Source organism: Mustelus asterias, chromosome 11, assembly GCF_964213995.1.
Source record: "Mustelus asterias chromosome 11, sMusAst1.hap1.1, whole genome shotgun sequence".
NCBI lineage: Eukaryota > Metazoa > Chordata > Chondrichthyes > Carcharhiniformes > Triakidae > Mustelus > Mustelus asterias.
Genome location: NC_135811.1, coordinates 83,645,325 through 83,774,750, shown reverse-complemented (window position 1 = coordinate 83,774,750; position 129,426 = coordinate 83,645,325). Strand labels below are relative to the sequence as shown.

Here is a 129,426-nt window from a genome sequence, read left to right as displayed (position 1 = left end):
TCAAGTGTCAGCAAACCGGGAAACAACCAGAGAGAAATGGAGCAGTGTGGGGTTTGAATGGTTACAATTTTATTTCAGCATGGAGTGAATAACGACAACAAATGGTCCAGTGTAAATGGGGTGGGAAAACATACATAACCTCAGCATATTTCTCCTTCCCATTCTACCTCCAACCTCCTCCACATTCTACCTCCCCGCAGACGCAACTTGTTCCTGCCTTGCTACCAGCTGCAGAAGAACCCACTACAGACTAACCCCGGTTGTACCTCCCTCCAACCATCTACCTTTCCATTCGCGGACGAACTGCGAGTCAGGCTGGAGATAGCCAGGTCTGACATTTCGGTCAGTCGAAGTTCTTCTGCAACGTAAGCACCCACCCACCCCAAAAAAACACCCCACACCTTGGCTCCTCTCCAACGAAAACAAATGGCATTCTTCCAGCCCCTCCATTCAATCCAACGGGCCATCCTTCTTGCCGTTCTCATCACGGGATTCAGTTAGGCTGGGCTGAGACAGGAAGCACAGCAGGGTGGAGCACTGGAACGTACAGAATGACGAGTAAGGCAGTGTTAACGAGCTTTCTGAATGAAATGATTCCTTCACCGAGACAGGTTTCTGCTTCCACTATACCCCTCTGGCACAGCATTAGAAAGGACAACTTATCTTGAGAGTTATCTACACATTTCTATCTGGAACTGATCCACCCCCACTGTCTATGCTTCACCACGTGTCCATTGCTGACATCATTTGGATTTTTGTCTTAACTGCATCCTCCTGTCGCAGCACGTTGATGTTGTCACTCGGCACACTGCTAATGTGCACGTATCTTTTAACAAGCCCTTTAAATAGTGTGAATATAGAATTTACACTTGGCCAATGGCATTGTTACTCCAATCAAATATCCCACAGTTCTCTCCCACAGTTCAAAAAGCATGCTGGTTGGATGTATTGGCCTTGCTAAATTCATAAAAGCCTTACAGCGCAGAAGGAAGCCATTCAGCCCATTGAATCTGCACCGATCACAATCCCACCCAGGCCCTATTCCCATAACCCACATATTTACCCTACTAGTCCCCCTGACACTAAGGGGCAATTTAGCATGGCCAATCAACCCAACCCACATATCTTTGATCTGTGGGAGGAAACCCACACAAATTCTCCCTCAGTGTACCCAAACAGGCACTGGAATGTGGCAACAAGGGGATTTTACAGTAACTTCATTGCAGTGTTAATGTAAGCCTACTTGTGACACAAATAAACTTCACAAAACTTCCAGCCTCATTCACACCATTACTAAGGCTACCAATTTCCACCTCTAACATTAGCCTACTTTACTCCTGCCTTAGCTCACCAGTCACCATCCCTTATGCTACCTCTGTACTATAGTGCTCTCCTGGCTGGTCTCCTACATTCTATCTGGAAACTTAAGGTGAGCCAAAACTCTTGCATAACTTCACACCAAAATTAAATTCACACCAAATACCATTCACCTGTTACTTTTTGTGCTGGCTAATCTACACCAAGCATTATCTTAACAATAAAATTCAAATTCCCCTTGCCCATCCCTATCTCTACAATCACCTCCATTCCCCAGTCCTCCAAAACCCCCACACTCCCTTAATTCTGGCCTCTTGAACATCTCCAATTTTAATTGCCCCCATCATTGATGTCTGTGCCTTCTGGTGCCTCAGACTCAAGCTCAGAAACACCCTTCACCTGTCTACCTCCCTATTTCATGGACCTCCTCTAAGACAATCAATCATTTGATAGTGAAGAAATGTCCTTTCTAGCCTTCTCATCTTGCAAGAAATTACCGACTATTATTGGGGAATGACAATTTATACTGCATGAGAGGTGAGTGCTGATTGGTTGGCAAGTGAAAATCTGATTGGTGGAGACATTGCCATGGAGAATACAACATGGAACAGTTAAGTGACCAATGCCCAATCAGAACCAGCTTTGGAGAAGAGTCAGTTAGACCCCAAACTTAGCTCTGTTTCTCTCTCCACAGATGTTGCCAGACATCCTGAGTTTATCCAGCATTTTCTGATTTTTCAGATTTACTGCATCTGCAGTTGCTTTTATTTAAATTTGAACAAAGTTATGCCTGCATTCTCCATGGCAAAACCTCCACCAATCAGAGTCCACTTGCCAACCAATCAGCTCTCTGTTGTTATGCAGTATAAATTGTTGTTTCCTCCCCTTTGGTAATTTCTTGTAAGCTAACTCAATGAGTGCAAATTGAAAAGCTTTGACAGCATGTTTTCTCTTTCAGTAATATTTTAAGACAAAAACATTTTTAAAGACAATCCTTAAAGCTAACCTTATTGACCAAGTGTTTGGTCACTTGTCCTAATCTCCTTGTGTGGCTAAGTGCCATATCTTGTTTTATGATGCTCCTGCGAAGTGTTTTGGGATGTTTTATTGCCTCATAAGCTTACAGGCAGTTGTAATTACTGGAGTTCACCTCTTTAAACCAGATTGTCTGCAGGGATTGCCTGAGCAATGGTTTTGAAAGAACCATGATGTGGAGGTGTTGGACTGGGGTAAACACAGTAAGAAGTCTAACAACACCAGTTTAAAGTCCAACAGGTTTATTTGGTTGCAAAAGCCACTAGCTTTCGGAACAAGCTGCCCTGAAACAGCCTGTTCCGAAAGCCAGTGGCTTTTGCTACCAAATAAACCTGTTGGACTTTAACCTGGTGTTGTTAGACTTCTTACTTTGAAAGAACCAGTCAGGAAGCACTACGTTCTGTGTGGTGAAAGGTAATCCAGAATTTTGACCCAGCGATGGTAAAGGAGCAGCAATGTATTATCAAGTGTGACTAGGAGGGGAATTTGCAGGTGGTGGTGCTCCAAAGTGAATGCAACCTTCGCCCTTCTAGGTGGTAGAGGTTTGGGGGATGCTGTCTAAGAAGCCTTGAATGTGCATCTTGTAGATGACGGGCAGCCACAATCTGCTATTGATGGTGTGAGCGAAGAGATAAGATAGTGGATGTGGTGCCAATCAGTCAGCTGCTTTATCCTGGGTGAGGCTGAGCTTCTTGAGTGTTGTCAGAGCCACACTTTTCCAAACAACAAAGAAAATTACAGCACAGGAATAGGCCCGTTAACCCTCCAACCTTGCACCGACCATGCTGCCCGACTGAAGTAAAACCCATACCCATCCAGGGACCATATTCCTCTATTCCCATCCTAGTCATGTATTTGTCAAGACGCCCCTTAAAAGTCACTATCATATCTGCTTCCACTACCTCCCCCGGCAGTGAGTTACAGGCACCCACCACCCTCTGTGTAAACAAAAAACTTGCCTTGTACATCTCCTTTAAAGCTTGCTCTCGCACCTTGAACCTCTAGTAATTGACTCTTCCACCCTGGGAAAAAGCTTCTGACTATCCATTCTGTCCATGCCCCTCATAACCTTGTAGACTTCTATCAGGTTGCCCCTCAATCTCCGTTGTTCCAGTGAGAACAAACCAAGTTTCTCCAACCTCTCCTCATAGCTGATGCCCTCCATACCAGGCAACATTCTTGTAAATCTTCTCTGTACCCTCTCCAAAGCCTCCACATCCTTCTGGTAGTGTGGCAACCAGAATTGAACACTATATTCCAAGTGCGGCCTAACTAATGTTCTATAAAACTGCAACATGACTTGCCAATTTTTAAACTCAATGCCCGGCCGATGAAGGCAAGCATGCCGTATGCCTTCTTGACTACCTTCTCCACCTGCATTGCCACTTTCAGTGACCTATGTACCTGTACATCCTAGTGGAGAGTATACCAACACACTCCTGACTTTTTTTTGCAGATGCTGAACAAGTTTTGCCAAGATGGGTCACTTCATTGAGAATACCCTGACTGTTCTTGCGGCCACAGTATTTATGTGGCGAGTCCAGTTAAGTTTCTGGTCAATGGTAACCCCCTGGCTATTGATACTTCGGGAATTTGGTGATGGATGTCAAAGGAAGATAGTTGGATTCACTTTTGTGGAGATGGTCATTGCTTGGCACTTGTGTGCCACCGATCAGCCCAAGCCTGAATGTTGTGTTGTTGCATATTGGTCCGTTACCTGAGGAGTCATGAATGGTGCTGAACTTTCTGAATTCATCAGCAAATCCCCACTTTTGACCTTGTGATGGAAGGCAGGTCATTAATGAAGCAACTGAAGATGCTTCTCATAGCTGTACTGGAACCAACTTGGCTTGAGACACAGCTAGTTCTAGACCACAAATCTTTGGCCATACTACCAGAGGCTTGATAGTCTTTGCTGGATTCAGTGTGCTTAGCCATTTATTGATGTTACTCGGAATAAATTAAATTGGCTGAAGACTGGTATGATGTGGAAACCTCAGGAGAAGGCCGAGACCTATCATCCCCTTGGCACATCTGGGTGAAGACGGTTACAAGTATTTTAGCAGTGTTTTGCACTTACATGCTACAATCCACCATAGTTGAAGCTGAGGATGTTCATGGAGGTTCCTCCTCCTCCCTTTAGTTGTTTATTGTTCCAGCACTTTTCATGATTGGATTTGGCAGGTCTGAGGAGCTTTGATCTGATCCAGTGGTTATGGGATTGTTTAGGTTTGTCAACAGCATGCCACCTCTGCTGTTCAGAGTACGTGTAGTTTTTGTTCTAGCTTCAATAGAAGCTTTATTATTTAGTAAGCCTGGGGATTCAACTACAAGGAGAATAGATAGGTGTTTCTGTGGCTGCAGATGAGACTCCAGGATGATACGTTGCCTCCCCAATACATGGGTCAAGGATGTCTTGGAGTAGTTGCAGGAGGGGGAGGGTGAACAGCCAGTGGTCATGCTACACATTGATGCAAACAACATAGATTTTTTTAAAAAGGGATGAGGTCCTAAATGCAGAATACAGGGAGTTTGGAAGTAAGTTGAAAAATAGGACCTCCAAAGGTAATGATCTCTGAAATACTATCAGTGCCATGCGCTAGTCAGAGCAGAAATAGCAGAATATCTTGGATGAATACATCTGAGATGGTGTGAGAGGGAGGGTTTCAGATTCTTGGGACATTGGGATCGGTTCTGGGGGAGTGGAACCAGTACAAACTGGATGTGTTACATATGGGCAGGATCGAGACTCTTGTCCGGGGGGTGTATTTGCTAGAATGTTTGGGGAGGGTTTGAACTAAATGGAAGGGGGATTGAAACCCCTCAGGGGTCAAAAGACGGCGGGTGGGGGGGGGGGGGGGGGGAACCTGAGGAGTCAAGGGTAAGAACAAAATACAGAAAGGGGAATATGAAAAACGGTAGGCAGAGAAAGCAAAGGCCAGAATCAAACAGGGCCACAGTGAAAAATAGTGGAAATGGTACAAGTAATATAATAAGGAAAAGTCTTAAGCCTTAATGTGTGGAGCATTCGCAATAAAGTGAATGAATTAATTGGGAAAATAGATGTAAATGGGTATGATGATATAGTTGGGATTACGGAGCTATGGCTGCAGGATGACCAGGGATGGGAATTGAACATTCATTATTTAGGAAAGATAGGCAAAAAGGAAAAGGTGGTGGAGTTGCATTGCTGGTTAAAGAGGAAATTAACGCAATAGTGAAGAAAGATATTAGCTCCGATGATGTGGAATTTGTATGAGTAGTGTTGAGAAAGACTTAGTGCGGGTTATATATAGACCCCCAAACTATAGTGTTGATGTTAGGCATGGTGTTAAATGAAAAATTAGAGACGCATGCAATAAAGGAACATCTGTAATTATTGGCGACTTTAAACTGCATATAGACTTAGTAAATCAGATTAGTCACAATACTATAGAAGAGGAATTCTTGGAATGTATACAAGATGGTGTTCTGGCCTAATACATTGAGGAACCAGCGAGAGAACAGGCCATCCTATATTGGGTATTGTCTAATGAGAAATGAATAATTGGCAATCTAGTTGTGTGAGACCCCTTGGGGATAAGCAATCGTAATATGATAGAATTTTTCATCAAGTTGGAGAGTGACACAGCTGATTTTGAGGCAAGGGTCCTGAATCTTAATAAAGGAAAATACCATGGTATGAGGCGGGAGTTGGCTATGATTGATTGGGAAACATTACTTAAAGGAATGATGATGGATAGACAATGGCAAAGAGGGCATGGGAAAGGTGGCCAAACCATGGCTTACAAGGGGAATTAGAGATAATATTAGATCCAAGAAAGAGGCATATAAATTGGCCAGAATAAACAACAGACCAGAGGATTGGGAGCAGTTTAAAATTCAACAAAGGAAGTGCAAGGGATTTGATTAAGAGTGGTAGAATCGGACAGAGTCAGCATGGATTTATGAATGGGAAATCATACCTCACAAATCTACTGGAATTCTGAGGCTCTAACTAGTAGAATTGATGAGGGGAACCAGTGGATGTAGTTTATTTGGACTGTCAGAAAGCTTTTGATAAAGTCCCGCATTAGAGATTAGCATATAAAGTTAAAGCGCATGGGATTGGGGGCAGTGTATTGAGATGGATAGAAAACTGGCAGACAGGAAAGGAAGTGTAGGCATAAACGGGTCATTTTACAAATGGCAGGCAGTGACTAGTGGGGTACCGCAGGGATCAGTGCTAGGACCCCAGCCACTCACAATATATATTAATGATTTAGATGAAGGAACTAAATGTATTATCTCCAAATTTGCAGATGACACGAAGGGCCCGATTTTACCATTTTCATTCTAAGTGCTGAATCTGGGTGCAGTTCAGATCCGACTTGGAAACATGTTCTCAAGCGCTCCCATACGCACTTAGCCTGAAAAAAAAATTGCGAGTCTGAATCGTGCTGTGGGCGGGGCTTATCGCGCCCGAAACGATCGGAGCTCTGAACTGCGCATGGGCAGTGAGGAAAGAAAATTGAAAAATGCGCTGCTGTCACATCGCGAAAAGGGAAAAGCCGGAGCGATGGCCCCCACAGACATCGCCCCACTCCCACAACCTAACTGTCCCCCCTTATCCACCCACCCCTCCCCCCCCTCACTACCCAGACTGAACGCGACCCTCTGCCTTCTTCGCCCCAACTGATAGCCTGCAGCGTGGCAGCTGTCCCCCCTGCCGCCACCCCTCCCCACCAGATAACAATCTGGCCTCCCCCCGCCTCCCCCCCACCTCCCACCAGACAACAATCTGGCCGCCCTCTGCCCCCGTTCCCCCCCCCCCCGCCCCTCACCACCACCAGACAACAATCAGGCCTCCCTCCTCCCCCTCACTTCCCCCCCCCCACCAGACAACAATCTGGCCTCCACCCCGCCCCCCCCCTCCCCACCAGAGATACATCTGACCCGCCTTCTCCTCCCTCCCCCCCCACCAGAGAATGATCTGGCCTGCCTCCCTCCGCTCCCTCTCCCCACCCCCGATCTGAGTTAGAGAGCTGTTGGAAGCTCTGAACTTACATCTTCAGAAGCTGGAGCGCCCGAAACAGACTTTTGCCGAGCAGGTCTGTTTCGCGCCGAATCTGGATGCGCTAACGCGATGGCAAAGAGGGAAATGCTGGTAAAGTTGGGCGGGCAGTTCATTAATTCAATTTAAATGCATTTAAATCGCCGTTGCACCTGTTTCAGGTGCGAATCGTATCGCGGCCATTTTCAGGCTTTGGTAAATTCGGCATCTGCACGGACGCAGGCACGGATTGTGTTAATGGCCTCACGCCCGACTTTACCACGTTTTCGCACCCAAAAACGGGTGCGACGCAATGGTAAAATCGAGCCTGAAGTTGCGTGGGAGAGTGATTTGTGAGGAGGAAGCAGAGATGCTTCAGTGTGACTTGGACAAGCTAAGTGTGTGGGAAAATACATGACAGATGCAATATAAATGTGAAGTCATCCACTTTGATAGCAAAAGCAGGAAGACATTATTATATGAATGGCTATAAATTAAGAGAGGGGTATGTGCAATCAGACTTGGATGTCCTCATACACCGGTCACTAAAGGTAAGCGTACAGGTGCAGCAGATAGTAAAGAAGACAAATGGGATGTTGGCCTTCATAGCGAGAGGATTTGAGTACAGGATCATGGATGCCTCACTGCAATTATACAGGGTCTTGGTGAGGCCACACCTGGAATATTGTGTGAAGTTTTGGTCTCCTTATCTGACAAAGGATGTTCTTGCTATAGAAGCAGTGCAGAGAAGGTTTACCAGACTGATTCCTGGGATGGCAAGACTGACTTATGAGGAGAGATTGATTCAGTTAGGATTATATTCTTTGGAGTTTAGAAGAATGAGGTGGGGGCGGGATGGGGTGGGGGGTGAGGGATGTCATAGAAACCAATAAAATTCTAACAGGACTAGATAGGGTAGACACTGGAAGGATTTTACTGATGGTGGGGATGCCCAGAAACAGGGGTCATAGTCTAAGAAAACGGGGTAAGCCTTTTGGGACTGCATTAAGGTGTATTTTTCTACACTCAGATTAGTAAGCCTGTGGAATTCGCTAACACAGAAAGCAGTTGAGGCCGAAACATTGTATGTTTTCAATGAGGAGTTAGATATCAGTCCCGGGAAAAACGGATCAAAAGATTTGGGGGGGGGGGGGTGGGGGGTGGGGGGTGGGGGGGGAGGCGGGATCAGGCTATTGAGTTGGATGATCAGCCATGATCATAGTGAATGGTGGAGCAGGCGCGAAGGGTCGAATGGCCTACTTGTGCTCCTATTTTCTATGTGCTGCTCCTGGCCCTGCCCTTCAACATTCCTCACTTACTAGGGTCCCCTGCTTTAATGGGAATGTTAAAGCAATACAACCATCCCCTGGTGGGGTTCCCCAAAAGCTGTTGGTCCAGGCAAGACCCCTCAATTTGTCACCATCTGACTGGGAGACCCCCAAATTGTTACAAACTCAGGTGAGGAAGGGTGACTGGCTCCCTGTTCTTTATCCAACCCACCCTCTGCTGGTAGCAACAAAGGTTTAATCTAACAGGGTTCCCTTTCCCTTGGGTACCTTTTCCAGACCAAACAGTTGCGTTTAAAAAGGAGCCAATTTAACCAGGCTTTCTTGAGTTAAGATAAAGTAAGTTTATTAACTACTAAAGAGGTCTGGAGAAATGGTAAACACAGGCATGTACATCGATACGAATTCAAAGTAAAAATTGAGTCCAATAGTAAGTAAATAAAAAACAAGACTGGCTAAGGTAAGCTCCACCCAGGGTGGAACTTGAGCCCTGGGTCACTTGAATCATTCCCTTAAAGGGGATATGCCCCAGCATACATAACAATTACGCATCCCCAGTTGCTCTGAGAAGGTGGTGATGGGCCACCTTCTTGAACCATTGTAATTCTTTGTAGTGGTTTGATGCACGTAATTTTGACAAACTGCTTCAGAAGGTAACAAAGAGTCACTTTGAACGACAAGAGGCCCATATAGACTAGAGTGAACACAAGGGTGGCAGATTTCCTTCCCCAAAAGGCATTAATTTTTGTTACAGTCTAGCTTTAAGGCATTGGTTTTGCTGATATCAAGTTTTTATTTCCAGATGTTTGAAGAATTGAATTTCTGAAATTATCAAGGTGAAATTATTAGTCCAGGACTCTGGATTACTAATCCAGCAGCGTGATTATTCTATTACCATAGCCTTCTAAAATATTATATATAAATGAGTTATATTACTGTGGCTATTTTCATGTGTGGCAGGTCCAGCAGAGAGCTGTGGAGTTCTAGGTGGCTGCATATGACATCCACCACCTGACACCGACAACCCTAACTTGCATAAAAACTCTTCCAAAAGGTCACAGTGGCTGAGCCTCCATCATTAAACCCTTTGCTCTGGGTAGTGTCTCTTTCAACCCTCACTCCGTCTCCTGTGCATCTCTGTCTAGAGTATCTTTCCCTCTTGTGCACATGTTGATCCCAATCCAGCAGGTTGTCACGGCTGTAGATGATCATCTTCTGATGCGCGGTCAAGCAGTTTGAACACATCTCCATTCCTGATGCTGCCAGATTGAAAGAACAAAGAACAGTACAGCACAGGAACAGGCCCTTCGGCCCTCCAAGCCTGCGCCGATCATGTTGGCCTATCTAGACCAACCACTTATATTCCTTTATTCCCTATCTGTACATGTGTCTATCCAAATAAGTCTTAAATGTCACTAATGTATCTGCCTCAACCACATCACTTGGCAGTGCATTCCAGGCCCCCAACACTTCCCTCGCACATCTCCAGCTTCCAACTGTTCACCCTATCTATACCCCTCATAATTTTATAAACTTCTATCAGGTCGCCCCTCAGCCTCCGTCTTTTCAGGGAGAACAATCCCAGTTTATTCAATCACAATCCCAGTTTATTCAGCCTTCAGAAAGCCTTCAGAATTGTAGAAAATGGTGTCCCTGTGACCCACTGCCAAATATTTAGCACAGAGAGCTCAGACACCAGTTACAGTGTGAGCTTTTATTCTGAAGGTCCAATGACAAGCCTAAAGAGCCACCTGAATTGCTGCTCTGTCTCGCCTCCTTGTCTGTTTCAGGAAACCTGTGTTGCGCACATTGTATTTAAGAGCGAAATTAAAAGCAATTTGCAAAGATGTCATTTATATTGCAGAGGGAGGTTAGTTGCACCAATGTCCACCTGCAATGGTGAAAATCCCCAACTTCAGCATGTGGTTTTCCTGCCAGCACCCAATAATGTCCCCGTTAAATTTGCAAATGGACATTCTGGAGCTGGGCTGCACTTCCGATCAGAAACTTAATCCTCCATCCAGCCCAAACCACCAGCCTGGGGAGGGGATTAAAATTCCTCCCAGCGGCAGGGGCGGGGAGGGGGGGGGTGTGGGGTCAGCAGGCTGTTTGATGTCTGCAGGTTAACCCTGCACTAATCCGCATGCATGCAATTTTCAGCAGCATTCTGTGAATCACAATAAAGATTTATTTTCTTCTCCCCAATCTGAGTACTCAGGCTAATGATATCACCTCCCAACTGCTTTGGCGGTTCAATCAACAAAAAACTAAATTCAACCTGGGTCTACAAGGCAGTCATTTTATAAATTGATTTAGTGATTTCTATTATGGCAAGTACTGTTTACTGCCATAAGCAAAAACTGTTAGGTATCTTGACTGGAAATCATGTGAAAATATTCTTGCCTTGTGTTAGGGGGGGTTTCCAGGGGGCTTCCCTCTGGTTCTATGTATTGAGCTGAACCCAGCTAATACAAAGATTCACAAAAGACTGTATGCAGTTAAAGACGTTCTTTATTTAACCGATATGCATTGAGAGAGAGACAGCCAGAGGATTCCACTTTTCTCTGACGTTACAGTACGCGTGTAAAACAGATCTATCTTTTCGAAGGTTCGTTTCTCCCGCCCAACCCTATCATCCAAACTGGATGATCCAATTACATTAATACACATTATTTACCTTGGCCAATAGCATTCTAACTTCTAGCAGAATTGGGAATTCATTGGTCAACCGGACCCAGAAGTTGCCGAGCAACCTTACCTATGCAAAACCGATGGGTTCAAGGGTCGCCGTCACCATCTGCAAACCATGGGAATGGACAGGGAGTCATTTCATCCTCCCTGCTAACCACTGCCGTATCAGTAAAAGCTGAATATGTCTATTCACTGCAACCACAGGCTAAATGCCTCTTTTAATTTTAAAACCTTGATAGCTTACAGCTGCAAAGTCTTTTACTGGTGATAGTGAATATATTCTATACCGTATTGTTTCCAAAAAATGTGGCTTGTCTAATTCTGCTCATTTCCCATTATGCTTTGGGGCAGGCTGCATCTTGGCCAAAGCTTACAAGACATTTGAAAATACATTTTAAAATCTACAATGCTTATTCAAAATCCTCTACCAATGGTTATATATGTGTCTATGCAGCCAATATCTTCGCATGACATTTTATATATATACAGTTGAGCCCCGTTGTAACGCGATGGTTGGGGTCCCTAAAATGTTATCACGAATGTTATTGGGGTGGCACTAAATCACTAAACCAGAAAGAGCAAAAAAAAGGGTCCAATGATTCATCGCGTCATATCCAATTTCGCGCTAAATCGGGGCGCGTTACAACGGGGCTCCACTGTATATATGAGGCACTTTGTGATTCCTTATTGTATATATAAGGCACACTGTGACCCCTATTCTCAACTAGTCTACTTTGTTTTAATAGTCTTCAAAATCCTAGGGGTTTCTGTACCCCCTCTTATACCTTGTAAAAGACTAATTCATGGTGCAATCTTTAAGAATTCTTGTGATGTTGGAAGGAATACAAATTGTGAATGTGAAGGTTTACAATTGGCTGTTGGGGGGATGGAGACAGTGCACCACAGGCGTTCAGAAGTAGAATGTTATCCTACTGAGTGTAGATGTCAGCTCGTTGCAATAGATAGAGTATACTTCTCTAGAGGATGTTACCAACCTGCCAGAGACAACGAGCGGGATTTTCCAGCCTCGCTTGCCCCGAAGCTGGAAAATCCTGCCCGAGTCATCGGGCCATTGCATGGTCCACCCCTTGCCTGCTCCGATTCCTGTGGCAGGCGGGATGGTAAAATCGTCCCAACGTTTCAACTTCTGTGGAGGCACCTTCCCAGAATATGAGAATCACAGGGTATTGTAGCACAGTGACAGGCACCTGGCTCTTCATGTAGCTGCAGTGAGATTTAGATGTGATGAAGATGCCAGTCTTCTGCCAAAATGGACTTGGAATTCTAAATGTATCTAAGAGAAACAAAGACGGTTGTGTATGAGAGTGCTGATGTAATCTGGCTCAAATTTTGGAATTGGGGAGAGAAACAGTATGGAATGAAATGTGACATTTCACTTGACCGTACAAGATCCTCATCTCTTGGACATATTAAGTTAGTATTGGCAAAAACGTTTTCTTTTAATCTACGAGCAAACAGCGAATTTGCTATTATTTGCTACAAAGTGAAGCAGGAGGACCATGCAACATGTAACTGCATAGCTCAGTACAAATGTAATTTTGTTAGATGTACAAACCACAAATTCTATTGTCCCTGAATTGCAGATATACAATAATAAATTCAAGTTCGGTGACAACAGACAAACAGAGGTTTATATGGGATAGAACAGGGCGGTGGCGTCCTCAATGAATTAAACTTAATGCATTTTTTTTCAGGAGATGTGAACATTGCTGCTAGGCCAGCATTTATTCTCCATCCCCGGTTGCCCCCGAGAAGGTTGTGGAGAGCCACCTGCTTGAACACCTACAGTCTATTTGGTGTAGTTATGCTCATTATGGAGTGGGTTCTAGGATATTGATCTGGTTACAGTGAAGGAATGGTAATATACTTCCAAGTCAGAATGGCGTGTGATTTCTGATTTGAATTATTATTGTCACATGTATTGACATACAGTGAAAAGTATTGTTTTTTGTGTGCTATACAGACAAAGCATACCGTTCGTAGAGAAGGAAACGAGAGAGTGCAAAATGTAGTGTTACAGTCATAGCTAGGGTGTAGAGAAAGATCAACTTAATGCTAGGTAAGTCCATTCAAAGGTCTGACGGCAGCAGGGAAGAAGCTGTTCTTGAGTTGGTTGGTACGTGGCCTCAGACTTTTGTATCTTTTTCCCAACAGAAGAAGATGGAAGAGAGAATGTCTGGGGTGCGTGGCGTCCTTAATTATGCTGGTTGTTTTGCCGAGGCAGCGGGAAGTGTAGACAGAGTCAATGGATGGGAGGCTGGTTTGCGTGATAGATTGGGCTACATTCACGACCTTTTGTAGTTCCTTGCGGTCTTGAGCAGAGCAGGAGCCATACCAAGCTGTGATACATCCAGAAAGAATGCTTTCTATGGTGCATCTGTAAAAGTTGGAGGGGAACTTGCAGGTTTTAGCATTTCCTTACGTCTGCTACTCTTGTTCTTTGAGACGGTAGAGGTCTTGGGTTTGGAAAATGCTGTCAAAAATGAGTTGCAGCAATGCATCTTGTAGAAGGTACACACTACTGCCACTTTGCATCATTGGTGGAAGGAGTGGATGTTCAAGGTGATAGAGTGAGGGAGGCGATGGCCTAGTGATGTTTTCGCTAATCCATTAATCCAGAAACTCAGCTGATGTTCTGGGGACCCGGGTTCAAATTCCGCCATGGCAGATGGTGGATTTTGAATCCATTAAAAAATATCTGGAATTATCGGATGACCACAAAATCATTATAGATTATTCACTAATGTCGTTTAGGGAAGGAAATCTGCCGTCCTAACCTGGTCTGGCCGACATGTGACTCCAGAGCCACAGCAATGTGGTTGATCCTCAACTGCCCTTCATGCAACTAAGGATGGGCAATAAATGCTGGCCAGTCAGCGACGACCATGTCCCACGAACGAATAGAAAAAATAGCTGGGGTGTTGCTCAAGTCGGCTAGTTTATCCTGGAAGATGGGAGTTGGGAGTTTGGCTTTGGAAATATTGGGACAGAAATTAGGCCTGCACTCAAAATGGGTGGTAAGCCAATACAACCTTTATGCTGGAGCAAGACCAGTGCTGAATTTGGCACTGGATCTTATCTGCATTTAACCAGGAAACTGCAGACACGTTAGGGGCATCCAGAAGCAACTCAGCACCAACAACAGCAATTTGGTTAGTGCCAGAAGAGACCCTCAGGTAGGACCTATAATGAGTGAGGAGATAATGCCAATGTCAGTGGGTGGGTTATGAGCAGTGGTGGCACTGCTTGCAGTTTTATGCAGTCATTCCGAACACTCCTACTACTTCTAATTTTCGCATTGCAAATATTTACAAAGTTTTATGGCTTTTTCAGTGGCTTCCAGTGACCACGTTAAGAGCCACAAGTCAAGCAGCACTAGACCCAGAAAGGATTAGATGGCACAAAGAGGACGTAACTATACATCAAGATCCTACAACCCACAGAACCCTGAACAATCAAATCTGTCTGTTTCATACAGGAACCCTGGGAAAGTGAGCATGCTTGATTTAATTATATGATGTGCACTCATGGGCACAATCCAATCCAGAAGACCAGAGCCTTGGCCATTAAGTCTGGCGGTGATTGTTATCAATGAGGTTATAGGACAAGAAGATGAACTGAGACTAATGAGTGGTGCTAGCTGTAACAAGGCCTTTGACTAGGTACCGCATGGTAGACTGGTCAGTAAGGTTAGATCACATGGGATTCCAGGAGAACTAGCCAATTGGATACAAAATTGGCTTGCCAGTATGAGACAGAGGGTGGTGGTAGAGGGTTGTTTTTCAGACTGGAGGCCTGTGACCAGCGGTGTGCCGCAGGGATCTGTGCTGGGTCCACTGTTGTTTGTCATTTACATAAATGATTTTGGATGAGCATATAGGAGGCATGGTTAATAAGTTTGCTGATGACACCAAAATTGGTGATGCAGTGGACATTGAAGAAGGTTATCTAAGACTGCAATGGGACCTTGATCATCTGGGCCAGAGGGCCAAGGAATGGCAGATGGAGTTTTATTTAGATAAATGCAAAGTGTTTCATTTTGGTAAGACAAACCAGAGCAGGACTTAGACAGTTAATGGTAAGGCCCTGGGGAGTGTTGTCGAACAGAGAGACCTAGGGGTGCAGGTACAATATTCCTTGAAAGTGGCATCACAGGTAGACAGGGTGGTGAAGAAGATGTTTGGCACACTTGCCTTCATCGGTCAGAGCATTGAGTACAGGAGTTGCAATGTTATGTTATAACTGTACAAGACATTTGGAGTACTGTGTACAGTTCTGGTTGCCCTGCTATGGGAAGGAGGTTATTAAATTGGAAAGGGTGCAAAAAACATTTACAAGGATGTTACCAGGACTGGAAGGTTTAAATTATAAGGAAAGGCTGGATAGGCTGGGACTTTTTTCCTGGCGTGTAGGAAGATGAGGAGTGACCTAATAGAGATTTATAAAATCATGAGGGGCATAGGTAAGGTGAATAGTCAAGGTCTTTTCCCCAGGGTAGGGGAGTGTGGAACTAGAGGACATAGTCTTAAGGTGAGAGGGAAACGATTTAAAAGGGACCTGAGGGGCAACTTCTTCACACAGAGGGTGGTGAGTATATGGAGTGAGCTGTCAGAGGAGGTGGTAGGGGTGGGTACAATTACAACATTTAAAAGACATTTGGACAGATACATGGATGGGAAAGGTTTAGAGGCATATGGGCCAAACGCAGGCAAATGGGGCTAGTTCAGTTTAGAAAAACTGGTCGGCATGGACGAGTTAGGCCGAAGGGCCTGTTTCCGTGCTGTACATCTCTATGATTCTATGGTGGGAAGCTTGATAATGGATTAGCTATGAGATTTAAGGTTCTTCAGCTTCAGCACTGCCATCTTGAGCTGGAAAGAGAATAGAATCAGGGACTTAGAATTGGAGAACGCAAGATTAGGCCTTTAGTCTTGTCAATTATGATCTTAGAATGTTTACATCCACAACTTGATGTTGAATGGACAGCATAGCAACAGCCATAGAATGAAGGGTAGTGAAGAGGTGAAACTCAATCGGTTGTCAGAGAGTTGAGTGCAAGTTAATGGATAATGCCAACAGCAAATAGATTGAGGACTAGGGAGAACCAGTGATTGACATTACCATTGACCATCTAAGCATTGGTGGAGAAGCCATTGAAAGCTTTACGCTGGCTACACTGCAGAGATAGGGAATTATGTGAGGGAAATACAGTAGAGGTACTTCATGAAAAACAAAGAATTGACCCATCATAAAAGGGGGGTGTTACATGTGGAGAGAGGTGGTGGTCTAACTTTTTCTTCCTCAGCTATCAGCGGTTCACATCAAATTACATTTTTTAGGAGTGATTAAAACATTTTGAGTGTTGTGACTTCCCAGAGATTTCTGGTAAGTTGAAATCAAAAGAAAGAATACACATTTATATACACAACACCCGAAATGAGAAAGCAATGGAACACTCACTCCCACAAACACAAATCTTCTGATCCCCCTCCCATCCCACCCCAGGTCTATTTTCCAGCGGTGTAAGTGGCCTGCTATTGCTTGGTGGCAGAATCTTCTGGTTCCGCAGATATCTGTGGGATTTTGCATGCCCCGGCACCCTCCACCACCAGGGAACACGCTGTAGGGGTTGCCATCGGCAGGAGCGAAGATCCTGCCAGCAGAAAGGGCTGGAAAATCTCAGCCACAGACACATAAACACAAGAAAAGATGAATTCTAGAGATAACATATGCACTTAGATTAACAGAATAACAAGAAACAAATCATGTATGCTTAATCAGTCCTTTAAGGTGAAAGTGTTTCAGGCCTGAAGAAAAGTTGGGGGGGGGGGGGTGGGAAGTTTAAACCTTAGGGGTACAGGCACCAAACAAAACTAAGATACATACCATTTTATAGGCACCGTTGATTTGATTTATTTTCTCATGTGTATTGGTATAAAGTGAAAAGTATTGTTTCTCGCACACTATACAGACAAAGCATACTGTTCATAGAGAAGAAAAGGAGAGAGTGCAGAATGTAGTGTTACAGCCATAGCTAGGGTGTAGAGAAAGATCAACTTAATGTAAGGTAGGTCCATTAAAAGGTCTGATGGCAGCAGGGAAGAAGCTGTTCTTGAGCCATTTGATACGGTTTGCTGGCAGAGGTCAGGTCACTTCATAAGGCCACGCCCATGAGCAAAAAAATCATACACATTAAAAGGGGCCTCGCAGTCGATCTTAGGAAGGTCAAATCAGACTCTCCACTCCACAGCCGCCATTGCTGCCTCAAAGTTCACGACCCCAATTGCTCATCCTTTGACCCCAGTTTGGGAAGGCGTGAGCTGCTTGGCTTTTTATGTTTTGTAATTTTTTGACAGACCTGTGTCTATTTCCTTCTTGTATAAAAACTTCTAACATAATGTTGACGCTTTCCCCAAACTAAAGCACATATCATATCTGGCAAAGAATTATTTACATAGGTCGCATAGAAGTGAGTTTTTAAGCCATCCATGAGCTGATGCTTGGGGTGAAGGCTGCCGAACAAACCACTGTGACCATCTCAGATCAGATGGAACAGCTTTGGACTGCAGGAATCAACTATCAAGAAAGGGCAAAGATGAAAGACCAAATCCTATTGTGTGTTCAGCTGAATTGGAGAAAGCAGAATGCAAAGCTACTGGTTTCCACTTTGAGTAGATCATAGAATCCTACAGTACAGAAGGAGGCCATTCGGACCATCGCGTCTGCACCGACCACAATCCCACCCAGGCCCTATCCCCATAACCCCATGCATTTACCCTAACTAGTCCCCCTGACACTAAGGGGCAATTTAGCATGGCCAATCCACCTAACCCGCACATCTTTGTGCTGTGGGAGGCCCCCCTCCCCCAACTGATCAATGCCAGATTGAGCCAGCCATATTCTTGGCTGCAGTAAAATAGCTCGTAAGTTATGTGACTACCCTGAAGAAACAAATCCACTGCTTTCCCCAACCTTTCACTTAAAGGCAGAATTAAATTGGCAACACTTCCACTCCCACAAGACCATAAGATCATCAGACATAGGAGCAGAATTAGGCCATTCAGCCCATCGAGTCTGCTTCGCCATTCAATCATGGCTGATATTCTTCTCATCCCCATTCTCCTGTCTTTTCCCCCATAACCCCGATACCCTTATTAATCAAGAACCTATCTATCTCTGTCTTAAAGACACTCAATGACCTGGCCTCCACAGCCTTCTGCGGCAAAGAATTCCACAGATTCACCACTCTCTGGCTGAAGAAATTCCTCTTCATCTCTGTTTTAAAGGATCGTCCCTTTAGCCTGAGGTTGTGCCCTCTGGATCTAGTTTTTCCTACTAGTGGAAACATCCTCTCCACGTCCACTCCATCCAGGCCTTGCTGTATCCTGTAAGTTTCAATAAGATCCCCCCTCATCCTTCTAAACTCCACTAAGTACAGACCCAGAGTCCTCAGCCGTTCCTTATACGACAAGCTCTTCATCCCAGGGATCATTCTTGTGAACTTCCTCCGGATCATTTCCAAGGCCAGCATATCCTTCCTTAGATACAGAACCTAGGACTGTTCACAATATTCCAAATGGGGTCTGACCAGAACCTTAGTCAACCTCAGAAGTGCATCCCTGCTTTTGTATTCTAGCCCTCTCAACATGAATGCTAATATTGCATTTGCCGTCCTAACTGCCGACTGAACCTGCACGTTAACCTTAGGAGAATCTTGAACAAGTCCCTTTGTGTTTCTGATTTCCTAAGCATTTTCCCATTTAGAAAATAGTCTATGCCTCCATTCCTCCTTCCAAAGTGCATAACCTCACACTTTTCCACATTGTATTCCATCTGCCACTTCTTTGCCCACTCTCCTAACCTGTCCAAGTCCTTCTGCAGCCCTTCTGCTTTCTCAATACTACCTGTCCCTCTACATAGCTTTGTATCATCTGCAAACTTAGCAACAGTGCTTTCAGTTCCTTCCTCCAAATCGTTAATGCATATTGTGAAAAGTTGTGGTCCCAGCACCGACCCCTGAGGCACACCGCTAGTCACCAGCTGCCATCCTGAAAAAGACCCCTCCATCCCCACTCTCTGCCTTCTGCCAGTCAGCCAATCCTCTATCCATGCCAGGATCTTACCCTTAACACCATGGGCACTTAACGTATTTAACAGTCTCCTATGTGGCACCTTGTTAAAGGCCTCCCTCCACCACCAACGCTCAGTAGTAGCAGTGTGTACAATCTACAAGATGCACTGCAGCAATTCACCAAAGATCCTAAGACAGCACCTTCCAAAACAATGACTACTTCCATCTAGAAGGTCAAGGGCAGCAGATACATGAGAACACCAACATCTGCCAGTTCCCCTCCAAGCCACTGACTTGGAAATATATCACCGTTTCTTTGCAGTCGCTGGGAATCCCCTTCCTAATGGCATTTTGGTCAACCCACAGTTTCAAGAAGACTGCTCACCACCACTTTCTCAAGGGGCAACTAGGGATGGGTAATAAATGCTGGCCAGCCAGCGATACCCATGTCCCACGAATGAATGAAAAAAACTAAAACAAGGGAACACTGGATTCCCATCTCTCCTTTCCTCTTCTCCGGACCATTTGTCTCATTGACATTTCATTCAAGATAACATTTTTTCCAATGGATACCAGGAGGAGTCGAAGGAAGAAATCTCTTCTCCAACAAAGAGCTTCTAGAACCAAAATTCCACACCATGCACTTCCTTCTGCTCCATAGGAGCCTCCATATGGGGAGACACAATTAAATGATCCTTAAACATAGATGCCAAAGAAGAGGGGGAAGGTAGAGAAGAGGAGGAAACATCAAGTGAAGTGGGCACTCAGTAGAGTATATACCTCTGCCATGCTGCATTGACATGTTATTACAATTCTTCAGCACTTCCTTGACACTTTTCCCTGCCTGGTTGATGCATTGTAACCTCAAAGCTGAAAAGTTAAAACTTTTCATTACGCTGTGTCGCAACCCCAGCTGATGTTACTTTTGGACAGTTAAGCTCCAGAGCGGAACCCCTGCTCAATAGATTGTAACTTTTATTTAGATGAATTGAGCCGCAGGATTGCCAATTAACTTTTAACAAAATACTAAAACCTTTATTAAATAAAAAAAGATTAACTATAATGCACTACTTCATCCCACCGATATCTTCATGGATGTTACACAGATCTGTAAGGCCAAAACACGGCACAAAATAGATCTTAGTCATAAAGGTATACAGCACAGAATCAGTGCATCATGTCTGCGCTGGTCAAAGACAAACCACCTAACTACTCTAATCCCATTTTCCAGCACTTAGCCCATAGCCTTGTATACCTCAGCATCGCGAGTGCACATCTAAATACTTCTTAATACTTACAATAACTATAATACTAATACATCCAAATACTTACACTCTAATATTTTCAGTAAGTACATAGTTCATGTATGTACACACGGATAAAATACAATCAAACACATCACACTCTGAAAACCAAGTGACACCCAAAATAACTTTTGTGGGTCTGTCATCAAAACTACCACCACATACCACCACCATATTCCCCCCCCCCCCCCCTACCCCCCATAACCCAGATGCTTATCACGCCGTGAGGCAGCTGGTCTCACTGGAACTTTAACCACCACATGACAGTTACCAAACTCCACTCTTGAAAAAACACACCTTGGGATCTTCTTTCAAACAATGCTTTCCCTCAGATACCTACACCAAGGATCCACCTCCAGGATTTAAATCTCTCCTTTTGGAATTCCTCTGCCTTGGATTGCCGCATGCGTTCAAGCTGCCACGCAATCTCAGGCACCCAGCCATGACGACATAAGACTACTGCTTCATAGGCTAAATTTAAAATGTCACCAAACGTTTGATTTACTTTGAATGTCTGATGTCTTACCCAGCTGACTTTAAATCAGGTTCTTACAGAGCACTTTCTCTGCTGTTCACTTAAACACTCCTGAACAGGATCTTGTTCAACCTTTTGTTCTTTGTTCCTTTAATTCAACTGTCTTTCCTGAGACATATGTTTAAGACCATAAGACCATAGGACATAGGAGCAGAATTAGGCCACTTGGCCCATCGAGTCTGCTCCGCCATTCAATCATGACTGATATTTTTCTCATCCCCATTCTCCTGTCTTTTCCCCATAACCCCTGATCCCCTTATTAATCAAGAACCTATCTATCTCTATCTTAAAGACACACAATGACCTGGCCCCCACAGTCTTCTGCGGCAAAGAGTTTCACAGATTCACCACTCTCTGGCCGAAGAAATTCCTCCTCATCTCTGTTTTAAAGGATTGTCCCTTTAATCTAAGGTTGTGCCCTCTGGTTCTCGTTTTTCCTTCTAGTGGAAGCATCCTCTCCACGTGCACTCTATCCAGGCCTCGCAGTATCCTGTATGTTTCATTAAGATCCCCCCTCATCCTTCTAAACTCCAACGAGTACAGACCCAGAGTCCGCAACCGTCCCTCATACGACAAGCTTTCATTCCAGTGATCATTCTTGTGAACCTCCTCTGGACCCTTTCCAAGGCCAGTACATCCTTCCTTAGGTACGGGGCCCAAAACTGCTCACAGTACTCCAAATGGGGTCTGACCAGAGCCTTATACAGCCTCAGAGGTACATCCCTGCTCTTGTATTCTAGCCCTCGCAACATGAATGCTAACATTGCATTTGCCTTCCTAACTGTCGACTGAATCTGCATGTTAAACTTAAGAGAATCTTGAACAATGACTCCCAAGTCCCCTTGTGTTTCTGAATTCCTAATCATTTTCCCATTTAGAAAATAGTCTGTGCTTCCATTCCTCCTTCCAAAGTGCATAACCTCACACTTTTCCACATTGTATTCCATCTGCCACGCCCAACTCCCTGATTTCTTGGACTTTCGTTTGTTCCTTTGGGAAGTTTGTTTTCAGTAACCCCCTTGTCCTGTCCAGACTCTCCTGATGCAGCTTAAAACAAACTCAAAAGTTTTTTGAGTCTGAGGATGGCCCCTCGTTGCTAAGCAACAGCCTAGTTTTCCTTTAAACCTTTGTTTGTTTTCATGTTGTAAACCAGACTCAAGTCATCCCAACTCAAAATGGCGGCATGGTGGCACAACGGTTAGCATTGCTGCCTCACAGCGCCGGGGACCCGAGTTCAATTCCGGCCGAGGGTGACTGTCTGTGTGGAGTTTGCACATTCTCCCCATGTATGTGTGCATTTCCTCCAGATGCACTGGTTTCCTCTCACAGTGCAAAGATGTGTTTCTTTGGGCGGCACGGTAGCACAGTGGTTAACACTGCTGCTTCACAGCTCCAGGGACCTGGGTTCGATTCCCGGCTTGGGTCACTGTCTGTGTGGAGTTTGCACATTCTCCTTGTATCTGCGTGGGTTTCCTCCGGGTGCTCTGGTTTCCTCCCACAGTCCAAAGATGTGCGGGTTAGGTTGATTGGCCATGCTAAAATTGCCCCTTAGTGTCCTGAGATGCGTAGGTTAGAGGGATTAGCGGGTAAATGTGTAGGGATATGGGAGTAGGGCCTGGGTGGGATTGTGGTTGGTGCAGACGCGATGGGCTGAATGGCCTCTTTCTGCACTGTAGGGTTTCTATGATTCTATGATGTGCAGGTCAGGTGGAGTGGCCATGCTAAATTGCCCCTTAGTGTCCCAAGATGTGTAGGGTAGATGGATTAGCCATGAGAAATGTGTGAGGTTATGGTGATAGGGCAGGGGAGAAAGCCTGGGTAAGCTACTCACTCAGAGAGTCAGTGCAGACTTGATGGGCTGAATGGCCTCTTCTGTGGGGATTCTTATGATTCTAATATATGAAACGTCAGCTTAGTTCTCTCTCCACAGATACTATTAGACGTGCTGAAATTTTCCAACACTTGCTGTCTTTGTTTCAAGTCATAACCCTTTCAAATACAGAAACACAAAAAATAAACTTACTTAAAGTGAAACCCTATTTCTAATGCCAGAGAATACAAGTATAGATTACTTAAAACTGCCTCTTTCCTGACAGACGCTTTATCTCACTGAGTGGGCGGCAGGCCAATTCACATCCAACAACCTGCTCTGAAAACTTTGCACACTTTTTGACAGCTGTGACAAATTGTACCACAGCATCTGAGACAACCCATAACACTAAAACAATCAGCGATACTCTAAACAACACATAACCCCCTAACAAAGTACATTTGACCTATCTCCCAATGCAAATGGATCCTTAAATAAAAATCCATCCCCTGCCTGTGTACCAAATTTTATTGAAACCTGTCCATTAGTTTCTGAGATGTATTGTTTACAGACAAACAGAATAATGGGTAAGAACATCACCTCCACCCACCTTCAGTGGTGGAGGTAATGAAGAATGAGTCAACAGTGCCCTCGTGTGGTGTATTTTTGTTTTGGACAACTACCTCTGCAACAACAAATAAAAGATGCTTTCTAAGTTGGAAGCCCTATGTAAGGAATTGTTAAAACAAAAGCACTGCTACTTCTACATTTTTGTCATTTTTGTCACATTGAACAAATCTATTGGCCCAGGAATTAAATAGTTTGGAAATTAGGTCAGGCTGAAGAAAATCCAAAGATGTGCAGGTGAGATTAATTGGACAGGTAAAATTGCCCCTGAGGGTGGGATTTTATGGCCTCGCTCGTCCCAAAACTGTAAAATCCCACCTGAGGTCAACAGACCTTGCCATTCATAGAATCATACAGTGCAGAAGAAGGCCATTCGGCCCATTGAGCCTGCACCGACAACAATCGGTGGGCGGCATGGTAGCACAGTGGTTAGCACTGCTGCTTCACAGCTCCAGGGACCTGGGTTCGAATCCCGGCTCGGGCCGCTGTCTGTGTGGAGTTTGCACATTCTCCTCGTGTCTGTGTGGGTTTCCTCCGGGTGCTCCGGTTTCCTCCCACAGTCCAAAGGTGTGCGGGCTAGGTTGATTGGCCATTCTAAATTGCCACTTAGTGTCCCGGGATCCATAGGTTAGAGGGGTTAGTGGGTAAATATGCAGGGATATGTGGATAGGGCCTGCGTGGGATTGTGGTTGGTGCAGACTCGATGGGCCGAATGGCCTCTTTCTGCACTGTAGGATTCTCTGATTCTATAATCCCACCCAGGCATTATCCCCATGTGTTTACTCTGCTAATCCCCCTGACACTAAGGGGCAATTTAGCAGGGCAAATCAACCTAACCCGCACATCTTTGGACTGTGGGAGGAAACCAGAGCACCCGGAGGAAACCCACGCAGACATGGGGGGAACATGCAAACTCCACACAGATAGTGACCCAAGGCCAGAATTGAACCCCGGTCTCTGGCGCTGTGAGGCAGCAGTGCTAACCACTGTGCCACCGTGCCACCCCTCGCCTGCTCCTATTCCCGTGGCAGGTGGTGTAAAATTCCTTAGTATCAGGCGGATTAGCAGTATAAATATGTGGGGTTAACGGGATAGGCCTGGGTGGGATTGCTCTCGGTGCAGGCTCGATGGGCCAAATGTAGGGATTCTATGATTTTATAAAAGTAGGTCGTTAACGTAGGGACGGCACAGTGGCACACTGGTTAGCACAATTAGGAATTGTTATATAAAGCCTCTTCTGCACCTCCCTTCTGTCAACTGAACCAAAACTGATGGACAGTTAAGCTTGCCCTTACAAGGTGATGTGGCTGAATCATCGGCAAGCACTGTCTGGTGATGAGGGGGAGACAATTGGAAAATAATTGATATAATTAAATAATTGATATAATGGGGCGGCATGGTGGCACAGTGGTTAGCACTGCTGCCTTACAGCGCCAGGGACCTGGGTTCAATTCTCGGCTTGGGTCACTGTCTGTGTGGAATTTGCACATCTGCCCCGTATCTACGTGGGTTTCCTCCGGGTGCTCCGGTTTCCTCCCACGGTCTAAAAGATGTGCTGGTTAGGGACATTGACTCGATCAGGTGCCGGAGTGTGGCGACTAGGGGAGTTTCACAGTAACTTCATTGCAGTGTTAATGTAAGCCTTGCTTGTGATTAATAAATAAAACTTTAACTTTTAAACTAACTGGAGGAACCTTTACTGTTTTCAGAGATTTTGGATTACTGGGGTTTTTCATGTTGGCAAAAAAAAAGGACAGTTCGAGATTGTTTAAACATATATAATCTTTATTTTTAAAAAAACGCAAACTGGAAAAAAAAGCACACCATTGTTTAATCGTATGATTATCAATTTATCATCAAGAAGTTGTCTTCATCTCCATCCCTTCATCTCTCACCATCACAGTATTTGAAACAAATGTTCACTTTGCAGTGTGATGGGGAGAATCCTTAACAGTATCATTTCAACAGTGCTTGTCTAAATGTTGACTGATTCTAAACTGAACTTTATAAAGAGTGATGGAACTAGGCTATGGTTTACATACAGTCCCAACAATGGGAATAATGAAATGGTCTCATTTGAGTCATGATACTGTTGTGTGGAGACATAGCTTTCCCTAATCAGAAACTTGTGATGAATCATTGAAACAGATTTGTTGAATGCATCAGTAGTTAAACGTGTCGGTAAGTATGCTACAAAATGTAAAAAAAAACACACACACAAAGGAATCAAGAGGCTCAACTGGATCTTGACTGAAGCAACTACATTTGTAAAAAGCATCTCACTTGAATAAAATATTTGATAGAGAAAATAAACTGCTTTCCTTTTGAGTGTAGCCATTTATTTAAAACATTATTCAGCATATATATATCTATATTCTGTTGAAGGAAGCCTTCTAAAGCATAACGGTTCCTTCTTCACATGGATCTAGGGACAAATCATTCACTAAACTATCCAGAACAATGCATGATACCAGAGAGACTAAGGGGAATTGGGGTTTTAACCCCCCCTCACCCCACCTCAACATGATGGACGGGAGAGAGTCAGCAACCTGACCCTAACCTGCCGTGAGCATACCCGATTCTGTTTTAATGGGAACAGGTTTGGAGGCATCTGAACAACCCATTATTATATGTAAATGAGGTTCTATTTCTGATATTTTGCAACAATTGAAACTTAACTCGTGAGGTTGGCTAGGTTTCCCAGTAATAGGAGCAGTTGCATCCAGCACCTGAGTGCTATTTATAGCACTGCTTGTGGGCCAAGGGAAACAAGAGTGTTTTCCTTCAGCCCCTCAGACAAATCATTTTGCCGTGTCAAGCTGCCACCTATCCTCCCTCAAAACCTGTATTATTTCCAGATCTTCTCCCTCCCTCCTGTTTGCCAATCTAACTATCCTTCACCACCCCCCCCCTCCCCCCATCCCCTCCCACCATCACAACCATCAACCTACAATATTTCCTGGACTCCCCTCTCCTCCTCCCCTCCCCCTCACCCCGAAGGTCAACTCTTTGCCCCAGTCCACCCATTCCCACACCAGCCTGTGATGTTCCCAGTTACCAGGATCTATATTTAATGGCCTCTGGGCGGTGGGTTTCCGCTGCTCACTTCTTTGGTGTCAATCTGACTGACCAAGTGGGAAATGAAGAAAGAAAATAATCAGGTCTTGCCATGAAATGCGGCAGAACTTCCGCATTCCTGACATTTGAGTTGCTCCACATCACTTCATCCTCTTCCCCTGTAACCACTCTGCAAACACTCCCTCCCCACCCCCCCACCCGCACCCCCACCCCCCCCACCCCCACACCCCCCCATCCTGTAAATATCCAGGTCTACAAAACTCTTTTAGGGTTTGCCATCATACACTCAGGCACTACCAATCCCAAAACTATAAATTTCATCTGATTTCTCCGAGGTCAAAATTGTAAAATAATTATGAACATAAATAACATTATTTTACAAGGTGTATTTGATTTCTCTGTGGAAACACGGTAACCCAAAATTTGCAACGAGGCGAATAATTCTGCATTTCGAACTTACCCTATAAAAGAATACGAGATTGTGTAAAAAAAAAACATGCTGCCGGATTTACAAATGCACATTGGAATGTAATGTAATTAGTTTGGGCATGATGTGAGAGCGGTGGTTCTTTAATATTGCCATCTGGAGATTTAATAACATTACTTGCAATGGAAATGGAATCAAAATGGGCAAAGGCATAATTAGATTGACTCAAATGGAGTCAGTAATGAATACTTAACATCCCATTTGTACCCTGGTCTTAATAGAGAAAATCCTGGGATCTCTGGACAAAGAGCATACGTATGTATGTTTCTTGGTAATTAGTCTCTTCAACTTCCTTCTTTTAAACATGGGGAAACCTAATCAAATTCCTGAATCCGGTTACCGTGGCCACAATGTGTTTTCATTTAGCCCCAACTAATTGTATTGTGTTTTGGTAATTGTACATTTCTAAAGCTAAAACTAAACTAAGCATTGCTTACATCATTATCGTATTAGACTAGAGTCGCTCATCCTCTCCTTTGGCTATTACACAGATTTTCATTAATTAATAAAGAGGAATAAGCCAGACAAAGGCGAATGTTTCTGTTGTCTCTTAAGCTGCATTGCAACGTTGTGTCCTGTATGGGTTCCGAGGGGCTTAGCTTGGCATTATTGTCTCATCATAAACATCCACTCCTTGCTTCTCCTCAAAGGTAGGTTCTGCTTTATCACCATCCAGCTTCAGAAAACAAATGAAAGTACTGTTACTTCACCAAGTTCCTGGACGGGCATTTCTCGCGGCAGCAGTGAGTCTAAACTCTTTTACTGAAAGCTCATTAGCGACTTGTTCCTTACATTCAGGAACAGCACGTGTGAATTTTGATGTGAGGAAATTATTGCCAAACCTTGATGCCATTCTAAACAACAAGCAAACACTGGTACTCTTAACAGTAAAAACAGAAGATGCTGGAAACACTCGGCAGGTCAGCCAACATCTCTGGAGAAATAGGAGACTTTCTATTGTTGAAGAGATAGCCTCCTGGAAGGAGCCTAATCGTCCCACTGGCCAATGAGCGGGGCGAACTGGTAGGATTGCGAGATAGGCAAAAAGAAATTGGGTTCATGCCCGATTTCTCACCTATCGCGATCGTACTGGGCCTGGATATCCAGGTAATGCAGGCAATCCAATGCAGACCTACTTCATAAAGAATGGACAAAAGTCACCCATCTCTTAGGACCATCACTCTGATTAGATGCGTTCATCACATAACTACCCATCTCCAATTCACCCCCCTTCTCCTCCCCCACTTTCTCACCCTCCAATCACTGGTGGACTAATATATCTATTCTCTTGGCAACTCACCTGCCCAGGCCAATCTCCATTACTTGATTAGATAATTTTTAAAAATTCAATCGTGGGACATGGGTGTTGCTGGCTAAACCAGCATTTATTTTGGTGAATTTCTGCTGTGCATCTTTTAGATAGCACACGATGCTGAGCGTTGGTGGTGGAGGGAATGGATTTTTGTGGATGTGGTGCCAACCAAGTGGGCTGCTTTGTCTGGAATGATGTCAAGCTTCTTGAGTGTTGTTGGAGCTGCATCCATCCAGGTAAGTTTTTTTAAAATTCATTTGTGGGACATGGGCGTCGCTGGCTGGCCAGCATTCATTGTCCATCCCTAGTTGCCCTTGGAGGGCAGTTTGGAGTCAACCACATTGCTGTGGCTCTGGAGCCACATGTGGGCCAGACCAGGTAAGGACAGCAGATTTCCTTCTCGAAAGGACATTCGTGAACCAGATAGGTTTTGTCCGACAATCGAAAATGGTTTCATGGTCATCAGTAGATTCTTAATTCCAGATATTTTTTATTGATTTCAAATTCCACCATCTGCAGTGGCCCTGGAACATTAGCTGAGCTTCTGGATTAATAGTCTAACGATAATACCACTAGGCCATCACCATCCCATGGGGAACGTTCCATCACTGTATTCCTGACTTGTTGCCTTGTAGATGATGGACAGGCTTCAGGGTGTCAGGAGATGAGTTACTCGCGCAGTATTCCTCTGACCTGCTCTGGTAGCCACTGTGTTTATGTGGCGAGTCCAGTCTAGTGTCAATATTTTTACATCAAACAAAAAGAGTGGTCAAAGATTTTTTTTAAACCGTTTTGAAGAATGCCCTGGTGATTTTTTCCTCCCTGTTTTGTAATGGTGTCCTGCACATTAACTTCCAATTCCTGAATACTCCAGGATATTACTGGCAATGCTATCTGTCTCCTTGAAAGCAAGTGCCAAACTTCTGTTTCTTTGGAGTTAGGCTCCGTAGGTTTATAACGTATCAGGGAAGAGTGGCTCAAAAGATTTCTTACTCGGGTATTAAGGTACTTACACTTTGCATCTCTACTTCTGAGAAGATCCTTTTGAGTCCAAACATCTTGAGAGGGACAGTGAGAATGAGCACGAAGGGGAAAGCCAAGGCTGCAATAGACTTATTGATCGCCCACAGGATTGCAATGCACAGAATCTGAATGAAGGTAAATAAGTGCATACGCCTGGTGCGGACCTAGATAACAAACATAGAAACATTGAAATGTAGTATCTGAGAATAATCCAAACGCTTCACCGTCAGTCCTGTGGACAAACATGAACGAAAGGGGAATATTTCATTGTGTTAAAGGCACAGTTACTGCAGATATTGGAATCTGAAAGTTTATTTATTAGTGTCGCAAGTAGGATCACATTAATCACATTAGGATTGAAGAGCTTGTCGTATGAGGAACGGTTGAGGACTCTGGGTCTGTACTTGTTGGAGTTTAGGAGGATGAGGGGGGATCTTATTGAAACTTACAGGATACTGCGAGGCCTGGATAGAGTGGATGTGGAGAGGGTGTTTCCACTAGTAGGAAAAACTAGAACCAGAGGGCACAACACCAGACTAAAGGGACAATCCTTTAAAACAGAGATGAGGAGAAATTTCTTCAGCCAAAGAGTGGTGAATCTGTGGAACTCTTTGCCACAGAAGGCTGTGGAGGCTAGGTCATGGAATGTCTTTAAGACAGAGATAGATAGGTTCTTGCATGATAAGGGGATCAGGGGTTATGGGGAAAAGGCAGGAGAATAGGGATGAGAAAAAAAATCAGCCATGACTGAATGGGCCGAGTGGCCTAATTCTGCTCCTATGTCTTTTGTTCTCAACACTGCAGTGAACCAGTGAATCCCCTAGTTGCCACATTCCGGTGCCTGTTCAGGTACACTGAGGAAGAATTTAGCATGGCCGATGCACCTAACCAAAACATCTTTTGGACTGTGGGAGGAAATCGGAGCACCCAGAGGAAACCCACGCAGACATGGGGAGAACATGCAGACTCCGCACAGACAGTGACCCAAGCTGGGAATCGAACCTGGGTCCCTGGCGCTGTGAGGCAGCAATGCTAACCATTGTGCTACAGTGCCGCCAGCATTTTCTGCTGACATTTCATTATGTCTTTTGCTCCTCAATTATGCCAGATTAAATTTGCCAATGACTTTGCTGATGACCTTGAAAGAAGATACAATATTCATTGGATCGTATTTTGTGGCCGATAATGTGACCAGCCATTCACTGTACTTGCCTTTGGACTTTCTCTGAGATTTTGTACCAAAATTTCCTCTAGTCAGAGAGAGTTTTCTGATCAAAACCCTGTTCAGGAGCTCTTGAGACCTGAGTGAGCAGGACAAGGAATTCTGCAGTTCTTCAATTATTCCTCAATCAATTGGTTAGAATATTTAGTTTGTGCCAACTCATTCACAAAAATTGAAATAAAGAGTGGGAAAGAAAGATGGAATTAGTAGAGAGAGAGAGAAATTGAGAATAATCAAAATCTGAAGGAATGAGTCTCCATACTTGTAAAAGTTATCAGATAGGTTGTTTGGCAGGTATTAGGACTTATCACATTGCTGAACCTTTACTGGAATATGCAAGTCCTAAGTATTTCTCAAGAGATTAGTGGATATCTTTCATGTAAGTACTGCAACATCACACTGTTCCATGTATTTCTAAGCTGTGAATCTTATTGAAATACCAGTATAGCTTCTGGAGAAGCACAGCAAATTGACCAGTTGTGTTTTCAACAACTTTGTGATTTTGGAGTTGAACTGTGCATTGGTTGCTATCCAATTTACACTTCAGCTATTAGTCTCACTGTTCCTTCTGTAGCAAAATCTCACCCATTGTAACTAATCACCTGCCTCTTCAGGTAGGTGATACTGTTTCAATGCAAGAACTTACTTTGCGGATATAGACACTGTCCGGGTGGTACTTAGGTGGAACCAGGAGTAGGAGGATACGATCGAATAGCTGAATTCCGTTCAAAGATGTCACTCCCATGTACAAAAAGATTCCAAACAGGACAGCGACTGGGATCATACGCAAAACCCTTCCAATCACAATAGACAAACCTGCAAAATTAAAACATTCAACAGATTGAGAGAGTGATCATTCAGATAGAATCACAAGCAAACTGTACTCTTGTTTGCTGAAATTGAATTTGCTGCCTCACAGAGCAAGGAACCTGGGTTCAATTTCAGCCTCGGGTGACTGAATGTGTGGAGTTTGCATATTTTCCCTGTGTCTGCGTGGGTTTCCTCTGGGTGCTCCGGTTTCCTCCCACAGTCCAAAAATGTGTGGGTTAGGTCAATTGGCCATGGTAAATTGCCCCTTATGTCAGGGGGATTATCAGGGTAGATACAGCGATGCAGTACTGAGATATTGCACTTTGGAAGGACAAACCAAAGAAGAACGTACAGGGTAAATGGTAGGACTCTGAAGAGTGCAGTTGAACAGAGGGATCTGGGAATACAGGTACAGAATTCCCTAAAAGTGACGTCACAGGTGGATAGGGTCGTAAAGAGTGCCTTTGGTACATTGGCCTTTATAAATCGGAGTATCGAGTATAAAAGTTGGAGTGTTATGGTAAGGTTATATAAGGCATTGGTGAGGCCGAGTTTGGAGTATTGTGTACAGTTTTGGTCACCGAGTTACAGGAATGATGTAAATAAGATTGAAAGAGTGCAGAGAAGGTTCACAAGGATGTTGCCGGGACTTGAGAAGCTGAGTTACAGAGAGAGATTGAATAGGTTGGGACTTTATTCCCTGGAGCGTAGAAGATTGAGGGGAGTTTTGATAGAGGTGTATAAGATTTTGATGGGTATAGATAGAGTGAATGCAAGCAGGCTTTTTCCGCTGAGGCTAGGGGAGAAAAAAACCAGAGGGCATGGGTTAAGGGTGAAAGGAGAAAAGTTTAAAGGGAATATTAGGGGGGGCTTCTTCACGCAGAGAGTGGTGGGAGTGTGGAATGAGCTGCCGGATAAAGTGGTAAATGCGGGGTCACTTTTAACATTTAAGAAAAACTTGGACGGGTTCATGGATGAGAGGGGTATGGAGGGATATGGTCCAAGTGCAGGTCAGTGGGACTAGGCATAAAATGGTTCAGCACAGACAAGAAGGGCCAAAAGGCCTGTTTCTGAGCTGTAATTTTCTATGGTCCTATAGGGTTACGGGGATATATTAAGGGCCTGGGGGAATTGTTGTTGATGCATGCTCAATGGGCTGAATGGCCTCCTTCTGCATTGTAGCAATTCCATGGGTGGGACTTTCCAGCGTTACTCACCCCAAGGCCGGAAAATTCACCCCGGGGTCAATGGATCTTTGTATGGTTCATGTCCTGCCAGCTACAATTCCCATGACGGGCGAGACGGTAAAATTCCTCCCTATGATTCTATACCAAAATGGTTCTGAGTGAGCTTGTCTCAGTGGGTTTCATTCTACCATTTAAGTAGAATTCCTTCAGTGGCTTCCTTCAAGTGAAATGTTAAATTAAAATCTCATTTTCCTTCCTGGTGTTTGAGGTCGTGTGGTGCTCAGGTTTGAGGACTTGAGCTCAAAATCCAGGCTGGCACAGCGATGCAGTACTGAGGGAGTGCTGCACTGTCAGAGGTGTTGCCTTTCAGGTCAGACATTAAACCAAGGTGTCACCTGCCCTTGGAGGTGAACATAAATGGTCTAATGGCACTATTCAAAAAACAGCAGGTGTATTCACCTGGTATCTTGGCCAATGTTCACCCTTCAGCCAACAGGACGAAAACACATTATTTGGTCATGATCACGTTGCTGTGTGTGGGAGCTTGCTGTGCGCCAATTGGTTGCTGTGCTTCCTACATTGTCTCAGTAGTTGCATTCTTCCATTTAAGTAGGAAAACCTTAGTACCAAGGGAATGCTGCCTGGCATCCTTGAAGTGGAATATTAATTACACTTCAAAAAAAAAACTCTGGCTGTAAGGCACTTGGGGCATCTTAAGGCTGTGAAAGGCACTATGGAAATGCAAGTCTTTCTGTCGATTGCATTATTTGAAAAAGAACATGGTGTTCCTCTGGTGCTCCAGGCTACATTTGTCCTGCACCCAACACGCCCATCATCTCCCTGCTGACTTTGGCACCATCAAGTGTACAAATTTTCTGCCACTTTCACCCACACAGTAACAGCTATTGCATGCCAAAGCAATTAATTGGTCATGAAGTGCTTAGAATGGCGCAATCTTTGAGAGATATGTTAAGGCACTTTTGTGATGCAAAATGTGCTACAGAACACAGCTAGCAGGGTCCCGAACTGCACCAGGAAAGAAAATCCTCTGCTTGCTCACAGGAAACCCCTGCCAAATGCAACAGTCCTTGAGTCAGAGTTAGCTGAAGTTTAATACACTAAGTTTCCAAAATCAGTTTGGTGGCACAGTGGTTAGCACTGCTGCCTCACAGCGCCAGGGACCCGGGTTCAATTCCGGCCTTGGGTGACTGTCTGTGTGAAGTTTGCACATTCTCCTCGTGTCTGCTCGGGTTTCCTCCGGGTTCTCCAGTTTCCTCCCACAGTCCACAGATGTGCAGGTTAGGTGGATTGGCCATGATAAATTGTCCCTTAGTGTCAGGGGGATTAGCAGGGTAAAAAAGTGGGGTTACTGGAATAGGACCTGGGTGGGATTGTTGTCGGTGCAGGCTTGATGGGCTGAATAGCTTCCTTCTGTACTGTTGGGATTCTATGATTCTAAACCTTTCTTGAATTGCATCTATAATGACACATTGAAACGTAGAAACTAGAAGCAGGAGTAGGCCATTCGGCCCTTCAGGCCTGCTCCGCCATTCATCATGATCATGGCTGATCATCGAATTCAATTTCCTGATCCCCCCTTCCTTCCATATCCCTTGATTCCTTTAGCCCCAAGAACTACATCTAATTTCTTCTTGAAATCAGACAACGTGTTGGCCTCAACTGCTTTCTGTGGTAGTGAATTCCACACATTCACCACCCTCTGGGTGAAGAAATTTCTCCTTACCTCAGTTCTAAAAGGTTTACCCTTTATCCTCAACTATGACCGACCTGTCCAGCAAGTGTTTGATGGGGGCAGGGTAGAGGGGGCTGGATTCCCCACCATCAGGAACATTCTTTCAGTATCTACCCTGTCTCACCCTGTTAGAATTTTATAAATTTCTATGAGATCCCCAGGTTATCAATGACCTTCCTTTTGTCATAAGGTCAGAAGTGGGGATATTCACTGATGACTGCACGATGTTCAGTGTCATTTGTGACTCCTCAGATACTGAAGCAGCCCATGTCCAAATGTAGCAAGACATGGATAATATCCAGGCTTGGGTTGACAAGTGGCAAGTAACATTCGCGCCACACAAGTGCTTGGCAATGACCATCTCCAACAAGAGAGGATCTAACCATCGCCTCTTTACATTCAATGGTGTTACCATTGCTGAATCCCCCACGATCAACATCCTGGCGGTTACCATTGACCAGAAACTGAACTGGACTAGCCACATAAATACTGTGGCTACCAGAGCAAGTCAGAGGCTAGGAATCCTGTGGTGAGTAACTCGCCTCCTGACTCCCCAAAGCCTATTGACCATCTACAAGACACAATCAGGAATGCAATGGAATATTCTCTACTTGTCCGGACAAGTGCAGCTCCAACAACACTCAAGGAGGTTGACACTATCCAAGACAAAGCAGCCCACTTGCGTTCCACAAACGTTCAATCACTCCACCACCGATGAACAGTGGCAGCCATGTGTACCATCTATAAGATGCACTGCAGGAACTCACCAAGGTTCCTTAGGCAGCAGCTTCCCAACCCACAATCACAATCATCTACAAGGACAAGAGCAGCAGATACCTAGAAACAGCACCACCTGGAGGTTTCCCTCCAAGTCTGAAGATGTGCAGGTTAGGTTGATTGGCCATGTTAAATCGACCCTAGTGTCTGGGGGACTTGCAGGGTAAATGCTTGGGGTTATGGGGTTAGGGGCTGGGTGGGATTGTGGTCAGTGCATACTCGATGGGCCGAATGGCCTCATTTTGTACTGTGGGGATTCTATGATCCTAAGTCACTCACCACCCTGACTTTGAAATATCTCACCGTTCCTTGACTGTCACTGGGTCAAAATCCTGGAATTCCCTCTCTAATAGCACTGTGGGTGTACCTACACTCGGGAACTGCAGCAGTTTAAGAAGGCAGCTCGCCACCACTTTCTGAAGGGCAACTAGGGATGGGCAATAAATACTGGTCTTGCCGATGAGGCCCATGTCCCATAAAATAAATAAAGAACTGAGAATGCACCAAGTGTCCGTTAGCCTTGAATACAACTTACTCAAGAATGTGCCTGTGTGAGAGGCTTACCACACTCAATCCTTTTCCTAAAGTATATCCTTTACTGGAGTACCAGATGTGCAGCCCTTGTCCATCCTCACTCACCTACTAGAATAGCAACAACTAATCCAGTTATTCTCTGTTCCTTTACTTCTTGAATCTGGGGCTTGTCTCCTGGTGCAACAGATTTGCTCATCACAGTCAGGGCATTGCAATGGGTGACGGTCCTCACAGTTGTAGCACTAAGCCAAGGCACTCCAAAAAGGGCGCTAATTCCACCCATTACCACAATCAACAGCAAGTCCACATGGAATCCAGAACCTTTCACCATCTTCCGGTCTGCTTTACTGACAATAAGTCTGAAAGAGACAAAAAACAGGTTAGACTACTAACAGTTGCACTTTAATAGCAATTTGAGGTCGTTATTCCTTTTTAAAAATTCAATCGTGGGACATGGGCCTCGTCGGCAAGACCAGCATTTATTGCCCATCCCTAGTTGCCCTTCAGAAGGTGGTGGTGAGCCGCCTTCTTGAACTGCTGCAGTCCCTGAGATGTCGGTACACCCATAGTGCCGTTAGGGAGGGAATTCCAGGATTCTGACCCAGAGACAGTGAAGGAACGATGACATATTTCAAAGTCAGGGTGGTAAGTGACGTGGAGGGGATTTTCACAGTAACTTCATTGCAGTGTTAATGTAAGCCTACTTGTGACTAATAAATAAACTTTACTTTTTTTCTTGAAATGCTGCAGTTCACGTGTGGTGGGTTGACCCACAATGCCGTTAGGGAAAGAATTCCAGGATTTTGACCCAGCGACTACGAAGGAACGGCGATATATTTCCAAGTCAGGATGGTGAGTGGTTTGGAGGGGAACTTGCAGGTGGTGGTGTTCCCATGTATCTGCTGCCCTTGTCCTTCTGGATGGAAGTGGTCATGGGTTTGGAAAGTGCTGTCTAAGGATCTTTGGTGAATTTCACTCATAAGTTTCATTATAGAGACATTAACAGAGAAAATCATTCCAAAATGGTTACCTTTTGTCTATGGGCTGGGAACAAATTGGACCCTGAACCAAAAGAAGGAGGTAGTAGGAAGGGTGATCAAAACTTAGTCGAATGAGTTGGTTTTACAGAGGTCATTAGAGGAGGAGAAGAAGGTGAAGGGATGGAAGGGTTTAGGGAGGGAATTCCAGACTGAGGGTCCTAGATGGTCATGGCCACCAATAGCAGCATGAAGAGAAGCAGAATATACAAAAGACTTGAGTCAAATGAACGGACTTCTGAGGCGGATGGTTATGAGGCTCTGGGAGTCTACAGAGATGTAAATATACAGGGACTTGAAGGAAATTAAACACAAGGGTACAGATCTTAAAGTTGAATTTGTGGCGTTGGAAGCCAATGTTGGTTGGTAATGACTGGGTGATAAGCTGATGGACAATAGGATGCGAGCAGAAGAGTTTTGGATGAGCGAAAGGTGATGGGAGGCCGGCCAGGCAAGCGTTGGAATAATTGAGTGCAGAGGTAACAGGCATAGAGGAAAGAATGTAAATCGGATAAGTGACAGGAGATTTTTCACTGGTTCCAAACATGATTAAAGTTAACAATAAATAAAATAAGTAGCGCCCGATGAATTATACCTTTGTAGTTTCTTTTTGGCTTGCCGTGTTTAGTTAAAGTTTATTTATTAGTGTCACAGGTAGCCCACAAACAATTCCGTTCTTTGTAGTGTATATAAATTACTTGGAAGAAAATGTAGCTGGTCCGATTAGCAAGTTTGCGGATGATACTAAGATTGCTGGAGTTGCGGATAGTGATGAAGATTGTCAGAGAATACAGAAGGATGTAGATAGGCTGGAAAATTGGGCAGAGAAATAGCAGATGGAATTTAATCCGGACAAATGTGAGGTGATGCATTTTGGTAGATCCAATTCAGGTGGGAGCTACAAAATAAATGGCAAAACCATCAGGAGCATAGCCACACAGAGAGATCTGGGAGTACAGGTCCGTAGATCCTTAAAAGTGGCAGCACAAGTGGAAAAGATGTTGAAGAAAGTGTATGGAATGCTTGCCTTCATCGGCCGGGGCATCGAGTATAAAAGTTAGCAAATTATGTTACAGTTATATAAAACGTTGGTTAGGCCACATTTCGAATACTGTGTCCAAATCTGGTTGTCACACCGCCAGAAAAACATGGAGGCTTTGGAGGGAGAATACAGAAAAGATTTACCAGGATGTATGGGCAGTATGGAGGATATTAGTTATGAGGAGAGGTTGAATAAATTGGGATTGTTCTCCCTGGAAAGACGGACACTGAGGGGCAACCTGATAAAATTTTATAAAATTATGAGGGGCATAGATTGGATGAACAGTTGGAAACTTTTTCCCAGGGCAGAAATGACAATTACAAGGGGTCACAAGTTCAAGGTAAGGAGGGGAAAGGTTCAGTAGCGATGTGCGGGGAAAGTTTTTTACACAGAGGGTGGTGGGCTTAGAATGCACTGTTAAGTGAGATGGTTGAGGCAGACACATTAGTGACATTTAAGACTTATCTGGATATACACATAAACCGGCAGGGAATAGAGGGATACAGGTGGTTGGTCTAGATAGGACAACGTGATCGGCACAGGCTTGGTGGGTTGAAGGGCCTGTTCCTGTGCTGTACTGTTCTTTGTTCTAGGCTTGCATTAATACTGCAATGAAATTACTGTGAAAATCCCCTAGTCGCCACACTCCGGCGCCTGTTTGGGTACACTGAGGGAGAATTTTAGTATGGCCAGTGCACCTAACCAGCACATCTTTTGGACTGTGGGAGGAAACCGGAGCAGCTGGAGGAAAGCCATGCAGGCACAGGGAGAACGTGCAGACTCTGCACAGTGAGCCTAGCTGGGAATCAAAGCCGGGTCCCTGGCGCTGTGAGGCAGCAGTGCTAACCACTGTGCCACCGTGCCCTTAGTCATGCAGGTAGTGAAGAGGATAGCCAGACCTCAGGGCTTAGGAAACAATCCTTTCAGCACCAAGGCACTTGAAGGAAAAATACATATAGTGGATGATGCCATTTCCCATCCTGGCTTTCACCCTCAAAGGATGTTGTTCCTTGTAGAATTTTAGAGCCGTATTTGCCTTCAAAGTGCTTACGTTGTGATTTGAGACTCCATAAAGACAAGAATGAAAACCAAAATGGCTGGAACAACTGAGACAGCCATCATCCAATAGGGGAACTCATGAAGAGGGTGGATCATCCATTTTCTATCTTGGGGTCTTGTTACCTGAAGACCATCTGGAACAAAGAGTTTCTGCAATGAAAAGAATTAAATGGAGTAAAATAGCTTTGCAAAATAAAGACACATACAAATAATAATTAATTGCAGCTCGGTTTTAATTTTAGTCAGTTGGCTTATGCAAAAACTAACATCCGGTTTAAGAGATTCAGCCAAATTACTGATGAGTCCACGCAAATACATCTTCTCATGAAATGACCTGAACCATAGAATCCCTACGGTGCAGAAAGAAGCCATTCAGCCCATTGAGTCTGCTCCAACTCTCTGAAATATCATCTTACCCTGTCACACCCTTCCTCCCCCCCCCCCCCCCCCCCCCCCACCCCTATGGAGCTTTCCGACATTTATCTAATGTCAGGGCGTTTGGGCAAAGTTTGGTCAGAATCAAACCTGGAGATTTCTCATTTGTATACCGTACTGCACGCAACCAACCAAGAACACACAACTAGGCAACATGGAATATAAAAACAAAATACTGCAGAAAATTCTGAAGCTACTCAGCAGATCGGTGGAGACAGTACAGAATTAAGGTTTCAGATTAACGACCTTCCCTCAGAACTGGAAGAAATGAGAGATGTAACAGATTTTAAACAAGGCTAGAGGTAAGGAAAGCAGGTGGGGTTGTGGGGGGAGGGGAAGGAAAGGGGGGGTGGGGGGGAAGTGGAGTGGGATACAGAAGGGAAGATCTGTAATGGGATGGAATCCTGAGATTAAATGACAACAGGGATGATGATTAAAGGCAAAAGGAGATAGTATTGGAACAGGTAAAGAAACTGTGGGTGGCACGGTGGCACAATGGTTAGCACTGCTGCCTCACAGTGCCAGGGGCCCGGGTTTAATTTTGGCCTCGGTCATTGTTTCTGTGGAGTTTGCACATTCTTCCTGTGTCCGTGTGGGTTTCCTCCGGGTGCCCTGGTTTCCTCCCACAGTCCAAAGGTATGTGGGTTAGATGAATTCGCCATGCTAAATTGCCCCGAATCATAGGGGAACTAGCAGGGTAAATATGTGAGGTTATGGGGATAGGGCCTGGGTGGGATTGTTATCAGTGCTGACTCAGTGGTCCTAATGGCCTCCTTCTGCACTGTAGGGATTCTATGATTCTGAAGTACAGGGTGGAATTCTCTCATCTTGATACCAAGTCCTATGGGGGCAATTGGGGGGGGGGGGGGGGGTGGGGCTGTTGCTGGGAGGGGATGGGAATGTGGAATGTTTTCCACTGTCCCGGCCAACGGAAAAAAAAAGTCAAATCTTCAGGCTCTGACCTCATTAATTATGCACTCAGGGATTGAGTGCCATTTCCATGTTGGGGCAGGCTTGATGGCACATACTCTGCTGACCTATCCGGGCGCCATCTTGGAAAGGCGCCCAGCAACACTGGCCCACTAATGAAGAAAGAAGGTGCACCTCCTGAAAATGAAAATGGATTTCCCAGGAAAACTCTGAGGCTGGAAGATGGACCTCCTCCACCTGCAGATGCCCCCTCCACCCACTGCTGTGGCGCGCCAGGGCCCAGGGTTGACAACAGCCTCCATCCTGCGCCCCAGAGGTAGCCCTAGACATTATTCAAGTGAGTCCTGACATCTGTTTTCCAAATGTGTTTTGCACCAGCATGTTTATCTCGCTGGTGCCACGGAGAATCGGGCATGGGTGATCAGATCTTCATCTGTGGAATGAAAATGAGTTTCATGCCAGTCTACAGCGGGTTTTCCCGACCTGCCATGGCGGGCACCAGCAAAAAATCCCATGGGAAATTCATGCTGGTGTAAAGCCATTTTTTGGGCCTCCTATCATAGAATCATACAGTGCAGAAGTAGGCCATTCGGCCCATCGAGTCTGCACCGACCACAATCCAACCCAGGCCTTATCCCCATAACCCCATGCATTTACCCAAGCTAGTCCCCCTGACACTAAGGGGAAATTCAGCATGGCCAATCAACCTAACCAGCACATCTTTCAGACTGTGGGAGGAAACCAGAGCACCCGAAGGAAACCCACGCAGACAAGGGGAGAATGTGCAAACTCCGCACAGCAAGTGACCCAAGCCGGGAACTGAACCCAGGTCCCTGGCGCTGTGAGGCAGCAGTGCTAACAATTGTGCCACCGTGCCGAATTCAAACTCTCACCTTTACCCACCCCCATGTTTGCCATTGCACCTGCTGACAGGGGCTTAGGAGAATTCTGCCCATAGGATCTGGAGTACCAAGAAATAATAGGGATAGAAATGATCTGAAATAGTTGACCTTTGTGTTGTGTCCAGAAAGCTGTAAAATGCCATCCACCCTGTTGCATACTCATTCCCCCATCCCTGCACATTCCCTGCCTCCGTATTGGCTTAAAACATGTTACATCTGTCATATTTTCCAGCTCCAACCTGAAACAATGGGTGTAATTTTCTGCTCCCGTCCTGCTGCAGGACCGAAAATTTGGGCCCAAAGTCAACAGGTCTAATGCCGAGCCATCAAAATTTCAGTCCCACTTGTAATGATTCCCATGGTGGATGGGATTGGAAAATCCCATCCATTAATTCTGTATCTCTTTCCACTAAACCAGCTGAGCTTTTCCAGCATTTTTTTTGCTCCTGTCATAGAGCACCCGTTAGTTCAGTGAGGATTATTTTACATTTAGAGCATTCAAATTTGAAGGTATTTCACATCCTGTGGCAGGAACACCAGCTAACTGTAGTAAACTTACCCTTCCCAATTCCATTAATAAGCCAGTATATCTGATCACTCGCCAGTAACAACATGGAGTGCTACCTCTTATCTGGAAGAGGATTACTGAGCTCACCACAGACGCTAGTTCAGTTTCAATCTCCCATTGTCAGACATGTCATCTGGGAGCTAACTTGACACTAAAATATTTTTACCTGCCCTACCAAGGAAGAAAGAGAGTCATTATTGATGAGGTAGTGATCAGTGAGCGACCGTACTAACCTGTGTGTAGGTGTCTTTGATGAAGAAATCTATCAGCACCATGACAAGAATGGCAATGGGAACACCAAAGTCACCAATTATGCGACGGAGCTAAAAGGGGAAAAAGAGAGAACTTTCATTGTAAGGTTCACTTCAGATGATCAAAAGCCTAGCTAAGCATACAGTTATCCAGGTGGAATAATAACTGCTTTCACTGCGAGTGGGAGATTTCTCAGTGAAAGCTTTCTCAACGCGTTGTTATGGGAGGTGCTTGTTGAATAGGAAGAGTTCTTTATGCGCTGTTGCAGAAGGTGTAATGGTGGTCGGTGTTGTAATATGCCTTTGAGGAATATCAGCATGACATCACCATAAGGGAAGTGTGTCTTCTGGTCCTATCTTAGTTTCATTTTTACTTTGAGCAGAGCACACACACACACACACAGCTCTGATGTCTTCAAGATTTATACCTCTGTACAACTGTTCTCATGTGCCTAATCCTAATAATTGAACCCGCATGTGTTAACCCATGAGTGATTAGTGCCCATATAATTATAATAACACAACATGGTCATCAGTGGTGGTCAAACAGCCTGGCAGCAAGATTAAGCACAGGTACAACATGGTGAACAGCCTTTGATCAAGCTACATGGCATTGAGAAGAATCTCAATGTTTTCGTCAAACCATGTTGAAGTTGCTGCCTCGGAGCATATGCAGCGGATGGCTGCAAAGGGAAGCCTTGTCGACATCAGAGCTGTGTGTGTGTGTGTTCTGCTCAAGGCAAAAGTGAAGCTAAGACTGGATCAACTCACACACTTTTCTTCTAGTGGTGCCATGCTGATATTGTTTAAAAGCACATTACAACAGTGGGTGGGGACGGCCACAGAATGAGACAGGTCTTAATTCATTGCAGGATAGATTTACGATGTAACAGAGTTCTCTTCCCTTGCTACTGGAGCACATGATTCATCCAATACACATGAGTCAAATCCATGACTGAGAGGATATAAAGCATTCATTAAATGCAATTACTACTAATCCATCCTGAAACTATAGTGTACATAGACAAGCATTTCTGATTTGAGTGTCAGCCCTGGCTCAGTTGGTAATTTTCTCACTCTGAATCACATGGGTTTGAGCCCCACTCTCGGACTTGAGCATAAAAATCAAGGCTGACACAGGGAGAGTGCTGCACTGATTGGAGGTGTTGTCTACTGGACGAGATGCTAAACCATGGCTCCATTTGTCTGCTCGGGTGGATGTACAAGATCCTATTCGGAAGGAGAGCAGGGGAGATGTAATAACCCACATGACTTGCATGGGGAATCACTGATTTACCTCACTGTTGGACTCATTGAATACAAACTCCCTGGGGATTGGTAATTAACTCATGAGGTGGAGCTCATATATGAAGCCCTGTATAAAGCAAGCCCCTGAGTGAGTCCATTATTGTATTATTCTGGTTGGGACCTGTTTGTGTTCCTCACAGGCTTATGGTTTGCTTTACTTTATTTTGTGCAATAAAGCACTGTTCCTTTACAGCTGACTCCTGGAGTTATTATAGGAGATACTCTGTTTTCTGGCCATTATATATCCCTCAATCAACATACAAAAGTAGATTATTTTGTCATTATCACATTGCTGTTTGTGGGTGTTTACAGTTCACTCTCTCTCTCTTTCTACCTGGAATGGGTATTGTCCAAATTGGGTCTGATGGGACACTAATAAAATGCACATTGTCTAATTCAATTCGTGTAATGCAGGAGCCAGAAAAAACAGTCTGAGTTAGGTCAAAGAGGCTTTTAGAGCATCAGACTGGATTGGGGAGCCCTATAAAACTGTTCAAGTCAGGAGGGTTTGGAGAATCTGCCCTGGATTGGAGAGTCAGGTTGGCTCAGTGGAGCCTGCAAGTTCATATGGGTTTGAAGAATTGAGTTTATATGGGAGGTCTGGAGATTTGAATTGGGTGACATTGCCAGAAGAGATTAATCAGGCCTAGAAGCTTGGGGGAAGTCGCATCGATTGCATGTGAGGTACTAAAGAAAGTAACATATATGAAAGATTTGTTGGTTTGTCTGATCAAAAAGATAACTTTTATATGCATTTTAATTTAGGAAGACATGATTTGTCGAGTTTATCTGATTGTGCAGACAGACCTTGACCATGTAGATGGAGTTGACTGCAAGCATATTCCTCAGAAACTTATATTCAAGTGCAATTGCGGAAAGTTAATTTTTAGTAGTGTTACTTACAGTTCCTGGAAAGAATTGACTGGTTTTCAGTTTTCTTAAGGAAAAGGCAATGGAGAAGGTTCCGAACATGAGAACGAGAGAGAGCAGTGCAGTGTTGGGCTGCGGATCTTTCGTATCATTTGCGATCGTGCCATTCACTGTTTCATTGTAAGCAGCAAGCAAGGGATGTGCCTTAAAAATCTGTTTAAAAAAGCACAGCACTGAGTGAAGAAAAATGTTTTCCATTAAATGTACTTTTTTAAAAAATGGAAACAAAGACAGCTTTCCAATATTTTTTCGAACCAACTTTTAGGGAAGAGAATGTGTGAGCCAATCAGCAGGAGAATGCTGATAATTATTGCAACTTACCATTTCATTTCTTCAACTGTGAGCCTGTGCTGACATTAATAGAGACAATCAAAAACCCCCAAGTATTAACTGGAGAATTCTTCAATCCCCACATGGTCTATGTTCGATATCCCATGTAGGAGATATCCCATGTAGGACAAGACTGAAGTCAAGTGCATCCATGAAAGAATCACTGAAGCCCTACAGTGCAGAAGGAGGCCATTCTGCCCATCGAGTCTGCACCGACCACAATCCCACCCAGGCCCTATTCCCATAACCTGACCCATTTACCCTGCTAATCCCCCCTGACACTAGGGTCAATTTACCATGGCCAATCGACCTAACCCACACATCTTTAGAAAGAGAAAAGATTGACCAAATAGTTCCATTATCAAACATCTTCTGCCAAACTTCTAATGCCCAATCCATTTGAAAAGGTGAAAATTGTTCGATTTGGTGTATAATCTTCAGTAATTAGAAACCAAGTCCCATTTTTAATGCTGGGTGGATGGATGGATGGAGTAAGGTGACAAAATATCACGACCTTGGTGACAGAGAACTCTGGAAAAACTCAGCCGCCATGATTCTCCGACCTTGTCTGCAGCTGGGGTTCTCCAGTCCCGCTGCGGTGAATGGAGATTTGGCTGAGTACCAAATTCTCCGTTCTTGCTGATAGCCGGAATGAACGAGATCAGAGAAGGCTGAGGGGGGACCTGATTGAGGTGTACGAAATTATGAGGGACATATATAGGGTAGCTGGGGAGAAATTTAGTAGAGGGGTCAATACCAAGTGGTATAGATTTGAGGTAAGGGGCAGGAGATTTAGAGGAGATTGAGGAAAACCTTTTTCACCCAGAGGGTGGTGGGAATCTGGAACTTACTGTGTGAAAGGGTGGTAGAGGTGGGAACCCTCATAACATTTAAGACGCATTTAGATGAGCACTTGAAAACCATAGCATGTAAGGCTACGGACCACAAGTTGGAAGATAGGATTAGAATAACTAGGTGCTTGATGGCTGGCACAGACACGATGGGCTGAAAGGCCTCTTTCTGTACTGTAAAACTCCATGACCAGAATCTTATCACTGTTCATGTCAACGGGATTTTCCCATCCCGCCGCAGTGAACGGAGATTTGGCTGGGTGCCAAATTCTCCAACCTCTCTGCAGTGGGAGCATGGCATGAACAGCGGGTAAGATTGCACCCACTGATTCTGAGTATTTTTCAATTATTGTCATTTTCGTTCCATTTTTGTTCATATTTTTATTCTTCATGTATTTATTGTTATTAAAATTGCTCGATTTCAGTTCCTTGCAGCTATCTCCGTTAATGATAGCAAGCCAGTTATGATTTCACATCCCCCAAGAATCATAAATCATTCCCAAGCAGGTTTGCCACCTCAGTCAATCTCCTGATCATTGTTCAACCTCCTCTCTATAAACTACCTTGGAATATTGACACATGAGCTATTGTTGGATTTGTTGCTATCAATAGTAAAACTGCAAAAATGAATCCAATCTACTGCACATGGCTGGCTTTTCCATTTAAATACAGTCTCATATCTGTGACAAAAGTCTGTTTGGACTCTAACATAACCACCAACCTAACACACACGCTCTTTGCTAGATTTCCTCCCATGCATTCTATTAATGTCCCTCTCACTGAGTCTCTGCTGGTGTCACTCCAATATACAGTCTGCCTAAATCATTCTCACACACTCCGGTGACTCAGGTAATTAATTTTAATAGAATCATAGAATCCCTATAGTGCAGAAGGAGTCCCTTCAGTCCAACAGGCCTGCACCAACAACATCCGCATCTCTGTAACCCCACGTATTTACCCTGCTAATCCCCCTGTCACTAAGGGGCAATCCACCTAACCTGCACATCTTTGGAGTGTGGGAGGAAACCGGAGCACCCGGAGGAAACTCACACTGATACGGGGAGAATGTGCAAACTCCACACAGACAGTCACTCGAGGCTGGAATTGAACCCAGGTCCCTGGTGCTGTGAGGCAGCAGTGCTAGCCACCGTGCCGCCCACAGGTTTTCTGCTATGGTTTTACTCTCAGCCTCCCTCTTTGTTCTTACTGTCAAGACTCACTTACTCAGTTAGCTTCCACCTTACATGGTTTAATGTGTCGACACATACCTTGAACAGCTTGTTGAAGGTCTCATAGATGAAAATGAGGGAGATTAAGATGGAGAAAATCTCCTGCGTGAATCGGGAAATGAACCGAACCAAGAAGCTGCCTTCAAAGGCAACGAGAAGGATGACGATGATAATCAACCAGAATCCGATCCAAATCCGGCCAGTGAGGTAATTGAAGTTCCAGCTTTTACTGAACTAGAAGAGAGGGGTTTAGAGTTTATGATTTCAAACTAATACATTTAGTATTTAAGAGCAATAACTGTTCATAACACAGGAACTTGGTGATTAAGCATCACTCAGTGTAACGCAGAAACTGTCTAAGAGAAGTACCTTACTAGTACCATTCGGTCAGTTTATAAATTACTGTAAGCTGTACACACCAGCTGGCTGGAACCATCTGTACATTTACCCAGCCAGCAATGCCCACAACCCATGAATGACTTAAAAAAATATATATGATGGGGATATGATACTTAAGCTATTACTGCACAACCGGAGCTTGATGTGAATAGTGCAACATCATATGACACGTAACCTGTATCTATTGCACCATGTCGGGAGTTCCAAGTATGTACACATCCACAGTGTCCAATCATGTGGTTCCGAATAAGGCTCAAAGGACAATGTTAACAGTTGGAGTGTCTAAAATATCCATTCCTGGATTGTGCATGCAGACACAATACAGAGAAAATGGTACCTTTGCATTCTATCTTCAGTGCCAAAGGGAATATTTTATTTTGTCCATTTCCATTTCCAATACTGTCAAACTACTTAAGCATTTTAAGCACTTAAGCATTATCGAATTGAGTCCGTTTGTAAATACTTAATTTGCAAGGTTGGCCAGCACATGGTGCACAATCTGGTATCATAGAATCCCTACAGAGGCCATTCAGCCTATTGAGCCTGCACCAACAACAATCCCACCCAAGGCCTTTCCCTGACGTATTTACTTTGCTAATTCCCCTAACACTAAGGGGCAATTTAGCATGGCCAATCAACCTAACTAGCACATCCTAGGAGTGTGGGAGGAAACCAGAGCACCCGGAGGAAGCCCGCGCAGACACGCGGAGAATGTGCAAACTCCACACGGACAGTGACCCGAGGCCGGAATTGAACTCAGGTCGCTGGCACTGTGAGGCAACAGTGTGAAACATCGTGTCACCGTGTGCTGCCATTGTGGTTCAGTATAACTGCAGCATTTTTACAAATCAGTGGGAAATTGAGGCCTAAATTGCTGGCAAGAAAAGTCTAGAGACTTACACTATAATAAGCTTCTTCAAACACTAAGAGAGGACCTGAAAAACCCAATACGAGAAGGGGTTGTGCGCCAATTAGACAGAAGATAACTCCTTGAATCGCCGTTGAAATAATCAGCTCAGAAACACCCATCCAACCCTCTGTCTTCTCACCTGGACACAAAAGTGACAGTAGTTAGGCACAGCCAGGCTGAAAGGATGGAAATACAGTTAGAATTACATGGCAGGGAGTCAACAGGAGTGTTTGACGTCAATATTAGACAGAGCTGAATTAAATACCTTTGCTGTATTTGATGCTGTGATGCATTTTGGTAGAGCTAACGTAGGGGGGAGCTATACGATAAATGGCAGAACCATAAAGGGTGTAGATACGCAGAGGGACCTGGGTGTGCAAGTCCACAGATCCTTGAAGGTGACGTCACAGGTGGAGAAGGTGGTGAAGAAGGCATATGGCATGCTTGCCTTTATAGGACGGGGCATAGAGTATAAAAGTTGGGGTCTGATGTTGCAGATGTATAGAACGTTGGTTCGGCCGCATTTGGAATACTGCACCCAGTTCAGGTTGCCACACTACCAGAAGGACGTGGAGGCTTTAGAGAGAGAGCAGAGGAGGTTTACCAGGATGTTGCCTGGTACAGAGGGGCTTAGTTATGAGGAGAGATTGGGTAAACTGGGGTTGTTCTCACAGGAAAGACGGAGGATGAGGGGAGACCTAATAGAGGTGTATAAAATTATGAAAGGCATAGATAGGGTGAACGGTGGGAAGCTTTTTCCCAGGTCGGTGGCGACGTTCACGAGGGGTCATAGGTTCAAGGTGAAGGGGGGGAGGTTTAACACGGATATCAGAAGGACGTATTTTACACAGAGGGTGGTGGGGGCCTGGAATGCACTGCCAGGCAAGGTGGTTGAGGCGGACACACTGGGAACGTTTAAGACTTATCTAGATAGCCACATGAACGGAGTGGGAATGGAGGGATACAAAAGAATGGTCTAGTTTGGACCAGGGAGCGGCGTGGGCTTGGAGGGCCGAAGGGCCTGTTCCTGTGCTGTATTGTTCTTTGTTCTTTGTTCTGTATAGGTGCAATACATTCATCCTATTCAGATAAAGTGTGGGAAGCATCTTGCTTTTTTTAACTAGAAAGTTGATCGCGTTCACATTTTAGTTGATAGGTCTAACTTTAGCATCTTTTATCATAAATCAATTAACCGGAATAAATAATTAATGAAATCCAAAGACGCCAGTTCAAGAATGAAAGCTAAGGGTTAACACTACTTCATGAGGGTCTGTGTCTCTGGTGGATGTTCTTAGGTTCCATATATCACTTCAAACTGTGATAGTTTCTAGTTGTGTGCTTTTTAAAATTGGGAAACCAAGGTAAAAGGCTAAAATCCATAATGCAGGGAACCACCAACATGGATAAAAAAGTCAAGTGAAGGCTTGGTAAATTAAGAAGCATCGAGCGGCACGGTCGCACAGTGGTTAGCACTGCTGCATCACAGCACTAGGCACCCGGGTTCAATTCTAGCCTTGGGTGCCTGTCTGCGTGGTGTTTGCATGGTCTCCCCGTGCCTGCGTGGGTTTCCTCCGGGTGCTCTGGTTTCCTCCCACAGCCCAAAGATGTCCAGGTTGGGTGGATTAGCCAGGCTAAAATTGCTCCTTAGTATGCAAGCATTTGTAGGTTAGATGGATTAGCCATGGTAAATGTATGGGGGAGGGGAGGATTTTGGGCCTGGGTAGGATGCTCTTTTGGAGAGTTGGTGCAGACACGATGGGCTGAATGGCCTTCTTCTGCACTCTAGGGATTCTATGGTTCTATAAAAAAAGCAGAAATTTGATTGTGTCAAGCTTGTAAAAAACAAGTCCAAGAGGGTAGAGGCTAAAGGTAAAGGAAGGATAGCTTATCACATCTGCCTTTTCAAGACCTGGAATGTGAGATGGGACATTAGATGAAGCTCCACAGATATAGGAGTCGGATTCAAGTCCTTATCAGACTTGAACGATATAAAAAGTTGGGACTTGTTGAGGGGAAAGTGTTTGGTGAAAGAAAAGACAAAATCAAGCTTCTTAGAGGAATAAGGTGAGGTTGTGAGATTTGAGATCAGAGTTATTCTATTTAGGTGTAGCCTAAAGTGAATGTAGCCTCACTTTGCAATGAGAGAGTTATTTTACTATTTGGAGATATTTAATGATACTTAATATTGCATTCTATTCTGCTTTGTGTATATATGTTATCGTTACTCAATCCATTATCATTAAAGGAGTTATCAGCTGAATACATCATCACCAGATGCTTTAGGTACAGCACTTTCTATTAAAAACATTACTTCCATGACCTGTTTTTTGAATTCCCGAGAGGATGAAAAATAATTCTCAAAATAATTTCCTACCAAGGAGACTACCAAAGGTGATGGCAGGAGACAGAGCTGCAAAATAAATGAAAATAATTGCAGCCAGACACTGAGCATTCAGGGCATCCTTGATGTCACTCAGGTATTTGGGATAGCGACGTTTAATATCTCGGATTACACCTCCAAATGGTTTCCTGGTTCTTCTGAGCGGATCATCGTCATCAGCTGGTGTTGGCCTTCCTGGTGCTGCAAAGATTGACACGTAGACAAGTTAGAAGAGTTGTATCTAATTCCAGAACCAAGCCACTTCCCATTTACCAATTTAATGGGTTCTTGGGATGAATGTTTCTTCAGTAACTGTGCTTGATCAGATTTAATATGATCTGTAAATCTGTCTACATCCCCTCATGCTGCCTCGTACTGCAACACTTCTTGTTTCATAGTTCATTCCCCCAGTAGTATTTCACACCACCTGCTACCTCTCCAGTATTGACTGGAGTGCACCCCATCGCACTATCTGCAGCTACAGGCATTGACTGTTAACTGCACCATCCTGTTTTCCGCATTCCCTTAACCTATTAGTTTCACAAGTACGCTAACACTGCAATGAAATCCCTTAGTCATCACACTAGTGCCTGTTCGGGTACACTGGTCTAATTTAGCACTGCCAGTGCACCTAACCTGCACATCTTTCGGACTGTGGGGGAAACTGGAGCACCCGGAGGAAACCCACTCAGACACGGTTCACTAGGTTGATCTCGTGTATGGAGGGATTTTTTTGTGAGGAGAAGTTGAGTACTTTGGGCCCGTACTCATTGGAGTTTAGAAGAATGAGAGGTGACCTTATTGAGACTTTATTGTGTACAGTTATCGTCTCCTTACTTGAGAAAGGATATACTGGAGGGGGTGCAGAGGAGATCCACTAGGCTGATTCTGGAGTCGAGAGGGTTAGCTTATGAGGAGAGACTGAGTAAACTGGGACAATACTCATTGGAACTTAGAAGCAGACTGTGCACAGAGCCAAACTGGGAATCGAACCTGGGTCCCTGGCACTGTGAGGCAGCAATGCTAACCACTGTGCCACCGTTCCTTGTACTGACAGTTTTCTGTTAACTTTAGGTTGAGCACAATCCATGTCATCTCATACTTTTTCTAAATACTCTGAGATCAATTTTATTTCCATAGTTCAGTATCTGTTATCCAGTATCCACACAGTATCCTGTGTGGTATCAGTCCTGACTGTTCCTCACATTATCCACTATCCTCAGTGATTGCCCAGCAATTCCCTTATACTGTCTTCACTGCTTGCACCACCTTTTATTGACTTTCATCGACACCACTCAGACGATCGCATAAAACTGGAAACTTGGAATATTCTGAACAATTTTGGTCCTCTTATCGAAGGAAAGATACACTGGCATTGGAGGCAATCCAGAGAAGGTTCACTAGCTTGATCTCGTGTATGGAGGGATTTTTTTGTGAGGAGAAGTTGAGTACTTTGGGCCCGTACTCATTGGAGTTTAGAAGAATGAGAGGTGACCTTATTGAGACTTTATTGTGTACAGTTATCGTCTCCTTACTTGAGAAAGGATATACTGGAGGGGGTGCAGAGGAGATCCACTAGGCTGATTCTGGAGTCGAGAGGGTTAGCTTATGAGGAGAGACTGAGTAAACTGGGACAATACTCATTGGAACTTAGAAGATCAAGGGGGGATCTTATAGAAACATATAAAATTATGATAAGATAGAAGCAGGGAGGTTGTTTCCACTGGCGGGTGAAACTAGAACTAGGGGGCATAGCCTCAAAATAAAGGGGAGTAGATTTAGGACTGAGTTGAGAAGGAACTTCTTCACCCAAAAAGCTGTGAATCTGTGGAATTCCCTGCCCAGTGAAGCAGTTGAGGTTACCTCGTTGAATATTTTTAAGGCAAAGATAGATAGATTGAAAGGACTTAAGGGTTCTTGTGAGCGGGTGGGTAAATGGAGCTGAGTCCACGAAAAGATCAGTCATGATCTTATTGAATGGCGGAGCAGACTCGGGAGGCCAGACGGCCTTACTCCTGCCCCTAGTTCTTAGTTCTAATGAGACATATAGGATTCTCAGGGGGCTTGACAGGGTAGATGCTGAGAGGTTGTTTCCTCTTGGGGGAATGTCTAGGATCAGAGGGCATAATCTCAGAGTAAGGGGTTGTCCATTTAAGACAGATGAGGAGGAATTTCTTCTCTCAGAGGGTAGTGAATCTGTGGCACCCTTTACTTCAGAGAGCTGTTGAGACTGGGTTGTTAAGTTTGTTCAAGGCTAAGATAGATCTTTAATCAATAAGGGAATCAAGGGTTATGGGGATAAGGCAGCAAAGTTGAGGATTATCATATCAGATCAGTAATGATCTCATTGAATGGTGGAGCAGACTCAAGGGACTGAATGGCCTACTTCTGCTCCTCTGTCTTATGGTAAACTGTGGCTTTGTCTCCATTCATTCTTTGCGAGTGAATAATTATAAAACATTCTTTACTGAGAAACCCTCACGGACAAAGCTGATTTGATTTCCTGTGCTAATTTTGAATTACTGAATAACTACTGAAACTGTCTGGAAACAGCTGATTATATAGAGATAAGACACCCAATCATGATCACATTATCTGCTGCCGAAGGAGTTAATGAATCCCTAGGAAGCTCATATGTAAGCAGAATGCCAAAGCTGCATTCTAAAGCATTGCTATTAAAACTGAGTAAATATCAATCTCAGCCAAACTTAAAACTTGAATTTGTTCTGCAACACTATAAAAGAGCATATCAACAATGACAAAAAATATACAATAATCCATCCAGCCTGTCCCACATCAATGCGATACTTGTGCACTAGATTCCAGTGAGGATCTCTCAGTTACTCATTTATTTCTGCTCTACTATGATGAGATATTTTCACTCGTGACTGACAATATAAAATATAAATATAAGTGTTGACTCCATAATCCATTTTACATTTTAAGGGGAGCACGGTGGCACAGTGGTTAGCACCTCTGCCTCACAAAGCCAGGGACCTGGGTTCGGTTCTGGCCTTGGGTGACTGTGTGGAGTTTGCATGTTCTCCCCGTGTCTGGGTGGGTTTCCTTTGGCTGCTCCGGTTTCCTCCCACAGTCCAAAGATGTGTGGGTTGAATGGATTGGCAATGTTAAATTATCCTTTAGCATCACATAAAGGTCAGGTGGATTTGCCATGGTAAATGTGTGGGGTTATGGGGATAGGGCAGAGAGCAAGATGCTCTTTTGGAGAGTCAGTGCCAACTTGATGGGCCGATTGGCCTCTTTCTGCACTATAGGGATCCATGGACGTCTGACCGTTGTAAAACACACTATTTTATTTGTGCTCCGTCAGGACCTGTCATTCTTTCCAGCCAATTACTTTGTTGGTATTCTGAGTCAATTAATGTTTAACCAACATTCAGCCAAATCTTGTTTGGAAAGGGAGAAAAATTGAATTGTGGGGGCGATTTTACCATTTTGATTCTAAGTGCTGAATCTGGGCGCAATTCAGATCCGACTTGGAAACCTGTTCTCAGGCGCCCCCATACTCACTTAGCCTGAAAAACAAATTGCGGGTCTGAACTGCGCTGTGGGTGGGGCTTAACACGCCCAAAATGCTGCTGCTCCAATCGGAGCCTTCAACTGCGCATGCGCAGTGAAAATAAAATTGATAAACGCTCCCCTGTCACTTTGCTCCCTGGCCGCAAAAAGCAGATAAAGCGGCCCGGGAGCGATGGCCCCCTCAAATATCGCCCCACCCCCATAACATAACTGTCCCCCTTATCCACCCACCCCCCCGCTACCCAGACCGATCGTGACCCCCCTGCCCCACTTCCCCCCCACCGATCGCTCGCAGAGTGGCAGTGGACCCCCCCTGCCCCTGCCCTCCCCACCAGAGAACCATCTGACCCGCCTCCTCCCTCCCACCAGAGAGTGATCTGGCCTCTTCCTCCTCCCCTCCCCCACCAGAGAATGATCTGGCCCGCCTTCCCGCCTGCTCCCACCCGCCGCCCCCCAGATCATCTGGCCTCCCTCCTCCCCTCCCCCACCAGAGAGCGATCTGGCCTCCTCCTCCTTCCCTCCCCACCAGAGAATAATCTGGCCTGCCTTCCCCCCCGCCCGACCAGAGAACCATCTGGCCTCCCTCCCCCCCACCCACCAGAGAATGATCGGGTCTCCTTCCCCCCCCATCAGAGATATATCTGGCCTTCCTCCCCCCCCCCCACCCCCCCACCGACCGGAGAATGATCTGGCCTGCCTCCGACCCCCCCCCCCGCCCGACCCCGGACCACCGATATGAGTCAGAGAGCCGTTGGAAGCTCTGAATTTACCTCTTCAGAAGCTGAAGCATCTGACACAGACCTTTGCTGAGCATGTCTGTTTCGCGCCGAATCTTGCCGGGTGAACGCGATGGTAAAGGGGTAAATGCTGGTAAGATTGGGTGTCCATCTCATTAAGATGGACACCCATCGGGCGTGGTTCGGATCGCGGCCATTTTGGGGCCTTGGGAAAGTGGGCATCTGCATGGATGCAGGCGCGGATCACGCTAATCGCCTCATGCCAGAGTTTACCAAGTTTTCGCGTCTGAAAACAGGCACGCACAATGGTAAAATCGGGCCCAGTGTGTACAAATTTTTGATTTTAGAAGCACTTTGCATTCCAATCATTTTTGGTTTATATAAGTATGGTACATGGCACAGTTTGCGATCTAGATCTAGAATTCTTGGAAAATGCATCTATAATGTATAGCTGAGTACTATGCTACCAGTGATAAGGGAAGACAGTTATGTGGGGAGTCTACTCTTATATGTGGGAAGATCAAGGCGTGGTTTAATAAAGATGTTCAAGATTATTAAGGGTTTTGATAGAGTAAGTGAGCAGAAACTGTTCCCATTGACAAACGGGTCACCAAATAGAGGACACAAATTTAACATAATTGCCAAATGAACCAGAGTGGAGATGAGTGTAATGACTTCAATTAGGCCATTGAGGTTAGCCTATTGGAGTATGAACTCCCTGATTAAAGATCCAATTAATGGGCCTATCAGGGAGTCTTTGCTTTGTATTTAATTGGGAGTGTCAGTTCCTCTGACACCCCCGGAGGTAGACTGCTGACTGATATCACTCTGTGTACTGCTGTTAGAGTTTGTAAATGAAGAGATTTTGGTGAAGGGACTTCTGCCTCCACAGACTTATTACAATGAGGAGGGTTTTTTTTTTACTGAGTGTGGTTCTGAGCGAGAATGCACTGCCTGAAAGAGTGGTAGAAGCATATACAACAGGAATATCCAAAAGGGAACTGGGGTGGGGAGGGATGGAATTGAGGGGAAAGGGATGGGTCTAATTGGATAACATTTCCAAAGAGCTGACACAGGCACGATGGGCCGAATAGCCTCCTGTGCTGGAGGATGCTCTGATTTCTGTGGTGCACCCTGTTTTTTTTTAAAATTGAGGTTGAGGGGAATTTGGCTGGGTCTCTGTTCCTGATGTACAAGATAGGCTTGACTCTGTCCTACCTGGCTGGAGACTGTCATCTCTTTTTGCCGACACGTCTTCCTGCTGCTTCTGCCTCTTCATCAACATTTCATGCTGAAAGGGTATCACAGATCTTAACAGCTCCTCATCTTGAACCTCTGTTGGGGGAATGACAATACTGCAGTCCAGGAACTCACTGATACCATTCAGCAAATCATTGATGTCCTTTGCTTCGTACGCCACTCTGTGGAATGTCTGGAGAAAGATGGGAAAGTCATTAAAACACTCACAATGATTTTCCTCTCCCAAAAAAATGATCTGTCTCTTTGTACCCTTAAAAATAAACAATTGCAAAATCCAACAAGGCTTTTGAACTGCCGATCCTTTAAGTTCAAAAAATGTATAATTATCTGGATTACCTAATAAAATAATTTATATCTAGTTGTAAGCAAGAAACAAAGGGCGGCACGGTGGCACAGCGGTTAGCACTGCTGCCTCACAGCTCCAGGGACCCAAGTTCAAGTTAGCCTTGGGTAACTGTATGTGTGGAGTTTGCATGTTCTCCCCATGTCTGCATGGGTTTCCTCCGGGTGCTCCGGTTTCTTCCCACACTCCAAAGATGTGTAGGTTAGGTGGATTGGCCATGATAAATTGCCCCTTAGTGTCAGGGGGATTAGTTTGATAAATACGTGGGGTTATGGGGATAGGACCTGGGTGAAATTGTCATCAGTGGAGGCTCGATGGGCCAAATGGCCTCCTTCCGCACTGTAGGGATTCTATGATTCTATGACGATTACAAACTTCTTAATGCAACAAGCTCACTGATTTGAATGCAAGTTGCATTATGGCCAATAATTACGCTCCAGTCTTGCTAAGAAATGCTTGGCTGGTTTTCACAAACTTGGAGGAACAAGATATGAATTATATGTATTGAAAGTCTGAAAGCTTCGGAAAGTTTTCATACCCTGTCTGACATTAGAGTTGAAATTGAACGTCCAACTTCATGGTAATTCATCTCAGAAGTGCTGGGCCCCAGGAGCACATAAATGAATCGGATAGGAATAGAAATTTCTAGAATCGATTCCAAATGAACAGCTGTCTCCAGTCGCACAAAGCCCATAGTTGGAGAACGCAGAGACTCCACGCAGCCTGTTAAGGGGAAAGCATTGAGATACCTTAGAATATTTCTGGGTATGACATGCAAATTGAGCAGGTATTTTGTATCAATATAAAACCTAGAAAATGCTGGATAAACTCAGTAGGTCTGGCAGCATCTGTGGAGAGAAACACAGTTAACGTTTTGAGTCCAGTCAATAAATCACCATTGTGATTCAAGACCTCTTCATCGTGAAACCTCATGCTACTAAAGCATATCTTTTTGTTGCCAGTGATTCCATTTAGAGTTCCTGCAATTTCTTGAGGTTTGAATCCAGTGGTGTGTGGGGCATGAAGAAAGTGAGTATCGACCAAGAGTAATCCCAGGGAAGGTCCAAAACATAGCAACTAAATCACTTTAAATTAGTTTGGTGAGCACAACTGTTATTAGTGGCAGTAAGGCTGGAGGAAGTAGTGGCCTTCAGAGTTAAGAGAGATATGTAATAGTAACAAAGTCTCAAGTAAAGAGGTTGAAGAGTAAAATTAAAGACTTTAAATGTTGCAGACCTGAGTCCTGGAAGTAAGGTACTGGAAGGAGGGTGTAGCCAATTTGTAAATATATCAGCATTTTAGAAAAATGGCCATAAGCAGGAGATGAATAAATTGCAAAAACACTTTTATCTGTTATCAAATGCAACAGCTAGTTTGCACATAACACAAATAGCAACCACATGAATGGCAAGTTAACTTGTTTTGGTGGTTTTAGCAAAGTGTTGAATATTGGCCAGGACAACAATGAAGAGTGCCAACTCATAGTGGAGAGATGATGGTGTAGTGGTATGGTCATTGGATTAGTAATCCAGAGAGCCAGGGTGATGCTCTGGGGATCTGGGTCCCAATCCCACTGTGGCAGATGGTGAAATTTGAATTCAATAAAAGAAAAATCTGCAATTAAAAGTCTAATGATGACCATGAAACAATTGTCGTAAGAACCTATCTGGTTCGCTAACATCCTTTAGGGAAGGAAATCTGACATCCTTACCAGACCCAGAGTAATGTGGTCAACTTTTAACTCCCCCTCTGAAAAGGCCGAGTGACTCACTCAGTTCAAGGGGCAATTAGGGATGGGCAATAAATGCTGAGCCCAGCCCAGTGATGCCCACATCCCATCAGCAAATAAAAGAAAAACAGGTTGAACCTCGGCTGAATCTTTTGTACAAGGGATAGCTTCTCAAACAATGCAGCACTCATTCAGTAATTCACTAGGGTGCCCTCCCAGATTATGAACAACTCCAAGTTTGGAAAATGCTTTGAAGAGATAGACCTTCCAAACTGGCCAAGGGGTGGTCTCAAAATAGAGGACCATAATACCAGGAAGGGTGATGGCAGAAAGAGATTCGGTAGAAATTGTGCAACAATTTTAAATACCTGACTGTGCGATTCCCATTATAACCACCTTCAGTCGCGAGGCTGGCCCACACGTTGCCCATGCAGATCACGCTCACATGGTGCGACAACTTTACCAAAACGTTTCTAATTTTGGTTGGTGTATGATGGTGCAACTTATCAAAAGGTCTACTGATTCCACCACACTCTCAGAAAATGCTGGAAAATCTCAGCAGATCTGACAGCATCTGTGGAGAGAGAATAAAGCAAACATTTTGAGGCTCGGTGACCCTTTATCAGACCGCTCTGATGAAGAGTCATCTAAACTCGAAACGTCGACTCTATTCTCTCTCCACAGATGCCGTCGGACCTGCTGAGATTTTCCAGCATTTTCTGTTCTTGTTTCAGACTCCAGCATCCGCAGCGCTTTGCTTTTATCCACCACACCCTCCCCTGCCCCACACAAGGATGGAAGGTGACATCCTGCATGAACATTTTGTGATCCTAATTCTAATTCAAGCAATTTTCTTTTGTGGACTAAAACACAAAATGTAAGCAAAGACCACACTTACCAACAAGAACTATAGTGGCTTCTGTGTTTTCTGGGATTTTATCCATTATTTCTGAGTGGCCTTTCTTCCGGTGATGTTCCTGTGTCACAATCACAAACATTACAATTTACTTCAAGGGAAACGTTTCTCCAATTCTCTTGCATTAAAAAATCCAAGTCCCTTAACAAAAGCCGGAGAGAAGTTCTCATTAGTGGGATCCTTTTGTGGTTGTGCACATCAGCACTGTGACTGTCACATCCAATAGTACATATCAACTTTCTAAATGCACCTATACCATTGTGTCCCTCACCATTGTGATTGTGTAGGTTACATATGATAGCCACATGGTCACAATGTTCAGTAAGGCACATTGATTCTGCAATACTTGGATAAGACAGTACACATCAAACAGTGATCATGGGGACAATTCTTTCAAAAACATTCTCATAGAGTCATAGAGGTTTATAGCATGGAAACAGGCCCTTTGGCCCAACTTGTCCATGCCGCCCTTTTTTCTAAAACCCCTAAGCTAATCCCAATTGCCAGCATTTGGCCCATATCCCTCTATACCCATTGTACCCATGTAACTGTCTAAATGCTTTTTAAAAGACAAAAATTGTACCCGCCTCTACTACCTCTGGCAGCTTGTTCCAGACACTCACCACCCTCTGTGTATTCTGTGTCGAATTTGTGTAAAAACTGGAGTAAATCATGCTGTTTTTTTCAGTGGGAGTTTAAAAAATGAATCTCCAACACTCTGTGCACTGCAGACACCACCAGCGCGATTCACGCTAAAAAGCTAAGGGTGGGGCCTATCCCCGCTGCAGAGGCCGGCAGCAAAGCACTGATCGGTCAGCGCCGAGAGTGGCCCCTGTCTGCCGGTCTCCAAATTGCTGGCCAGCTCGATTGCTGGCCAGCCCCACGACCCCTGCAACACAGCCCTCTCACCCCACCCCCTCCCAAGGCCCGATCGCTGGCCTCCCGGGGATGTCTGGGCCAGCCTTGGCCACCGCCACACCCCTGTTGCCCGCCTCGACCTCCCTTGTGCGAAGACCATAACACCACCACTTCCCCTTACTTTTGCAAATCTACGACTGAATTTGTTGAACGTTGGTAAGTGGGGTGTGTTCGTCCAGGGAGAAGGTGAGATATCTTGCTGACAAAGAGAAGCCAGATCTTTTTCATATTCTTAGTGAGCTGGTTTGGAAGCCTTTCCCCGTGATGGATAATCAAAACAAAGCCATTAGGTGAGCTTTATATTTCTTTAAGATTTGCTGAGTTTTCGTTGTTAATGAGGTAAGGAGTGGCAAACGTGGCAATTGAAATATTTGTCTACCTCTGGTGCCCAGTGGCAAAATGAGACACTCCCGGGCTAGTTCTAGCATGATTTCCAGACAAAATATCAAATTCATTAGCAACAAATTATTGCTTCCTCTACACTATTTTATCAAACTTTCCCAACTGGGCCATACCACTGAGCCTAAGTGGAGACTGCCCAACTTAATTTTACACATAACTCTGAGAATGAAAGAAAGCTTTCATCTCAGGGACTTTGTCAGAATTTGAACCGTATTTTTCTGTTGAACCTGTTAGTTTATTCATTTCTCTGTTGTCAAACAGCTCTGAATGTTAATCATTGATTAATGCTTTCTTTTCTTCTTGTTAATAAATCTTTCAATTTTGAAAATCCCAAAAGTGGCACTCCACCATTTCAATTAAAATAACATTCTCTGCTTATCTTTCTCAATAAGATCATTCCTTGGGTAGGTAGTGGCCATTTATAATGCATCTATTGGTATGTTGACTTGCCTCTTTCATAAGGGGATGGAGCTGTATTTCAATGTCTTGTTCAGTCGTAAAAAGCTGTGTACCATCATCTTCATCCAATTGGTGCCTATGACAATAAAACATTCAAATCATTCAATATTCATTTACATAGAATGTTGAACACATCTTGAGAACATCTAACAATCACATATATTTTGCAAAGTATGAGGATGGATGTTATTTTTAAAAAATATTGTGTTATTCCATAAAGGAGTCTGTGTGCGAAAATGGTTTAATTAAGCTGGGAAAAGGTTAATGGAGACAACTTGTCCGGGACAACAGAGAGATGAAAAGGAGTTCAGATGCTCAATACATGCATTTGGAATTAAGCTATGGTCAAGTAGATTATAAGTATCATAGAATCATAGAATCCCTACAGTGCAGAAGGAGGCCATTCGGCCCATTGAGTCTGCACCGACCACAGTCCCACCCAGGCCCTATTCCCATAACCCCACATAGTTACCTTGCTAATCCCCTGACACTAGGGTCAATTTAGCATGGCCAATCAACCTAACCCGCACATCTTTGGACTGATGGAGGAAACCGGAGCACCCAAAGGAAACCCATGCAGACACAGGGAGAGCATGCAAATTCCACATAGACAGTGACCCAAGGCCAGAATTGAACCCAGGTCCCTGGTGCTATGGGGCAGCAGTGCTAACCATTGCACGACTGTGCCACCCACGGTATAAATCAGCAGAGTTTAGAAGTTTGCATTAGGAGATAGTTAGGGACCTGTTTTTTATTAGCTGTTAAATTTCAAATGGGATTAGAAGATTTTTACAGCTTGCAAAAATTTCATAAGTAAACATGGGAAGGTTATTACATTTTATTTGAACTGAAAGGGGAGGCAATAGGAAAAACATGAAAGTATTCTTTTATTTTGGAAAAGTTAAGTTTAAAGGAGTGCCGAGGGCGATAGAATTGAAGATAAAATGGAAAAAGAATACTTAAGGAAAGAGTTGTGTTGGCTGGGGTGAGGAAGACTTCCTGCGAACAGTTCTGTGCTGGAAGAAGGTGCAAAGTTTGCATTAGCCAATTAGTCAAGCCAGAACTCTCATGGGTTTCAGAAAGCAGTCTTGTTTCTGAAGATTCTTGGATTTCCACAGCAGAGTGAAAGCAAGGTTGTGAAGTCATGTGACATAACTTTACTACAATTAAAGCAGTTTTCCCATCGATAATATGACTGGATTTTCACAGTTAAACATCTATAAGGGATTGTTGTCTGGAAAGTGTTTACTTGTATGTCCGATCAAGTAGGCTTTTTGGGGGATGTTTTGTAAGACTGTTTTAATGGTGTAACTGTAATCTTGTGTGCTTAACTTTTCTTTGTGTTAAAAAATCTCTCAATTTTTAAAAGTGGCATTGGAATTCTATGCTGCTGAGATCGTAGGTTTCTTCTCATTTTCAGAATACAAATAAAAGGATTATGGTTCATAAGTCAGGTTTCCTTCTGGGATTTGGTTTGCTCAGCAATTAACATCTGCTGTGGTCATAACAATTGTCTGATTTTTTAGAATTGTCTGATATTTAGAATCATAGAATTATAGAATGGTACATTACAGATGGAGGCCATTCAGCCCATTATGTCTGTGCCATCTCTTTGATAGAGCTATCCTATTGTACACTTCCCTGCTCTTTCCCCATCGCTCTATAAATCCCTTCCCTTTCATTTTATGTCCACCCTTCTGAATGTTACAATTGAAGCTGTGTCCACCATTCTGTCAGGCAGTGCATTGCGGAGCTCAATATCTCATTGTGTAAACATCGTGGTTCCTCATATCACCTCTGTTTCTTTTGCTGTTGATCTTAAACCTGTATCATCTCATTACTGGCCCTTCTGCCACTGGAAAAATGTTTCCCTTTACCTACGCCATCAAAACCATTCATGATTTTGAGAACTTATCAAATGAGGGGCAAACCCCAGCTTCTCTACTCAGCCCAGGTGCCATTCTAATGAAACTCATTTAAAAAAATCAGAGAAATACTACTCAATAGTTAGGGGAGCTTGAAACAAACTTTTTCACCATTGCAGCAAGTAGTTTGCTTTCAGAATACTGGATTCTCCAGTAACTTCCACGGTGAACCTACTGCAGGCATCTGATCCTGTGTCTGAAAAGATGAGAGGGCACATGGTGAATTTACCTATGTTTCTGGAGCAAAACGTTCAGTACGCTGATTTTATTTTCTGCCCTGATCTGATCATTGGCTAACATCTTTTCGACGATATGAATACTAATGCCAGGAAATGTGTTTTCCTTCAGGTCCAGTAGGACGGCACCTATGGGAGAGAAAAAGAAAAAAGGTTTTTAAACTGGCTTTTTGCAAACGTGTTTGGTAACGACACCAGAAATGTATCAGTTTTGCAATATTCTTATTGAACTCTGGGATTACATTTGCGGTAAAATCTCTGAACTTTTATAGTTCCTGAAGGATTGGGAAATACGCACGATACTCACCTTTACTGATGCCATTTCGGAGCTCCAGGAGACTTCTGAAGGTGAGCGAAGGGACATGTGGTTTACCCCAGCGGTCTGCATCCATGTCCATGTTCTCTTCATACTTTATCCATCGTCCAGTTTCTTGCCAATAATGATGTTTCTCTTTGTCCATCATCAGCTCATTCAGTTCAACAAATACCTGTGGTAAGACACAGAAACAAAGGGGTTGAAGTGACCACAGACTGGCCAACTTCATCAACTCTTTTCTGAAATCACATAGAACAAAGAACAAAGAACAAAGAACAGCACAGGAAACAGGCCCTTCGGCCCTCCAAGCCTGTGCCACTCCTTGGTCCAACTAGACCAATCGTTTGTATCCCTCCATTCCCAGGCTGCTCATGTGACTATCCAGGTAAGTCTCAAACGATGTCAGTGTGCCTGCCTCCACCACCCTACTTGGCAGCGCATTCCAGGCCCCCATCACCCTCTGTGTAAAAAACATCCCTCTAATATCTGAGTTATACTTCGCCCCTCTCACCTTGAGCCCGTGACCCCGCGTAATCGTCACTTCTGATCTGGGAAAAAGCTTCCCACCCTTCACCCTATCTATCTCCTTCATAATCTTGTACACCTCTATTAAATCTCCCCTCATTCTCCGTCTTTGCAGGGAGAACAACCCCAGTTTACCCAATCTCTCCTCATCGCTAAGACCCTCCATACCAGGCAACATCCTGGTAAACCTTCTCTGCACTCTCTCTAACGCCTCCACGTCCTTCTGGTAGTGCGGCGACCAGAACTGGATGCAGTACTCCAAATGTGGCCTAACCAGCGTTCTATACAGCTGCATCATCAGACTCCAGCTTTTATACTCTATACCCCGTCCTATAAAGGCAAGCATCCCATATGCCACCTTCACCATCTTCTCCACCTGTGTTGCCACCTTCAAGGATTTGTGGACTTGCACACCTAGGTCCCTCTGTGTTTCTATACTCTTGATGGCTCTGTCATTTATTGTATAACTCCTCCCTACATTATTTCTTCCAAAATGCATCACTTCACATTTATCTGGATTAAATTCCATCTGCCACCTCTCCGCCCAATTTTCCAGCCTATCTATATCCTGATGTATTGCCCGACAATGCTCATCGCTATCCGCAAGTCCAGCCATCTTTGTGTCATCCGCAAACTTGCTGATAACACCAGTTACACCTTCTTCCAAATCATTTATATATATCACAAATAGCAGAGGTCCCAGTACAGAGCCCTGCGGAACACCACTGGTCACAGACCTCCAGCCGGAAAAAGACCCTTCCACCGCTACCCTCTGTCTCCTATGGCCAAGCCAGTTCTCCACCCATCTAGCCACTTCTCCTTGTATCCCATGAGCCTTAACCTTTTTAACCAACCTGCCATGTGGGACTTTGTCAAATGCTTTACTGAAATCCATATAGACGACATCCACGGCCCTTCCTTCGTCAACTGTTTTTGTCACTTCCTTAAAAAACTCCACCAAATTTGTAAGGCACGACCTCACAACCACTACCATCTAGAAGGACAAGGGCAGCAGACACATGGGAACATCACCACTTGGAAGTTCCCCTCCAAGTCATAACCATCTTAACTTGAAAAAATATCACCATTCCTTCACTGTCGTTGGGTCAAAATCCTGGAACTCCCTCTCTAACAGCACTGTGGGTGTACCTACACCACATAGGCTGCAGCAGTTCAAGAAGGCAGCTCGCTACCACCTTCTCAGGGGCAATTAGGAATGGGCAATCAATGCTGGCCTAGCCAGCAACACCCAAAATCCATAAATGAATGAAATGATTCTGACATGCAGTCACTGTTATCAACTAGTTGGTAATCACTCAGAAATCAGTTTCCTCCCCGCAACCAATTCCAAAAGATTGTATACATCATTCAGAGTAACTGCTGCAGCAATACGCTGAGACTTTCGAATAGATAACTTTCCCAGTCAAACGGTACCTTGTTGGAAATGACTCCTCCGTGTCCCTTATGATATTTGCCAGATTGATCTTGACTCCCTCTAGGACCTATTCAGAATTAACATAATTAATGCAAGGACAAGACTTTTTAAAAAATGACAAAACACTGTTAATTTCTATTTTTGGGAACAACACGCACTTTGCTCAGCATTAAACACTTCATTCTGTCATTTATTTTATTTCATTTTATGTCTTTTCTTGTACTGTACTAACGAACCAACTAAATAAACAGAAGTTAAGTACTGAAAGTTCCTTTCTGGATCAGACTTTGAGGCTTTCCCATGTCTAGTAATGCATGAGGCAGACAAAGTGTGTGCTTATATCTTTTTCCAGAATGAGTTATTCCTGGAACGGGTTGCTAACTGTTGCCAGAGGCTGTACTATGGGGCCGCCACTCTGTATCAAGCATGACCAATCAGGAAACTCTCCTCTCTTAGGTCCGACCATAGGTGTATTCAAAGTAGCAACAGGTCAACATTCAATCTGTATGGGTGTATTATGCACACACCTGCTATGGGCATCAGGTCCTGAAATGAGGCTTGAACCCAGAGCTTCCAGTTCAGAGATAGGGCTACTGTCCATTGCGCCACAGGACCTCTCTGCCAGCTTGGGTTATTTCTCTTAAATTCACTGTCCTTTTTCCTTACTAATCATCAGCCCTCCCAACAGACCAGAGTGCTTTTGAGTGAGGACTCTCTGCAGCATAACAATAGTTGTTACCAATCTTTGTAGATGGGTGTTTAATTCATTCGTATGTCACTCTTTTGTCCACTATTCTGGACTAAATGACCAGGTATTGTTAGTCTCTTCATTTGAAAGCCAAATCTAAAATGATGGATAGTGAAATCTCTTATGAACATTCTGTCATTTATTTTATGACTGAATGGCAATTTCTAGCTTGATCTGTGGCTAATTCTTACTGAGATAGGTTCCACATAAAGCATTACTGAATTCAGTTTATCTTTATGCGGCTTACCATTATTGTCTGGTCTCTCAGTGAACTTTCACAGCCAAGTGTCCCAGGACTATTGATGTCTGCATTTGGAACAGGAAGTCATTGGATGTGATTGAATACTCTATTACTGTGTGCGGTACTAGTATGGAGGACATCATTAGCCATGATATTTCCACATGAAGCAGGCAGACTTAGAGAATGGACTGTTTATCAGGAGGCAACTTATTCAGTGTCATAGAAAGGCCATTTTGGTTACTAATTCAATGGTAGTTTTACTTAAATTGATTTTTTATAGAATCCCTATAGTACAGAAGGAGGCCATTCAGTCCATCGAGCCTGCACCGACAACAATCCCATCCAGGTTCTAACCCCTTAACCCCACGTATTTACCCTGCTAGTCCCCTTGACACTAAGGGGCAATTTAATGGTCAATCAACCTAATCCGCCCATCTTTGGACTGTGGGAGAAAACTGGGGCACCCGGAGGAAACCCATGCAGACAGGAGGAGAATGTGCAAACTCCACACAGACAGTGACCCAAGGCCGGAATCAAACCCAGATCCCTGGCGCTGTGAGGCAGCAGTGCTAACCACTGTGCCACCGTGCTACCCTGATACTTTGCTTAAATATAATTTTTGACTGGCACTTTGCTTAAATATAAAGTAATTAAAATGTGTCTTCCAAATAGGCCCTGTTCTTTTTAATTATATTAACTCAGAGTCTAATTAAATATAACACACACTAAACAGACACAAATTACAGTGAATGATTACTTCCACATTTAAGATATGTTCTACAAATGAATAGAGGACATCGCTTACCATTCATTAAGAGAGATAATCAAAGGTAATTAAGGACAGGCAATAAATTCTGGCTTAGACAGTGACACCCAAATCCAATCAATTAATATTTTAAAAATGATCACTCTCAATTAATAATCTCACCATCAGAACTCTCCTGGAATAAAGAAGCCAATAATTCAAACTGAATTATCCATTTGTAGTTCAAATGATCCAGATTGAGGACAAAACAACTCACAATCCCAAACTGTGTTTCATCTCTCTTTCTCTGCAACTTTACTCTTCCATGACTGTGATATTCTTCATGAATCGTCTATCCTGCGAGTTATCTTGGATGTTCCTCGAGGAGACACATGTGGAATTCAGTCTGTTTAGGGAGACCGAACCATCAAGTTCAACCGAAATGCAAGTCACCTCTGCCATCCCAGCCAGATTATGGTCTTTTGCTGCCTTCATTGCCAGTTCTTTGCATTAACATCACTGAATCCCCCACTATCAACATCTTTGAGGTTACCATTGACCAGAAGCTGAACTGGACCAGCTATATAAGTGCTGTGCCTACTAAAGCACGTTCGAGGCTAGGAATCCAACAGTGAGAAACTCACCTTCTGACTCCCTAGATTGTCTATAACCTATAAGGCACAAGTCAAGAGTGTGAGCTCCATTTGCCTGGAGCCCCAACAACACTCAAGAAGCCAGACACCATCCAGGACAAAGTAGCTCGCTTGATTGTTACCCCTTCCACACACATTCAAACCCTCCACCACCAATACACACTGGCAGCCATGTGTAACATCTACAAGATGCACTGCAGGAAATCACCAAGGCCCCTCAGACAGCACATTCCAAATACACAACCATTCAGTGACGTTGATGCCATTGAATGTCAAGGGGCAATGGTTAGATTCTTTCTTGTTGGAGATGGTCAATGCCTTGCACCTGTGAGGGATGGGTGTTACTTGCCTAGATAATGTCAGCTTAGATAATGATTGCCATTTATGTCTCCTCCCGTTGTCACTTCTATGCCCTGCTTCATTGCTATGGCTCACTTTGGACTCTGCCATTTCTTGCTTTACATTGTTCATTCTGCCTATCATCACTGGTTATTCTTCAGGTGTACAGGCATTGATAGAGGCAGATTTCTTCCTTTCTTTTCTGTATAATGTGTAGTGAAATCATAAACATATTCACTACAAAAAACATTGATGACTTTGTAGCGCATAGCCGCACAGAGGAAATCTGCTCTGATAAGTGTTTCCTGTAAATAGATCCCATGTTTCCATTAAAACAAAGCCAATGACAGAAGCTAGTTAAAGAAAGTCAATCAGTGGGATTTTGTTAAAACTGCTTACTAAACAGCTTAATTATTGATTTGTTCAAAGTAGTGAGTAAATGGATTCATTCTGGATTCTTCAATATAAGCCGTTAATGGTTCAGATGGGGAAAAGCATTTGATGGAGTTGAATTGAGTTTCCTAAGTGACATTTCTGCCCCTGTAATCTGTCTCCCAAGTAATGCCCATTGTTTTTTGCTTCTTCTTTGCGTTAATCAGATAACCCATAACATAGAGCATTATACTTCTTGCTTCATTCCAGGTTTACTGAGCAGTTATGTACAGCACAGAGGAGAAATCTTATAACTAACTGCCTTTTTAGTTAAAGAGTATCCTAACTCACACCACGCCTCATTTACCCATTACACCTGCCCTATGACCCTCCTTGGTTCCTTGTCCGGCAGTGCCCCAATTTTAAAATTTTCATCTTTGTTTACCAATCTCTGCCTTACCTCAACTCTCCATATCTCTGTAACCTGCCCCGGCCCTACAACCTTCCAACATCTCTCTCCTCCTCCAACCTGACATTGCATGCATCATTGGGCAGCCAGCTGCCCCGGTCCTCAAGTTCCAAAATTCTCTCCTTACACACCTTCATCTTTCTCCCTCCCTTTCCTACTTTAAGATGTTCTTTAAAGCTTTCTCTTTGACCAAACTTTTGGTCCTAATATCTCCTTTGTGGCTTGGTGTCAAATTTTGTTTGACAGCACATCTGAGAAGCACCTTGGGACAATTGATGTCTCAACCAAGGCTGAGTGTCAGAGAAGTTCTCTGACAACATAGAAAATGAACAGAGAGAAGTGGTGGAAAAGTACAGCTGATTATTAACTGTACACGTACGGAAGTTGACCCTATATCTGTTGATGATGTCTTGAAGGGACTGCATGTCGGAGAAGAAGAGAGGCTGAAGAATCCGTGAATATTTTGGAGTTAACAGCATGGATTGGAAAGAGAATTCACTGCTGGAGATGCTTTGGCTAAATTGGATAAATAAGAATAGAATCACCTGAAGTAATTCCAATCTGGTGGGCGATGGAGAATAGGAGTTTAATGAGGATGGTGTAGTTCAGATTGTAGAGAGCCCTTGGCAGGATAACCATAGCAACCACAGAATCCCTAAAGTGCAGAAGGAGGCCATTTAGCCCATCAAGTCTCTACCGACTCTTAAAAACAGCATCTTACCTAGGCCCCGCATGCCCTTGTGCACTAAGGGTCAATTCAGCACAGCCAATCCACATCTTCGGACTGTACGAGGAAACCCACACAGACACAGGGAGAACATGCAAATTCCACACAGTTACCCGAGGCTGGAATTGAACCCAGGTCCCTGGCGCTGTGAGGCAGCTGTGTTAATCACTGTGCCACCATGATAAATGCTCACTGTTTAAAAATAAGGTGTTACTCATTCAAGGAGTAATGAGGAGAATTTTTTTCTCTCAGAGGGTTGTGAGCGTCTGGAAGTCTCTTCCTCAAAAGACAGTGGAAGCAGAGTCTTTGAATGTTTTGAAGACTGAGCTAGATAGATCCTTGATTAACAAGGGGTGAAAGGTTTTCGGAGGTGGGCAGGAATGTGAGGTCGAAGTTACAATCAGATCAGCCATGGCCTTACTGAATGGCAGATCAGGCTCGAGGGGCTGAGTGGCCTTACTCCTGCTTCCATTTCGTTTGTTTGTATATTCAGTCACAGAAAATGTCATTTTTGATTTAAGTTAGGTACTGTGTTAGGGTGGAAACCTGACTGGATAGATTCCAACAGGGAGTTGCAGAATGATGGGCACAGATTTGGGAGGCAGCAACATGATCATGGAATTTGGAGATGGTCTGGTAGTTTACAGGGATAGAGGGTGGGTGGTGGAAGAGATGGGTGATGCCGGCAGCCATTGAAAGGGAGAAGGAGTTACTTGCGGAGAGGGATCCTTGTAGAATGTTATCTTGCAAGGCAGGGTTAGGGTTAATTTGATCCACAGAAAATCAGATTTAACATTGTGGATTTGACTTCTAAATCCAAAGGTTTCCATTGAATTACGTAAGGACAACATATTCAAGCAGCAGACATTGCTGCTACTGAGAATATAGAGTTTAAACTTAATGAAGCAAGAACCACCACTTTCAACACATTTGGAGATAGGTTCCAGACACGATGAATTCGAAGTTCAGGGCCTACATGTCACTGCTTCCTTTATGGTCAAACAGAGCAGTGATTGATAGGAAGACTGCCTACAGATAGAACATATATCCAAAGTACAGGAAAGGATGAGAAGCTGTCGCATTGCTGGTATCACCTTGCTTTTGGATGAGACATGAGAAGATCTTGAAAGTGAGCAGTCTTTTGCAGCAGGTACAGGATAGACTATTCCTGGCTCAAAGGCACAACCAAATGTCTCTGGCACATCATGACACACAAGAGTCGGGCAATGGCTATCTCCACCTAGAGAAAATCTGTCCATCTCCCCTTGATGCTTAACAGCATTGTCATTGCTGAAACACCATCATCAACATACAGGGAGTTACCATAGACCAGAAACTTAACTGGGGCAGCAATATAGATACTGCAGCTACAAGAGCATTTCAAGGGCTGAGAATTCTGCAGCAAGCAATTCACTTTCTGATAGCACAAAGCCTGTCTATCAACTACAAAGCACAAGCCAGCAGTGTGATGGAACACTCTTGACTTGTTTGGGTGAGTGCACCCAACAAAGCTCCAGAAGCCCAACTCCAAAGCAGCTTGATTGGTACTCCATCCGCTGCCTTAAACATTTACTCCCTCTACCACTGGTGCACAGTGACAGCAGTGTGTAAGATGCACTGCAGCAACTCATCATAGAAACATAGAAAAACTACAGCACAAACAGGCCCTTTGGCCCACAAGTTGTGCCGAACATATCCCTACCTTCTAGACCTACCTATAACCCTCCAATCTATTAAGCTCCATGTACTCATCCGGGAGTCTCTTAAAAGACCCTATTGAGTTCGCCTCCACCACCACTGACGGCAGCCGATTCCACTCGCCCACCACCCTCTGTGTGAAAAACTTACCCCTAACATCTCCCCTGTACCTACCCCCCAGCACCTTAAACCTGTGTCCTCTCGTAGCAGACATTTCCACCCTGGGAAAAAGCCTCTGAGAGTCCACCCGATCTATGCCTCTCAACATCTTATACACCTCTATTAGGTCTCCTCTCATCCTTTGTCTCTCCAAGGAGAAAAGACCAAGCTCCCTCAGCCTATCCTCATAAGGCATGCCACTCAATCCAGGCAACATCCTTGTAAATCTCCTCTGCACCCTTTCAATCTTTTCCACATCCTTCCTATAGTGAGGCGACCAGAACTGAGTACAGTACTCCACGTGGGGTCTGACGAGGGTCTTATATAGCTGCATCATTATCCCTGGACTCCTAAACTCAATCCCTCAATTGATAAAGGCCAGCACACCATACGCCTTCTTAACGCCTCCTCCACCTGCGGGGCCGATTTTAGAGTCCTATGGACCCGGACCCCAAGGTCCTTCTGATCCTCTACAGTACTAAGAGTCTTTCCCTTTATATTGTACTCCTTCATCCCATTTGACCTACCAAAATGGACCACGATACATTTATCTGGGTTGAAGTCCATCTGTCACTTCTCCGCCCAGTCTTGCATCCTATCTATGTCCCTCTGTAACTTCTGACATCCCTCCAGACTATCCACAACCCCACCAACCTTCGTGTCATCGGCAAACTTACCAACCCATCCCTCCACTTCCTCATCCAGGTCATTTATGAAAATGACAAACAGCAAGGGTCCCAGAACAGATCTCTGGGGCACACTCCTCAAGTCTACTTTGACAACACCTTTCAAATGTGCAGTCTACCACCTATAAGGAAAAGGGCAGCAGATATGAACATTACCAGGGCAAGTTTTCCTCCAAGTCACACTCCATCTTGACTTGGGAATATATCGTTATACCTTGTTACTGGATCAGAAACCTAGAACTCCCTTCCTAACAGTAAGGTGGGTGTACCTAAGATGTGGACTGTGGCAGGTCAAGAAGGTGGCTCAGCAGCACTTTCTCAAGGGTGAATAAGGGTGGGCAACAAATGCTGACTTAGCTTTGCTCATATCCCTTGAAAGAATAAAAAGAAATTGAATTTGCAGCAAACTGAATCACAACAGAGCTCAGCTAAACCATTCACATAGAGTCATAGATTCATAGAGGTTTACAGCATGGAAACAGGCCCTTCGGCCCAACTTGTCCATGCCGCCCCTTTTTGTAACCCCTAAGCTAGTCCCAATTGCCCGTGTTTGGCCCATATCCCTCTATACCCATGTAACTGTCCAAACGCTTTTTAAAAAACAAAATTTTACCCGCCTCTACTACCATCTCTGGCAGCTTGTTCCAGACAGTCACCACCCTCTGTGTGAAGAAATTGCCCCTCTGGACCCTTTTGTATTTCTCCCCTCTCACCTTAAACCTATGCCCTCTAGTTTTAGACTCACCTACCTTTGGCAAAAGATATCGACTATCTAGCTGATCTATGCCCCTCATTATTTTATAGACCTCTATAAGATCACCCCTAAGCCTCCTACGCTCCAGAGAAAAAAGGTCTCAGTCTATCCAGTCTCTCTTTATAACTCAAACCATCAAACCATGCAGTACTTCTAATGGAAGACCACGCAAGAGTGTGGTATAGAAATAACATTGTGTATTAGTATGCATACTGGTAGATACAGCAACACATCAGCTGAACCTCACTACTATCAACAGAGAAACATAAAATTATTTAAAGTTTTCAGTCATTGAGATTAATTTTGTGAGGTCTCGTGCTATTGACATTCAGGACATATTGTAAATGCAGAATCTGAGATTTTTTGGTAGTTGATTTCAATGGAATTCTAATTGCTTAAGAGCAACTTTGATTTTCTAATATGCACTGAAGTCTCGACAATGTGGTTTTCACATAAATAGGACTAGTGATGAATGATTCTTTGTATAAAAAGGTCCCAATGAAATATAAAAACAGTCTCAAGAAAAGACTTCCTCAAGTGGCTCTTATACTTCTAATACTTATTCAAACTTGTCTCCGGCTGCTCCTCTTCCTGCCTGGTTCATAGCTGTTCATGTTGGAAGAAGACTTGCTTGATAGCTATGTTTTGCAGCATACAGCATACCACTAGCCTACTATCAATTCTCTCTGGGGCATATGGTGGTCTTGAATTCAATACTGGGTACCCCAATTCAACAAGAATCTCAAGGCCTTGGAGCAGTGCAGAAAAGATTGACTAAAATAGTACCAAGAATGAGAGGCTTCAGACAGGAGAAGCTTTTGTATATGCTGTTTGTTGTGGAGATCCAGTGATTGAATGCTAAAATTGTCATCCACATTTTGATCAGGCGGTAAATGTCTCCAAGTAGTCAACAAACTAACTTATCATGGCCCTGGAACAAGTGGATATTCCCTCAACATGGACATCACAGGCACTGTCAAGCCTTACATATAAACAGTTGTCTCTTGGGTAAATGTCGAAGAGTGATATCAAGTTCATTAAACCATGCCACAACGCAGAATCCTAATCTTACAAGACAAATATGGAAAGATATTTTCAGGATCTTTGGATATTGTATTTTAAGAAAGCTCATGCTATTACTTGAGTTTGTCTTCCAGGAGTCTGCCCACAAGATAAACAGATCCCTCAATGTATTACCTCAAGAACATCAGCCATTCTATTCTTCTAGTCTGTAATAATGTAGACACAATCTTTATCAGGTCTCAATGAAGAAATTGCCTTACCTGCAGTAGCCAAAATACCTTTGGTAGTTGTTTCTGGTGTAACTAAGAGGTAATTTCAATCTACATTGCTCCTTCCCTTGTGTCATTTTGACTGAAGGCAGTAAGTGAGTGCAATCAGTTTATCTGGAATGTTAGTGTAGTCACCATAAACTGAAGGAGTTCAGTCTTTCCATTGTAATTTGTTTACAGTAAAGAGGCCAGGAGTTAAGACTGGTAACATCCCGTTTACTCCAGACTGATTACCATCAAATTGCCACAGATGGTAATGTGAAATCAAAAACCCTTTTGTGAGATTTGAAAGGCGTCAACTTGACAAACTTATTCAAACAATGAATTCAAACTAGAGGAATACTGCCTGCGTTAAGCACCTAGCTATACTTCGATCCTTTCTGATTCTAGTAGTTACATAGCTAACTATCATCAGACACTGATAATTGATGCAAAATTAAAAAGTTTATTTATTAGTCACAAGTAAGGCTTATATGAACACTACAATGAAGTTACTGTGAAATTCCCCTACTTGCCACACTCCGGCACCTGTTCGAGTCAATGCATCTAACCAGCACATCTTTCAGACTGTGGGAGGAAACCGGAGCACCCGGAGGAAATCCACGCAGACATGGGGAGAATGTGCAAACTCCACACAGACAGTGACCCAAACCGAGAATCGAACCTGGGCCCCTGGCGCTGTGAGGCAGCAGCGCTAACCACTGTGCCGCCGTGCCGCCCAATTATATCAATTCTTTTATTATATCAATTATTTTCCAATTGTCTCCCCCTCATCTCCACACAGTGCTTGCTGATGATTCAGCCACATCCCCTTGCATCAACAAGCTTAAGTGTCCATCAGTTTTGGTTCAGTTGACACAAGGGAGGTGCACAAGAGGCTTTTATATAACAATTCCTAATTACATGAGCAGATGTGGCTGTTAAATACAACATTTCCCAGTTATGTGTGTATATAATGTAATTATTACCAGCTTTTATCAGTTATAGGCATGTGTTGCAATTTATATTATGTGTGCATGTTATAACATATTTAATAACACACATATTCAAAGAAGGCATGTGGTGTTAATACTTTATTAAAGCCTTCAATTACAAAGGGCGTTATTACAAACCCATAGTTACACAATGTAGCATGTTATACTAACCTATTCTTATGTAAACTGGTACTAAGGACCTTGGTATTTCAGAAACTTACTTACACCCTATACTATGTTATTAATCCTAACACTGTATTATGTTACTGACCCACTGTTACATGGGTTCTTACATTACCAACTCTCCCTCACAAACCTGCAGCCAGCATTGAGAAGCATTTCCTTATGAAAAGCGTGCTTTGCCGTGAAGGTGGGAAGTTGTGATTCCATGCAATAATAACTGGCTTATTTGAAATGATTGACCAGTAGAAATGTTAGATACAAAGGTATTTCGTGAGTCACCTACCTTGTGTGTACCTATGTTCATCTTCATCGTCTGCGGAGGTTAATTGGGGAACATTCTGAATTTTGGGAGGGTTTGAGCCTTTTCTATAAAATAAAGAACAACAAAGACAGAGTTAGAATCCAGCTCAGGGTTTTATGGTGACCAATCAACGCTAGGGAATTCATCTGTGAAGAACTTTTATGAGTCTTCTTTAGAAAGGAATGATTGGACATTTTTTTGACTCTGTTATTTGAGCTTCTTCCCTTTCCTGAACTTGCATCCAAATTAAAAAATGCAAGATTTATACCAAAGGAAATGCCAACATTGTTGTGCAACAGTTTAGATACTGAGCTTGTACCACAGGATAACCCATACTGTAGCTGCATGTATCCAGCACTCCTAAACAATGGAAATGGGGCAGCACGGTGGCACAGTGGTTAGCATTGCTGCCTCACAGCGTTAGGGACCCAGGTTCAATTCCCTGCTTGGATCACTGTGTGAGTGGAGTTTGCACATTCTCCCCGTGTCTGCGTGGGTTTCCTTCGGGTGCTCCGGTTTCCTCCCACACTCCAAAGATGTGCGGGTTAGGTGGATTGGCCATGCTAAATTGCCCCTTAGTGTCAGGAGGACTAGCTAGGGTAAATGCATGGGGTAATGGGGATAGGGCCTGGTGGAATTGTGTTCGGTGCAGACTTGATGGGCTGAATGGCCTCCTTCTGCACTGTAAGATTCTATGATATTCAGTCCATCAAGCCTGTCCCATGCTCATGTTGACTAGATAACTCCTACCCATCCTCCACACCACCACCCTCTGCAGCTGTGTAATCTCCTGGACGAAGCAAAGGAGTGGAGAAAATCTCCAGGCCAATAAGGGAAAATGTATGAAGAAAAATTCCTCCCTGGCCATCTCAGATGATCAGAGCCAGTGTCGAGGGTAATATGGGCCATGTGTTATCTATAAGGCATTTTACATGATGTAATCTTTGCTCCAGTCAGGAATCGGTTTAGCTTTCCCTTAAAGAGATTTTTACAGGCAGCAATACAGTCCAGAGGCTCACTCTGAAATAAACAGAACCCCTAACACTTGATCTATTCCTATGCTTACACGGTTTAAGTGCATGTCCGTCCCAGTCTGTTCAACCACAATAATCTAACTGACGCACTATTGAGCTCTTCTGTTACTTTCGGGTCATTATCAGGTTTAAATTTGAGTTTGATAACAAAGAGAATTTTCATTTTATATGGTCCGGTAATTGTAACCTGAACATGGATGGGAAACATCAAGGGTGCAGATTGAAGGAAACCCGCATTCAGAATTTTAAAATCCTGAGGGACAAAACAAATCTGTGGCTTGTATCTTGAAATCTTCGGGACAGCACGGTGGTGCAGTTGTTAGCGCTGCTGCCTCACAGTACCAGGATCCCAGGTTCAATTCTGGCCTCGGGTCACTGTCTGTGCAGAGTCTGCACGTTCTCCCCCGTGTCTGCGTGGGTTTCCTTTGGGTGCACTGGTTTCCTCCCACAGTCCAAGGGTGTGCCAGTTAGGTTGATTGGCCTTGCTAAATTGACCCTAGTGTCAGGGGGATTAGAGGGTAAATGCGTGGGGTTACGGGAATAGGGTCTGGGTGGGATTGTGGTCGGTACAGACTCAATGGGCCGAATGGCCTCCTTCTGTACTGTAGGGATTCTATGATAGTGTCCGGTGACTGTCGTCCCAACAACTAGACAGAGCCTGGAGTTTCTGGCATCAAGGACTGAAAATACCAACCGACTCAAGAACAGCTTCTTCCCTGCTGCCATCAGATGTTTGAATGGACTTACCTTATATTAAGTTGATCTTTCTCTACACCCTAGCTATGACTGTAACACTACATTCTGCACCCTCTCCTTTCCTTCTCCCCTATGAACTCTATAAACAGTATGTTTGTCTGTATAGTGCGCAAGAAACAATACTTTCCACTGTGTCCCAATACATGTGACAATAATAAATCCAATCAGATCAAATCAGATCAAATCAGATCAAATCAAATCAAGTCAAATCAAATCAAAGTATTTGAGTGCTGATAAACCAATTAAAGTCACCAACTGAGCCAAGAAAGACAAGCAGAGGAAAATTCAGTGCTGATGGAAGCATTGGGGACATGGGGGAGTAAAAAAAAACCCTTTTGATTCCCTTTCTTTGCATGTTTTGGTTTTTCTCTTATTTTTGCTTGCAGTCAGCAGCACACATGCTCTTTTGTTTCTTTGTTTCTTATGCTCCTTATGCCCCATCTCCATTTCCCTCACTCCTGTCAGATTAACTGTTCTTTCATTCAATCTCTCCCATCTTTCACCCTATCTCAGACCTTTCTTTGTCCTTGTCCCACTTGCCCAAAATCCGATTTTGTCTCTAACTTTGCCCCAGTTCCCATGAGAGGTCACAGAGCTGAAACATTTGGTGGAATATTCTGGTCCCACCAGCTGCTGGGGTTTACCAGTGTCGCCAAAGTCAATAGACCTTTGGCTAGCTCACTTCATCTGCCACGGAGGGACCGGCTATGCCAGGGCTGCTAAATCCCGACCATTAACTCTGCTTTTCTCTCTCCATAGACGCTGCCTAACCTGCTGAGTATTTCCATCATTTCTTGTTTTGACTTCAGATTTACAGCATTTGCAGTACTCAGCTTTTCAGTAAGAAAGTCCCATCCTGACAATGAGTCAACATCTTCCCATCATGTAAGTGTAAACAGGCCCCGAGGTGTCACTTACGTAAAGACGACCTTTTCCTTCCCTGGCAAACTGGGTTTGTATCTGCTATGAGGCTTCGGACTGTGTTCTCCTTCGGGCAGCTGAAGGAAGAAAGAAAAGAGAGTAATTATCTGTTTTGATGAAGTTGAGAAAAGCCATTAATCAATTTACATTCACTAAAACCCAACTGCCAAGAAGTTAACAGTCAAAGACATCAAGACCATGTGATCGCCACTTCACTCCCCATGGCTTTATAATTTGTTTTCATTTCTAAATGATTGAAGCCTCTTTGTAACTTATTGATGAATGTCTTGCCCACCAAAGTACACCGTGACACATAGCCAGTAAAGACACTAATATCTTCTTCTTCCACTGTAGCACACCAGTATATACACCACAACACAACACTCAATTCCAATAATATACCACTCACTACAAGTCATAAAATGTCAAACTTGGGGGATCGTATATCATATGAGGTCTGCAAGGTCATCAGACTTGTCTTTGCCCATTGTCATATTTTTGTATCTTTCTATATTTGTTGATCTTTTGGCATGCTATTTCTGTTGCTGCGTTAATTATACTTTCAAATAAGGTAAAATCATGATACACAATAGGGTAGGTGGAGTTAGGAGACAATGAGTGAATAGATAGCAAATTGGCTAGAGATAAGGAAGCGGCGAGTAGGGCGAAAGGGTAATCAGACTGGAGGAAGTTAGAAAACATTCCACAAAGATCTGCTATTTAACTTTATATAACTTACATTGGATTTAAGAACAAGTAACCTAATACCAAGACTTGCAGACGATACCAAACTGGGATGGAGTAGCTAACACCCCGGAGAAAAGGAACCAGATTGCGAGATGGCATCGGAAAACTTGCAGACTGAACAGTTAAGTAGCGAAATGAACTCCAACATAGATAAATGTGAATTGATGCATTTTGATTGGAAAATGGTAACATCACCTACACCTTTGAACTGGAAATATATCAGTATTTGTAAGGATCCCTGTCAGTCTTAATATTTTTGTAGATTCCTCAGAAAGCAAAACTTGACACTATAAGTAAACATTGAGTTACTTATTGTAACACTACAGAACATCCACTCTTGCTTAAACACTCTGATACATCTATCATGCCTCTTCGTAATGCATTGATTTACCCAATACTGTTGACAGAAATAGCTTTACTGTTGCACAGATACATTTCACCTTCAATGTACTGTATAGATATTTTATACACTAAGAACTAATTCTTTTTTAAAAACACACACCTCATTTCAGTCCTCCCCGATTATTAAACATTGATTTTTTTTTCACTACTACAGAATGTTAACATAGCGCTTGTGTATTGCTATACATCTATTGATATACATCCCCTGATCCATCTTTTGATGGGTTACTTATGAGATATTTCCAGCAAACACCAAAACCCATTCAGTTCATCTTACCGGTCCCTAGGTTTTTTCAGATTCTCATGTCACCAGGAAATATAAGCACAGTAAATTCTTATTGCTGCAACACTGCCACGATTGCCAAGATAATGTTGGTGTCAACCAGTGTCACAAGTAGTGCCTTGATCTGTCTGGTTGATCGTACACCATATTGTCCTTTTAATGCCCTAGCACGGTTACCCACCCAACCTTTCGCTGGTACTTGTAAGATACCAAAGTTGGCGTTGAGCTTTTAAAATGGGTTTTTATCCTATTTTATGTCAGACATCTTGAGTTGTTTAAGGGGAAGGAGCCAGGTCTGGTCTGGTGGCTTCAAAAATTTACCGGTCTGCTTTTAGAAAAGCAATTATTTTGCAAATGTATCTCCATGCTGCTGACTATTTTAATACAGAAGACACGACAATTTCAAATGAGTTACCTCGTATGGTGGGGAAAAAAAAAAAGTAATTTAAAAGGAATGGGTCCTTAAAGGAACAATAGAAACTTGAAGAATATAAGAAATTATATAATTGAAAAAAAGGCTATTTGCCCATCAGACCTGCTCCTTCTACAATCTTTCTATCCTATCATGGACTCTATCTCACTTATTTAGCCCCTTCAGATGAATCTCCACATAAATACTCCCTAACATTATGGAACTGACCCTCCAGACTAATCAATCTATCCTCCTATGCATCTCTGTAATTCAAAACTGTCCTCCACTGATTCCTTTCTTTCCATTTAGCCTAAGTGACACATCATACCTGAAGGAATATTTGATTATCTCATTCTTGAGCTTTAATCTTGTTCGTGCCCAATAATGTAAGGCGATACTTGGGGCTCTAATTTGAGATATGGAAAAACGTGGAGAGTTTAAAAAGAAAACCTTCTTCTATTGCTTAATGTTGGCTTCAGTGAAGCATTGAGGTAGTTGTGGTTTACTAGTGGATGTTCTTTCTACATTCACAGCACACAGCACACCATTCGGTCACTTTCCAACTTCCGTTTCAGCAGAAGATGTTACGTTTCTGCTGAACTCTAGAATTTGTTAAATTTTGACAAATTGATGGCATTAGTTACTTTCCATGTGCAAGGAGTAATATTGGATTTTTTTTTGTTCTAGATGAATCCAGCATGATATTCTCCGAGGGCATAATGATGATAGGTGAAAGCAAGGTAGTGGTGGATAGGTTACTCACTGGTCAGCAACACACTGTGATAGACACAGCAACAGACATTACCTGAGCCCCACGCGCTGTCTTCGTTTCATGACTATCAGTGGAGCGTACTTTGGGGCTGTAGGACAATGACTCGCAAAGGTCTGTGAGAAATTTTTTAAAAGGCACATTAACAAGAATATATTTCGACTCCAAGAAATTGTTTTGCTCAATACAAGCGTTTGTTGCATTACCCTAATGATTATTGTATAGTCTTACTACCATATAGTCTTAGTACTATTGTATAGTCTTATATTCATTTTAATTGACTCTTAGAGAATATTTTACTTACTTAGATGAATGGATATGGGGAAAACATTTGTAGAATTACAATGAGCTCTTCAGTAAATGTGATCAACAATCAATTTCTTAAGCCTCATCAATGATCCTGGAGATTTATAATACTGACCTTCTATTCTAGATTTTAACGTCACTGCCCCCTCTCCTAAATTCATTGAATCCCAATTTTGGAGTCTGAATTTCCTGAACCTTCAGTTAATGGGGACATGAAAAAGCCCCTCAAGTCTCCAGCACCATTCAAATAAGAGCATGACTGATCTTCCGTATCATTTTCATCCCTCCTGCTCCTATCCCCATAGATCTTGATCCCCTTAGTGTCCAAAGATTTATCAACTCAGTCTTGAGTAAACTCAACAACTCGGCATCCACAGCTCTTTGGGGGGTGAAAATTCCAGATGTTCACAAATGTCTGACTGAAGTATTTCCTTCACATTTCAGTCCCAAATGGCTGACCCATTATTCTAAGTTCCCCGGCGAGTGGAAACATTTTTACAGCATCTATACTGTCAAGCGTCCTGGAATTTCAATTCATTAACCCTTCATTTTTCTAAACTCCAGCAAATATCAGCCCATTTTACTCAGTCCCCCCTCCTGGGGCAACTCTGGTATCAGGATTCAACCCAATGGGCTATCATTGCATCTGCTCCAAGGTAAGTATATTTTTCCTTAGCAAAGGAGACCAAAACTGTAACTGGCACTATGAATATGTGGTCTCATCAAAGCCCTATATAACTGTGGCAAGATTTTCTTGTCCTTAAACTTCAAACCCCTCACCTCATTCCTGGAGTCTGAACTCACTAAACTATCAAAGAACTTCAAAGAACTCATAGAAACACTACAGCGCAGAAGCAGGCCACTTGTCCCATTGAGTCTGATGGAGCATCCCACTCAGACTGTATCCCATGTATTTACCCCGCTAATCCCCCCTAACCTACACATCTTAGGACACTAAGGGGAAAGTTAGCATGGCCAATCAACCTAACCTGCACATCTTTGGACTGTGTGAAGAAACTGGAGCACCCAGAGGAAACCCGCGCAGAAACGGGGAGAAGGTGCAAACCGCACACAGACAGTGACCCAAGGCTGAAATCGAACCCGGGTCCCTGGTGCTGTGAAGCAGCAGTGCCAACCCACTCTGCCACCGTGTCTCTCTGCTAACTCCTTTCAGCTTTAAGAATGAAATGGTTTCAAATGTTGAAAGTTCATCCCCAGGTTGCATATGGCACAGAACATTTGGTAGGTACACAGGTAGAATTAAAGTGTGGAAGTGGCTAAGAATCGATTGGGTTTTTGGTTATATTTTTTCACATTGATTGATTAAATTACTGTTCATGAGCAAACAATTCAGCTAAAAGAAGATTAGTTTGTTGAACATCTTCATTTTTCTCTTCATGGGGGACGGGGGGGAGGTGGGGAGGTGGTTTTGCCAGCTCATGGATGGTTGCCCCTTTACTTCCTGGTCTTTCAGATTCTAGAACAGTCCTCCTGGTAAACCTATCCCCACTGTTTAAGAAAAGGGGGAGCAAGAAAACAAGGAACTATAAACCAGACATCACGTAGTACGGAAAGTACTAGAAGCTATTGATAGGGTAACAGGGCACTTAGAAAATTATAAATGATTAGGCAGAGTCAACATAGATTTATGAAAGGGAAATCGTGCTTCACAATTCTGTTAAGAGTTCCTAACTAGTAGTGTAGGTAAGGGGAAACTAGTGGATGTAGTGTATTTAGATTTTCAAAAAGGCATTCAATAAAGTGCAACAAGAGATTATTACAGAAAATCTTACAATTGGAGTAATATATTAGTATAAACCGAGGATTGGTTAACAGACAGAAAATAGCAGGTTGGATTAAACTGGCCATTTTTGGGTTGGTGGCCGATAATTAAAGTGATATTTTAGGATCAATGATTGGGCCTCAGCTAGTTCTCATCTACCTTAATGATTTAGATGAAGGGATTGAGTGTAATATATCAAAGTTGCTGATGATACAAGGCCAGATGTTTGAGTAAGCAACGAGGAGCACTCAAAGCGTCTGAAGACAGGTTGGGTGGGCAAGAATATGACAGATGGAATATAATAAATTATATAAAGCATGAAATCATCCATTTTGGTGGGAATAATAATAAACAAAATATTTTTTAAATGGCGACAGACTGGAAAATGTTGTTATTTAGCAGGACTTTTACACACAAGCATAGAAAGTTACCATGTAGGTAGAGTAGTCAACTAGGAAAGTAAATGTTATGCTAGCCTTTGTTATAAAGGGACTGAAGTACAATAATGGAGAGTTCTCACCATAATTCTATAGGACCTTGGAGAAACTGCACCAGGGGGTACAGTGTACAGTATTGCTCTTCTTACCTAAGGAAGGATAAACTTGCCTTGGAGAAAGTGCAATGAAAGTTCATTAGACTGAATCCTGGATTGAGAATTTCCCCTGAGGAGACATTAAGTAGACTAGGCCTATATTCCTTATAGTTTAGAGGAATGAGAGGCATTCTAACCGAGACATATCCAATTCTTAAGGGACTTAATTGATAGGGTAGTTCCTGGGAGGGTGTTTCCCCTTGCTGGGGTGTCCGGAACTAAGAATCACAGTCTCAGAATTTGGCATTAGTCACTTTGAGAAGAGGAAACATATTTTTTCAAAGGCTTATAAATCTTTGGAATTCTCTACCCCAGGGAACTGTGGCTATCTAGTCATTGAGTAAACTCAGGACAAATTTTGGGGCACTAAGAGAATTAAGGAGTGTGGGGATAATGAGGGAGGGTGGGGTTTAGGCAGAAAATAGCCATGATCTTAATGATTGGTGCAGCAGGCTCAAAGGGCCTAAAGGGCTACTCTTGCACTGATTTCTAATGCTCCTAGACATTATATGTTATATGCTCAATTTTCACTTCAATACTGAAAAATGTTTTCCCTTTTCTGTTATAATCAATTGTAAAATTATATCTATGTGTTGCCTGTTAACTTTCAATTAATCTCAGTGTGGTCACTAGTTGAATTTACTTTGAGAATGTTAGAATACATATAGTCTACTCACAATCAGAATCACTATCATCACCATTCCATCTAGCCTCTGGAGAGTCAAAGTCAACATCCTCATAACTCGCCACTTCCAAAGTTCTGTCCAAGTCATCTGCCTCTTCATCACTGATGTACCCTTTAATGGCTCTGGGAGAATAAGGGTCCTTTTTGGCCTTAATCAAAACAAGGAACATCTCTTAACTGCACAGAGAGGCACAGAGGTGGTGAGACATTAAGATTTGAGGATTGGAATGTGAAGAAATTCGTCCTGAAATAATAAATCTGTTTTCCCTCTTGAACTTGAGGCAGTCTGACATTTAGTGTCAAGGGGAATTAAAATTGAGCAGGAAATTGGTCGTGATACAGCCTCTCACAAGGTCTCCCTCTTCTATCATTGGAGCTTCAATTCAATAATCTTGAAAACAATTAAAATTAGCCTGCTTTTGTCGGTCAGAACCTTGGGTTAATTATTCCATCATCTCTGTTCCTGTAGATTAGCTTGGTTAACCATCCTCCATTTGAAACTGCACCTGCTGTATGCCGTTGAAATTTCCAAAATGGAAGCCAATCGAATCCCATCAGTTGAGGTTGAATTTTTCCAATTATCAGACAATCGGCAGGGTAATGCAACCTTAGTTTAGAGATTTCTTAAGGTGATTTTCTACAATTCTCCAGATTCCAATGCTCAAAACATTAAAGAGAGCAAATATCCCGATTGTCACCTTCATTCTATTATATGTGAATGATGTTTGTAACTGACATGAGGTCTCCATTCTGTTTGCCATCTATACGGGTATCACGGTGACACAGTGGTTAGCACTGCTGCCTCACAGTGCCAGAGACCCAGGTTCAATTCTGGCCTCAGTCACTGTCTGTGTGGAATTTGCACTTTCTCCTCGTGTCTGCATGGGTTTCCTCTGGGTGCTCCGGTCCCAGAGTCCCAAAGTCCAAAAATGTGCGGGTTAGGTTGATTGACCATGCTAAATTGAACCTAGTGTCGGGGGATTAGCCGGGTAAATTTGCGGGGAATAGGGAATAAGGCCAGGGTGGGAATGTGGTTGGTACAGTCTCGATGGGCCGAATGACCTCCTTCTGTACAGTAGGGATTCTATATATTGGGCATGTCAGCATAATCATAATATCAGTGGGCTGTCACAGGTGATAAAGTCTGATTCTAGGAGACTGTACTTTGATGAGTCAGTCATTGCTCAATTCTTTAAAGTTTATTTATTAGTGTCACAATAAATTAGTGTCACAAGTAGGCTGACATTAACACTGCAATGAAGTTACTGTGAAAATCCCCTAGTCGCCACACTCTGGCGTCTGTTTGGGTACACTGAGGGAGAATTTAACATGGCCAATGCACCTAACCTGCACATCTTTGGAGTGTGGGAGGAAACCGGAGCACTCGGAGGAAACCCACGCTGACACGGGAAGAACACGCAGATTCTGCACGGACAGTGGCACAAGCCGGGAATTGAACCCGGGTCCCTGGCGCTGTGAGGCAGCAGTGCTAACCCACTGCGCCATCGTGATGCCCACACTTTAACTATAGTTATACTCGCTAATGAACACTGCAGTTTGAGGAGCACGATCCTGCGAATATCTGAGTATATCAAACACTGAAGGGAAAGTTTCAACTTTTTAGACCAATTCGGAGCATGAGGGCTCAGGAATTTGCGGGGAACTCAGAAGTTGGAGTATCTCTACACAGCATGCGTCTGATATCTCTGACAGTTTCCCCGGCCAGAAGTCAGCCTGATTGAAAGGCGTGACCTCCAGTTGGTCGGGGAACACCTGAGAAGAGGTTGCTTCAGGATGTGGTTGCTTCAAATCCTAATCCATTGCAATGAGGGGCATGGAGGGAGGGCGTCTGAATCACTTTACCCTGGGATGGTGGAGGGGTTTGATCCCTGACCCTAAGTAATAAATATCTGCTGTCGCAATCACGACTGATAAACCTTTTAGCCAGTGGAATATTACAAGAGAGACTAACACTATTCAAAGAGGGCCAGTCAAACTAAGTGAAGAACCAAGTCAAAAGGATTTGATTTAATACCTATAAATGTTGGTGAATGCACATTGGAATGTGAAACTTGACAATGCAAAATGATGAGACCCTTTCAAGTTAGGCTGGTTGGACTGTCCACTGGGCTAAAGTCTCACCTCAGTGGACAGGGTAAATGTTTCTTGTGTCACACCATGCTCACACTTCTTCCTCTCCCACACCGCTCTCACACTCATGCCTCCACCATGCCGTGTTCACCACTTGCGACACACTCTCTTCTCACTCAAATCGATGTTCCATCATACTCACACTGATAGCGTACTCATATCTGCTGTTCCTTTGTCCATATCTATGCTCTGTGTGATTATTCTCTTTCATAAACTGTGCCTAAACGCTCACACTTTCTCCCTTTATGGCTTATCCACGGAGACCAGGATACTTTACCACCCCAAGACATTCGAATTTGGTCTTCAAGTTTGGGCAAAAAGTGCACGATCACAATCAAAGTAAAGTTTATTAATGAGTCACAAGTAGGCTTACATTAACACAGCAATGAAGTTACTGTGAAAATCCCCTGGTCGCCACACTCCGGCGCCTGTTCGGGTACACTGAGGGAGAATTTAGCATGGCTAATGCGTCTAACCAGTACGTCTTTCGGAGGAACCGGAGCACCCGGAGGAAACCCACGCAGACACGGGGAGAAGTGCAAACTCCACACAATTCCCAAGCTGGGAATTGAACCTGGATCCCTGGCGCTGTGAGACAGCAGTGCTGACCACTGTGCCACCCCCAATCAAAATGTGAAGGAAGGGAGTGAGAGGAGGTTGGGGGAGACGAGGGTGGGGAGGGGGTGGCGTGAAGAATGCTACAACCACAAAGAGGTAAAGAATCTTGACAACTATGTCGCCTGACAAGCAATCAGTACCCTAGTGTCCCCAGTGCTGCAGCAGGGAGAGGCACAGAATATTCTCTTAAGTGCTTCATAAAAAGGATCCAAAACACATAGAAAATCTTCTGGGAGGTGTCTTGAAAGACAAGTGTCCATCTACTTTCTCATTTGAAGAGTAGGATATCACTGCTGTCAGTGAGGTATTATTTCAAGCTGTGGTCCTGGTAAGACTGGAATGTGGCTTTTATTACAGCGATTTATCCCATGTTCACTTACGCTCTCAAAATCGTAGCTTCCTTTGCTTGCCATGTTGCCCACTTTCCAAACACTGATCTCCGCTTATTACTGTTATCCTTCTTCTTCCTTAGGCAGAGTTCGGTGACAGCATGTCCTAAAATACAAAAACGGATTAAATTAAACGAAATCAACAACTAAAATATTCAGAATACAACAACTTGTATTTCTTTGAAGCCTTTAACATTGTAGATGCTGCAAAGTTCTTCATGGGAGCATTATCAAAAATAATTTGATACCACGCCACATAAGGAGATATTGGGACAAGGTATCAACAGCTTGGTCAAAAGAAATAGGTTTGAGGAATGTCTTAAAGGAGGGGATAGAATGCTCTGCAACGTGATGGAAGGAGTCATCAGCAGTGCTATCAAGCAGCACTTACTCAACAATAACCTGGCTCACTGATGCTCAGTTTGGGTAATAGGGCCACTTAGCTTCTGATATCATTACATCCTTGCTTCAAACATGGATAAGGGAGCTGAACTCTAGAGGTGAGAGTGACTGCCCTTAACATCAAGGTTACATTTGACTGAGTGTGACATCAAGAAACCCTACCAAAACTGGAGTCAATGGGAATCGGGGGAAACTCTCCATTGGTTGGAGTCATACTGAGCACAAAGGAAGATGGTTGTGATGGTTAGAGGGCAATAATCTCAGTCCCAGGGCATCCCTGCAGGAGTTCCTCAGGGTAGTGTCCTAGGCCCAACCATCTTCAGCTGCTTCATCAATGACCTTCCCGCCATCATAAGGTCAGAAGTAGGAATGTTCGCTGACGATTGTACAATGTTCAGCACCATTCGCAAGTCCTCAGATGCTGAAGCAGTCAGTGTCCATATGAAGCATGACCTGGACAATATTCAGGCTTGGGCTGATAAGTGGCAGTAACATTTGTGCCATACAAGTGCCAGGCAATAACCATCTCCAACAAGAGAGGATCTAACCATCTCCCCTTGGCATTGCCATCATCGAATTCCCCAGTATCATTATCTTGGTGGTTACCATTGGCCAAAAACTGAATGGGACTAGCCATATAAATAGTGGTTACAACAGCAGGCCAGAGGCTAGGAATTCTGTGGAGAGTAACTCACCCCCTGACTCCCCAAAGCCTATCCACCATCTACAAGACACAAGTCAGATGTATGATGAAATACTCTCCACTTGCCTGGGTGCGTGCAACTCCAGCAACACTCAAGGAGCTCAACGTCATCTAGGACAAAACAGCCTGCTTGATTGGCATCCCATCCATTCCCTTGAACATTCACTCCCTCCACGACCAACACACAGTGGCAGCAGTGTGTACCATCTACAAGGTTCACTGCAGCAATTCACCAATGCCTCTTCAACAGCATCTTCCAAACTCGTGACCTCTATCATGTAGAAGGACAAGAGCAGCAGATACCTGGGAACACCACCACCTGCAAGCTCCCTTCCAAGCCACACCAACTTGGAAATATATCGCGGCCGTTCCTTCAGTCACTGGGTCAAAATCCTGGAACTCCCTCTCTAAAAGCACTGGGAGTGTACCTACACCTCAGGGAGTGAAGTGGTTCAAAAAGCAGCTCACCACCACCTTCTCAAGGTCAATTAAGGATGGGTAATAAATGCTGGTCTAAGCAACAATGCCCACTTTCCATGAATGCATTTTTTTTTAAAAGGGAGGGAGATAGAGAGAATTGCAAAGTTTAGGCCGTATAACAATTGGCGTGATTAACTAGACAGAGGTTCTGATCAAGGTCATCAGTCTGAAATGGTAACTGTTTCTCCCTCCACAGATGCTGCCTGACCTGCTGAGTACTTGCAGCATTTTCTGTGTTAATATTAGAGGTTTACAGGAATGTGCCTATATCGCACCAAATCTCCAACAATTCACTTTCCCCAATGTCATGCAGTCAAACAAAAATGGAGCAGCTTGCAACATGTGAGCAGGTCATTTAACCCATTGATCCTGTTCTGCCCATTACCCGTTACAACCTTCCCTTGACCAACATTGAACAAAAAAAAGCACCATCAGAAACCTTCACAAAGTATCTTTATGGAATATTTACAATGAGAACATGACTGTTCATTGTGGATTTGGCAATTGACCTCAAAAGCCAGCAAAACAGATTTAAGCGTTTCCCTTCTCATCGCTTCATTTCTGGGAGAATGGTTTCACTAGTTAGTACATTCAACCCTCTTCCTCCAAACGTTGAGGAAGCAGATTGTTTGAATTGCTTTAAGCCAGAGCTAGATAGAATCTAGCAAGGGGGTGAAAGGCTATTGGGGGTGGGTGGGAATGTGAGTTGATGTTGCAGAGCCTGTCACCTGGCGCGATTCCTGTTTTAACCCTGATCCAACCTGTCCATCAAAGGCAGAATGTTTATAAACATTGTGGTTAGGAACATAGGCAGGCACCTGAGATGCATCCTCGAGAGGGGGCGCGAACTTAACCAGAGCTGGTGAGGATTGCTGGGAGAATTGCAATGGGCCTGTTGCCTGGCGCGATTCCCATTTTAACCCTGACGCACGATTCACCAGGCTGAAGGGATGCCCGCTAGAGGTTTGTGGGGCTAGTGGTGAATAACGGCCATAGTGTAAGTGTGGCACAATCCCCATGTGTTCCCAATGCTGAGTGTATTGGGTGCAATTTTCTAGGCTTTGGCTAAAAAGTATCCCATCTATAGATGATGCCCCACTGTACTGCTCTCCTCTTGTCTGGTGTCCCATTATCGAACATCCTGAAATTGAGTACGCCAACATACTATTGTGATGCATAGGCTGTGATTCTCCCATCTGCATTCCACCTGCTCCCACCAGTGGGAAAATGGAGTGTTTCCCACTGGTGTTGGCAGAACCTGTCAGGTGGGATCCATCAACCTTAACCATTTAAATTTATTCCTGTCGCAAAACATGCCAGCCAGCCTGGCTTTACAGAGAAGGGTACCCAGATCCTAGCACTGAGCGCCAGGCCCGCCACCTGCCCCCCTCTCCCCCACAGCAGACATGGCAACCCCTGTGGATAAGGGGAGCACACCCAACCCTTCAGAGTGGCATCTTCTCCCCACCACTGAAAAAATGGATCACCAACTCCCATACCACGCAAGCATGAGGGGGATCCATGCCAGATGCCTCAACCCCCCCTCCATCTCCAACACACACACACACATACACACACATAGAAAAAAACACTCTCAGATGGGGTCCCCTCAAGACCTGCTGCCCTCAGGTTCCCCCTTTAGGCCTGGCCCTTGGCAGTGCCAATCTTGGACACCCCCTGACACTGATGCCCTGACCTGGTGCCTTGGGCTCTGAGGGGGCAGGGATGTAAATGCTATGCCCATGTGCCCTTCTGCTGCTGCCAGGCTGGAGAGGGAGGCTTCCTGGAAGTTGGGTGGGCTCGGGCTGAGGAGAAAGGGTTGACCTGCGAACTCTTCCCTGGGATGGGTGTCTCGTGGCTGGACTATCCCTTCTAGTCCTGGGAAAGATGGGGCTCACTCTTAGCATGGTGATCTCAAGCAGGTTTCAGTTCAAAATCTTCATTCCTGTCTGTGTACTGTGAAACCATTGAAATGCCCTGGTCACTTTAATATCCATGCCCAATGGACTCCTGGAAGCCTACAAAATCACAGCAGCAATCCGTTCTGCTGAGGGAATTGCCCTTTCTCCTCTCAGAAGCCCCAGGTGTGAGAAGATCCCTTTAAAGTCCTCAGGCTGACAAGAGATGTCAGTTTCAGTAGGGGGATTCCCTTTTGGTGCCTGAATGAGCTGCAAGTTCAGCCTGGCCACTTTGATCTGTCGTGATTGACAGCTCCAGAGCAGATCAGGCAGTTCATTATTGACACAATCCAGTAAGCCTCATGAACCTCCTCATTTCACCAGAGCTGCTCACTCAGCCTCGCTATTTTAACTCCACATTTTTTTCCAGGTCTCTGAACCTGCCTAGAAAGTTCAATAGCCTTTAAAAGCTTTGTGTTCATTCCCTATTACATTTAACTAGCTTTGATTGACAGGTTGGATCAATTACCCACTAGCCTGGAGCTGTGTTTGTTTTTCTTTCCCTTCATGGTTGAATTCATCTCAAGCGCTTTCTAAACATTCCGGTCAGAAAAGAGGAACCAAAACCTCATAGCTAATGGGTAATTGATCCAACCTGTCAATCAAAGTCAGCATGTTGCCTTTTTAGAAACTTTCTCCCAGAGTTTTGCATTTTAACCTTATCGCTGGGTTAATAGCACTCCGCACATTACACTCGTAATGCTTCATTCAGCACCAAACACTGTCAGAAAGGTGAAATGCCCACAGATGTTGTGAATGCCTAGACATTGTTAAATGACACTTCCAGTTAGGGCAGACTGGCCCAGTTCGACTTATTATAAGTGACTCATTTTGATTCATGATTGTGACCAATGGTGTTTCTGTGAATAAATGCATCGTGCAATGTGGTTTAGATTTACAGAGGCCAGGAGGAACCCAGGCCAAGGAGCCTGAAGGCACACATCACCAAAGCTTGCACATGTTTTCTAATGTCCAGCCCTAGAATGACTGACAAACACATTTGATTTGATTTATTATTGCTACATGTATTGGGGTACAGTGAAAAGTATTGTTTCTTGCGCACTATACAGACAAAACATACCATTCATAGAGTACATAGGGGAGAAGGAAAGGAGAGGGAGCAGAATATAGTGTTGCAGTTACAGATAGGATGAAGAGAAAGATCATTGGCAAGTTCAATAGCCTTTAAAAGCTTTGTGTTCATTCAATGTCATTCTCTATTCCATTTAGCCAGCCTTTGATTGACAGGTTGGATCAATTACCCACTGGCCAGGAGCTGTGTTTGTTTTTCTTTCCCTTCACGGTTGAATTAACCTCAAGCGTATCCATTGGGGCGGCACGGTGGCACAGTGGTTAACACTGCTGCCTCACAGCTCCAGGGACCCGGATTCAACTCCGGCCTCGGGTGACTGTTTGTGTGGAGTTTGCATGTTCCCCCCTGTGTCTGCATGGGTTTCCTCCGGGCGCCCGGTTTCCTCCCACAGTCCAAATATGTGCGGCTTAGGTGGATTGGCCATGCTAAATTGCCCCTTAGTGTCAGGGGGGTTAGCAGGGTAAATGGATAGGGTTATGGGGATAGGGCATGGGTGGGATTATTGTCGGTGCAGGCTTGATGGGCCAAATGGCCTCCTTCTGCACCGTAGGGATTCTATGATCAGCTTAATAAAAGGTAGGTCCATTCAAAAGCCTGATGGCAGCAGAGCTGTCCAGGAGAGGGAAGAAAGAAAAAAGTGAAAAATTGCCACAAAAACAGCCTTTTTGATTTGTGCTACTCTCAACAATAAGCACTGCATCGGGTATTTTTTAAATTATGAAATGAATGTAAAGGTTGATAACATCTTCAAAGCTCAGAGACATCCCACTCTCCCAACCAAAACTGTAGATAATGGTCCCAAAAGTGCAAATTCTTTCACCCTTCAGGCTTTTAAATGGGTTTGCAAGTGGTGACAATGATTGTAACTATCCCTCACTCCCACCTTCTCCAATGTTAACAGATTTCTGGTGACAGTGTCGGGTTTTCAGAACTGATGTGGGGTTTTGGATTTTTGTGTTTGTAGCAAAGCGCTGTCACTAGAGGGCAGTGTGGTATCAGAAGTCGAGGGACGGGCTTGAACCTTCAAACAGCAAAGGTGGAGACAACAGCAGTGCAGCACTTAATTCCCAGTGTTCCTATTTATCATTAAACCTGTTTGTTTCTTGAGAAAGGCCCATGGATAGCAAACTAAAGTGGGGAGCAGGAATTCAGATCAAAAGCACACAAAAGAGAGGCAAAGTCACTGGCTCCTTTCCAAACAACTCCATATCAACCTCAGAATAATGGCAATATTACTGGCCAAACACATAATCCATTTACGTGACTTTCCTTTGGCTGCTATTTTAAAATCAAATATTATAGATGTAATTAAGAAAAATCATAAAATGATACAGCACTGAGGGTAGCCATTCGGTCCACCATGCCCGTACTAGCTCTTAGGCAGTACAATCTAATCAGTCCCACTCCCTTGCTCTTTATTTTTCTTTCAGCTATTTATCCAATTTCTTTTTGAAACTTTCTTCCGAGTCCACCCTTTTCCGGCAGCGCATTTCACATCACAACTGACTGTGCAAAATGAACTTTCCCTGTAATAACATAGGGAGAGACATGGGGGGAATTTTCCTGTCCTGTCCGTCACAGGAATTGTAGTGGGTGGGGAGGGGGAGGGGAGGGGGGTGGGGAGGGGGTTGGGTGAACCATGCAAAGGCCCATTGACCTCGGGCGGGATTTTCCGATTTTGGGGGGGAGCGGAGCCAGAAAGTCCCACCCCATCGTTATGAACAGGCTAAGTTACTACTGCAACCAATGATTCCGAGGTCGTAACTTCGACTGTAATCGACTCTACCCCGGTCGTTACATTCCCAGTACCCTGGGAAACGGGTAAAACGTCCCAGAAGGGAAGTAATGTGTTGGCTCCTCTCCTGCAGCCTACAATGATGGTTGAGCAAAATATCATGGTTTCCAATCTGTTTTTACAATATAAATTGTGCAACTGTGGCTCAGTTGCTTTGTACATGTGACACGGGCAGTGCAGCGTTGAACAATCCGTGAATTATCTGACGATGTGTTAGTTCTCATCTGCATATTGCTTCATCTCTCGTTGGGGTAATTAATCAGCACAGTATTAATTGGTTTTGATGGAAATCCGAGTGCAAATATCCATTATCGTGTGAGAAAACAAAATTCTCCCCATCTCTCGTCCCTTGGAAACCTTGTTCATTTTCTATTGACCCTAAGGTGCCTGCAGTTTGAATTAAGTAAGACACTTTTGCATATATTCTGCATGCCTTTTAGAATGCTAAATACCTACATTATGTTCTCAACCTTCCCTCTAATGGAATCATGTTCAATTTTATAAATTTTCTTTGCAACTGAGTGCTGGAGTTGTTCTTCTCCATGACTCTTCAGTATGATGCGGCGATGCCGGCGTTGGACTGGAGTAGACACAGAAAGAAGTCTCACAACACTAGGTTAAAGTCCAACAGGTTTATTTGGTAGCAAAAGCCACTAGTTTTTGCTCCGAAGGAGCAGTGCTCCGAAAGCTAGTGGCTTTTGCTACAAAATAAACCTGTTGGACTTTAACCTGGTGTTGTGAGACTTCTTACAATCTTTAGTATAGCAGGGGTAGAGATGGGAGGAGAGAGACAGTGGCATAGTGGCAATATCATTGGACTAATAATTCAGAGGCATAGGTTAATATTCTGGGGACATAGGTTCAAATCCCACCACAGCCTCTGGTGGAACGTAAATTAATTAATAAATCTGTAATTGGAAAGCTAGTCTTTGTGCTGATGACCATGAAACCATTGTCATAAAAACCCATCTGGTTCACTAATGCCCCTTTAAGGAAGGGAATCTACCATCCTTATGAAGTGACTCCAGGCTCCCAGATTGGCTCTTAACTGTCCCTCTGAAATGGCTGAGCAGGCCACTCAGTTCAAGGGCAATTAAGGATGGGTAACAAATGCAGTCTTTGCCAGTGATGCCCACATCCCGTGAAAGAGTTTTTAAAAAAGTAGGTTATGTGGGGTTCAACCAATATGTTTTAAAATTGGATTCCACCTTTTAGTTCACCATTTGTTGACAGCAACTTGGCGTTGGCCGAATCATTTCAACGGCTGGTTAATCACATGGAAATATTCTCTTTCCATCATTGTTCATGCATTTGTTTCATCTTTATGTTCCAATGTGAATTAAGTGTGTATAGCACGTTACTTTTACTTGCTACCCAGTGAACATTTCTCCCTGCAACACAGAGATACCCTATATGGAGGAATATAGAGAATACAATCCAGTACACAGAGTTGTCTGTTACTGGTACGACAATGATTGGGATGTTTTTTTTTGGATGGCCACCTTCAAGAGGACATCAACATGGTGAAAAATGCTGTGGGAAGAACAGCGAGGGTGATACCAGGTCATAAAAATCTAAGGATAGAAGGCAGGCTTCCAATACAAACGGTGCTTTCATTGGAGAAAAGAGACGTGACCCAGGCTTCTTAAATACTGAGAAAATGCGCAAGAACATTGACATGGATCTATCATCACCAAGCCTCAAGCAAAGATTAATTTCTTCACTACCCGCTCCAGAATATATGGAGGAGACTTCCAGCAAAAACAGTTAACACTGACTAACAGCTTCTATAAATGTCAGAAATGTGTTAGAAACATTATTAGGGAAATGTATAGATCGAGATGCTTGAACAGCATGTAGAACCTAATGGTTTTTGAGTGGCTTGACTACTTTGCAGAACCTTTTGCAGGTGCATCAATGGTTTGAATAGAGTCCATGATAAAGCAACTTAGAGTTTGTGGTAGAAATGGGATAACATCTTTGTGGGGTTATTTCTGTATCTTCCAGTGTTTCTGGAAGGGGCATAAATAATCTCATAGAGATGTTATCCCGTGACATCATATGTGGGCAGCCCTCATGTTTATGAAATCACAGCAGAGAGAGTTTGATAAAAAAGCACATTCTTTCACATCGGGAAAAAGATACAAAAGTCTGAGGTCACGTACCAACCGACTCAAGAACAGCTTCTTCCCTGCTGCCATCAGACCTTTGAATGCACCTACCTCGCACTAAGTCGATCTTTCTCTACACCCTAGCTATGACTGTAACACTACATTCTGCACTCTCTCCTTTCCTTCTCTATGTACGGTATGCTTTGTCTGTATAGCGCGCAAGAAACGATACTTTTCACTGTATACCAATACATGTGACAATAATAAATTAAATCAAATCAAAGACATCTTCCCTAACCAGAAAAACAATTTAGACAAAACTGGATATAACAGAAACCACTGGTTTATCTCCATTTCATAACAATGGGAGATTTGGGGCAATTTAACAAATTATGATTCTCTTATAAGTATCTAAGGATAAAAATTAAATTAGTTTTGGTTATTTTTCCCATGGATATGTGTGACACTGACAAAGAAAGACTTATTCACCATCTCAAGTTGTCTCGAACTTACTAAGAATCAACATTTAGTGTGAGACATGTAGGGAAGAATGGAAAGTGTGACAGCTCCCACCTTGAAGGACCTTAGTGAATTATTTGTGTTTTTTAATAACAATCCAGCAACTTTCTTGATCATTTCTGTTAAGCAAATTCAAGCAATTATTTGTTCCTTATCATTGGCATTGTATTAATCAAAATGAATACATTTTCAAATTCAACATTATTTTAATATTCATATATCATTAAGCTCCAGCTTCCAGTGTGTGTTAAGCCATTGATTGTGTTTCTCTTAAGTCCCAGTTACACAGGAACATAGGAATTAGGAAGAGAAGCAGGCAAATTCAGCTGTTTGAGCCCACTCCGCCATTCGATCAGGTCATGGCTGATCTCTCCCTGGTCTCAAATCCACCTCCCCACCTCTTCCCATATCCCCTTATCCCTTTTTAAAATTAGACATATATCTATCTTCTGCTGTGAACATAACTGAGGCAATGGTCGATTAAAACTCAGTGGTCTGAGAATGTTTTAATTGCAATGTAAACTATAAAAACTGCTGGATAACTAGCAAGCCCTCATTGTACTGGCCATCACCTTCACCTCAAACAGATTATCAGACCATTATCATATGGCTATTTGTGGGAGCTTGTCTTGACCAAACTGGCTTCTGGATTTCATGAATGACAACAGTGATCAGATTTCAATGAAAGTACCGAATTGGTTGTAAAGTCCGAGTGGTTGTGAAAAGCACTAATAAATCTAAGTCTTTATTTTTTTTATTAATACCTGTATTTAGTAAAATCCAGTTCATTTTGTCAATGAGTGAGTTTGGGAGAAATAAGGGTCAGCCAATGGCAGAAACCATTTCATCCAAGTGGGTGCCAGTTATGTGCTTGTGTCCAGGACATCTAACAGTGAAAATTCTGAATTTCAAACACAAGCACTCAGCAAACTTATACTACATTCCTGTTGGCATTTCTATAGATCTTTTTTTAACATTAATTTCAAACATGTTAATGTCTGCCTAAAATGACACACAAGGATATAGAGCGTTAATTGTACAGCTTTCCAATTGGGATCTCTATCAAAAGCATAAGTGTGATGACTCAAGTTGTCAGCAGTACCGATCTGTTTGACGTTAGGTATTGCACTGGAATCCATGATCCAAGAAAGTTTCCCGGTGAAATGGATCACTCACACCCAGTCAATGCCAGTTAGGTGGAACAAGCAGCAAGTGTCCGCAACCATTTGCAGCGGCAGATGTTGATAGAATGGGGATTTAACCAGAATCAATATGCCAATGCTAATTATTATTTATTGAATAATTCATCGCGTTGCTCCAATGAATAATGAGCCAGTCATTGGGTTTCTATTGAGAACATGAAAGGAGTAAATCTTTCATGGGTTTTTTTTGTGGCTGTGCTTCTTCATGCAAGTCAAAATAATTAGTGGCTCCAGAAGGAGTTAATAGACCCAAGCAAACAACAGATCAAAGCGCAGAACGGACTGAAACAAGTAACAGAACTGGACCTGAGCAACGTGCAAAACCCCAACCCCAAACACACAGGGAAGCAGTTGAGAAAATGGGACATTAGTACGCAAAACTATCCAGTGTATATATTTAACCAAGTATGCAGAGCGTGTACCGTACTGACTTATCCAATAAATTGGATTGTCCGATACACACTTGTTGATATTCACTACAAAGTGGTCGAGTATGCCCACCTATGCCACTTGGTTTCATGATGTATCCAAGTCATTGGCTGGATGACCCTCCTTTACTCATTTAGTGTACATTTCAGACCATGTCCAAAACTGTTTTCCCGTGTGTAAGGTGAATTTTGACTCTGAAACACTAACACCACAGAGGCACCACAAGTGTCTGATGCTTTGAATTCCAATAAACAGAAAAGGCAGCAAATACCTCCTCCCAGAAGTAGTGGAACTTGTTTCTACCCTTGGAATTTGTATTACTTTAAGCAGCGTCTTGCATTTCCAAAGAAAATGACAAAACTTTTGTCATACACCTTACATTGTCTTCAGAAGGACACATTCCATGCACCTCTCATACAACTTTTATTTTTACCACTTGGCAAACGCTAAAAATGATCTATTCATTCAAGTCAAAGTAATGCGTACCTTTTGGAAGGAATGCAGCTCTCTCGATATCCAATGGAACGCTCAGTCCTCCAGGATTAGGTGGCAGTGGCAAGGAGATATATCAGTTGTGGAACCCTGTAGCTGTTTGGAGCCCAACACCTTTGGTGTGCCAAAGATATCGCCCGTCAGCAAGTAACCTGGGAGAGCAGAGGGCTAACTGACAGGCATCCTCCACCAAATGTCTGAGTCATTGTGATATCCATAATCTCAAATTCTCATCGTCACCCAAGTGCTCCCCATGTACTGACTGGGTGAGATTAAGGGCTTGAACCCTTCCATAACCTAGAAACACCATTATCTGTGTGAACCATCTGAGCTGCAGGCTTTTCCATCCCGCCCTTACTCAGCTCCCCCCCTCAACCTGCATGCAATGTCATTGCATGATGCAAGCTGGTAAACACTTGAAAAACTATTTCCCAACAAATAAAGGGGAACATTTTAGTCTTCACTCATGATAGTAGAGGGAATTCCCATCCTTCTCTGAAAAATACACCAAAGGCTCTCCACTTATCCATTGCATAGAGCAAAAAAGAACAAGGAGTTGTAGGATACCCACAAGTACTCCATTTATACCTCCATGTTTTTGTACACAGTACTGCAATGCATGAGGAATCCCAAAACAGAGTATGATTAATTCTTTGAAGATGTAACTTGTAGAGTTGACAAGGGGGAGCCAGTCGATGTGGTATATTTGGACTTTCAGAAAGCGTTTGACAAAGTCCCGCATAAGAGATTATCGTGCAAGATTAAAGTGCATGGGATTGGGGGAAGTGTATTGAGATGGATAGAAAACTGGTTGTCAGAGAGGAAACAAAGAGTGGGAATTAATGGGTGCTTTTCAAATTGGCAGGCAGTAACTAGTGGAGTGCCACAGGGATCAGTACTGGGACCCCAGCTATTCACGATATACATATTAATGATTTGGATGAGGGAACAAAATGTAACATTTCAAAGTTTGCAGATGATACCAAGTTGGGTGGGAGGGTGAATTATGACGAGGATGTAGGGATCCTTCAACATGATCTGGACAGGTTGGGTGAGTGGGCAAATCAATGGCAGACACAGTATAATTTGGATAAAGGTGAGATTATTCACTTTTATTCACTAAAAACAAGAAAGCAGATTACTACCTAAATGTCTTTAAATTGGGAGAGGGGAGTGTGCAGCAGGACCTGGGTGTCCTTGTGCACCAGTCGCTGAAGGTAAGCATGCAGGTGCAGCAGGCGGTAAAGAAGGCAAATGTCATGTTGGCCTTCATTGCGGGAGGTTTCGAGTGCAGGAGTAGGGATGTGTTGTTGCAATTATACAGGGCCTTGGTGAGGCCACAGCTAGAATATTGTGTGCAGTTTTGGTCTCCTTTTCTGAGGAAGGATGTTCTTGCTCCCGAGGGAGTGCAGCGAAGGTTTACCAGGCTGATTCTGGGGATGGTGGGACTGATGTATGAGGAGAGATTAACTAGGTTAGCATTGTTTTCACTGGAGTTTAGACGAATGAGGGGGGGAATCTCAGAGAGACTTAAAATTTTTTAACAGGATTAGACAGGGTAAATGCAGAGAGGATGTTCCTGATGATGGAGGCATCCAGAACCAGGGGTCATAGTCTGAGGATTTAGGGTAGGCCATTTAGGACGGAAGTGAGGGGACATTTCTTCATCTAAAGAGTGGCGAGCTTGTGGAATTCATTACCACAGGAAGTAGTTGATGCCAAAACATTGAGTGTATTCAAGAGGCGACTGGATATAACACTTGGGGCGAATGGGATCAAAGGTTATGGGGAGAAAGCAGGATTAGGTTATTGAGTTGGACGATCAGCCATGATCATGATGAATGGCGGAGCAGGCTCGAAGGGCCAAATGGCCTCCTCCTGGTCCTATATTCTATGTTTCTATGTTTAATGTGCAGAAACTGGGAATGCCAGGAAAGAGTACTACAATATAGAAGGACTGAGAATACTGAGATAGAGAAGTATAATGTTTAAAGACTAGAATACATGGATTGAGGGCTTAAAAATGTTGTAACCGGGGAGTTGGTTAGCTCAGTTGGCTGGATGGCTGATTCATGAGGCAGAGCGATGCCAACAGCGCAGGTTCAATTCCTGCACTGGCTGAGGTTGCTTATGGAGGTCTTGCCTTCCCACCCTTGCCCCTCACCTGCCATGTGGTGATCTTCAGGCTAAAATCACCACCAGTCAGCTCTTCCTTTTAACAGAGAGAGTACCAGATTGGACTAGGATAACTTTACCCTTTATATACAAAACACCTTAACATGTAAGGGCTGGGTTGTCAGGAAAGAGAGTAACAACATTTGAAGAATTGGGTAGAGGGATAAATGAAATGAGATGATAACAGTGCAACCCTTATGCTCAGATACACAATGTCCTGGAATTGAGCTTCTGATGCCAAAGGAAGTTCTCCTATGAGTTACCACATTTTTGGGGTGAACTTGAGGAAGCAAAAAGAGCACAATGGATTTTTAAGTTCCTACATTAAATTTGCCCTCCAGAAAGAGGCAACTAAGTTTCCCCCACTGAAACTGCCAGTCTCCCTTAAGGTCCACAAGAAAGTGTTCCTGTCCCATTCCCATTCCCAGCCATTTCTGACCCAAATAGTTAATGCCACTAGAAGCAGGTATCCCTGAGTTGGATACGGTTTGGAGGAGGCCATTTTCTGTGCTCATACTGAAACTGAGGACATAGGGTAGCACGGTGGCACAGTGGTTAGCACTGTTGCCTCACAGTGCCAGGGACCTGGGTTCAATTCCCTCCTTGGGCCACTGTCTGTGTGGAATTTGCACATTCTCCCTGTGTCTGTGGAGGTTTTCTCCGGGTGCTCTGGTTTCCTTCCACAGTCCAAAGATGTGCGGGTTAGGTTGATTGGCCATGCTAACTTGCACCTTAGTGTCAGGGGGACTAGCAGGGTAGATACATGGGGTTACAGGGATAAGGCCTGGGTAGAATTGTTATTGGTGCAGGCTCAATGGGCTGAATGGCCTCCTTCTGCACTGCAGGGATTCATTCTTTGCCTGCATGATTTCTTTAAAAGTATCTGGGAGTTGGGTTGGGACTTGCACTCATGTTTTTACACAGTTCTGGTGAATGATTTAAGCTGGAATTTTCCAGTCTCACCTGTCCCACTGTCAGTGAGAACAAAGAATTTGGTGCTCAGCCAAATCTCCATTCATGGCAGCGGGACTGGAGAATCCCAAAAGCAGGCGTGGGCTAGATACAGATGGGAATTTAGCAAGAAGCCGAAAGAAGCCCTTAGGTTAAAGCAAAATACTGCAGGTGTAAGAAGCTGAATGCTGTCTCTGATGAAGGGTCATCGCAAGCCTAAAACATGACCTTTGTTTCTCTCCACAGATGCTGCCCGACCTGCTGTGAATTTCCATTTTTAAATTTGATACTAGGGACTCTTAGAATCAGGCCAAATCTCACTTAGAATATAAGGAGTGTATATGATGCTCATCACGACTACGTATAAATCAGCCAGTTTGTAACGGGGAAGAGGTAACTGGTAAACAGCAGATCACTACAAATTGCTCATCAATTTGTGCTGTTTCTCTGCTAGCTTTCCAAAAATGGCACCTCCTTCCCATGAGCTTAATGAAGCTGCTGTATTTGCAGTTTAATTGTCTGTTAGACTCGCCACAGAAAGTTATGTTCAGTAACATTCGTGCCACACAAATGCCAGGCAATGATCATCAATAAGAGACACTGTAACCACCTCCCCTTGACATTCAATGGTGTTACCATCACTGAATCCACCACTGTCAACATCCTTGGGGTTACCATTGACCAGAAACTCAACTGGACTCACCACATAGACACAGTGGCTACAAGAGCAGGTCCGAGGCTCGGAACACTGTGGTGAGTAACTCACCTCCTGACTCCCCAGAACCTGTCCATCTGCAAGACACAAGTCAGAAGTGTGATGGAATACTCACCACTTGCCTGGATGGGTGCAGCTCCAACAACACTCAAGAAGCTTGACACCATCCAGGACAAAGCAGCCCCGCTTGATTGGCACCACATCTACAAACATCCACTCCCTCCACCATGAGCGCTCAGCCGCAGCAGTGTGTACTATCTACAAGAGGCACTGCAGAAATTCACCAAAGATCCTTAGACAGCACCTTCCAAACCCACGACCACTCCCATCTAGAAGGACAAGGGCAGCAGATACATGGGAACACCACCACCTGCAAGTTCCCCTCCCAGTCCCTCACCATCCTGACTTGGAAATATATCGCTGTTCCTTCGCAGTCGCTGGGTCAAAATCCTGGAATTCCCTCCCTAATGACATTTTGTGGGTCATCCCACAGCATGTGGACTATAAATGCTGGCCAGCCACCGAAGCCCATGTCACTTGAATGAATAAAACAATTATGGCATAAGTTCCCTTCTAGTGATAACAATACGTGTTAATGACGTCTAACTCACCTTTTGCACAGAAAGCAAACAATTTTAAATGTGGTGTCACATTTCTTCAGACTACAACTTGTTTTAGGAAGTTTTAATAATGTTACCTTTTAATTTTTTACATTCATCTTGTTTCTCCTTTCTGTCTTTTTCTTGCTCTTTTAATCCAATGTTACTTTCCCTCTCTTTATTCCTTTAACTGTGCCTGAATTTACCAATATTAAATTCGCACAGTCGAATTAAGCATCCTTTGAAGCCCTTCCTCTGTTTCATTACCAAAAACTTATTGGTTATGGAGATACAGGCCCGTATTTTATAACCTCGCTTGGGCGAGGCTTGTAAAATCCCGTCTGAGGCCAATGGAGAATTCTGGTCTGCGAGCTGTGCCCGCCCTGATTTTGGAGCAGGAGTGGCGGTATAATTCCGGCCACACTGTTTAATCCATTGTTCACCAAGCTCCAGGCGCCCTGTCCCTCTCATTTTTAAAAATTGATTCATGGGGTCTAACTACCATTGAGAAAGTGGTGGTGCACCAATTCCTTGAACTACTGCAGTCCGTGTGGTGTAGCTACACCCACATTGCTGTTAGGAAGTGAATTCCAGGATTGTGATCCAGCGACCATTGAAGAATGGTGATACATTTCCAAGTCAGGTTGGCGTCCCACCGGAAATTCCCACCTGACCGTCAATGGCATTTCACATTCTCCGCAATCCGCCCGCTAAAATTCCGGTGGCAGGCGGGTTGGGAGAATTCCGGCCTAAGTCTTTGAGAGGGTTTCCGAAGCCTTGTGGAGCGGCGCAACTCCTCTATCTGGGGTGATTCCACAGAATTGCTTTATTTATTTTATCTATTAGTATCACAGGTAGGCTTATATTAACACTGCAATGAAGTTACTGTGAAAATCCCCTTGTCGCCACAGCCCGGCACCTGTTCGGGTACACTGAGGGAGAAATTGGCGTGGCCAATGCAGCTAACCAGCCCGTCTTTCAGACTGTGGGAGGAAACTGGAGCATCCAGAGGAAACCCACGCAGACACGGGGAGAAAGTGCAGACTCCGCACAGATAGTGACCCAAAGCCAGGAATCAAACGCTGGTCCCTGGCGCTGTGAGGTAGCAGTGCTAACCACTATGCCACCAAGCCACCCGACGTGGAGGGGAACTTGTAGGTGGTAGCATTCTCATGCACCTGCTGCCCTTGTTCTTCTAGGTGATAGAAATTTGGGACCTGTTTTTGAAGAGGGCTCAATGAATTGCTACAGTGCATCTTGTAGATGGCACACACTGCAGCCTCATCCTGTGTGGATGAAATGAATGTTTAGAATTGTGGATGGGGCCCGATAAAGCACGGTTATCAGTTTGCACATCCAATAACATTGTGGGCAAAAACTTCTAAAACCTAAACATGCAGAAACAGGTCTAACTAATGGGGTGTGTTGCAAAATAACCCATCCCATCAACATCTAGCCCAGATGTTTCTTTCCTTTACATCATCATTGTCTAAAGGTCAAGGATGTTTGACTTAGATTTCTGTGAATGTCAGTGCCTCAAACAGATGTGCAATCTCTTAGAGGCTATTGCAGAAATATGTCAACAGCCATTCCCAGGCTGCCATACTCGGTCCTTACAGTGGATTCTGTAAAGTTTCCAAGGGACTGTAGAACGTTGTCCCATTCAAGAAAAGAAAGATTCAGAATGCAGGAGACCGTAGCCTACTGGCCTATCTGTCTGTAAAGATGCTCATTCACCAGTTTAGGGAAAACACAACTCATTTATTTACATTGTAAAACTATACAGAGGCTTGCAGCCTCATGGCTGCATTCAGCTCCCGAGATGACTCTGAGTAAAGAAGCCCGAATTATTGATTGTTTCCCCAGGTTATGTGATCCCTACTCTGCACTTTGATCCTTAAAAGGACAATCACCACAATCCTTCCCCTTTATGTTCTTTTATACAAATGTCAAGACTCAATTTACACCGTCCAAGAGAATTAAACATTCAGTACATGAATTTAGTCAATTATAAATTCTCCGGCCGCGCTGGTCTAAAAGCCGGAAATTCCCGCCCGATGTCAGTGGCGTTTCACATTCTCCGCAATCCACTCGCTAAAATTCCAGTCGCAGGTGGGATGGGAGAATTCCGGCATAAGTCTTTGAGAGGGTTTCCGAAGCCTTGTGGAGCGGCGCAACTCCTCTATCTGGGATGATTCCACAGGATTGCTGTCAGCCGGAACCACAATGACAGGTTCTCCTTCAGGAACAGGCAGTTCAGTTCTATCTGTTTCCATGGAGATGTTGGTTGTACCTGCCACAGGACAACCAGGTGCTTCAGTGCCAAAACAGTCAGCACCATTTTCTGATGGCAATATACTTCTTGATGGCAAAGCTGGTTGCTAGGGCATCTCTCTGTGTCTAAAATGGTCTCTGTATTTTCAGACGATCCTTCCTTCCATGTCCACTTGATAAGACAGTGATCCAGTTTTAGACACAATGATTCCAGGGACCCAACTCGACCCACTACCAAAATTCCTCACATACAAAGTGTCATCCACCATAAGTGTCCATATTGACTGACATGACTTCTGATTGCTTTGGCTGGCTTCTACGCTCCCTGGCAAATTTGGAAACATTAGGCTAAGTCTCGTTCTGAGACGGTGGTTCATTAACAACTCTTCTGCCGGGACTCCCGTTATTGCAGGTGGAGTGGCCCCGGTAACCAAGAAGGAAGCATGAGATTCTGGTCTCCAGGGTTTCTCCTGACTGCTTCTTTAGGCCACACTTAAATGCTTTGAAATCAAATAAAATTGGACTGAGATTTTCCAAATGCAGGAAGGAGGACTGCTCGAATGGATGAAGAAATACGAGAGTGTCTCCAAGGATGAATTAGGTAAAATAAAAGGCCTGCAAGCGAAGATCTATGTGGACCCAGGGGCAACCCCTTGATTCTTTAGGGTGAGACCATATCTTTACAAGAGAAAGTAGATATTGAATTAAAGCAATTGGAAGAACTGGGCATTATTCAGTCAATTCAGTTCTCAGAGTGGGCAGCACTAATAGCTCCTGTATTGAAACCAGACAAGACTGTTTGCACTATAGGGATTCTAAGATTCTATGAAATTAACCCACATCATAGAAAAGCCATGATTATATTGAATAGCAGAGCAGTTTTGGTGCAGTTTAGGATTACAATGTGGTATATCTGGTGACCACCAAATGTACCACATTGGAGTGGGTTAGGAAGCAATAGAGTGAAAGATATTTCTGTTGATTTTCAACCCATTTCCAGGAGGAAAGGAGCAGGAAGGAAAGAAACATTGAGCAGTTGCTGAAGTGGGTGACCGATTCGCAAATCCTGTTTTAGGCACAGGTGGCAAGTTAATAATCTACCCAATTATTTTCCAATTTTGCATTTCTTACTCTACTACCAGCTGCAAATTAGTGGATATTTCATGACAACTAGTCAACATTATTGCATCGGTAACTGAAACTGAGAACTTCACAAAGGGCCGGATTCACCGACCTTGCTCACGGCCTGGATTCTCCCATCCCGCTGCAGTGAACGGAGATTTGGCTGAGCGCCAAATTCTCCATGCTCGCTGGCAGCGGCGGTGGAGCGTGAATGGCTGGAGCATTCCGGCCAATGTCTCAGTTGGTCATGGTGGCACAGTGCTTAGCACTGCTGCCTCACAGTGCCAGGGACCCGGGTTCAATTCCCGGTTTGGGTCACTGACTGTGTGGAGTTCGCACATTCTCTCCGTATCTGCGTGAATTTCCTCCGGGTGCTCCGGTTTCCTCATGGGGTTATAGGGATAGGGCCTGGGTGGGATTGTTGTCGGTGTAGGTGTGATGGGCTGAATGGCCTCCTTCTGCACTGTAGGATTCTATGATTCTCCCACATTCCAAAGGTTCGATTGATTGGCCATGCTAAATTGACCCTTAGTGTCAGGGGGACTAGCAGGGTAAATGTGTGGGGATTCTATGGTATAGCCACCACTTGGCTGAGAACTAAGCCACAGGCACTAGAACATCCAAAGTTCTTTGCTGGAGCAGCTTAAGGCAGTACACCCGGCCTCAGCCCCTCTATGCCTGGGAGGGTAATAATCATGATGTGGAGATGCCGGCGTTGGACTGGGGTAAACACAGTAAGAAGTCTAACAACACCAGGTTAAAGTCCAACCTTAACCTGGTGTTGTTAGGCTTCTTACAGGGTAATAATCATCCAAAGATCTGATTCTCATCATTAGTCAATAACTCCCGCTGGAGTGTGGACATGTGCTGGTGGAAAATAGGATTGGCTGCCATTTAATTACTTTCCACAATCAAATACTGGCAATCATGCAATGCGTTATTATGATCAGAATATGCTGCCTGATAGGTTGGTGGAGGCAAGTTCAAATTCACTTGAAGCTGCTTCCTCTTGTGAAATGATACTCCAGCAATGCGAATGCATCTAGAGAAGGCAGTGGAAAAGGGGGAAATTTGGGAACAAGAACATGGAGAAAAGAATCAATTAACATGTGGGAATAACTGTCACATATCCCAGTTAGAATGTGGAACTAAATGCAATAGAATTCCAGGAGCACCGCTTAGACACACAGAAATTGGCCTGTATACAAGTACATATGGTAATAAAACACTGGGCAAGCACTTCTGACTGTTCAGATTTTAGAAAATGGATCACAATTGTCTATTTATTGGCAACAAATGATTGAAAATTCAAAGTGTAATGTCCTTTGGCCCCAATCATTTACTGTACAAGAAATAAATTAGCATTTCCTTTTTGACAGACTTGCTGTAAATACGTCTTCAGTTTGCACTTGGTCCGAATCACTTAATGAGAGTCATTTCCCACACAGCAATGATAATTCATCACAATCTGGCAGCCATTCACCAGATGATGAAACCGTAGGTTGTGGGTAAACCCGTCCAGACTTCAGAAAAAGCAGGCGTTCTGGTAGAACTTCACACCGGGGACAGGATATTTCAAGAGGGCATCTCTGGGTTCCTCCAGCCAGCGGACAATCCTAGCGAAATAAAGAATATTATAACACATCAGCTCAACAGATAGTTTTGTTTGCCACCCATGAAATTAAAGTCTGACGGGCGGGACTTTCTGTCCGCGCTCACCCAAGACCGGAAAATCTCACCCCAGGTCAACGGACCTTTACATGGTTCTGTCCCGCCCGCTACACGGAAAATTCCGGATTCAAAAACTGTCGAAAGCATGTGCTCATGATCGGGAGTGGAAGGTTCCAATTCAGACAACCTTGGATCACAGTGCTAAATAATCTCTCATATAATTTCAAAAGTAATATTGTGGTTAATCCCTAGATGCAGTGTCGATCTGACCCTTATTGGGGAATACTGGTTTCAGAAGGTTAATTGGAAGATTCCCTTTGTAGTTTTCCTTCAGCTGTGACTCAATGGTAGCACTCTCATCTCTGCCCATAGGGTGTAGATACAATCCTATTGCAGGCACATGCGCACACAAACTCGACTAAGATCTCAATCCCAGTGTCCGTTGTCAATCAGGAAGACTAAGTGCTCCAATGCAAGGATTGCAGAAGCAAGAAGTCTGATGACTCCTCACCACCAGGTTAAAGTCCAACAGGTTTATTTGGTAGCAAACGCCACTAGCTTTTGGAGCAGCATTCCGAAAGCTAGTGGCGTTTGCTACCAAATAAACCTGTTGGACTTTAATCTGGTGTTGTTAGACTCCATACTGTGTTTACCCCAGTCCAACGCCGGCATCTCCACATCATGACTCCTCACCATGCATCCTCTAGCCACTGATAAGCCCCCAATTCCTTTCCCTTCATAGTTATGCATCTGTCCTTATTCCCAATGAAACCTGAAACTTTAGTGTCTTGGGTAGCACTTCCTGCATATGTGAGTATGGTAATGCAGGCGCCTGGTGGCTGTATAGGGGCTACTAATTCCTGCACTGCCACCTACCAAGGTAGCAGAAGCAATGTATGTGAGCACGTTAACATAATTCTCCTATTCACTATTGTAGTTAAACATAAATCAAACCTTTGGTCTCAGTACGAGAGTTAGATCAGTTCATTTTAATCATAGAATCCCTACAGTGCAGAAGGAGGCCATTCGGCCCATTGAGTCTGCCTCACCACAATCCAACCCAGGTCCTATTCCCATATTTACCCTGCTAATCCCCTGACACGAAGGGCCCGATTTTACCATTTTCATTCTAAGTGCCGAATCTGGGCATAGTACAGATCCGACTTAGAAATCCGCTTTCAGGCGCCCCCATACGCTCTCAGCCATCTCCAGTCCCATTCGCGCTGTGGGCGGGGCTTAGTGCGGCCGAAACAATCGGAGCTCTGAACTGCGCATGTGCAGTTAGAAAAAAATTGTAAAAAGCGCGCCCGTGTCAGATCGCTCCCGAGCCGCAGAATGCGGAGAAAGTGGCCCGGGAGTGAAAATCGGGAGCGAGGGTGTGTCTCAGGGGGTGGGGGGGCAGATGGATCTCTGGTGGGGGGCAGATGGATCTCTGGTGGGGGGGGGGGCGGGGGCAGGGGGGTCTGCTGCCACTCTGCGGGCGATTGGTGGGGGGGAGGGGAGCAGGGGTGGTGATCAGTCTGGGTAGTCGGGGTGGTGGATAAGGGGGACACACACACATCACTGTCCCCCTTACCCACCCCCCCACTACACAGACCGATCGCCACTTCTGCCCCCCCACCAGAGATCCATCTGCTCCCCCCACCAGAGATCCATCTGCCCCCCCCCACCAAAGATCCATCTGCCCCCTCGCCAGAGATCCATCTGCCTCCCCCCCAAGATACATCTTACCCGCCTCCCTCCCCCCCCCCGACGATGACCTGGCCTCATTCCCCCCCCCCCCGACAACGAACTTGTCTCACTGCCCCCCCCCCCCCCCAGAGAATGGTCTGGCCTCACTCCCCCTCCCCTCCAGAGGAACATCTGACCCGCCTCCTCCACCCCCACCACCAGACAATGATCAGCCCTTCCCCCACCACCAGACAATGATCGGCCCTCCCCCCCACCACCAGACAACAATCGCCGCCCCCCCCCCCACCAGGGATACATCTGACCCGCCTCCTCCTCCCCCCCCCCCCCCAAACAGACAACGAGCTGACCTCACTCCCCTCCTCCCCCCTCCAACCAGAGAATGTTCTGACCCGCCTCCCTCCTCCCCCCCCACCACTGATCTGAGTCAGAGAGCCGTTGGAAACACTGAACGCGCCCTTCAGAGGCTGGAGTACCCGACTCAGACTTTTATTTAGCAGGTCCGTAACGGCACGGTTCCGGATCGGCAAATGTGGTGGTAAAGGGGAAAATGCTGTTAAAATTGGGCGGGCAGTTCATTAATTCAATTTAAATGCATGCAAATGCATTTAAATTGCTGTTGCACCCGTTTTGGGCGCAAAGCGGATCGCCGCCATTCCCGGGTTTCAGCAAAGTGGCAATCTGCGCGGATATGGGTGCAGATCGCGATAAAGGCCTCACACCCGACTTTACCACAATTTCGCGATTGCCCCGAAAACGGGCACAAATTGTTGGTAAAATCGGGCCCTAAGAGTCAACTTGGCATGGCCAATCAACCTAACCTGCACATCTTTGGACTGTGGGAGGAAACTGGAGCACCCGGAGGAAACCCACACAGACGTGGGGAGAATGTGCAAACTCCACACAGTGAGTGAGGCTGGAATTGAACTCAGGTCCCTGGCACTGTGAAACCGCAGTGCTAACCACTGTGCCAACATGCCGCCCATACACTTAAGCACTATAAAAATCACAAAATGATGGCACCAGCTTGGTACTGACCAACTCATATGCCCATCCTTCCCACCTCGAGATGTACACTGGTTCATGCAAGATTAAGCATGGTTTTGTTTGGACATTTTTTTCAATACAAACTGGCATATTTATATGTATATTTATATGAATATTTATATGTATGCATGTAGTATGTATAAAGGCTGCAACATTTCCATTACACTGGGTGTCTATCCTAACTTCACCTTGAACAGTTCAAGCATCCATTCCAATTTCCTTGGTATTTGTGGGTAGCTCGGGAAAAATTAAACAGCTGACTAACAGTTGGAGAAGTGTGAAAGTAACTATCAATGCAGGTTGGTGCTTTACAGCCAGTTACTGCTGGCCACAGTTATCAATCTCACGTATTACAAATGCAACCCAGATGCACCTGCTATTTAAATGCACTGACAACATAAACTGAAAGGGGTGAACTTCAATCGGTTTTCAAAGGAGAAAATATAATTATCAGAGTAGGAAGAACACTGGACTGAAATACACAGATGGAACTTTGGCACAGTGGTTAGCACTGCTGCCTCAGAGCACCAGGGACACGAGTTCAATTCCTGGCTTGGGTCACTGTCTGTGTGGAGTTTGCACGTTCTCCCCGTGTCTGCATGGGTTTCCTCCCACAGTCTGAAAAAAGTACTGGTTAGGTGCATTGGCCATGCTAAATTCTCCCTCAGTGTATCCGAACAGGCATCGGAGTGTGGCAACTAGGGGATTTTTCACAGTAACTTTGTTGCCATGTTAATGTAAGCCTACTTTTTTTTTGTTTTCCATCATAGTTTATTATGATCCACTTAATTATGCATCTTCAGCCTTGTTGAAGCAATATGTCAGACAACACTTTCCACAGTATTATATCATAGAATCATAGAATCCTACAGTGCAGAAAGAGGCCATTCGGCCCATCGAGTCTGCTTCAACCACAATCTCACCCAGGCCCTATCCCCATATCCCTACATATTTATCCACTAATCCCTCTAACCTATGCATCCCGGGACACTAAGGGGCAATTTAGAATGGCCAATCAACCAAGCCCGCACATCTTTGAACTGTGGGAGGAAACCGGAGCACCCGGAGGAAACCCACGCAGACACATGGAGAATGTGCAAACTCCACACAGACAGTGACCCAAGCCGGGATTTGAACCCAGGTCCCTGGAGCTGTGAAGCTGCAGTGCTAACCACTACCGTGTCGCCCGTATTGTCCGTACCGTATTGTCGTACCTTATTATATGCCTGTACCGTACTGTATTGTCTGTGGAAGTGACTGGCCACGAACACACCAGCACCACACTGCTCAGAAGGACATTGATGCCGCCCTAGACATTAGATTTTTCCGTATTCATCGACTTTGTAATATTTAAGGACAGCAAGCTTGACCTTCCTCTCATGCTGGTTTTTCTTCGGTGTGGTGTAAGACTTCTTCTTTCTCTCCTTGGCACCATCACGAAGTCTCAATACAAGGTGCAAAGTTAACTCATTTTGGATGTTGTAGTCAGAGAGTGTACGTCCATCCTCCAATTATCTTCCAGCAAAGATCAGTCACTGCTGATCAGGGGGACATACCTTCTTTGTCCTGAATCTTAGCCTTTACATTCTCAATAGTAAGCGAGGGCTCAACCTCAAGGGTTATGGTTTTTCCCGTAGGATTTTCACAAAGATCTGCATTTTCAAATTCTATCCACCTGCTCCATCCCCCTAAAAGGCACAGCCCCTGAAGAGCCTACTTGTGACTAATAAACGAACTTCAAACCATCTTACCACTCTGGGATACCATAGACAGGCTTTTGATGTACTGCGTTACCCTTTTGTTTCTGACAATCAGAACAGATTCTTTTCAATTCAGCAGTGTAAAGTGGAAGTGACATTTCGCTGCCACCCCGAAACTAACAATAGGCTTTTTTTTCTTTTGCTGCAAGGTGCGCTTAACTGGCTCAGTGAGTAATGGAATGTTTCTGAACAAGATTAGGATCTCACCGTTGCTTTAATAATTCCCTGCCTTTTGGCTAAAATCAATCATCGGATCAAGCCCAAGATAGGGCGCAATGCCTTACCTTGTCAGCTTGGATCTTGTCAGTCTCTCTTGTGGGAGTCATAATGTGGAGATGCCAGCATTGGACTGGGGTAAACACAGTAAGAAGTCTCACAACACCAGGTTAAAGTCCAACAGGTTTATTTGGTAGCAAAAGTCACTCGCTTTCGGAGCGCTGCTCCTTCGTCAGGTGAGTGGGAGTTGTGTTCACAAACAGGGCATATAAAGACACAAACTCAATTTACAAAATAATGGTTGGAGTGCGAGTCTTTACAGGTAATCAAGTCTCAAAGGTACAGACAATGTGAGTGGAGAGAGCATTAAGCACAGGTTAAAGAGATGTGTATTGTCTCCAGACAGGACAGTTAGTGAGATTACTCTCAGTTAGTGAGAGTTATTTACAGTTAGTGAGAGTACAGTTAGTATTACTCTCTTGTGGGAACCATGAATTGGATTCAGGCAAAATACTGCGGATGTGGGAATCTGAAACAAAAACTGAAAATGCTGGGGAAACTCAGCAGGTCTGACAGCATCTGTGGAGAGAGAATAGAGTCAACGTTCGAATCTGGATGATGAAGACACTGACGAAGGGTCATCCAATTGGATTTTGAATTTGGTTTTTGGAGCAAGCAAGGGATGTATTTGGGTTTGCCTGGTCTGCTGTGAGCATTGGCTGTGTAACTTAAAAGATGGAGTGAAAAATTAAATAAAACAGCCTATAGTATCTCCATTACCTGTATTCTCGTTTTGGACTAGGTTGTTTGGTTTCTAAGGTCGCTGATCAAAATATCACAAATTTAATTCCAGTGCTAAAAATTTAGATCCAGTTTTTCCACTATTATTTCTGCGTCTCGTGATACAAAGGCATTAGTTAGCGAGTTTCCAGTGAATTTAATCAGCACGGCCAATAATGTAAGACATAGGCTGGAATCCTATCAACCTTCAGGGGCGGCACGGTAGCACAGTGGTTAGCACTGCTGCTTCACAGCTCCAGGGTCCCGGGTTCGATTCCCGGCTCGGGTCACTGTCTGTGTGGAGTTTGCACATTCTCCTCGTGTCTGCATGGGTTTCCTCCGGGTGCTCCGGTTTCCTCCCACAGTCCAAAGATGTGCGGGTTAGGTTGATTGGCCAGGTTAAAAATTGCCCCTTAGAGTCCTGAGATGCGTAGGTTAGAGGGATTAGCGGGTAAATATGTGGGGGTAGGGCCTGGGTGGGATTGTGGTCGGTGCGGACTCGATGGGCCAAATGGCCTCCTTCTGCACTGTAGGGTTTCTATGATTCAGGCTGATGGGATTTTCCCATCCCGCCACAGTGGACGGAGATTTGGCTGGCTGCAAAATTCCCCAACCTTGCTGCAGCGGGAGCGTGGCATGAATGGCAAGTAAAATGTTGCCCATGTTTAATTTTAAGGTTCACTCAAGCAGGAGTCTTTTTTTGTTCCTAAAATGAACACAGCTGAGAGTTCCCCAGTCTTCTGACTCAACTTCCTGGGGAATTGATAATTTGCTTGCCATTTGGCAAAGTTGCCATATGTGGAAAAGTGGTGAAGCAAAAAAGTTGGCACCTGTGCTGTTAGAAATGGCGCAAAAGAAAGCTTGTGCCTCACCATAGGAAAAAAGTCAGTCATTTGGGCACGATAGCTGGGCAGTGAAGTATTTGCATAAAGGGTGGTTTCTATCTCACTGACTCGTACAACATGCTTTCCAGTTTTATCAAAAGGTTACAAAGAGAGCAACTGCACATGCTTGGTTGTTTAAATGTAGAGCTGATAAAACTGAATGGGGAATCTTAGCTTATGTTGTGTGACTGCTTCTTGAAGTAGCAACCAGGTTCTAGTTCTATTGCACAGGGGCAGTTAGGTGAGACAATCAAAGCTTTCACTCAAGTCACTATATCCCAAGTCAATTAATGACCCAGCCAACTAAATCTGGGCAGATGTGGAATCCAGCAAAATTGACCCCATATTGCACAGCGTGGTAATGGGAGTGGTTACCCCTCCCTCCCGTCAGTCACTCAACGGGTGGGAGCCAGTGCTGTGCTCTGGGTAGTAAGCACCCGTAAATGTCTCAGTTTGCAACAAACTGGTTTCTGCCTCAAGTTATCACACACAGGTAACAAGCCACAATCTCTAACCTGTGAAACTGCAGTGTATGTTCGATGAAAAGTGAGAAAAGCAAAGATAAACATTGAACACAAGGAGAAGAAGGCAAAAAACATAAATAGCTGAAGCGAGTGATTACAAATAAACTTGAAGAGAACCAACTCAAATCGTGGAAATGTACTTTTTTCCCTAAACTTTTCACATAAGTTTGTTCATAGTTACTGATAGCTACTCTGTCACTCCTCTTTAACTTAAACTTTGCATAATTTAAATTTTCCTCCTTTAGTCTAATGATACCAGGATAAAAGGCTGCAAATATGAGATTAAGGACAGCCAACTTTCCACTGTGTTTCAAATGCCTTATCAAGCAAAGCTCCCAACACATCTGTAGCTGTATCTAACTACCCTGGTTGCTTGGGTCAACCCCAAGACCTTATATACAATTTGCTTACATCACTGTTTATTTTTAAAATTCAAACCAGCTGCAGGATTTTTTGTTTGCACTTCTCACTGTACTTGACAAAGTACCTGTTGAAAGTTTATTAATTCAACATGATTCAGGTATTATACAGAGACATCATATCTATTTTAGACTGTTAAACTCAATGTTCACATACACACATAGACACACACACACACACACGCACGTGCACACACACACACGTGCACACATACAAGCACACGTGCACACATGCATGTTCACGCACACACACATACGCATAAACACTCATGCACACACATGCACGCGCACATATGCACACGTACATACATGCACACACGCACTTGCACACATGCACAAGCACACACACACATATGTACACACACACATGCACACACACGCATGCACGCACACACACACATACGCACGCATGCACACACACATGACAAAACAGTTTGAGGTACAGTTAAGTGTTCATGAAGTTGAAGACTTGTACCAATTAGGTCTTGGTTGTGTGTGGGGTCTTTTCTTTCGGACCAAAACATTAGGAAAATTGGGGCTGGTTATGTTTGTTAACCACAGCGAAAAGAGTAGACATGAGAAAAGCACCACTGAGAAATTCACCTATATTTGAATTAAAATTAAGAAAGGACAATTGGATTTGCTCAAAGTCATTCAAAATCAATTTGTGTATCATCACACAGCTGCAGCAGCTATCATAGAATCATAGAAACCCTACAGTGCAGAAGGAAGCCATTCGGCCCATCGAGTCTGCACCGACCACAATCCCACCCAGGCCCTACCCCCACATATTTACCCGCTAATCCCTCTAACCTACGCATCTCAGGACTCTAAGGGGCAATTTTTAGCATGCCAATCAACCTAACCCGCACATCTTTGGACTGTGGGAGGAAGCCGGAGCACCCGGAGGAAACCCACGCAGACACGAGGAGAATGTGCAAACTCCACACAGACAGTGACCCAAGCCGGGAATCGAACCCGGGACCCTGGAGCTGTGAAGCAGCAGTGCTAACCACTGTGCCTCCGTGCCGCCCCATATCAGTGTTCTGATGCTAATGAGTTTAAGAAAGAAGATTTTAGAGTATCAATAACAACAATGGGTCAGATTGTGGCCCCAGGCGCTAGTTTCCAACTCTTTTGTATTAAACCAAATCAAGCAAACTGAGGGACAAAGTGAAAAGGGGCAGCTCCTTAAAGGGACACTGCCTTCAACAAAAGCAAATCATGAGTGAGACTTAAAACATCAAAATAAAATGTGACTATAGGGGTTGCTAAGGCACCCCAGTCCCCGCAGTGTCCAAAAGGCACGAAAGGCCTTGACGCTGGTGGTGGATAGAGCTGGTTCCCAAGCTGCCGGTTGTACAGATAAGTAGAGAGGGAGATTCTACAAGGAGCTGTTCCTCCAATCACACAATAGTCCTCGCCAATCTGGGAGAGAAACAGTCTGTGATTGGGGAAGCAGTGAACACCAGCTTCAGTGAGTTAGCTGGCGAAAACTAAGTTTTCTTTCTGGGGAGCAGATCAAAGAATCATAGAATCACACAGCGCAGAAGAGGCCCCTCGGCCCATCGAGTCCTCACCGACATATCAGAAACTCCCACCTAATCTCATCTGCCAGCATTTGGCCCGAAGCCCTGAATGTTATGGTGTGCCGAGTGCTCATCCAGATACTTTTTAAAGGATGTGAGGCAACCCGTTTCCACCACCCTCCCAGGCAAAGCATCCCAGACCATCACCATCTTCTGGGTAAAAAGGCTTTCCCTCACATCCCCCTAAATCTTCTGCCCCTCACCTTGAACCTATGTCTCCTTGTGACTGACCTTCAACTAAGGGGAACAGCTGCTCCTTATCCATTCTGTATATGTCCCTCATAACTTTGTACACCTCAATCAGGTCGCCCCTCAGTCTTCTCTGCTCCAACGAAAACAACCCCAACCTACGCAACCTCTCTTCATAACTTAAATGCTCCATCCCAGGCAGCATCCTAGCGAATCTCCTCTGCACCCCCTCCAGTGTGATCACATCTTCTGATAATGTGGCGACCAGAATTGCACACAGTACTCCAGCTGTGGCCTCACCTCCATGCTTTCCTAATCATGGATCATGTTTTGGAGCCTGAATTGTGAGGAACTACTTGGGATGGGGACCAAAGGACCGGGGCACAGCGGGAAAGCCGGGGCCCAACTGTTGGGGGAAACAGACTGCCAGGTCCAATGGGGGAGAAATTTGGGATGGGAAACCAGAGTGTGGGGCCCAATGGGGTTGGGAAAAAGAGCGCCAGGGTCGAGGGGCAGACAAGGCTGCCAGGACCCCGGGGAGAAGAGACTGGCTGCGATGTCTGGGAGTGAGATGCCGTATATCCTGGAGTTAGAGGAGTTTGGGGTGGGGATGAGGCTGACTGGCCTATCTGTGAGAGATAGGGTGGCATGGTGGCACAGTGGTTAGCACTGCAGCCTCACAGCACCAGGGACCCGGGTTCAATTCCGGCTTTGGGTGACTGTCTGTGTGGAGTTTGTACTTTCTCCCCGTGTCTGCATAGGTTTCCGCCAGGTACTCCGGTTTCCTCCTACAGTCCAAAGACATGCAGATTAGGTGGATTGGCCATGCTAAATTGCACCTTAGTGTCCAAAAGATGTCTCTGTTTAGGGGATTAAAGTCATGATGTGGAGATGCCGGCGTTGGACTGGGGTAAGCACAGTAAGAAGTCTCACAACACCAGGTTAAAGTCCAACAGGTTTATTTGGTAGCAAATACCATAAGCTTTCGGAGCACTGCTCCTTCATCAGATGGAGTGGATATCTGCTCTCAAACAGGGCACAGACACAGAAATCAAGTTACAGAATACTAATTAGAATGCGAATCTCTACAACCAGCCAGGTCTTAAAGGTACAGACAATGTGGGTGGAGGGAGCATTCAGCACAGGTTAAAGAGATGTGTATTGTCTCTCAGAATGGGGGAGCAGGCTTGAGGGGCCGAGTGGCCTACTCCTGTTCCTAATTGGTATGTTCATATGTAATCCTTGCCACTAGTGTGAAAACAAGAACTGTTATGATTCAGCCTTGGTCCCAGTAGATCAAGTCATGTTCATAATGGGCGGCTCGGTGACACAGTGGTTAGCAGTGCTGCCTCACAGCTCCAGGGGACCTGTGTTCGATTCCCGGCTTGGGTCACTGACTGTGTGGAGTCTGTGTGTTCTCCCTGTGTCTGAATCATAGAAACCCTACAGCACAGAAAGAGGCCATTCGGCCCATCGAGTCTGCACCGACCACAATCCCACCCAGGCCTTACCCTCATATCCCAACATATTTTACCCACTAATCCCTCTAACCTACGCATTTCAGGAGACTAAGGGGCAATTTTAACGTGGCCAATCAACCTAACCCGCACATCTTTGGACTGTGGGAGGAAACCGGTGCACCCGGAGGAAACCCATGCAGACACGAGGAGAATGTGCAAACTCCACACAGACAGTGACCCAAGCCAGGAATCGAACCCAGGTCCCTGGAGCTGTGAAGCAGCAGTGCTAACCACTGTGCTACCGTGTCGCCCTCCACAGACCATGCACGTACCGTGCCGTCTGCATGGGCTTCCTCCGGGTGCTCCGGTTTCCTCCCACAGTCCAAAGATGTGCGGGTTATGTTGATTGGCCATGCTAAATTGCCCATAGTGTCCGGGATGTGTAGGTTAGAGGGATTAGTGGGGTTGTGGGGATAGGGTCTGGGGTGGAATTGTTGTTGGTACAGGCTGAATAGCACTGTAGGGTTTCTATGATAACAGAGGCAGTTATCAAAGGAATATAGAGCTATCCCTCATTTGAACTATGTGTTGTTCTATGTGTGTGGTAGATGGGTCAGTGAACTCAGGTTTAAGAATTAACAGTATGCTATGAATCTGTGAGATTTCACCGCACTGAAAGACAAATGAAAACATGGTATCAGATGAATGTATACAGGTTAAAAAGAATTTGGCTGGGTTTTAATATACTGCTTCGATATTACAGGAAAACGGTAAATGATGCCGTGAGTTACTGAATCAGTAGAATATTTCTAAAATGAAAAGATTAGAATTGCTCCAGAAGACATTAATATATCCTTTCAAAAAATAATTCACATAAGGCCTGATAGGTTGACAAGTCCATGAGATGAAACTGTCAACTTTATGCATTGTCGATCTTTTAAATGTAATATACCCAATTCATCCAGAGGATTTCCATCTCGTGTGAAAGTTAAAACTTTCAACCAGAACTGTAATTTGCACCATAATGTATCCTTCACATTTACATTTTCCCTTTATATTTCTTGGTATTACCTCGTTCAAGCAGGGTGGCAATAGCTGTTACTTAGCGCACGGTGATCTTTGATTGATGGTCCACTGGATTCTCCTTTCGCTGTGTGAAAAAAAGATTTATATCGCATTTATGTAGCATCCTTCCTGACTATTGGGCATCCCAAAGCACTTTAGGCCAGTGAGATACTTTAAAAGTGTAACCACTGTTTTAATGCACAGAGCATGGCAAATGGTGCGCAGCAAGCTCCCAAAAACAAGTTATAATAGAACAAAAAACAAAGAAAATTACAGCACAGGAACAGGCCCTTCGGCCCTCCAAGCCTGCATTAACCATGCTGCCCGACTGAACTAAAAATCCCCTACCCTTCCAGGGACCGTATCCTCTATTCCACCCTATTCATGTATTTGTCAAGACGCCCCTTAAAAGTCACTATTGTATCTGCTTCCACTACCTCCCCCAGCAGCGAGTTCCAGGCACCCACCACACTCTGTGTAAAAAACTTGCCTCGTACATCTCCTTTAAACCCTGCCCCTCGCACCTTAAACCTATGCCCCCTCGTAAGTGACTCTTCCACCCTGGGAAAAAGCTTCTGACTGTCCACTCTGACCCGATAATTAGGTTTTCTGATGTTGAATGAGCACCAGAATAACTCTCCTGCACTCTTTGAAACGGCATGATCTTTCACATCCAACTGAAAGATCAATGGGAGCTTCAGCTTAACAACTTACCCAAAAGACAGCACATCCAACCATGCAGGTCTCCCTCAGTACTCCACTGGAGTGTCAACCTTGATTTGTTTTTCCACATTCAAATCCTAGACTGGGACTTGAACCCAGAACCCTCTGACCCAGAGGCAAGAGTGCTACCAATTGTGCTGTAACTAACACTTTGGAGAGAGTAGATTGTACTGAGTGTATAGGTTTTAATTTTTGATTTGAACTATTATTGTCACATGTATTAGTATACAGTGAAAAGTATTGTTTCTTGCGCACTATACAGACAAAGCATGTTGTTCATAGAGAAGAAAAGGAGAGGGTGCAGTATGTAGTGTTACAGTCATAGCTAGGGTGTAGAGAAAGATCAACTTAATCTGAGGTAGGTCCATTCAAAAGTCTGATGGCAGCAGGGAAGAAGCTGTTCTTGAGTCAGGTTGGTACGTGACCTCAGACTTTTGAATATTTTTTCCCGATGGAAGAAGGTGGAAGAGAGTTTGTCTGGGGTGAGTGAGTTCCTTGATTATGCTGGCTGCTTTTCTGAGGCAATGGGAAGTGTAGACAGGGTCAATAGATGGGAGGCTGGTTTTTGTGATGGACTGGGCTTCATTCACAACCCTTTGTAGTTTCTTGCAGTCTTGGTCAGAGCAGGAGCCATACCAAGCTGTCTTACAACCAGAAAGAATGCTTGCTATGGTGCATCTGTAAAAGTTGGTGAGAGTCGTAGTGGACATGCCAAATTTCCTTAGCCTTCTGAGAACGTGGAGATGTTGGTGGGTTTTCTTAACTATAGGATCGGCATGGAGGAACCAGGACAGGTTGTTGGTGATCTGGACACCTACAAACCTGAAGCTCTCAACCATTTCTACTTTGTCCCCATTGATGTAGACAGGGGCATGTCCCCCACTACACTTCCTGAAGTCAATGGCAATTTCCTTTGTTTCACTGACATTGAAGGAGAGATTATTGTTGTTGTACCAATTCACCAGATTCTCTATCTCTTTCTTGTATTCCATCTCACCATTGTTTGAGATCCGACCCACTACGGTGGTGTCATCAGCAAACTCGAAAATCGAATTGGAGGGGAATTTGGCCACACAGTCATAAGTGTATAAACAGTATTGTAAGGGGCTAAGGCACAGCCTTGTGGGGCACCAGTGTTGAGGATGATCGTGGAGATGTTGTTGCCTATCCTTACATATTGCGGTCTGTGGTTTAGTAAGTCTAGGATTCAGTCGCAGAGGGAGGAGTCAGGCCCTAGTCTGTGGAGTTTGGAGATGAGTTTCATAGGAATAATGGTGTTGAAGACTGAGCTGTAGTCAATAAATAGGAGTCTGACATAGGTGTCTTTGTTATCTCAGTGTTCCAGGGTTGAGTGCAAGGCCAGGGAGACGGCGTCTGCTGTGGACCTGTTGCGGCAATAGGCAAACTGCAGTGGATCCAGGCAACCTAGGAGGCCGAAATTGATTCATGTGATGACTAACCTTTCGAAGCACTTCATAATGATGGATGTCAGAGCCACTGGGCGATAGTCATTAAGGCACGCTCTGTGGCTTTTCTTTGGTACAAGGATGATCGCCTTCTTGAAGCAGATAGAGATCTTGGATTTCTGTAAAGAGAGGTTAAAGATGTCTGTGAATACCCCCGCCAGCTGGTCTACACAGGATCTGAGTGTCGTCTGGGTACCCCATCTGGTAAGAAGTCTCACAACACCAGGTTAAAGTCCAACAGGTTTATTTGGTAGCAAATGCCACTAGCTTTCGGAGCGCTGCCCCTTTGTCAGGTAAGTGGGAGTTCTGTTCACAAACAGGGCATATAAAGACACAAACTCAATTTACAAAATAATGATTGGAATGCGAGTCTTTACAGGTAATCAAGTCTTAAAGGTACAGACAATGTGAGTGGAGAGAGCGTTAAGCACAGGTTAAAGAGATGTGTATTGTCTCCAGACAGGACAGTTAGTGAGATTTTGCAAGCCCAGGCAAGTTGTTATGGGGGTTACAGATCGTGTGTCATGAACCCAAGATCCCGGTTGACGTCGTCCTCATGTGTGCGGAACTTGGCTATCAGTCTCTGCTCAGCGACTCTGTGCTGTCGTGTGTCGTGAAGGCCACCTTGGAGAACGCTTACCCGAAGATCAGAGGCCGAATGCCCGTGACTGCTGAAATGTTCCCCAACAGGAAGAGAACACTCTTGCCTGGTGATTGTCGAACGGTGTTCATTCATCCGTTGTTGTAGCGTCTGCATGGTCTCCCCAATGTACCATGCCTCGGGACATCCTTTCCTGCAGCGTATCAGGTAGACAATGTTGGCCAAGTTGCAAGAGTATGTACCATGTACCTGGTGGATGGTGTTCTCACGTGAGATGATGGCATCCATGTCGATGATCCAGCATGTTTTGCAGAGGTTGCTGTGGCAGGGTTGTGTGGTGTCATGGTCACTGTTCTCCTGAAGGCTGGGTAGTTTGCTGCGGACAATGGTCTGTTTGAGGTTGTGCGGATGTTTGAAGGCAAGAAGTGAGGGTGTGGGGATGGCCTTGGAGAGATGTTCGTCTTCGTCAATGACATGTTGAAGGCTCCGGAGAAGATGTCATAGCTTCTCCGCTCCAGGGAAGCGCTGGACGATGAAGGGTACTCTGTCCACCGTGTCCTGTGTTTGTCTTCTGAGGAGGTCGGCGCGGTTTTTCGCTGTGGCGCGTCGGAACTGTCGATCGATGAGTCGAGCGCCATATCCTGTTCTTATGAGGGCATCTTTCAGCATCTGGAGGTGTCTGTTGCGATCCTCCTCATCTGAGCATATATGGACAAGCCCTCTGTGTATACAGAGGACTTGTCCGTAGGGGATGGCTTCTTTAATGTGTTTAGGGTGGAAGCTGGAGAAGTGGAGCATCGTGAGGTTATCCATGGGCTTGCGGTACAGTGAAGTGCTGAGGTGACCGTCCTTAATGGAGATGCGTGTGTCCAAGAATGCAACCGATTCCGGAGAGTAGTCCATAGTGAGTCTGATGATGGGATGGAACTTGTTGATGTCATCATATAGTTGTTTCAGTGATTGTTCACCATGAGTCCAAGGAAGAAAATGGCATCGATGTATCTAGTGTATAGCATTGGTTGAAGGTCCTGTGCGGTGAAGAGCTCTTGTTCGAACCTGTGCATGAAGATGTTGGCATATTGAGGTTCGAATTTGATCCCCATGGCTGTTCCGTGTGTCTGGGTGAAGAACTGGTTGTTCAAGGTGAAGACATTGTGGTCCAAGATGAAGTGGATGAATTGTAAAATTGCATCTGGAAACTGGCAGTTGTCGGCGTTGAGCACTGAGGCAGTTGCAGCAATGCCATTGTCGTGGGGGATGCTGGTGTAGAGTGCCGAGACATCCATTGTGACGACGAGTGCTCCTGGCTCAACTGCTCCATGTGTGCTGTGTTTCAGTAGGAAGTCAATGGTGTCGCGAAAAAAGCTGGGGGTTCTTTGTACAATGGGTTTCAGGATCCTTGAAGGTGGCAACACAGGTGGAGAAGGTGGTGAAGAAGGCATATGGTAAGCTTGCCTTTATAGGATGGGGTATAGAGTATAAAAGCTGGAGTCTGATGATGCAGCTGTATAGAACACTGGTTAGGCCACATTTGGAATACTGCGTCCAGTTCTGGTCGCCGCACTACCAGAAGGATGTGGAGGCGTTAGAGAGAGTGCAGAGAAGGTTTACCAGGATGTTGCCTGGTATGGAGGGTCTTAGCTATGAGGAGAGATTGGGTAAACTGGGGTTGTTCTCCCTGGAAAGACGGAGAATGAGGGGAGATCTAATAGAGGTGTACAAGATTATGAAGGGGATAGATAGGGTGAAGGGTGAGAAGCTTTTTCCCAGATCAGAAGTGACAATCACGAGGGGTCACGGGCTCAAGGTGAGAGGGGCGAGGTATAACTCGGATATTAGAGGGATGTTTTTTACACAGAGGTTGGTGGGGGCCTGGAATGCGCTGCCAGGTAGGGTGGTGAAGGCAGACACGCTGACATCGTATAAGACTTACCTGGATAGTCACATGAGCAGCCTGGGAATGGAGGGATACAAACGATTGGTCTAGTTGGACCAAGGAGCGGCACAGGCTTGAAGGGCCGAAGGGCCTGTTTCCTGTGCTGTACTGTTCTTTGATGCCCTCGATGTAGCCGGAGAGGTTCTTGCACAGGGTCCCATTGCCCAATATGATGGGACGGCCAGGTGTGTTTGCCTTGTGTATCTTCAGGAGGCAGTAGAGATCTCCAATGCGGTGAGTACGTGGGATGAGAGCACGGAGGGTGCTCTGAAGGTCCGGATCAAAGGTCTTGATCAGTTTGTTGAGTTGACGGGTGTGTTCTTTGGTCGGATCTGCGGGTAACTGTCTGTAGTGTTTCCCGTTGTTCAGTTGTTGGTACACTTCTTTGCAAAAATCCGTTCTGTTCAGTATGACGATGGCCCCTCCTTTACGTCAACACCTTTTGCGTCAACACCAGATTCATCAGCCGCACTCACAAGACAGCCCCGAACATCACCCAAGCACAACGCAACGCCATCCGCGCTCTCAAGACCAACCGCACCCTCGACTTGTACCCCATCTGGGCCAGTCACTTTCCATGGGCTGACTTTCAAGAAGGCTAATCTGACGTCTGCAATGGCGACCTCAGATATCGGTTTGGCTGAGGTTTCAGGGGCAGAAGGCGTGCTCTTGCTGACCCCTTGCTCAAAACAAGAGGACCAGGAATCTGGGTTCGATTCCCGGGTTGGATCACTGTCTGTGGGGATTCAGCACGTTCTCCCCGTATCTGCATGGGTTTCCTCCGGGTGCTCTGGTTTCCTCCCATAGTCTGAAGGATGTGCTAGTTAGGTGCATTGGCCAATTTAAATTCTCCCTTAGCATACCCGAATCGGTGCCGGAGTGTGGCGACTGGGGGATTTTCACAGTAACTTCATTGCAAAGAACAATACAGCACAGGAACAGGCCCTTCGGCCCTCCAAGCCCGCGCCGCTCCCTGGTCCAAACTAGACCATTCTTTTGTATCTCTCCATTCCCACTCCGTTCATGTGGCTATCTAGATAAGTCTTAAACGTTCCCAGTGTGTCCGCCTCCAGTGTTAATGTAAGCCTACTTGCGACACTAATAAATGAACTTTAAACTTTTAAACGGGCATTGAATGCACTGAGCTCATCGGGGAGGGGTGCACTGGGTTCCGGTGATTCTACATGCCTTCATCTTGCAGACCTTGGCACAGTCGGTGGGAGTCTGTGTGGGTGGCCTGGGACTCCAGCTTGATCCGGTACTGCCTTTTGGCATCTTTGATGATTCTCTGTGGATCGTCTCTCGATTTCTTGTCGAGGTCAGGTGCACTTGACAAATCAACAACTTGAGTTTATATCACGCCGTTAACGTAAAAGAAATTCTGTGGCATCTCTCAGGAGAGTTTTTATGCAACATTTGACATTGAGCAACATCACAAGATATGACAGGATTGGTCAAAATCAGCGTCTGTAAGATGTGAGCTTCACCACCTGGTGGATGATGTTCCGGCAAATTCCAGTTTTGTTTTTCAAATTGCAAGTTGTGAATGATTTAAATTAAATTTATATTTCCCTGCAGCATATTATCTCTCTCATCATCACATATATAATTATAATCCATATAAACTGTGATTTTTATGCCTCGTCTTACTCGTTCCATACTTGCATTGATTTGACGTTGCTCCTTGCTCTTGGGTGCACCTATGTTCTGTGATACTACGCTACAGTAACAATTTTTGCTTACTCTTCCCAACCCGGGCCTGTTGTGGGATCTTCTAAGTGACAGAGGCAGCAATGGCTGTTCTGTATTTCCTTGGGGTGGCACGGTGGCACAGTGGTTAGCACTGCTGCCTCACAGCGCCAGGGACCCAGGTTCAATTCATGGCTTGGGTCACTGTCTGTGCGGAGTTTGCACATTCTCCCCATGTCTGCGCGGGTTTCCTCCGGGTGCTCCGGTTTCCTCCCACAGTCCAAAGATGCGCAGGTTAGGTGAATTGGCCATGTTAAATTCTCCCTCAGTGTACCCGAACAGGTGCCGGAGTGTGGCGACTAGGGGGTTTTCACAGTAACTTCACAGCATTGTTAATGTAAGCCTACTTGTGACACTAATAAATTAACTTTAACTTTTTTTCTTTGATGTGAGGCAGATGCAGCATTCAGACGTTTCCTCCAAAAAGCTGTGGGAACCCAAGGCTGGGTCATCAAACCTTTCGCCATTCGTAGTCAAGAATCATAGAATGATAGAATCCCTACAGTACAGAAGGAGGTCATTTTTGGCCCATCGAATCAGTACCAACTACAATCCCACCAGGGCCTACTCCTGCAACCCCACACATTTACCCCGCTAATCCTCCTGACATAAGGGTCAATTTAGCATGGCCAATCCGCCTAACCCGCATATCTTTGGACGGTGGGAGGAAACCGGAGCACCCGGAGGAAACCCACACAGGCACAGGGAGAAAGTGCAAATTCTACACAGACAGTGACCCGAGGCACAGTGGTTAGCACTGCTGCGTCATAGAGCCAGGGACCCGGGTTCGATTCCCTATGTCTGCCTGCGTTTCCTCTGGGTGCTCCGGTTTCCTCCCACGGTCCAAAAGACGTGTTGGTTAGGTGCATTGGCCATGCTAAATTCTCCCTCAATGTACCCGACATACTTTGGCATGTTTTTAGTGGCTCAATATCTGCTTGAGAAGCATCAATGGGATCATTATAGCATGGGTCAACACAAAAATCTCAGCAGGTCTGACAGCTATGACTACATTCTATACCCTCTCCTTTCCTTCCCTATGTACGGTATGCTTTGTCTGTATAGCGCACAAGAAACAATACTTTTCACTGTATACTTACACATGTGACAGCAATAAATCAAATCAAAAAGCATCTATGGAGCGAGAACAGAGCCAACATTTTGAGTATGGATGACCCTTCCTCAGAGCTGTGTTTATTATAGCAGGGGTGATGTAATTGGCTACTAGTTTTTCATTGAGTTTAAAACCATATTGTTTTATGATTTTGTTCACTAATATTAGTGAAAAATTTCCGTTTCTCCTTTTTATGAAGACAGGAATATTCGAAAGTTGTTGCTTTTGGTAGCAAGCTGCGACGGTCAGGGAAATATTTGGATTGCCAGTGTATGATTGGAAAGTAAGCAGCAAATTGCCAACATACTTTGGCATGTATTTAAAATGACATATATTAAAATATATTCCATTTTTGAACCAAAATATCTTTAATATCCAATCAACATCAATTGGCAGATCTTTTCCAATATACTGTAAGCGACTTCCGAAACTCTGAACTACGCTGATTTTGTTGTCCAGGAATGAAGATTCATAGAACCCTTACAGTGCAGAAGGAGGCCATTCAGCCCATCAGGTCTGCAACGACAACAATCCCACCCAGGCCCTAACCATGTAACACCACATATTTACCCTACTAATCCCCCTGACACTAAGGGGCAACTTAGTATGGCCAATCAACCTAACCCACATATCACAGTGGCACCGTGGTTAGCACTGCTGCCTCACAACATCAGGGACCCGAGTTCGATTCCTGTTTTCCCATGTCTGCATGGGTTTCCTCCGGTGCTCCACTTTCCTCCCACAGACCGAGAAACGTAGGTGCATTTGCCATGCTAAATTCTCCCTCAGTGTACCCGAACAGGCGCCGGAGCGTGGCGACAAGGGGATTTTCACATCAATTTTATTGCTGTGTTAATGTAAGCCTACTTGTGACAATAAATCAATAAACTTTATCTTTGGACCGTGGGTGGAAACCGGAGCAACCGGAGGAAACCCATGCAGACACAGGGAGAACGTGCGAACCCCACACAATCACCCAAGGCTGGAATTGAACTCAGGTCATTGGCACTGTGAGGCAGCAGTGCTAACCATTGTGTCACCGTGCCTGATTAAAGCAGGGAGGCACAGCCTACTGGTACAAATAGGAAGCAGAACTTTATCTTCACGCCAACAATGTACATTTCTACAGCATTCTTCAAGTACAGAAAGGTGATTCAGAATATTCAACAGGGTGAAGAACAGAACAGGCACTTGAGGAGAAAATGGTTGACGGAGTGAGACAATGGTTTTTGGGATTCTTAGAAATCATAGAATCCCTACAGTGCAACAGGAGGCCTTCGATCCATCGAGTCTGCACCGACAACAATCCCACCTAGGCCCTATCCCCATAACCCCACACATTTACCCCGCTTATCCCCCTAACCTAGACATCCCGGGACACTAAGGGGCAATGTAGCATGGCCAATGCAACTAACCCACACATCTTTGGACTGTGGGAGGAAACCAGAGTACCCGGAGGAAACCCACGCAGACACGGGGAGGACGTACAGACTTCACACAGACAGTCAACCGAGCCCGGAATCGAACCCAGGTCCCTGGAGCTGTGAGGCAGCAGTGCTAACCATTGTGCCCCCGTGCCGATACTTGTGTAAGATTAAGCTGCTTGAGTTCCAGAAAGCAGTGTATGTGGATTTGCAGCATTTGATCAGAGCACGGAGTCAGCACTGGGGGAGCAGAGCAGCACGGTTAGGGATAGGAATGGGGGCGGGGGGAGGTGGGGTGTGAGATATTGAGACATTTGAAGGCAAGGATGGACTCCAAAAAGCCAAAGATTAGAATTGGAAAGAGTGCAGCTATGTATTTGTTATTTGTACATATTCATAATTTGGTTCTTTTGTGAATGGTTATGCTGTGAATATTCATCACCAGGATTTGCTGACTTGTTTGCAAGTTGGGGTCCCCAAGACAGTTTTTCAGTGTGTGAGATTAGTCATGTTGCACATGGATCACACCCAATGGTTGAGGCAATCATTATCTTGCAGCAACAGCTACATAGCTGTGTTTTTGCAGTTGGAACTGACTCCTCCCTGGAGCGAACTAATAGCTACGTGTGGCCAAACGCAGCCTGCTGTTTATTGCCCATTGGACATCCTCTGCTACATATTACCAGCTCACTGCTCA

The 129,426-nt window shown here is 44.5% G+C and overlaps 1 protein-coding gene and 1 pseudogene across 2 annotated transcripts; both read right to left on the bottom strand.

Moving 5' to 3' along the window:
• Positions 1-25,492: 25,492 nt before the first annotated feature.
• On the bottom strand, positions 25,493-98,791 carry LOC144500626 (anion exchange protein 2-like). Of its 2 annotated transcripts, XM_078223863.1 has the most exons (23): positions 98,582-98,791; positions 87,395-87,509; positions 84,238-84,394; positions 80,916-80,995; positions 78,264-78,343; positions 75,538-75,620; positions 65,214-65,281; positions 63,246-63,426; positions 62,932-63,067; positions 60,769-60,853; positions 58,981-59,059; positions 56,892-57,076; positions 55,969-56,182; positions 50,468-50,674; positions 48,084-48,232; positions 46,824-47,018; positions 44,348-44,527; positions 42,119-42,208; positions 39,043-39,200; positions 36,018-36,271; positions 31,498-31,667; positions 29,620-29,793; positions 25,493-27,970 (listed from the first exon to the last, which is right to left on the bottom strand). In XM_078223863.1, exons 2-23 carry the CDS (start codon positions 87,425-87,427, stop codon positions 27,890-27,892), a joined length of 3,039 nt encoding a protein of 1,012 aa, XP_078079989.1. In that variant the 5' UTR covers positions 87,428-87,509; positions 98,582-98,791; the 3' UTR covers positions 25,493-27,889. The 2 variants fall into 2 exon arrangements, with proteins under 2 accessions (XP_078079989.1, XP_078079990.1); XM_078223864.1 differs by lacking the exons at positions 80,916-80,995; positions 84,238-84,394.
• A 12,828-nt stretch (positions 98,792-111,619) lies between these two features.
• Positions 111,620-112,500, bottom strand: LOC144500961 (ubiquitin-ribosomal protein eS31 fusion protein-like; annotated as a pseudogene).
• Between the last annotated feature and the right edge of the window lie 16,926 nt (positions 112,501-129,426).

What these genes read in the sequence shown, in the direction of transcription:
- LOC144500626 (XM_078223863.1), bottom strand. Translation starts at nt 87,427, where the DNA reads ATGGCAAGCAAAGGAAGCTACGATTTTGAGAGC. An exon ending in AGCCACTATAGTTCTTGTTG is followed by an intron (nt 57,077 to 58,980) that starts GTAAGTGTGGTC and finishes TCCCCTTAACAG; the next exon opens with GCTGCGTGGAGTCTCTGCGT. An exon ending in ATGGAGTCTCAAATCACAAC is followed by an intron (nt 36,272 to 39,042) that starts GTAAGCACTTTG and finishes TGTCTCTTTCAG; the next exon opens with ACTTATTGTCAGTAAAGCAG.